Here is a 144,179-nt window from a genome sequence, read left to right on the forward strand (position 1 = left end):
AGTTAGCATTACTTGACAGAGTAGAGTACAAGTGGGGGTGAGATGCTGTAGTATAAATTCTAAACCAATAAAATTTGAGTAAAATAAACCAATCTAGCAATTAACTAAAAATAATTAGTACTACTTGACCCAAGGAGGGGGTGAGACATATTGTAGCATAATACATACATAATATGGGGGTGAGCAATGCATTAAAAGCAGCTAGCATGACATTAAACAGAAGAGTACAAGTGGGAGGTGAGACCAACTATATCATGCATTATGCCTCCGTAATATTGGGTCGAGCAGTACAATAAATGGAGTTAGTATTACTTGCCCCAGTAGAGTACAAGTGGGTTAAGACACGCTGTAGCATGTATATTCGGGTTAATGTACAAGTAAGGGTGAGATACTTGACAAAGAGTGGAGTGCCACTCGAAACGTTGTAATTTTATGCTGCTGTCCCATACACAATAAAGACGGTTTTACGAAAACTGGAGTGCTGTCTACTGGGAGAGAATTAATACGACAATGGAGCCTTGATGAACAGGCCATTTGACGTGCACCCGATGATACATTGGTCTATTCAGTAAGTGCGGTCTAATTGGAATTGTCCAAGTAAGGGTGAGACCCACTTCAGCATGCATTATACACCCATAACATGGGGTGCCCAGTACAATTAAAACAGTTAGTACAAATTGACCCAGTAGAGTACAAATGAGGATGAGACACACTGTAGCATGTATTATATACCAATAATATAGAGGAGCCCAGTACAATGAAAGCCATTTCTGAGTACTATACCCAGTAGAGTGGGGGTAACATAAGCTGTAGAATGTATTATACACGCATAATAAGGGGGTTCTCAGTACAATAAAAGAAGTTAGTGTTACTGACCAAGTAGAGTACAAGTGGGGGTGACGCACACTGTAACATGCATAATACACCAATAAGATTGGGGTGCTCAGTACAAACTCACTTGTTATTTTACTCAGTAGAGTATGAGGGGATGAGACACACTGTAGCATGTATTATGTGTCCATAATATAGGGGTGCTCAGTACAATACAGGCATTGGCATTATTTGACCCTGTAGAGTGTGAGTGGGGATGAGGCATGCTATAGTATGCATCATGGACCCATAATAATGGGGTTCTCAAAACAATAAAAATAATTACTACTACCTGACCCAAGGAGGGGATGAGACACTGTAGCAATGAGAAGAATAAGAAATATTAATACTAAATGACCCAAGGAGGGGGCAAGACATGCATTATGCACCCCTAATTTATCATGCATTATGCACCCATAATATTGGGGTGTGCAGTACAATAAATGGAGTTAGTATCACCTGACCCAGTGGAGTACAAGTGGGGGTGAAACGCACGGTAGCATGTATTAAACACCTGTAATATGGGGGGGGCGCTCAGTACAATAAAGGCACTTAGTATTACTTGAGCCAGTACAGTACAAGTAGGTGTGAGAGACACTGTAGCATGCATAATAAACATATAATACACAAAAACTATGAATATCTTGTAAATTATATCCTTATAAAAGGTGAGTTCTGATGTCATCAGTTATAAACGGTGAGTTCTGATGTCATTTCTGTCACATGACTCACTGAAATGTGTGTATTATAATAAATAAAGTACCCCCAGTTGTAAAATATGAGGATATTAGAAGTTACCTCGGAGTTCCATGACCTGTATAAAAACACTCGGCCTTCGGCCTCGTGTTTTTATATGGTCATGAAACTCCTCGGTAACTTATAATATCCTTATATTTTACAAAAGGGGGTACTTTATTCACTATATAATATAGGGGGGTGCTCAGTATAATAAAGACAGTTAGCATTACTTGAGCCCAGGGCCACCATTAGAAATCACGGGGCCCCGTACAACAAAATGTTCAGGGCATCCTGGGCCCCACCCACCCCAGATCCAGCCCATTCCACACTACAGTTAAAAGACCACACAGACATCAGTGCTAAAAAAGGTAGCCCCTCCCCACACACACAAGTTATAAAAAGCTATTGATGGTCAGGCCCCCTTATAAGTTAAAAAAAACTGTGGAGCCAGGGCCCCCCATAATTTTTTTAAAAAAAATAATTGGTGGTCAGAGCCCCCTACAAGTTAAAAAAAAAAAACATTGGTGCCAGGGTCTCCCATAAAAGTTTTTTTTAAAAAACATTGGTGATCAGGGGCCCCCCTGCAAGTAAAAAAAGATTGATGGCCGCCCCCCCATAAGTTATAAAAAGCCATTGGCCATTGGAACTTGCCCCCTGCAAGTATAAAAAAAAACTGACCAGATCCCCCCAAATTTTTTAAAAATTGGTGGTCAGGGCCCCCCTACAAGTTAAAAAAAAATTGGTGATCAGGGGCCCCCCTGCAATTTAAAAAAAAAGAATTGGTTATCAGGGCTCCCTATAAATTAAAAAAACACAAAAAACATTGGCGCCAGGGCCCCCCATAAAAGTTTTTAAAAAAACAAAAAACATTGGTGACCAGGGCCCCCCTATAAGTTAAAAAAAACATTGGCGCCAGGGCCCCCCATAAAAGTTTTGTTTTTTTTTTTAAAAAAAAAACATTGGTGATCAGAGGCCCCCCTGCAAGTAAAAAAAATTGATGGCCTGCGTGCCCCCCCAAGTTATAAAAAGCCTTTGGTGATCAGGGCCCCCCTGCAAGTATAAAGAAAAAAATTGGCCAGATCCCCCCAAATTTTTTAAAAAAATTGGTGATCAGGGGCCCCCCTGCAATTAAAAAAAATAATAATTGGTGATCAGGGCCCCCTATAAGTTAAAAAAAACAAAAAAACATTGGCGCCAGGGGCCCCCCCATAAAAGTTTTTTTTTAAAAAAACATTGGTGATCAGGGGCCCCCCTGCAATTTAAAAAAATAATAATTGGTGACCAGGGCCCCCCATAAAAGTTTTTTTTTTTTTTAAAAAACATTGGTGATCAGAGGCCCCCCTGCAAGTAAAAAAAAATGATGGCCTGCCTGCCCCCCCAAGTTATAAAAAGCCTTTGGTGATCAGGGGCCCCCCTGCAATTTAAAAAAAAGAATTGGTGATCAGGGCTCCCTATAAATTAAAAAAACACAAAAAAACATTGGCGCCAGTGCCCCCCATAAAAGTTTAAAAAAAAAAAAAAAAAACATTGGTGATCAGGGGCCCCCCTGCAATTTAAAAAACATAATAATTGGTGACCAGGGCCCCCCTATAAGTTAAAAAAACATTGGCGCCAGGGCCCCCCATAAAAGTTTTGTTTTTTTTAAAAAAAAAAACATTGGTGATCAGAGGCCCCCCTGCAAGTAAAAAAAATTGATGGCCTGCGTGCCCCCCCCAAGTTATAAAAAGCCTTTGGTGATCAGGGCCCCCCTGCAAGTACAAAGAAAAAATTGGCCAGATCCCCCCAAATTTTTAAAAAAATTGGTGATCAGGGGCCCCCCTGCAATTAAAAAAAATAATAATTGGTGATGAGGGCCCCCTATAAGTTAAAAAAAACAAAAAAACATTGGCGCCAGGGGCCCCCCCATAAAAGTTTTTTTTAAAAAAAACATTGGTGATCAGCGGCCCCCCTGCAATTTCAAAAAATAATAATTGGTGACCAGGGCCCCCCATAAAAGTTTTTTTTTTTTTAAAAAACAATGGTGATCAGAGGCCCCCCTGCAAGTAAAAAAAAATGATGGCCTGCCTGCCCCCCCAAGTTATAAAAAGCCTTTGGTGATCAGGGCCCCCCCTGCAAGTATAAAGAAAAAAATTGGCCAGATCCCCCCAAATTTTTTAAAAAATTGGTGGTCGGGGCCCCCTACAGGCTAAAAAAATAAATTTGGTGATCAGGGCCCCCCTATAAGTTAAAAAAAATATACCATTGGCGCCAGGGCCCCCCATAAAAGTTGTTTTTTTTTTGTTTAAAACATTTTTGATCAGGGGCCCCCCTGCAATTTAAAAAAAAAGAATTGGTGATCAGGGCTCCCTATAAATGAAAAAAACACAAAAAAACATTGGCGCCAGGGCCCCCCATAAAAGTTTAAAAAAAAAAAAAACATTGGTGATCAGGGGCCCCCTGCAATTTAAAAAACATAATAATTGGTGACCAGGGGCCCCCCTATAAGTTAAAAAAACATTGGCGCCAGGGCCCCCCATAAAAGTTTTTTTTTTTTTTTTTTTAAAAACATTGGTGATCAGAGGCCCCCCTGCAAGCAAAAAAAATTGATGGCCTGCGTGCCCCCCAAGTTATAAAAAGCCTTTGGTGATCAGGGCCCCCCCTGCAAGTATAAAGAAAAAAATTGGCCAGATCCCCCAATTTTTTTAAAAAATTGGTGATCAGGGGCCCCCCTGCAATTAAAAAATAATAATAATTGGTGATCAGGGCCCCCTTTAAGTTAAAAAAAATAAAAAAACATTGGTGCCAGGGGCCCCCCCATAAAAGTTTTTAAAAAAAAACAAAAAAACATTGGTGATCAGGGGCCCCCCTGCAATTTAAAAAAAAAATTGGTGACAGGGCCCCCCCATTAAAGTTTTGTTTGTTTTTTTTTAAAAAAACATTGTGATCAGAGGCCCCCCTGCAAGTAAAAAAATTGATGGCCTGCCACCCCCCCCCAAGTTATAAAAAGCCTTTGCTGATCAGGGCCCCCATGCAAGTATAAAGAAAAAAATTGGCCAGATCCCCCCAAATTTTTTAAAAAATTGGTGGTCGTGGCCCCCCTACAGGCTAAAAAAATTTTTTTGGTGATCAGGGCCCCCCTATAAGTTAAAAAAAAACATTGGCGCCAGGACCCCCCATAAAAGTTTTAAAAAACAAAAAAACATTGGTGATCAGGGGCCCCCTGAAAGTGAAAAAAAAATTGATGTCCTGCACCCCCCAAGTTATAAAAAGCCATTGGTGATCAGGGGCCCCCCTGCAAGTATAAAAAAAAATTGGCCAGATCCCCCCAATGTTTTTAAAAAACTTGCTTGCCAGGATTTTGTGTCTAAGGGCCCAGCCATGCTTTACTTACTTGATTAGCCGGTCCCCCCTGTGTTCAGCGTGCAGCACAGTGTGCACAAAGCGTTTCTCCTATTAAGATTTCCTGTACCCTTGTGGTCCTTTAAGAATAAGTCTCAGTAAAGCTGTACAGGGATTGGATAAGGGGATTCAATCCCAATGCAGATTTACCAGGATTTATTCTTAAAGGACCAATGAGGTTACAGGAAATTTTAATAGGAGAAACGCTTTGTGCACAGAGCTGCTGTGCAGCACGCGGAAGTCAGGGGGGCCTGGCTAATCAAGTAAGTGAAGCATGGCCGGGCCCCCCTAAGACACAAAATCCTGCGGGCCCGGGACAACTATCCCCCCTGTGACACCTGATGGCGGCCCTACTTGAGCCAGTACAGTACAAGTGGGGTGAGACACACTGTAGAATGTATTATACACCCATAATATGGGGGTGCTAAGTATAATAAAGGCAGTTAGTATAACTTGAGCGAGTACAGTACAAGTGGGGTGAGACACACTGTAGCATGGATAATACACATATAATATGAGGGTGCTCAGTATAATAAAGGCAGTTAGTATAACTTGAGCCAGTACAGTACAAGTGGGGTGAGACACACTGTATTATGCATTATACACATAGCAAATGAGTGGTGCTTAGTACAAAAAGATAAATAAGAAATAAAAGCAGTGAGTATTCTCTGTCCTGCTGGAGTATGTATTATACACCACTAGTTGCTGATACCAATGCACACAGGGGCACAAGTTACACTGACAGGAAGAATGCAGACATGATTTTATTTTTAAGGAATATAAATGAACCTGGGCCTACATTGCCCAGCATGCTCCTGTAACCCTTTCTTGGTAGGAATATCCAGGGCCACACTGTGGCGCTAACAGTATAGATCCCAAGCCTCCGCTAAGTGGGAGATTTAGGGGTTTGGATAAGTTAAGTGCTTCCAGCCAGGGCTAAAACCAGATGTTGGTGGCATATAACTCACTGGGAACTGCAATAGCAGTGATTTTGGTACCAATTGTAGCAGACAATAAACCACACAATAAGCAGATATGCAGTAATATGTAATGTAATATATGCAATGCAATAAGAACAGTGAAATAATAATAATACAATGAATATAAGACAATATAAGAAGTATCACCATTTGTATGAAAATGTCCACTGTCACTTTAAGAATGGTGAGTGTGCACACTAGGGGTCTGAGGGGATATAACCCTAACCCTACAGTAATATGATGAGAATTATGTGTTGCAACACCAGATTGATGCCCCCGGGATGTGTAAAGTGAAGGTCTCACCAACTCCCAGTGATAGTGAAAGAAGAAGGATCCTGTGAGGCAGAGCAGATACAGGGAAGCAGTCTGGCAGCTTTAATCCACACTGAGCTTGGAATGCTGGTGTAGGGAAAGGCTTCCTGAATTCCTGAGGATCCACTGTACGTGTCACAGAGGCTCATGGGAAATCCACAGTCCAGATCGGGTGTACACGCTGGCAACTCACTACAGGGCTGAAGTCCTATCTATCCTACAGGGATTACTCCCCTAGCAATAGCTCAGCTGCACTAGTTCCACTCACTATGATGGCTGACTGGAAAGGGTTAACTAACTCCCTGTGCTCTGACTATGGGATTCCCTATATGGGTAAATATTCTATAGGTGAAATCCCTGGCTTCCTACTCAGATAAATCAGCAGGAACACTTACAGCAGAGAGAAGAAATCTCAGGCTGCTGTGCAGAGACCATGCTTTCTTCTTCTCTTCTTCCTGCTTAACCTCAGCCTCACTTTCATTTTGGCTCCAAACTTCTTTCAGAGAGTTCACAAGGTCAGAAGCAAATCCTTCTTGCTGATTGGCTAGGCTGTGGCAGAAAACTGTCTCACTGCAGTGCAAGCAGCAGCCATGTTTTTGGTGGCTCCAGATTTAAAGTCACAGGGTTATGCAGTTAGGTAAAGGGCAAATAACACTTCCCTACACTCCATTAACCCAATGATATGGGTATGACAATATGGGTTTTATTTTCCATTATGCCCAACAGGGCAGAGCATAATGGGAAGTGATGGGCTAGCCATCCCAGAAATCTCTATTAATGGAAGGATCATGGGAACTGGTGGTACAAAGAAGTAATACAAATTGAACAATATTTCCCAGCATGCTCTGTAATTCAGTGGATAAGTGGCAGTTAGGGTTGCCACCCTGCCAAGGCCAGGGCCGGTATTACAAATTTACCGGCAAAAAAACTGACCAGATCCCCCAAATTTTTTAAAAATTGGTTTTCAGGGCCCCCCCTACAAGTTAAAAAAAAATTGGTGATCAGGGGCCCCCCTGCAATTTAAAAAAAAAGGAATTGGTGATCAGGGCCCCCTATAAATTAAAAAAAAAAAAAAAACATTGGCGCCAGGGCCCCCCTATAAAAGTTTTTTTTAAAAAAAAACATTGGTGATCAGGGGCCCCCCTGCAATTTAAAAAAATAATAATTGGTGACCAGGGCCCCCCTATAAGTTAAAAAAAACATTGGCGCCAGGGCTCCCCATAAAAGTTTTGTTTTTTTTTTAAAAAAAACATTGGTGATCAGAGGCCCCCCTGCAAGTAAAAAAACATTGATGGCCTGCCTGCCCCCCCCAAGTTATAAAAAGCCTTTGGTGATCAGGGACCCCCTGCAAGTATAAAGAAAAAAATTGGCCAGATCCCCCCAAATTTTTTTAAAAAATTGGTGATCAGGGGCCCCCCTGCAATTTAAAAAAATAATAATTGGTGATCAGGGCCCCCTATAAGTTAAAAAAACAAAAAAACATTGGCGCCAGGGGCCCCCCCATAAAAGTTTTTTTTAAAAAAAATAAAATATTGGTGATCAGGGGCCCCCCTGCAATTTAAAAAAATAATAATTGGTGACCAGGGCCCCCCCATAAAAGTTTTTCTTTCTTTTTTTTTTAAAAAAACATTGGTGATCAGAGGCCCCCCTGCATGTAAAAAAAAATGATGGCCTGCCTGCCCCCCCAAGTTATAAAAAGCCTTTGGTGATCAGGGCCCCCCCTGCAAGTATAAAGAAAAAAATTGGCCAGATCCCCCCAAATTTTTTAAAAAATTGGTGGTCGGGGCCCCCCTACAGGCTAAAAAAAAAATTTGGTGATCAGGGCCCCCCTATAAATTAAAAAAAAAAACACCATTGGCGCCAGGGCCCCCCATAAAAGTTTAAAAAAAAAACATTGGTGATCAGAGGCCCCCCTGCAAGTAAAAAAATTGATGGCCTGCCTGCCCCCCCCCCAAGTTATAAAAAGCCTTTGGTGATCACGGCCCCCCCTGCAAGTATAAAGAAAAAAATTGGCCAGATTTTTAAAAAAAAATTGGTGATCAGGGCCCCCCCTGCAATTTAAAAAAAATAATAATTGGTGACCAGGGCCCCCCATAAAAGTTTTTGTTTTTGTTTTAAAAAACATTGGTGATCAGAGGCCCCCCTGCAAGTAAAAAAAATTGATGGCCTGCCGGCCCCCCCCAAGTTATAAAAAGCCTTTGGTGATCAGGGCCCCCCTGCAAGTATAAAGAAAAAAATTGGCCAGATCCCCCCAAATTTCTTAAAAAATTGGTGGTCGGGGCCCCCCTACAGGCTAAAAAAAAAAATTTGGTGATCAGGGCCCCCCTATAAGTTAAAAAAAAAACATTGGCGCCAGGGCCCCCCATAAAAGTTTTTAAAAAAACAAAAAAAACATTGGTGATCAGGGCCCCCCTGAAAGTAAAAAAAAAATGATGTCTTGCCCCCCCCAAGTTATAAAAAGCCATTGGTGATCAGGGGCCCCCCTGCAAGTATAAAAAAAAATTGGCCAGATCCCCCCAATTTTTAAAAAAAATTGCTTGCCAGGATTTTGTGTCTAAGGGCCCAGCCATGCTTTACTTACTTGATTAGCCGGTCCCCCCTGTGTTCAGCGTGCTGCACAGTGTGCACAAAGCGTTTCTCCTATTAAGATTTCCTGTACCCTTGTGGTCCTTTAAGAATAGGTCCCAGTAAAGCTGTACAGGGATTGGATAAGGGGATTCAATCCCAATGCAGATTTACCAGGACTTATTCTTAAAGGACCAATGAGGTTACAGGAAATTTTAATAGGAGAAACGCTTTGTGCACAGAGCTGCTGTGCACCACGCGGAAGACAGGGGGGCCTGGCTAATCAAGTAAGTGAAGCATGGCCAGACCCCCCCCTAAGACACAAAATCCTGCGGGCCCAGGACAACTGTCCCCCCTGTGACCCCTGATGGCGGCCCTACTTGAGCCAGTACAGTACAAGTGGGGTGAGACACACTGTAGAATGTATTATACACCCATAATATGGGGGTGCTAAGTATAATAAAGGCAGTTAGTATTACTTGAGCGAGTACGGTACAAGTGGGGTGAGACACACTGTAGCATGGATAATACACATATAATATGAGGGTGCTCAGTATAATAAAGGCAGTTAGTATAACTTGAGCCAGTATAGTACAAGTGGGGTGAGACACACTGTAGCATGGATAATACACATATAATATGGGGGGTGCTAAGTATAATAAAGGCAGTTAGTATAACTTGAGCCAGTATAGTACAAGTGGGGTGAGACACACTGTAGCATGGATAATACACATATAATATGGGGGGTGCTAAGTATAATAAAGGCAGTTAGTATAACTTGAGCGAGTACAGTACAAGTGGGGTGAGACACACTGTAGCATGGATAATACACATATAATATGAGGGTGCTCAGTATAATAAAGGCAGTTAGTATTACTTGAGCCAGTACAGTACAAGTGGGGTGAGACACACTGTAGAATGTATTATACACCCATAATATGGGGGTGCTAAGTATAATAAAGGCAGTTAGTATTACTTGAGCGAGTACAGTACAAGTGGGGTGAGACACACTGTATTATGCATTATACACATAGCAAATGAGTGGTGCTTAGTACAAAAAGATAAATAAGAAATAAAAGCAGTGAGTATTCTCTGTCCTGCTGGAGTATGTATTATACACCACTAGTTGCTGATACCAATACACACAGGGGCACAAGTTACACTGACTGGAAGAATGCAGGCATGATTTTATTTTTAAGGAATATAAATGAACCTGGGCCTACATTTCCCAGCATGCTCCTGTAACCCTTTCTTGGTAGGAATATCCAGGGCCACACTGTGGCGCTAACAGTATAGATCCCAAGCCTCCGCTAAGTGGGAGATTTAGGGGTTTGGATAAGTTAAGTGCCTCCAGCCAGGGCTAAAACCAGATGTTGGTGGCATATAACTCACTGGGAACTGCAATAGCAGTGATTTTGGTACCAATTGTAGCAGACAATAAACCACACAATAAGCAGATATGCAGTAATATGTAATGTAATATATGCAATGCAATAAGAACAGTGAAATAACAATAATACAATGAATATAAGACAATATAAGAAGTATCACCATTTGTATGAAAATGTCCACTGTCACTTTAAGAATGGTGAGTGTGCACACTAGGGGTCTGAGGGGATATAACCCTAACCCTACAGCAATATGATGAGAATTATGTGTTGCAACACCAGATTGATGCCCCCGGGATGTGTAAAGTGAAGGTCTCACCAACTCCCAGTGATAGTGAAAGAAGAAGGATCCTGTGAGGCAGAGCAGATACAGGGAAGCAGTCTGGCAGCTTTAATCCACACTGAGCTTGGAATGCTGGTGTAGGGAAAGGCTTCCTGAATTCCTGAGGATCCACTGTACGTGTCACAGAGGCTCATGGGAAATCCACAGTCCAGATCGGGTGTACACGCTGGCAACTCACTACAGGGCTGAAGTCCTCTCTATCCTACAGGGATTACTCCCCTAGCAATAGCTCAGCTGCACTAGTTCCACTCACTATGATGGCTGACTGGAAAGGGTTAACTAACTCCCTGTGCTCTGACTATGGGATTCCCTATATGGGTAAATATTCTATAGGTGAAATCCCTAGCTTCCTACTCAGATAAATCAGCAGGAACACTTACAGCAGAGAGAAGAAATCTCAGGCTGCTGTGCAGAGACCATGCTTTCTTCTTCTCTTCTTCCTGGTTAACCTCAGCCTCACTTTCATTTAGGCTCCAAACTTCTTTCAGAGAGTTCACAAGGTCAGAAGCAAATCCTTCTTGCTGATTGGCCAGGCTGTGGCAGAAAACTGTCTCACTGCAGTGCAAGCAGCAGCCATGTTTTTGGTGGCTCCAGATTTAAAGTCACAGGGTTATGCAGTTAGGTAAAGGGCAAATAACACTTCCCTACACTCCATTAACCCAATGATATGGGTATGACAATATGGGTTTTATTTTCCATTATGCCCAACAGGGCAGAGCATAATGGGAAGTGATGGGCTAGCCATCCCAGAAATCTCTATTAATGGAAGGATCATGGGAACTGCTGGTACAAAGAAGTAATAAAAGTTGGCTATGTTTCCCAGCAAGCTCCATAAACCAAAAGATAATGGGAAAGGGTGGAACAAATTGAACAATATTTCCCAGCATGCTCTGTAATTCAGTGGATAAGTGGTAGTTAGGGTTGCCACCCTGCCAAGGCCGGGGCCGGTATTACAAATTTACTGGCAATGTAGCTGCCGGTAAATTTGTAATACCCTTAAAAAGACCCCTCGGCCTGCCCCCAATCCCCTGTAAACTTATGTCCTCCTCCTTGAAATCTTCTGTGCCGTGACCACGCCCCTTTTATGTCATGCCCGCCCCTTTTTACATCATCCCGCCCCTTTTTTGTTCCCTCCCCCCACCAGCCGTAAGAAAATTAGGAAAAGGTGGCAACCCTGGTGGTAGTACTACTACAAGTCGGGCTATGGTTCTGTTGGTTAGTAGTGCTGCTATAATGTGTGACTGGGAAGTAGCTGTACATGTTCAGAAGTAGCAATACTAACAGGCTGCCTCTTTCCATTGCAGGGTTAATCTGTGATGTCACCATTACATTCCAGCTGCAGAGAAAGTGAGAAAGCAGTTTAGACACATAAAAATTCTTCCCCTTCCAGCTCCATCTTCTGTTCCTCAGCAGGAGAGGAGGAGATTCAGGGCCCGCCTCCCCAGTTTCTATTTCCTGCCTAGCTTACATTGGCTGATGAATTCAAATAAAAAAGAGGGAATGGCACTGATTGGAGGAGGTGTGGTTAGTGAGCTAAAGCCCGCCCTGCCTCCCTTACAGCTTACTGGCCCTGTTAATGGTGTTTGGTTAATAGTTAATGGTTAATAGTTTAGTAAATCAGCACCTTGTGTTTGTTTTCTTAAAAAAAGTTGAAGAGAGATTTAGGGTTTCTGCAGATTTAACTTTGCTTCAGATAAGGTAATTCAGCAATGAAAGCCAAGTTGCTTTAGCTCCAGATTAATAATGATTAAGGAGCAATTGGTTGTGGTAATATTGTATACAAATAACTAGCAGGTGGTTGGTAGGAGTTGAGCTGAAAGGGTTAAGCACCCACTAGCAGTGACTTGAGTGTAGACAATGAATCAAACTCTGAAGTCACACAGAACACAACTAGTCCTGATAAATCTGCAACAAAACATCAGTAATGGTAATGGAGAATTCGAGAGAAACAAAATTTGCTGCTCAAAAATAAAAGTTCGAAGAGGAAAGAAACAATTGGCAGAACAGTATCAGTAACAGCAGCAACCCTTACTATCAGAGGGGGGTCAGCTGGTTGATAAAAACAAAATAAAAGTGCAGATTCTGAACTCATATTTTTCATCTGTCTACACAAATCAGGAACCAATAAGTGAAAGTTTCCTTCTTAATAGTCCCAATTCTAGTAATACAACTAATGATGCGTGGTTCACACATGATGAAATTCAAAAGAGACTAGAACATGTTAAGATAAACAAAGGTCCAGGGCCAGATGGTATTCATCCCAGGGTACTTAGCGAGTTTAGCTCTGTGATTGCCAAACCTCTTTACTTAATTTTTCAGGATTCATTGAGATCTGGCATAGTGCCGAGAGACTGGCGAATTGCAAATGGTGTGCCTCCATTCAAAAAAGGATCCCGTTCTCAGCCTCAAAACTATAGGCCAGTTAGTCTGACGTCAGTGGTAGGAAAGCTTTTCGAAGGCTTAATAAAGCATAAGATACTGGACTTCATAGCAAATCATAATACTATGAGTTTGTGCCAGCATGGTTTTATGCGTAATAGATCTTGCCAGACTAACTTAATTTCTTTTTATAAGAAGGTACGTAGAGACCTCGATTCTGGGATGGCAGTGGATGTGATTTACTTAGACTTTGCTAAAGCATTTGATACAGTGCCACACAGAAGGTTACTGGTTAAATTAAGGAATGTTGGCCTGGAACATAGTATTTGTACCTGGATAGAGAACTGGCTAAAAGATAGACCACTCTTTCATCCACTTAAAGAAATGCCCTGGTCCAGTAGATTCGTAACTGGCTGAGATCACTCCATGGTGTTTAGTTTATGGACCTGTGAAAAAACTTCACATGTAAATAAAATGATGACCAGTCTATTGAGCAGATATTATTTACTGTATATTGTAAATTAGCTATTAGTTGCTGGGGCAATTCATCTAGGTACAAGGTTTTCTGCAGGGTACACAGAGACAAAGATCAAGGTAAATGTTGCTGTTGAGCGAATTGCTCCTTGTCACAGTCTCCCAATAGGACAGTCACGTGACATGGAAGAAGCAGGAATATAAGCCATCATGGTATGGAATAGCAATATCGCAACCTTGCTCCACAAGTATAACTAAACAAATTGCATGTCTTACAACAACAAAAATTATCAACATACCCGGTTACATTCCTACAGACAAAGACTGGGTAATAATTAACAGAGTGGGCAAGATTAACAGATACTGGTGTTAACTGGTGCCACGGATGAATTTCTGGGAGGCAAGGAGGCAGCTATGGACTTAATTTTTATATCAGGGACTGCGGGCTTCAAGTAACATTACTGGGCTTGCTCTAAGAGCTTCTCATATAGTCTATTCTTTCTTGCCTGGCTTTCCATACCGAGTCGTTCATTTGACTCATCAGACTTGGTGGAATTACACCTTAGGTGGTGGCCAAAACAAAAGCTGAGCCAACCCGACTGAGCAATTGTATTTGAGAATATGTCCTGGAACTGGGCCTGCCCTTCTCCACAATCATCCATAATTCTCCATAATTCACATGGCTTCAGTTTGCTCCACTAGGCCTGAAATCCCAATTGTTGGCTCATGAGAATATTAGGAGGAACATATAGTAGAAATAGATTGTTGTGCTGGTTGTGGTACAGAGTGGCGGAATCAGAAAGCTGCACAACAGCCAGGCTCTTACAAAGTCCATCAGACACACAAATGCACAAGGTTAAAGAAGGCAGTGAAGAAGAGAAACTGAGAGAAAACCTCTGGACATGTTCTGTGCAGCTATTTGTTGAAAAATAACCCACTACTAATTATTTACATATATGATTTAAATTTTATTCATAGAAACAAGCAGATAGTGGCTGGTCCTGGTACAAAGCACTGTTACACGGGACAGTGTATGGAAAATACTGATAATGTTCCTATTTACACACAACATGCTGACATGTCACTATAGGGGCACTCTGGCTCTGCTAGAGGAAAAGTGCAAATACAGAGCAGATAATTGTGCTGAACATCCGACCCCCAAAGTGTCTGTACAAGGGTCCCCTCCGTAGCAGCGTTTTGCCACCCAAAGATCACATCCTTAAATAAATTGGCATCAGTTCCACAATGGATTTAAATAACATCTGGCAAATAATACAAACAGTATAAAGCAGAATAAAGTCATTCTAGAAAAGTCTTATCAAACAGTCCCTTTAAATAAGCAATAAAGCAGTCTCAGCATCACTCAAACTGGATAGGCCAACAGCACTAGATCTCAGGGGCCCTTCAGACCCACTGACAAATTCAGGTAGAATGCTATATCTTGCTCTCGGATCACCCCTCTGCGAGGCTTCTAAATCCAAGCACCAGAGCAACATCTCAGAGAATTAGCACTGGAGTCAGTGACTGTTCCCTTCATCAAATGATTCCACTCCGGAGTCACTAGCAGCCATGTTTACCCGTTCCTGCCGTTTCTTCATGATCTCATGCAGCTCTGAACCTCCACTTTGTTCCTAGAGGATATACATGGATGGCAGTTAGAAGCGATGCATCCAGTAACCGGAAAACCCTAAATGCACTGTACCCCTTGATTGCTGCTAAGTTCGACTGCCACTTAAAATCCCCCTATATTAGAAGAATAATGTGGGTACAATTGCAGGGTCTCCCCAAAGTATTACTTACTAAATAGGATGATTATTCCTGTTTATAATCAGGATACATGGAAAGTGAAAGATACATTTCATGCGACTATCACCATTCAGGAATAACGTTGAATCTATTGCACTGTATGGAGATACTGGTTCCAGGGAATCCTCAACCCAAGCATCATACAGAACAATGTGGAAACTGGTACTCACAGAACTGTGCAGAAAATTGTATATTAATCAGCTATTTATTAAATACATGCAGCTATTTAAGGAGCATGCCCTTTCATGATATGCTTAGAAATAACATAATATATTCTAAGGTAAAGCAGAGCCAGATTTTGCACAAGGCTTCATGGGCCCCATTAGTGCTGTAGGGCTCCACAAACACACACAGATACAAAAACAGGACATGTTTGGCCTGTCACTGGCTATAGAATTTTGTGACACTTGTACTTCTAGGTGTCTCTCAAATAGGAAGGTAAGCTGGCCTTAAGTAAACCTGTAGCCAATCTTGCTAGAGCATACTGTAGCCAATCAGAGCTGTGGGAAGTGCACAAGGCAGTGACTGGATTGCTCCCCCCTCTCCCCCAACACCAGAATTTTCAGCCCCAGATTTACCTCTATAGCAGCCTTCTGCACTGTAACTTGGTTATACACCCTGGGACCTTCTGGACACACAGTCTTCAGTTCATCTTTAGTGAGAGAGAAAATCTGGGCTCCTGTGAGCACCCCAAGGCTGTCAACAGTTCTACAATTGGCAAGAGCAAGTTGAGTTACCATGGAGATGTGGAAGGAGATAAAATAACTGAAAGGATAAAAAGAGCTGCATAAATACATACACTGAATTAAAGCCCTTGGCCTGTAACCAGAATTTCACATCCTCTGGCGTTGAATTGTAAGAAATATTGATGGCTGAAGTGGTTTGCCGTGGCACAGTAAATTTCTTCTGTGCCGCACTACGTCCAATGGTGAGTCTGTGAATTAGTTCATCCTGCACTTCCTCCATCTGAGATTTCCTGCCTAGACAGAAAGAAAGTAGCCAGTCTGTGACTCAAGCAGTGGGTGGAGCTAGAATACTGATGCCAGATTACAAATGGAGGGGCTGGTAGACTGTGATTCAAGCAGTGGGTGGAACTCGAACACAATATTTCTGTGGGTGGGTTTAATAAGACTCAGCACAGAGGTTTTAATACCAAGTGAAAATATTGCAGTATAAAATTACTACAGAACTCATATTCCCCAATTTGACATTAATATTGGGTTACTAGCACCGTTACTAGGCAGGTAGGTGTATATAGAACCGTTTCCTAACAGGTACTGATACTGGTATTCACTCTGGTTACTAGCACCCAGTACTAGACAGGTAAGTGTATATAGTACTGTTTGCTTGTTGGTATTTACTCTAGTTACTAGCACAAAGTACTAGACAGGTAGGTGTATATAGAATTGTTTGCTTACAGATATTAATGCTGGTAGTTTCTCTGGATATTAGCACCCGGTACTAGGCAGGTAAGTGTATACAGTACGGTTTGCTTACAGGAATGTGCTGGTATTCACTCTGGTTACTAGCTTCCAGTTCTAGGAAGGTAGGTATATATATATATATATATATATATATATATATATATATATATATATATATATATATATATATATATATATATATATATATATATATATATATATATATATATGCAGTCCCACAGTACCAGCACTCAGACAGATGTTGCCAGTGGTGCACGATCAATAAATCGTATATAGTCTTATGAAGGATCAGCACACACTGTTCTGTAGTGAAGTGATAGTGTTTATTTTCAAACAAAACACATTTTTATCTGACGTTTCGGTGCCACCTGGGGACCTTTTTCAAGGATATTGTAGTGTAACAAGCCATGGTTTAAATACCCACCGCCTGAGTGAATTCTGGCGCCAACATGACGTCATACAGTGAGTACAAAGTGAAAAAAAAGTATTTTTGTCCTTTTTAGTTCATTAGAGAACTTGGTGCAATAATTTGATTCACCACCGGGTGTCAGTGTCTGCACTTCCCATGCCCTATAGTATGAGAGAAATCTTAGCAACAATTGTGTCCATAAAAAGGTTACATAGCAACAAAAATGTTACTTTGACCTTTTTTTTGCTATGTAACATTTTTGTTGCTATGTAACCTTTTTATGGACACAATTGTTGCTAAGATTTCTCTTTTTTTTTCACTTTGTACTCACTGTATGACGTCATGTTGGCGCCAGAATTCACTCAGGGGGTGGGTATTTAAACCATGGCTTGATTCACTACAATATCCTTGAAAAAGGTCCCCAGGTGGGACCGAAACGTCGGATAAAAATGTGTTTTGTTTGAAAATAAACACTATTACTTCACTACAGAACAGTGTGTGCTGATCCTTCATAAGACTATATATATATATATATATATATATATATATATATATATATATATATATATATATATATATATATATATATATATATATATATATATATATATATATATGGGTAAGTGCAGGTAGGTTGATAAACTCATAAACTCAGATTTCTCATTAAGACTGTTGCTGGACAGTGATACATGATATTGTACAGTGAATAAGCCTTACGATCAGCTGGAAGCTGCTGGAAGCCATGTTGCTCTCGGACACTTCCTCCTCCTCCGCTATCACTGGACACGCTACTGTGTCGACTGATTGGTCCGGCAGTAAAGAGCTTGGCCACGGGCAGTGATGGCGGCTGAGAAATGACTAGTGGTGAAAAGGTTGGTGCTGGGTTTGGTGGTGGAGAAGGAGCAGCTGGAATTAAACCTGCTTGGTTTTGTATAAAGTCGGACTTCTGTTTCTAAACAAATACAGAACATTTAATTAGATGTTTAATTAGACATGACATACAAAAATCACAATATCACAATCTGTGCAGCGTCCTGGCGAGCTCCTCCTCCTCGCAGAGAGAGACACACCATCCAATCAACTCACATTCCAAGGAAAAATCCCTAAATGTAACAAATCTGTAGGTGTCCCAAAATGTACTGATGTAAGGAAGCAGAACAGTAAGTGTTTGCAATGTTCTCCTCTAAATGTACCACAAACACACACCAGTGATATATAAACACATGTATTGCATTTACACCTGATCCTTAAAGGGGAACTCCACAAAAACATAAGCTTTATGAAAAGTAAACATAATTTCAATCAATTATTATTAATCTAATTAAAAAATATGCAGACTTTTCATGATTTTTAATGGTTTGGAACAGTTCTCTAACCCTAGCCCCACTTCTCTCCTGCTGATCTGTCTGACTACTTTGTTGAGCTGGCTGACTACTGTTTCTTTGTATCAACACCCAGCTGTCCTCCAAACCCCACAATTCCCTGCACACATGATTTCAATAAGGAACAGCACATCCCAGTGCAATGCATTGTGGGTAATGTAGTTTCTGCATGCTGTGGAGCAGTTGCTACAATTTGTAACATCAGGGTTTTAGTCCCTCCTTCCCTGCCAGGATTTCAAATGATGCAGAAAGAGAAGAACTGTTAAACAGCTGGATTTCAGCATAGAAATGGCATTTATTCATACTTTTTGAAGACAGGTAACAGGAAGACAGAATGGGTATATTAGGGGTTTCTGTGTTATGTGGGCCTCTTTATCAAATTTTGGTTTGGAAGCCGGAGTTCCCCTTTAAGGGTACATGAAGCTGAGTGCAGGAGGGAAGATGAAGACATTACCTCAGACAGTTCTCCCAGTAATCGCTGTCGGCCAGGAAGAGAGAGAGAGTCACATATGATACAACCGGAGAGCTGCCACTCTGCACACAGGGACATGTAACCAGAGGACCATGCACCCCATTATACAGGTAGGGAACCCCAACAAGAGCTGCCACACTGCCCTCGCCAGTGCACACACACCCTGTGCCTCCATGAGAGCCAAAGTCCTGAAGCACTCCAAGAAATTGCCAAACCCTCTAGCATGTACTGAGCCTCATCCATCTGAGAAATCTAAAGCCCCAATAATCCCCAAAAAGGGAGGGACAAAAGATGCAGCCTCAGGCCCATAAAGACTCTGTGGGGATGTACAACAGAGGCAGGTCTGGGAAGGGACACACAACACTGCAGCACTAGATAATTATCTACTGAATGCACACATGGAATTCTGGGAAACACATGCACACACAGCAGTGTCATGTTCCCATACAGATATACATAGGTGGCTTTGAGGAAAGCACAAAGAATAAAATTGGGGGCAGAGTGAAGGTAGAAGGGGGTGATTAAAGGGAGCACTCAGGGAACAGGTACCTGGAAGATCTCAAACTCCTCCTTTGGCATCAAAAGCTACAGACACAATTCAGCACTTAGCAATATGATTGGGAGCAGGAGAGGTGGAACACACTAACATACAGGAGAGAAATATGATGGGGGCCCCCATTACACTGGAGGAAAGGCAAAAGGTAATGCACAGTATATTGGGGTGATATATGTAGTATCTGCAGATAAGGATCTGGTTAAAGGAAACGTGACTGCAAAGCACCTGCTCTGAAACTATATATATTTTTTTATTATGGTCAACAGTGCTAGGCCTGATCTAGGGGGGAGACATTTGCTTTGGGTGCACTCATAAAGGGGAAGTGGGGGATTGCAGTTGTTGAAACGGAGGGGGCGCAGGGAGGGAGTGGTTGATACCTGGATTGTGTGAGTGTACACAGCTTCCTTTGGCTTTGCAGTGGGATCCTGAGGCGTCATTGCCACCAAAATATTGTTTGGCACAAAGCCAACTGCCCCACTTGTGTTCCGAACTTTCCACCACTGCTTCTTATCATCGATCACCTGGGAGAAGTTGCACAAGAGTCACTCATTTGCAATTGCAATGTTTTTTGTTTGTTTTTTTTATACAGGATTTTGGGATATTACTCAAGTAAAAGGACCAATGACAACAGGAGGATGGAACAAATTCCCTTTGGGATTTCTGGCTCTGCCCATAAGGACTGATAATTAGCTGTTATGCTTATAATCACGTACCCATCACTCAATAAGAATCTGCATTGAAGAAATGCCCATTATCACCCTGACTGGATGATAAGAGACGAAGTCTGATGAAATGTGACCACCTGGAATTATAGAAATAATTCACATTGCCTAGTGCCCCCTATTCACAACTATAAGACCATCTGCCCTTCTTCATAGCTTTCCAACAGCTCTACTGGTGCTTCAGAAAAACAAATCTGTTGTGACTGAAGACAGATTTATTTTTCATTTTCAGTAAATAAAGAGATAGAACTAAAAATAACAAGAAACTGCAGTGCAACAAAGGACAGAAAGGTACTGCTATGAAAAACAATTGCATGTAACTTTAATGAATGTATGTGGAAAGGTACTTGCAACTAAATATTCTACATTTTGGGCAATGTTCCCTTTTGATAGCACTTGTAAGGAAAAAAAAACAAAGCACACAATAATCACACATTACCTCCATGACATCATCTTTGAGGACAGAGAGTTCATTAGGGTTGCGAGCTACAAAATCATACTTGCACATGGCATATTTCTGGGGCTCTCCTTGGCCCCGTTCCTCAAAATTCCTACAATGAAAGAAAAGGTTTAACTAAGCAAATAGTCTGTGAATGATCAGAGCTGCTCATTACATAGTGTGCATGTTTATGGCAACAACCAGAATAAAGACAAGCAAGCACTATCCAGAGCACTACACGTTTCTACCAATTTATCATTCCCAATCAGTCCTATCCCAGACTCCACAATATGGACAAACCAACAGAGCCAATCATCTCCCAGACTCACCAGCAAGAGTCACTCACTCTTCATTCCATTATCAGTCGTATCCCAGACTCCACAACATAGACAAACCAATAGAGCTGATCGTCTCCCAGACTCACCAGCAAGAGAGCAAGTCACTCATCATTCCCAATCATTCCCCTCCCACACTCCACAACATGGACAAAACAACAGGAGCCACCTATTAATTCCAACATCTAGTCTTGGCTCTTTCAACATTACAGAACATTTTGTAACCTTATGAAAATAACTCCTCAACACAAAAGTTAAAATTTTAGATGGGCGCATGAATACAAAGCAGAATATGTCTATGACAGTCCAGCCCAATAAATTGTTCAAGCCCCAGCGTCAGGAGTCCCATTATTTACTCAGCAAAATAATGCTTAGTTCCCTCTCTCTCTCTGACCTTTTATAAGTGTCCTCACTCCCCAATTGAAGTAGCCAAGCATCTCACTCCCCATAGAGCAGGGTCTCTTTCTGCCCTATACAGCAGTGTGTATCTCTTTGCCCCATATGACATAGAACCCTCTCTCCTTCTTCACAATTCAGTTGAGAGCCCTCTTGTTCCTGCTCCAATTGTCCCCACTCTCTCATTCTGCCCCATACAACGGAGTTTCCTCACTCTGCCCTCTACTCACAGAGGGGTCTTCTCTATCTTTGCTCCACATACAGTACCCATGTGCTCTCTGCCTGAAACTACAGGGTGTTCTTTCCCCAAGAGAAACCATATGGTGCCCCTCTCTCTGCCCCAGAGTCTGGCTGTCCCTCCCAGGCACAAGGGTAATGTCTTCCTGCAGCTGAATGGAGAGCCCTGCCTCTATCAATGACCAGGGAACATCTTGTATATATGAGAGTGTAACTTAATCATCTGTAAATAAGCCAAAGGGAAACCAGAATGTTATGAAATATCTTTATTGACAAAAAATAGGCATTTTATAATTTATGTGTATGTATATATATATTTATTTATCAAAGACAATAATTATGTACGTTTATATTAAATTATTTTAGGGTTAGATTTCTGTAAAATTCATGCAATTGTTTTTTAATAGGAAAACTTATTTCTTTAGAAAACTTTTGGCAAATTATAGTCAGTTCCCTCCTTCTCATAAAACAAATTCATTTGGTATTATGAAGTCCTTTATATATACTATGGATAATTATAGGGCACGGAGTAAATAAGCAGGAACAAGGGGCACTGTACTACGGATATAATAGGCCACACTAGATGACACCTTTTTATGCTACCCTCTCATGCCCAAAGTGTCAGGGCCATTGCAGTGTTTGTTGCCCATTGGAGATAAGCCCTGCCCACAGAGGCAAGCTTGGCTGTCAGAAGGTTATTTTTTTTAACTGTAATGAAATGCACAGTCTAGAGGTTATGTTACGTTACATTAGCAATCCAAAGCTGACTAATGTCAGTGATAATAGATCTGCTTTAATCACTTACATAATGCAATGCCAAATTGTCTAAGAAATCTTTAGATGCCCCACACAAGGATCTGACTGTTAGGCCTTTGTCTCAACATTGCATAAAGTCACAAGCCCTTGAGTGATTTGCCAGCCAGGTGGCAGCTGCATTTAATAAGCCACATTTAACTATCGTGCTATGGTGCCCACAGATTGGCATTTAATAAGACGTTTACTAAAAGACAAGAGTGTTATAAGAAGCAGGGAAGGGCTGGAATCTCACAATAGGGTTATAGGATTTGAATCTAATTGAAAGCTTTGAAATCTCTTTGGTGCCACTGGGCCCATATGGAGCAGCGGAATGATCAGTCATGCAGAATGAAAGTGCTGCATGCAGTGGGGCAGGAGACATAGAGAGGACTTGTTTCCATTTAGAAAAGATTTGGCACAAAAAAATAAATACATATTGGGACAGGTCCCTGAAATGCTGCTTTGTCTTCTTTAGATGAAAACGTGCATTTAATGCACAAATTCCACCGAAACCAAAGTTAGCGCTTAAAGCTATACACATTCCTGTGATGGAAACAGAAGTAAAGTGATCAGGAACATCTCCAAGCAGCAATTCTAGCAAATAGCTTCTAATGCTCAGTGGGATTCCCTCAATGTATACATGTAGAGTCAATGAAAGCCATGTAGAGCCATGAAGAACCATGTACAGTCATGAAGAACCATGTACAGTCATGAAGAACCATGTACAGTCATGTAGAACCATGTACAGTCATGTAGAACTATGTACAGTCATGTAGAACTATGTACAGTCATGTAAAGCCACAAAGCCATGCCAGTTCTTCCCAGAACCCTCTGCTCCCATACTGTGGAGAAGTGTCGCATAAGCAGGAGAATCCAGTAAAATTCGATGAAAGGAGATTTAATAATCAGCATAGAAAAAGATTCTTCACTACTACTCAAGACAATCAATATCCTTAGCACTTGGTAGCAAGTGATTCATGAAAGGTGGAGGAATGGAGATTGTCCAAACACTGGAGCCAATAGTGAATTATACACTTATATAGTACAAATAATGGAAATATGATTTCTCTTTCATCATAGGGGGACACAGGGACCATGGGTTAAGCTCCACCCTTCATGAGGTAGGACACGTACTACTAAATTTGTGGGCGTGCCTATCTGGCTTAACTCCACACTCTGACCTTATACAATCAACTTTTTAAGTGACCTGCTACCAGGAGGATGGACTCCAGCAGATGTCTCAGTCACTTCCCTCCCGACTCTCTTCACAGTGATGACTTTTTTAGCACTGGGCAGTCCTCCCTTCCCTCAGCGCATCTGCGCTTAGTTTCTAAGAAGAGAGAGCGGAATAAGGGGAGACTTTGCGCACGCTGGAGTGGAACGCATAGCACTTCTGCGTTCCGGCGGCCATCTTGAGCGCCTTTTCTTCTCCTAGCTGCGCACCGGACAGCTCACAGCACCGCTCCAGCGCACACGGAAATGGAGATAGGAGCCCTGACTAGAGATAAGAGCCTCCTGTGGCCGGCACCCCTCACTCTCTCCTTCTACACTCAAGCACATGGCAGAAGGTAGACCAGCGGGGTTATTTACTAGGGCAAGGGGAGGGCTGCCAGAACAGTGCAGGCTACCTATTTTGCCTGCACTTCATGCCAAATTAAGCTGCCCAGAGGGCAGGGGGAGCCACTTTGCAGGTCTTGTTCAGAGGGGCAGGGGTTACTACCCACTTCAGCTGTTACCACACGTCCAGCAGCAACACTAACTGAGGACTCTGCTATGGAAGGTACTTCCCAGGAACAAGGGCCCAGTACTGCTTCTGACATACCAGCTCCATTGTGGACCATTCAACTAACACAGTCACTAGCTTCTCTGCAGGGACTTCCCTCCATTGCTGACAATCTAGGAAGGGTGTTGGCCAAACTAGAACACAAAACAAGCGGCAAACGCAAACTCCCCACAGACACAGGCTCCCCACACCCTATCTGAGGAATCATCAGCTGAACAGGCCTCTTCTCACTCAGAGGGAGAGTTACCACCGTCTGACATTTCATCAGGTGAAGAGGAGGAAAATTTAGAGGAACGCAGAGATACTCAGCATGATGTGGAGGGTATTATTAAAGGACAAGGAAAGGCAAAAAAATAAAATCCAATTTCTAATTTCTTTAATGAAAAAGAAACCTATCTCCAATATACTTTAATTAAAAAATGTGTACTGTTTTTATAAGAAACCTGACTGTATGCAGTGAAATTCTCCCTTCATTTACTGCTGTGGATAGGAATTGTCAGATGGTCCCTAACTTCTGAGCAGGGAAACAATCATACTTATGAACAGCAGGGGGAGCCCCGCCTTACTTAACAGCCATGCAGAATTCAAGCAGCTATGTTTATGATGATACCTAAGCAGCCTAGACCCCACTGAGCATGTGCAGGGTCAGGCAAAGATGCTTAACAAAGTTACAAGATGACAGCCCCCTGTGGCCAACTTTGAAAGCATAAATCATTTGTTTGATTAGGCTTTGTGGTGCAGTATGTTCATGTTTAGTATACAAAATACAGCATTTCTAGCCTTATTCTATTTTAGACTTTCCTTGTCCTTTAAGGGTGTTCTGGAAGTGTTAAATATCTCTCAAACACCTAAATCACAGGAGGCTTATTCAAAAGAAAGCCTAAGTCCGAAACCTGTTTTCCATTTCACAAACATCTCTTTAGCATAATTCAGGAGGAGTGGAGTTCACCAGAACGAAAATTTGAAGCGACCAGGAAATTTTCCAAATCCTATCCTTTTCCGAAGGAATTGGTCGATAAATGGACAAATCCCCAAGACTGGCCAAGTCCACTACTTTGCCGGTTACAGATGCGGCGGCCTTCAAAGATCTGTCCAATAGAAGAATGGAGGGATTTCTAAGGTCAATTTACTCTTCATCTGGATCAGCCTTACGTCCATGATGGGCATCGGCCTGGGTGGCCAGAGCTATACAAGCTTGCTCCGAATCCCTTATCAAAGACATCCAAGAGGGAGTTCCTAGAACCGACCTCTTACCATCAGCACAAGCGATAGCGGAAGCATCGGCCTATCAATGCGACTCCGCATTAGACACATCACAGATTACAGCTCGTACTTCAGCTCTTTCCATTGCAGCACGCAGAACACTGTGGCTAAAAAAATTGGTCTGCAGACCTTAGTTCGAAGAAGTCCTTGACATCACTCCCCTTCAAGGGACAACGCCTATTCGGGGAGGAACTTAAAAAGATTATTTCCCAGGCTACCGGAGGAAAAAGCACATTTTTCCCACAAGCCAAGAGCAGAGCTACTACATGCGCCAGATGCGGAAAATTTTTCCGTGGAAGAAGCAACTCACCACATCGCTCACACTTTCGAGCCAAAACAAATGACAAGGATCAATCACACTGGAAGTCCAACCAACCAAACAACAAACCTAATACAGACAAGTCTTCGTCGGCCCACCCCCTCCGGAGTCGGGGGGAGCGTATTGGGGGCAGTTTGCTTCGATTCCGGGAGGTGTGGATCAACCATTGATTAGATGCGTGGGTAAAAGAGATCATATCCGAAGGATACCACCTGGACTTTTTAGCCAAGCCCCCCAAAAGATTCATCATGTCCAGAGTACCCTCAGACCCCAACAAGGCAAGTGCCTTCTTAGAATGCATCACCAGCATGGAACAAGCCGGGGTGATTATTCCAGTACCATACTCGGAGAGATTCTCCGGGTTTATTCTAACATTTTCATAGTGCCAAAGAAAAACGGATCATTCAGACCCGTTCTGGATCTCAAGCGACTAAACAAGTTTATCAGGTCCGTCCGAATATAAATGGAGACCTTGAGATCAGTGATTCGGGGGATGGAGCAAGAACAACTGATGAGGTCTATCGATATCAAGGATGCATACTTCCATGTACCAATCTGGCCCCCGCAACACCATTTCCTTTGGTTCGCATTCACGAACTGCCACTACCAGTTTGTGGCACTACCGTTTGGACTCTCATCAGCCCCCAGAGTGTTCACAAAACTAATGGCAGTATCAGCGGCAGCCTTACGTCTGCAAGGAATTTCAGTCACACCCTATCTGGACGATCTACTTCTGAAAGCCAGATCAGAGGAAAAGGCCAGGGAGGTTTGAGAACTGACAGTCAAGCTTCTACAGAGCTTCAGATGGACCATAAACTGGTTATAATCCAATCTGCAACCCAGTCACCAAATTACATTTTTGGGTCTCGAATTCAACACAATGGCTCAAATGGTGCACCTCCCCATAGACAAGCAAGCCAAGATCAGGTTGGTCTACTTCTCCGCGAAGTTCTGGGACTGATGGTTTCAGCCATAGAAGCCATTCCGTTTGCTCAAATTCACTTATGACCTCTGCAAGCGAACATTCTAACCTCGTGGAAAGGAAGAGCTCTGACTCGCAAACTCAATCTGTCCCAATCAACAAGAGTAGCACTCCAGTGGTGGCTACGACCGAACAATCTCGCCAACGGGAAATCCTGGGCAACACCGAATTGGACATCGATATCCACGGACTCCAGCCTGAAGGGCGCAACATGGGACAACCAAGGACAGTGGTCTCCAGGGGAGACCAAACTTCCTATAAACATTCTTGAGTTATGAGCGGTAAGACTGGCCCTAGTCGAACGGACAGAACTTCTGCAAACAAAACCAGTTTGAGTGCAGAGTGACAATGCCACCGCAGTGGCATACATAAACCGCCAGGGAGGTACTCGCAGCAAGGCTGCACTGACGGAAGCACAACAAATTCTCAGTTGGGTGGAAATCAACGGAGTGAAGTTGTCTGCCATCCACATTCCGGGAGTGTTAAATACAAAAGCAAATTATCTGAGGAGAAATCACCTGGATCCAGGAGAATGGGAACTTCATCGAGACGCGTTCTCAGAACTAGTAAATCAATGGGGACTGCCACAGATTGATCTAATGGCATCCAGAGACAACACAAAGGTTCCTCGATTCTTCGCTCGCTACCGAGAAATGTTGGCGGAAGGGGTGGATGCCATGACGCAGCACTGGCAATTCAGTCTAGCTTACATATTTCCACCACTCCCCATGTTACCACGAGTACACAAAAAGATCAGACAATCCAACATCACAGTAATAGTGGTGGCCCCATACTGTCCTCGGAGAACCTGGTTTTACGACTTTCAGGAAATGTCAATAGCACAACCGATACGTCTTCATTACAGACCGGATCTTCTGTTGCAAGGACCCATTGCACATTCTGTTCGCTTTGACAGGATGGATGTTGAAATGGCCATCTGGCGGAAACAAGGCTTAGCAGAAGAAGTTATCCCTACAATGCTAAAGGCTCGCAAACCTACATCCTTGAAGTCATACCACCGAGTCTGGCAATCCTACCGAAATTGGTGTGAAGAATCCAATCTAACCTTCCTTGAACTCAACATTCCAAGAGTTCCATCATTCCTGCAGCGGGGCCTTCGGTTGGGACTAAAGCTCAGTTCTCTAAAGGTACAAGTGTCAGCTCTGTTGGTCCTTTTTCAGTCCAGATTAGCCCTAGATGACACAGTTCGTACATTTCTACAGGGAGTGGCACATGTGGTACCTCCATACCACCCTCCAATACCAGGCTGGGATTTAAATGTTGTACTCGAAGCTCTACTGGATCCACCGTTTGAACCATTGGGTTCTGTTTCAGACACATGGCACACTTGGAAAAGTGTTTCTCGTGGCAATAGCATCGACTAGAAGGGTGTCTGAACCTTCTTTCCTGATATTCCACAAGGATAAGGCAGTCCTATGCACGGTCCCTTCCTTCCCAAGATGGTGTCATCTTTTCACATAAACCAAGAGATTGTAGTCCCTTCCCTCTGTCCGGATCCGAAGAATGACAAGTAACAACGGCTACACAACATAGATGTGGTTAGAGCATTACGATGGTACCTTGAAAGGTCCAACTCCTTTTGACGATCTCAATCACTGTTCGTGATACCAAGTGGTCCCGCTGGGGTCAGGCTGCATCAAAAGCCACCATCGCAAGATGGATCAGGGAGCCCATCCGTCAGGTTTATCTATCCAAAGGAAAGACCCCTACTGAAGGTGTTCGAGCTCATTCTACGAGAGCAGTGGGCGCTTCTTGGGCGTGGCTCAACTCTGCTTCAATGGACCAGATCTGCAGAGCAGCTACCTGGTCCTCCGTGCACACCTTTACAAACCCCTATAGAGTTGATACGTTTTCTTCATCTGAAGCATCAATTGGGCGCAAGGTGCTTCATTCAGTACTGAAGTAATGGTCAATTCTTCATTCAATCCCTCCCGACTGTTCTGGGGCTGCTTTGATAAGTCCCCACGGTCCCTGTGTCCCCCTATGATGACAGAGAAAACAACATTTTTTTTATACTAACTGTTAAAATTGTTTCTCTGTGATCAATAGGGGGACACTGGGTTCCCGCCCTGAAGTTAATATGGACCATTGGTCGTTACAGGATAATCCCCTAATTTAACTTCTACATGTTATGGTTACTACTTATATTTTTCTCCTGTTAGAGCACTCTTTGTGACAAAGTGATTGTATAAGGTCAGAGTGTGGGGTTAAGCCAGCTAGGCACGACCACAAATTTAGTAGTAAGTGTCCTACCTCCTGGAGGGTGGAGCTTAACCCATGGTCCCTGTGTCCCCCTGTTGATCACAGAGGAACAATTTTAACGGTGATGCATCCTGAGGAAAGTACCCTCCCTTCAAAGGTTGCTAAACAGAGGTATTTAAAGCACTGGTTTAGGAAGGCAATCTATAGACAAATTAAGGGTCCAATATTTTGGATTCGGCCGATTTGGACAAATACAGAACCAAATCCGAATTTGCATTTTTTACTTCCTTGTTTTGCAACAAAAAGTTACTTGATTTCCCTCCTGCCCCTAATTTGCATATGCAAATTAGGATTTGGTTCGGCCAGGCAGAAGGATTCGGCCGAATTAGAATCCTGCAGAAAAAGGCAGAATCCCGAACCGAATCCTGGATTAGGTGCATCCCTAGTGCCCATTTGCTGCCTTGCAAGAGGGACATTATTATACACTAGAATTTCAGGTGACCCAGCAGGTATAGGGGGGTCAGTGTGGCAATTTTTGGAAGAACTGTTCTCTCGGTGTGTTTGCATGTGTGTTTATGTGCATGTAATTGTGTATGTGTATGATGGGAATGATTACACATTATCTGCACCGTACTGGGCAACATGCTGATTCCATATCACTATATAATAACTTTGCAAGGATTTGGGGGCTAAAGAAGGAAAAGCTCCCACAAGGCTGAACTAGGACTTGCCAATCAGGGACTTCTCTGCCTCTGGCTCATCTTGCAGATGATAAGGAAAGGCTGAAACTGATGCCTCTGACTGTCACTCACTCGCAGCATAAATCAGGGTACCAGGGGCCCATGTGCACTGCCAGTCTAACAGCTCAGAAATGGTGTCGGTAAGGAGACCAACAGGTTACCTTCTGCCCTCAAGACTCCTTACTGGGGTCACCAGTGCCCTTGGGTTTCCACAATTAGAAAATAAGAGAAAAGCCTCCAAATAGGTTTCTGGTTTAGTGACCAATTCTCCACAGTTTTACCAATTTTATTCCCTTTAGTGTCAGCTTCTTCATGACTCTGCCTACTGTGCCCTTCCTACATCAGTATCTGACTCCCCCTGTGCCCCCAAGGCTGCCTGTTACTGTACTTACCCCTCTGACGATGGATAACGGGACACATTGGAATACTGAAAGTAACACAAAGTACAAATATTAGTCACACTCCTAAAAACAAGGCACAGACCCACACGGCACTCACAAAATAGACTTGTACTCAAACATGGCACAGACACACATACGGCACATACAGTGTACACACATGCGGCACACAAACACACATGTGGCACACACATGCAGGATGGTGTAATGCTCTCACCACAATTGGCACACTGTTGAAATCTTGTTTCTGCTGAAACTCTGTAACGTTTGCCACAGACTCAGCCAGAAGAGATAGTTCCTGTTCCTTTGGCACCCCAGCACAGTTCAGAAGAGGGGGCTCCCAGCCATTCCTGAAGCGCGGAATATATGGGGGAATAAACTGCTCTTTTTGCCATTCTGCTCTGTAGGAAAAATTACAATCATTGCACCAAATTCTGTCCAGCACATGAATTCCCATGAAAGATATACTTACCCAGGAATAGATATGTGTGTATGTCTTCTCCTTATCAGTATCCTAACTTAACATGGCAGTCTGGGAAAATATCTAAAATAAATTGGCACTTGAAATCTCTGTGCTTAGTACAGGGGAATACCTATCCTGCCATAGTTTTATGGTATCTCTCTGTACAGACTATGAGCAAACTTAGGGACTGTTCCTGCTGAATTGTGCTTAGTACAGGGAATACCTATCCTGCCATATTTTTATGGTATCTCTCTGTACAGACTATGAGCAAACTTAGGGACTGTTCCTGCTGAATTGTGCTTAGTACAGGGAATACCTATGCTGCCATAGTTTTATGGGATCTCTCTGTACAGACTATGAGCAAACTTAGGGACTGTTCCTGCTGAATTGTGCTTAGTACAGGGGATACCTATGCTGCCATAGTTTTATGGGATCTCTCTGTACAGACTATGAACAAACTTAGGGACTGTTCCTGCTGAATTGTGCTTAGTACAGGGGATACCTATGTACCATAGTTTTATGGGATCTCTCTGTACAGACAATGAGCAAACTTAGGGACTGTTCCTGCTGAATTGTGCTTGGTACAGGGAATACCTATGCTGCCATAGTTTTATGGGATCTCTCTGTACAGACTATGAGCAAACATAGGGACTGTTCCTACTGAATTGTGCTTAGTACAGGGGATACCTATGCTGCCATAGTTTTATGGGATCTCTCTGTACAGACTATGAGCAAACATAGGGACTGTTCCTACTGAATTGTGCTTAGTACAGGGAATACCTATGCTGCCATAGTTTTATGGGATCTCTCTGTACAGACTATGAGCAAACTTAGGGACTGTTCCTGCTGAATTGTGCTTAGTACAGGGAATACCTATGCTGCCAAAGTTTTATGGGATCTCTCTGTACAGACTATGAGCAAACTTAGGGGACTGTTCCTGCTGAATTGTGCTTAGTACAGGGAATACCTATGCTGCCATAGTTTTATGGGATCTCTCTGTACAGACTATGAGCAAACTTAAGCTGGCCATAGACGCAAATATCAGACCGCGTGTAGAGAGTCCAGACATTTTTCGTCCTACGGAGACCGGTCGTTTGGTCGATCGGCCAGGTAAAAGGATTTCTGTCAGCTGCCAATTATTTCTCTGCATGTATTGCTGATTAGACGATTTTCAGTGGGAGACTGTCACCTGCTTTGTCGGACATAACTTTTGTATGATTGCTGTCAGGGGCAGAACATCGGCTGATCTGTTCTTTTACTACTTTATGTGATCGGAATGGTCGGGAGATAGGGAAGTCCGATAGTTTGAGGATTCAAACAATTGGATCTCTGCATGTATGGCCAGCTTTAGGGTCTGTTCCTGCTGAATTGTGCTTAATACAGGGGAATAGCTACAGTATGCTGCTACAATTTTATGGTATCTCTCTGTACAGACTATGAGCAAACTTAGGGTCTGTTCCTGCTAAATTGTGCTTAGTAAATAACAAGGAGCAGGAAAATATCAAATTGCAAATAATAGGGAGTGTACAAAAGCCATTCCCAGTGATGGCATTACACATGAGGGAAAGGGTCATTTCAAGCAGAGGGTTACCTGGATTTGTTCCATGCATCACCTAACGACGTCCAGAGTTGTTTCTCCTCTTTATTAAGGATGAAGTTGAGGAAATCTAGTGCGTCCTTTATGATAAGGGGGCTTAATACTGTCTGTGCAAGATCAGGGCCCCCTGTGGCCTCTACCATCTAAATATTGCGCAGAAAGGAAAGGCAATGGCAGGCATTAATACATAAAGCAAGGGGAGGTAGATGTTTCTTACACACATGGAGAAGCCACACATATGTAAGTAGGAAATACAAATTAAAATATTTAACTATAAATGGCAGGGGAAAGCCCATGGTGAGGGGCAAAAGTGACATGAGCATGGTATTGATCAGAGGTGAATTGGTTTTTTAGTGCAAGGTAACTGCCAGCTGGTACACACTTTACACCATAAACCCTCATATATTTCATTATTTGCAGTCTCTTGGGAAAGATAAACTGGCACGCAGAATAAATGAGACACTGGCAAGAGAAGTGGCTGTGGTTGGGCACTTACCATGTGGAGTGGAGTGAAGAGAAAATGGACTAGTTCTGAGGCGCTAGGGTTCTGAATGTGGGACTTTAGTTTTGCCTGATAAACAAACAAATGATTTTAAAGTATTTTCTGTAAAGACTGGGGAAAAGGTGACCTGGTTAGTTACAATCAATCTAGTGGCAGCTGATGGATCCCGCTGCCCAGACCTAACGCACCAGAAGGTTGATCCCGTGCTTGAACTTCTGAAAGCAGTCAACAAACTCCTCTTGTGGTGGTGGTCTTGCCCGCAGGGTGAGGACCCCCTCTTTAAAAGAAAAAGGATGGAAAATGTGTAAAGAAATGGAACAAGTGAATGGAAAATACGAGATTTGTATCAAGAGACACCCTTACCCCCCGGCCCTTTCTTCTTTTTCCCTTTCTTCCGTTTGGAAAGCTCAGAAAATGCTTCCGCCGCCTTCTGGAGCTTCATGATGAAGAACTCCACATCATCTAAAATGTGATTTAGTATTTGCTGCAAGAGAATTTGAAAAAAAAAAATACCCATAACCAACTTGGTAAACACAAAAGCTGGTGTTCGTAGACAGAAGCTTAAAGGGAAAGTAATCCTACACACACACTAATCAATTGGAATGAATTCTACAGAAACTTACAGGTGTTCCCCGCTCTTTCCTCTATATATATATACATATACATACATACATACATACATACATACATACATAGGGGTAGTGGGGCTTTGCTTTATTATAATCAAAGACCCTTTCCAAGAGTGACATGGATCATGGGGTCACAATGTTCCCCCCCCCCCAGGTGAAGCAAAACATGAGCACAAGTTCCATGCGAATGTTGACGAAATAATGGATGAAAATGAAAGAAAATAAAGAGCAGAGCCAAGAACTCTGGAATCACAAGGTTCAAGACTTACAACATCTCTGTCGATTCGGGCTCCGAGCATCTCTGCTGTTGCTTCATGGTCCAAATTATGCCGGGACAGGTCATCTGTAGTAAAAGAAAATGTCAGAGAAGTAGGCTTGGCTTCCTGTGATACTTAACCTTAACATTCTGTTTCTATGATCTGTGCTTTTACCATAGCAACCAGGCAGGGTTCTAAACAACATGGTGGAGGATGAACAGAAAGAGAAGTCATCAGAAATCCACTCAACCATGTCAGTTAGTTCCAGGACACTGCCCACACCTGCAAGCCCTGCCTACTTCTTGGCCTTCAAAATGGATCATCATGGCTTTATTGGGTACCTTATGAACACCCCCAGCCCCCTGATGGCAGACCTGAGATAATTGATTAAATATAATAAACAAAATCTTTCATTGCAATGAATTTGCTAATTGTTCCCTTTGGAGAGAAGCCGAATAGAATCAAATTTAGGCCCAAGTTGAGAGGTACATAGCATATTAAGGAGACTGCGGGAATCCTGGCAAATAACTGCAATGGCTTGCCTTGCTGTGTTTAGAATACAGCTTGTTACCGGATGATAGTTAACCCCTTACATACAACAACATTGCCATGGCAACACTTACAGTCTCCATAGTCAGATGCCCATGAGGACCAGGCAGCCACCCGACTGCGCACATCCACTTGTGTAACAGATCCAGGAGGAGTGGGTGCTGGTGCCCCAGGGTGTGGGGGGATTTTTTCATCATTTCGTGCAACTGCCCTAAAGTGAAAGACAAGGTTAGCAATTTGCTAAAAGTGCTCATAGAAACCCAAAGCACTAAGACTGAAACTATTTCTCCCCCACCCATAAAATTCTCAACTACTGCCCCAGGGACCCCTCAGTTCTATATTGCATATGTAAAAATGGTCAAATGCCTCTTGTGTAACTGTATAAACAAATGTTCCACTCCACCCCCAATCATTCTGTGGGGTAATTGTGTAACCTGAGGGCATCCGGCCGCTTCTTCTGCTTTCCTCCTTTGCTGTCACTTATTGCGCTGTCAATGTCTCGTTGTACCATGGACGCCTATGAAAAAGTGCAGATGGCATAATGAATGACTGATCACTAGGACCCTCAGGATACAACCACATCCATCAAATCTCCCCAAAAAAGTGCTGTAGCAAATGATAATAATGATGGTGCTCTTTTAGATCAGTGACTTAAATTAGGAACAGAAACTGCAGCAAAGCAGCACAATTTCTTTATAGTGCTCCTACTTACATTTGCCTCCTCTGCTCGGGAGAATTTAATTTGGAACCATTGTGAAAACAAACAGAAAACTTTACATTGAGATTGTAACAATTTGCCCCTTGTGAGCAGTTTGGAGAAGTCATTACCAATCTAAGTGGAGAGAGAGTTTGTTATAATTATGTCCTTACTGTGAAATTAAGGTAATAATCTCTCATTAATTCCACACCCCATACCACCAAGGGCCTTGTGCCTTTATATGGTCACAGAACAACCCCTTCAGTGAAATCTAATATCCTTATCATTTACTGTAGGGGTACATTATGCCTTATAATACATGCATTATACAGAGTTTTTCCCCATTCTTGCCTGATATAGGATTTTAGCTGCACAACAGTTCCAAATATCCTTTGTCTTTTTCCTTTCTTATTGTGCCAAATGCTTTCAATGGGTGACATGTCTGTGGTGTAGGCAGGGGGCCAGTTTAGAACCTAGACGGGCAAACATTGTTGCTGAAATAAGCTTGTCTTTCCCTGAAAGAGACTGGGTGATCTAGATGGCACCATTTGTTGCTCCAAAAACTGTATATTTGGTGCAGCATTAATGATGTTCCAGCAACCCATCCCATGTGCACCCCCATACCATCACAGATGTGCAAGCTCCCCATGCCATGTGTATTATTCACCCTAATACCCCATACATTTCTGTTGCCAGGTTTGAACTGTGAGTGAATAAAGTTGGATGGTCCTTCTCTTTAGCCCAAAGGATTTGGCATTTGTTACAAAGGTTCCAATTTTGATTGGTCAGACCATAAAGCTGGCCATAGACGCAGAGATCCGATCGTACCAATCGAGGATTCGTACGATATTCGGACCGTGTGTGGAGAGTCCCGACATTCTTCGTCTGGCGGAGATCGGTCGTTTTTTCGATCGGACCGGTTAGAAAATTTCTGTTGGCTGCGGGTAATATCTCTGCATGTATTGCCGATCGTACGATTTTCAGAGGGAGACTGTCACTGGCTTTAACTATCGTACGATTGCGGTCAGGGGCAGAACATCGGCTGATCTGTTCTTACAACTTTATATTTGATCTGAATGGTAAGACTTTGATCTGTATGGTTAGTGGCAGGTCGGGAGATGGGGAAGTCCGATCGTACATTGATTCGTACGATCGGATCTCTGCGTCTATGGCCAGCTTAAGACAGTTTCCCACTTTGCTTCAGTCCATGTTAAATGAGCTTGGCCCCAGAGAAGACGTCTGTGTTTGTGTAAATGTTTATACATGGGTTCTTCTGTGCATGGTTGAGTAACTTGCATTTGTTGGTGAGGTGCCCAGTTGTGTTCCCAGATAATGGATTTGGGGAGTATTCCAGAGGCCATGCATGGATTTCCACTACAGAATCAGATCTTTTATAAATGCAGCACCTCCTGCGGCTCCAAAGGTACTGGCATCCAATACTGTCTTCTTGTCCAGATTCTTGAAATCTTTTAATGGCATTTTGTACTGTAGAAGATGCATTCCCCAAATTCTTTGCAATCTTACAATATTAGCCCACACAATATTAGCATCACAGAGTGGGGTACCGCTCCCCAGAGACCCTTTGGTTCCGCTCTTTCTATAGCAAACATGTTCCTGTTGACATTAGGTGATTTGCTTCACTGGGTGTTTTTTTTTGAGAATTACACAACATTTCAAGCTAATTTTATTGCTGGCATCAAATTCAAACAGGTTTCTGGATAAATGATCCCATACCTGTAGTTGTACATTTATGGCAAAGTGACACTGCTTTGCAAGAAGACATGCATGGAGATCCCTTCATGGTACCCAAGGCTTCTTGAAGACTTCTTTAAGCATCTAGTCAATGTATGGGACTTTACATTAAAGGAACAGTAACACCAAAAAGTAAAAGCATTTTAAATGAATAACATTCAGCCATTCCAACAGGAAAAATGGAGAAAAGGCACAGGTTACATAGCACATACGGTAACAGATAAGCCCTGTCCAATACAATGATGTTATCTGCTATGTAACCTGTGTTTTTTCTCTTTTTTTCCAGCTCGAATGGTTGCCCCCATGGCTACACAGCAGCTTGTTTATATAAACTATAGTAGTACTTATCTGTTATAGGTAAGGCAAGTTGCTGGTTTCAGCATGTCATTCCAAAATATATATTACTGTAGATTCCAAGGAGCCTGTGTCACACTCCCCAAAGTAATCAGAATAATGTATATAGTAGGAATAAACAGCATCAAGGCAGTATTTTCAAACTGCAAGTGTTTCATTTATTAGCAGTGTCAACGCTACATGTTTCAGGTACAACCCTTTTTCAAAACACTTGAAAACGGTTGTACCCGAAACATGTAGCGTTGACACTGCTAATAAATGAAACATTTGCAGTTTGAAAATACTGCCTTGATGCTGTTTTTCCTACTATATACATTATTCTGATTACTTATCTGTTATCTACTGTGTATCCTGTGCTTGAATGGCTGCCCCCATGACTACACAGCAGCTTGTTTATATAAACTATAGAAGTCTTTCTGAAGCAAACACACCAGTTTTACCAATACAAATTTAAACACTTTCAGTTTTTGGTATTACTGTTCTTTTAAATTAACAGCATTTTATTTACAAAAAGCCAGCCACATTTGGTATTCTTAATATATATTCTTCAAAATATATATTAATCAGTTCAGATCAGAAAGTTCTCAATTACAGAACCAAATGGTTGGAGAATGAGATCACAGACTTAAATACACAGAAGGAATCAAACAAAATATAATCAGCAATCTACCTTTTTAACTACAAAAGAATGATCTGATTTCACTTCAGCCAATGCCTCTCTTTCACCTTTCGTCAAATAAAAATAGAAAGTTTCAGTTTACCCCTTTTACTCCAAAGCCACTAAATCACAGGCAGACTTCGAGCTCACTTTTCCCAGATCTCTGTTTTGTATTAGGGTTACCATGGATAGAGGTTCAACCCAAGAACCATACCATTATCAGGTAGATTTCTAATGCACTAAATTTCCTGGGACAAAATGATAAGCTTTATGATAACAAAGCACTTGACTAGTCCAAACTCTGTTAGTCAAAACATATGCCTCACATACCTCGTCCTCTTACAATTAGATGGAGTTGAAGAAGAAACTGGAAAAATACATCAGACACCACTTTTCCACAACTGATGATGCTTTATGCCTACTCCTACTCCTGGTAGGTTTGTGCTGTCAGTTACCCTCAGATATTTGTTGTCCCAGGGATGTTCGATATTTGCATGTCCATTTTTCATGTGTTTTTGAACAACAGCTACCAAGACTGGAGTTAGGGTTACACTCAAAAAGGTTTTAAGTTCCTCAGCTCCATAATCACTTAAAAAATAGGATGAGGAGCCAGTTGTACCAACTCTACATTACAGAAACAATATAGCTCGGTCGTGAACCATGTTAACCTCAAACCAGTCTGACACAAAACAAAGATTCTTCATACTCACACCCGTCTCTAAATTTCTTGGCCTTTGAAGCTAAAATTGCCACCTCAATTTTCAGAAGCTTGCATTTAATCTCAGAATATAGTCCATTAAAATGTTTCTGGTTACGAAACATGGAAATATTCTCTCTTCTATCCCAGGTTCCTTTTCAGCACATTTAGCAAAGCCCCTTTACCTTCAAGTCACAAATTCATTAACCTCACAGAACAGTCACGTCAAAAAATGAAAGAGTCTCAAAGTTATTAAAATATAACAAACTGTTTCGCTGAACTGGTAAAAGTTTTGGTGTTATATTCCATTTAGTGATCAAGTCAGCATTCCCTGAAACAAAGTCTAGAAATGTTCTAATACTAAATCCAAGCAGCAGAATAGATGTTTCTACATATTTTTCAAGGCAGTCTAAACAAATAAAGATCCATAAAATTATTTACACAAACACTTATCAGGCCCTTTGTCTTCATGATATTAACCATTAAACACATTTTGTAAAGTTTTCTCAAAAACAATATCATATCAAGGGGAACAATATGGCAACAAAATAGATGTTGTTTGAGCTTGATATGTTTAGTGCAAAATACAAGGCACTGTGGCAAGCTGTATAAAAATGAAGGAAGAGAAATGAAATGTGGAAAAGCAAAAATGGAGTATTGAACCCTAAAATAACATAAGCATCAAGTGATTGGACAAGCTTGAGTGTGTACAGACAGGCAGTTAGGAAGCGTGCAAACACACACACGTGCAAAAAGAAAATCTATGGTGTGCCACACAAAAGTTAGACTGAACAACATGCCCAACTGCAGGTCTTGCCTTACCTTGATCTCATCACACTGGAAGAGGTGGAGATCAGCTTTGCCTTGCGCCGGCTCTTTGCACACAAGAGCAAGGATGGAATCATAGCGACAGGCGTTCATTACTGCTTGGCAATGCTGGATGGTACTTAATGGGAAATTCTCTAGTTCACTCTGCACAGAAATGAAATGATACTCACTAGGCCTGTCCCCTGTATCAATTTTTTTGTGAATGGCTGGGAAAGGGTGCCAGTATGAGGCTCAGAGACAGGATACAAGCGAAAGAAGCCACGCCTCTTGAGAAAGGAAATTATTTAAATGAAAGCGGATGGGTAAAATCCATAGAAATCACAGAATACTTTTGTCCTCTCCCAGCTAACAGGCAAGATCCAGCAGAACACAGAAGAGTAATGTTGCCAGCAGTGTATGAATAGAAAGTAGTCACAGTAATGGGCCAGAACTCATCAACATTCCTAGTGGAAAATTAGGGACCTAAGGAATACTAAGAACCCAACAGTCCCATGGCAAATTGGAAGCCTAAGGAGAACTAACAACCTATCATTCCCAGATGTAATTTCCCATTGAAATGATTCACAGAGGAAAATAAGGGGCTTTATGAGACATAAAAGCTCAGAATTAAAATAGGATTCTAAGGAACACTAACAGCCTAATGTTCCTGTTGACCAACTAGTGGCCTAAGGAGGGCTAATATGTTAGTAGTCCCACTGGATTATATGGATCTAAGTAGTTCTAACAGCCGAACATCACCAGTGGGAGTTTTTGGGACCTTAAAAGCCCCAATAGGCAAATATTCCCAATGGGTGATAAACTTCCTATGAGCAATGTTGTGCTGTTAGGCACAATCTGCCAAATTATCCACTATAGAGATAACACAATAGACTCTTTGCCTGCACAAGAACTACACTCATTTCTCTTGTTAAAAGGTCAAATACATCCAATGTACTCAGTACATGAAAAGGTAGGGCTAACGTTATTGGGAAATGTTTATATGCCTTTGGAACATAACTCATGATTACCTTTGTTTCTACATCATACAAACTAACACCTTTGTCATCAACTTGAAGAAGCATGTCCTGGGTCCACACTTTTCCTTTGGCATCAAGTAACTTTAGTTTTCGGATCCCATCGTCAACTGTTAGAACACCGTCTTTCCTGTCCATCACAAACGTGGTCAAATGCTGCAGTTGAGAGGGTATATTGGATCAATGTGAAGGTATATTGAATCAATGTCAGGGTATGTTTCAGCAGCTCTCAGCCCTCCAGGCAGAAGGCTAGCCATAGAGACACAAGGAATTCAATGGAACATTCTCAGGCCTCAATGTAGTTCAACAGAATCCCTCTAAATATTATTGTGTAATCCAGTCATAATGCTGTTAATACAAATCGACATAGCACTCTCCTTCCATCATTCTGCTATGACAGCTAACCCCTTATCTACCCCACAAATATCAAGGATCAATCACAAACCAGCAGGTGAATTTGGGATAATTACACATCATGAAACAATCAGTTTTTTAACCTCAAAAGGAATTTAAAAAGTCAAATATGGGCTTCTCAACAGCCTTTAATTTTGTGTTACATCTGCTCATGTTAAGAAGGGGATACCCAATATACACACTTTCTACTTCCCCAGGTACCTATGGTATGAGCCCCTCCATCCCCACTGTCCAAAGCTACAAGTCTTATCAATGAACCTTCATAACAGCCTAAACAGAAGGAAGGAGAAACATATTACTTACAAACAAGGTCACAATGATCATGGATTTATAGGAAAAAATATTACATTTTATCATTTAACAGTGCCAGCAATTAAATGCCACACTGTACAAAATGTTGAGACAAATCGGATCACTGTGGAGCTTACAATCTAGGCTTGATCCTGGGGTGCAGGGAGATGAGACTTGTCCAAGGCTACATGGATAAGACAAGTGAGCCATCACTAGTAGGAGAACCCCTGTTTTCCCATTTCTAGGGAATTAAGCACAGAGGTGTTCCATCTCCCAATGAATTGATATCTCTGGAGAAACAGGCTGTTGGGGGTCATGAAGCCAACACACATATCTGTGAAATACCGACGTATTTTATATAGAAACTGCAAATAGCAGTGCCCATGTACGTATTAACCCTCCTTCCACCAAAGCCCATAGTATAATTTTTCATTACAGCAATGCATACAACTTTCCTCTTTGGGTCTGTGGGCCAAACATATATGTTCGTTTCCAGGGTTAGTTTTACGCCAATGACCTTCCTAATCCAATATATTCTTACCCTTATCTAGGCATTATTTTCCCAAGTTGTCATACTCACATATTACTCAAGCAAAAAAGGTACTTTAACAAGATCTCACCAACTTTGTATAGAGAGAAAGGCAAGCAGTGTTAGCCCTATCCAGGCTCAATAAATGAAAAATTATTGGGGGATTAATTTCTCAAAAGAATGTAATGAGAAACATCTTTGAGATTTGTTGCAAATGTTGATGGTGATTGTTCATTACATACAGGGTTCCTTATGGCTAACTGAAATAACAAACATAGAAGAATCTTGATCCTGTAAAACCCTGCACCTCAAAATTTCATTGAAATCCCATATTTAAAAAAAAAAAAAAAAAAAGTACAGTATAATAAACTGGGCTCCTGCCCCACGGTTACTACTTCATACAGAAAGTAACACTGACAGTTGCCAGTTGTATCCCATTAATTAGGCCCCAGAAAGCACAATCACTGTATTATCTGACAAAGCAAGGATAATATACAAGTCTGTAGCACGTTCTGAATTTGGATTAGTTCTCCTGATGACCCAGATATGTTAATATATATTAAGTCAATTGATTTTATATATATATTAACAGTGATAACAGAGTTTAAGAACTCATTAATTACCACAAAGAACCCCTGGTCACGGACAGGCAAGTATTACAGATTTAGGTTGAAAAGATTTCCATGCCTTTAGCACTGGGGCTGTTGTATTAAGAATGTATAGGCTAGCCTGCTGACCTGAGTGATCATTTCTATAAGGCTGAAAGAATGTGGTTTGAGGAGGGCAACAGTTATGTGCTGTATGACTTTGCACTCGTGTCACAAATATAGGATATCCCAGAAAAAATTGATAATTCTAAACCTATTACTGCATTATTTCCAATGCATCCACTTTAGTGGGTTGGGAAGAGAAACATCAGGTTCTTGTTAGGCACAATGCAACGACTTACCTCAACGTGATACTGGGTGGTCTCTGATAGGCTGCTGACGGTATCACGAGCATAATTCTTTCTCTGTTCTGTAATAAAACCCAAATGAACAATCACAAAAAAATAATGTCCTCCCCATGCATGAATGGTCTCTTTTAGAAACCTACTCCAAGATACCGACTGTAAGAGAAACAAACACATAGTTCAGTCAGTGTGCTTAGCTGTCCTAAATGTAAGATTAGCTTCCAAGCCTGATCAAACAGGAATAAATGATAACAACCTAGGAATAAATTGTGCCAGGTCTAATGAAAGCCTCTGGTTTATGTGTTCCAACAGGAAGATTGAACCTCTCAGCTGGCACATGTATCCCTAGAAAAAGACTCACCGGCTGCATACTCTCTAGCACTGCTCTGTGTGTCCTTGTGCTTCTCAGCTGCCATTTATCTTGCAACAAAACTGGTCCCTGAGGAAAGGTTTAATCTCTCATCTGGCTGCCAACATACCTAGTGTGGCCAAACTTAAGCTCTGTGTGCCACTGGAGTAAGGGTAAATTTGGGTTGTAGTAGCCAGTATCACTACAGCCATGCACTGAAGCCTATGCATTATACAAGAATGCCACAGTGTAGTTGTGCCATAAAGGCTCCAGTAAGTTCCCTTTACATTCAGCTACAGTTACTAACCGAGGACATTTGCCATTCCCGCCTCTGCACCGGTCTGTGGCATTGCTATGCTGGAAGGTAGGCAGTTGCCAATTACAGAATAATAACACATTCCCTATAAAGGACACTTCATTTCTTTGTATCGCTGGTCCTTTAAAAATGATGTCAGTGAATGTTGTGCCTGTGGGTAAAGTTGAATGAATCAGATCAGATGTCGCTCATGTGAAAGGCTGATTCCAGGGTGACTTCCTTCTAACCTGTACTTGGCATGAAACCCAGTGCTCTTAAAGGAGAACCATCATGGCAGCTCATATTTAAAATAAGGTGTTTCCTGGCTCAATGAGAAGGGACATTCCTGGATTAGGGCAAGATATAATCAAGATATTATACAGATGAAGCCCTATAGTGAGAGGAAAGTTCCGGTCTATCACAACACTACATGCAAATATTCCAATACCAAGGCACACTTACAACTCAAAGGTCTACCTTTTTTTTTTAGTTTGGCTGAAGAACGGAAGAAATAGATTCCTTCTCCTCCTATTGACAGATGTAAAACAAGTGAGACATGGACACAGAAGGCAAAAAAAAAACCCCTGACTTATGGTCTCACTCTCCCCAGAATAACAGTACTTTCTGCATTACTAACAGGTATCAGGTGATCTGCTAAAGACACAGAACAGAAATGGATGTCATTTAAACTGAGATTAAATAATTGTCGTTCTGCATTAAGGCTCTTAAATAAGGAACCCCTATTGTGGAGTACTGCAAAAGTAAGGAAGTTAACAGGAATGAAGAGCAAAGTATTTCATACATACAAGTCAGTGGGGAGAGAAGTTCTTTGAAAGAACACAAATACTATAAAAGGTGTTGTACAGCAGCAATCAGGAAGGCAACAATAGAAAATAAGGAACTGCTCCACAGGTTAATCCAAAAAAGGTTTAAGTATATTAATAATAAAAAGATACAGGTTAAGAGTGAGGTTCTTTTCTTCAAGAAACGGTGCTTAACTGGGTCTTTTCTTCAGTGTAGACACAAGTGGGATCAGAGTTTTAAGACCCAGTAGGGGAACAAATGGCTCAGCTCAATCCAGTCAGTGGCTGACAAGATATGGTACATACACAGTTACTCAAATCAATGTCAGCAAGGCCTCTATATCTGATTTTCTCAGACTCACATTTATCAGGTATGTTGCTATGGATTGGAGGAAAGCTGATATAATTACAGTGTTTCAATTGGAATTTTGATCTCAGCCTAGCAATTATAGGCCTGTAAGTCTGACATCTGTGGTGGGAAAGTAATTTGAAATTTTGTTAAGAGAATGGCACAAGAAGTAGGAATCAGCATGGATTTATGAAGGATAGGTAAGGGTACACAAATGTAATTGTTTTTAATGGTGAAGTAGGAAGTTGGACAGTAGGGGAGCAGTAGGCAGGACCTATTTGGATTTTGGAAGTGCTGGCAAAATCCACATAAATGTCTGCTTCTAAATGAAGGTCTGTTGGGTAATTGCTGTTGTAATGGATAGAAAACTGGCTAAAGGGTAGGGTAAGGAGGGTGGGTGTCAATAGTACATTTGGAGTACGGTTCTTAACAGGGTGCCACAGAGTTCTGTATTGGGTCCACTTTTATTCAGTTTGGTCATTAATGACTTGGACACTGTAAATAATCAGAGTTTACAGACAACACAAAACTATGCTAATAATGTTTCCCTCCATCCTTGGAGCAGGATCTGGACAAATTAGAACTCTGGGCAGCTATGTGTGAGATAAGGTGCATAAGAGTGGGATATGATTACAATATAATAGTATATAGTGGGGAAGAGTAATGAAACAGAGAAAGTACAGAGAGGAGCAACTAAGCTGATAAAAGGAATTACATAGTAACATAGTAACATAGTAAGTAAGGTTGAAAAAAGACACATGTCCATCGAGTTCAACCTTTTTTTTTTTTTTTTTATTATTAACTACCTATCTGCCAGTTGATCCAGAGGAAGGCAAAAAACCCATCTGAAGCCTCTCCAATTTGCCTTAGAGGGGGAAAAATTCCTTCCTGACTCCAAAATGGCAATCGGACTAGTCCCTGGATCAACTTGGACTATGAGCTATTTCCCATAACCCTGTATTCCCTTACTTGCTAAAAAGCCATCCAACCCCTTCTTAAAGCTATCTAATGTATCAGCCTGTACAACTGATTCAGGGAGAGAATTCCACATCTTCACAGCTCTCACTGTAAAAAACCCCTTCCGAATATTTAGGCGGAACCTCTTTTCTTCTAATCGGAATGGGTGACCTCGTGTCAGCTGGAAGGACCTACTGGTAAATAAAGCATTAGAGAGATTATTATATGATCCCCTTATATATTTATACATAGTCATCATATCACCCCTTAAGCGCCTCTTCTCCAGCGTGAACATCTCCAATTTGGCCAGTCTTTCCTCATAGCTAAGATTTTCAATACCTTTTACCAGCTTAGTTGCCCTTCTCTGTACCCTTTCTAATACAATAATGTCCTGTTTGAGTGCTGGAGACCAAAACTGTACGGCATATTCTAGATGGGGCCTTACAAGTGCTCTATACAGTGGAAGAATGACCCCCTCCTCCCTTGACTCTATGCCCCTTTTAATACAACTCAAGACCTTATTTGCCCTTGATGCTGCTGACTGGCATTGCTTGCTACAGCCAAGTTTATCATCTACAAGGACTCCAAGGTCCTTTTCCATAATGGATTTGCCTAGTGCAGTCCCATTAAGGGTATAAGTGGCTTGGATATTTTTACATCCCAGGTGCATGACTTTACATTTATCAACATTGAATCTCATTTGCCACTTAGCTGCCCAGATTGCCAGTTTGTCAAGATCATGTTGCAAGGATGCCACATCCTGGATGGAATTAATTGGGCTGGATAATTTTGTGTCATCTGCAAACACTGATACATTACTTACAACACCCTCCCCTAAGTCATTAACCCTTTAAATGCCACAGAACGTAGAATCTACGTTCTGTAGCAAAGTAACTTGAAATGCCACAGAACGTAGATTCTACGTTCTGCAGCATTTGCAGATTTGGGAACGGAGGAGCGGTTTGTAAAGCCGCTCGCTCCGTTCCTGCTTGTTCCCCAGCCCCTAGGCAACGAGCCTAGGCGGGGAACAAGTGGCCCCTGGGTCGCGATCGCCCAGGGGCCCCAAGGCAGCAGCAGGCACGTGCAGCATATGTGCCCTGCTGCTGCCTGCACTTTCAGAACGGAGGAGCGGCTTTACGAGCCGCTCGCTCCGTTCTTAGTGTCCCTGCCAGCTTACCCTTCCCCTAGGCAACGAGCCTACGTAGGGAAAATGGGCCCCTGGGTCGCGATCGCCCAGGGGCCCCAATGCAGCAGCAGGCACGCAAAATAAACGTGCTCTGCTGCTGTTTGCCTGCTGCCTGCTTTTTTTGAACGGAGGAGCGGCTAAAAAAGCCGCTCGCTCCGTTCATACTCGTCCCCAGCCCCTAGGCAACGAGCAGAAGCGGGGAACGAGTGGCCCCTGAGGCGCGATCGCCCAGGGGCCCCAAGGCAGCAGCAGGCACAATGAAATCTAGGTGCCCTGCTGCTGCCTGTGCTTCCTAGCCCTACAGCACCGCCCACTCACCAGATCCAGCAATGAAGACGATTCCAGCTCATCATGCAGCCCTCCTGGACAACCTACAGCCTGCCACCCCAGGTTAGTGCCCCCCCCACACACACATACACACAAACACACACCCACACACACCTATTGTACTAATACACTTACATTCCCACTTATATTCACACTTACACACACATACATTCAATTTTGGGGGATCAGGGGGGGTCACATATATTTACAGCCCTTACACATGCTTGCACACACTTGCACATGCAAACAACACGCATACAACACACAATTTGCCTGTTGTACACACACATACGCTATTTTGTGTGTTTTTATTTTCTTTTATCGCATCGTCTGTATTTTTGCCTGTAAAAACTGTTTTATTGCCATTGCGAATAGCGTATTTGCTAATTGCACCGCGCAATACCTTTTGTATGTTATTTCGGTGATTATATTGCAATTTCAGTGATATTTGTACATTTTTAGCCATTTTATTGCATGTTTAGCCATTTTATTTCATTTTCAGCTTTGCGTAGGTGTTGTTCGCTTATTTCTATCTGTAAAACCTATTTAGCTATGCTAAAATAATCAAACTTTGATTCTGACCGTTAATTACATTAGGCTAAAAAAAAAAGCCATTGATTTTTGTGGTTTTGTTGGATTTTACTGATTTTATACCATTTGGCTCAGTTCTATGTTACTTCGTTTTGCCCATGGAAATTTTGTCTGCTATAGATTCATTTGGGGGTCTCTGTGCGCCACATAGTTTGGTATATCTATACATATTGGGCATCAAAGTATTCAGTAGACCCCTGGCGTTCATATTTAGGATGTTTTATGCTGATACGTTACGAAATGTGGGGCATATAATGGGGTAAAATTCAAGCTTTCTGACGATTTTCAGAAATTTGATAAAAACCGTTATGTTCAGCATTGCTTTGCAGTTTGGCAGTATGCAGTAGAAACACATATTTACCCATATTGGATTTGTCAGAATGTGTACTTTCTAAAAATATACGGTTTTCTGGGGTCTCTGTACTGTTAGGGGGGTCTAATGTCGCATAATACACACACCAGGTGCTTATATTGCAGCAGCCAGCGCGTCAGCTGTGAAAATGTATATACAGTATTGTCATTTGGGGGTCTCTGTGCGCCACATAGTTTGGTATATCTATGCATATTGGGCATCAAAGTGTTCAGTAGACCCCTGGCGTTCATATTTAGGATGTTTTATGCTGATAAGTTACGAAATGTGGGGCATATAATGGGGTAAAATTCAAGCTTTGTGACGATTTTCAGAAATTTGATAAAAACCGTTATGTTCAGCATTGCTTTGCAGTTTGGCAGTTTGCAGTAGAAACACTTATTTACCCATATTGGATTCGTCAGAATGTGTACTTTCTGAAAATATATGGTTTTCTGGGGTCTCTGTACTGTTAGGGGGGTCTAATGTTGCATAATACACACACCAGGTGCTTATATTGCAGCAGCCAGCGCGTCAGCCGTGAAAATGTATATACACTATTGTCATTTGGGGGTCTCTGTGCGCCACATAGTTTGGTATATCTATGCATATTGGGCATCAAAGTGTTCAGTAGACCCCTGGCGTTCATATTTAGGATGTTTTATGCTGATACGTTACGAAACGTGGAGCATATAATGGGGTAAAATTCAAGCTTTGTGATGATTTTCAGAAATTTGATAAAAACCGTTATGTTCAGCATTGCTTTGCAGTTTGGCAGTTTGTAGTAGAAACACTTATTTACCCATATTGGATTCGTCAGAATGTGTACTTTCTGAAAATATATGGTTTTCTGGGGTCTCTGTACTGTTAGGGGGGTCTAATGTCGCATAATACACACACCAGGTGCTTATATTGCAGCAGCCAGCGCGTCAGCCGTGAAAATGTATATACAGTATTGTCATTTGGGGGTCTCTGTGCGCCACATAGTTTGGTATATCTATGCATATTGGGCATCAAAGTGTTCAGTAGACCCCTGGCGTTCATATTTAGGATGTTTTATGCTGATAAGTTACGAAATGTGGGGCATATAATGGGGTAAAATTCAAGCTTTGTGACGATTTTCAGAAATTTGATAAAAAACGTTATGTTCAGCATTGCTTTGCAGTTTGGCAGTTTGTAGTAGAAACACTTATTTACCCATATTGGATTCGTCAGAATGTGTACTTTCTGAAAATATATGGTTTTCTGGGGTCTCTGTACTGTTAGGGGGGTCTAATGTCGCATAATACACACACCAGGTGCTTATATTGCAGCAGCCAGCGCGTCAGCCGTGAAAATGTATATACAGTATTGTCATTTGGGGGTCTCTGTGCACCACATAGTTTGGTATATCTATGCATATTGGGCATCAAAGTGTTCAGTAGACCCCTGGCGTTCATATTTAGGATGTTTTATGCTGATAAGTTACGAAATGTGGGGCATATAATGGGGTAAAATTCAAGCTTTGTGACGATTTTCAGAAATTTGATAAAAAACGTTATGTTCAGCATTGCTTTGCAGTTTGGCAGTTTGTAGTAGAAACACTTATTTACCCATATTGGATTCGTCAGAATGTGTACTTTCTGAAAATATATGGTTTTCTGGGGTCTCTGTACTGTTAGGTGGTCTAATGTCGCATAATACACACACCAGGTGGTTATGTTGCAGCAGCCAGCGCGTCAGCCGTGAAAATGTCTATACATATTGTCATTTGGGGGTCTCTGTGCGCCACATAGTTTGGTATATCTATGCACATTGGGCATCAAACTATTTAGTAGACCCCTATGTTTATATTTAGGATGCTTTATGCTGGTAATGATACATGGACAATACGTTGCTGGAAAGTTGAAGCTTTGAGGCAATTTTCAGATATTTCACCAAAACCGCCAAATTTGGCAAAGCCTTGCGACTCAGTAGTTTGGAGCAGAAAGGCATGGGTACCCATTTTAGATTCTGTAGAATGTGTACTTTCCAAAAATGTATGGGTTTGGGGGGTAAACATATATTTCTGTGTTTTTACCCCACAAAAATGCAGACAATGTGCTGATTTTTCATTAGCTGACGTTACCCACAGGACAATTTGTATGTGCTAACTTCATTTTGGGGCCTCTAAATGCCATATACTTTGGTAAACCTATGCACAGTGGGCACCAAACTGTTTGGAGGACCCCTGGCAATCACAATTTGGGTGCTTTTTTGTGATACGTAATGATACATGGGTGATATGATGCTGGATAGTTGAAGCATTGAGGCAATTTTCAGATATTTCACCAAAACCGACAACTTTGGGAAAGCCTTGCGACTCAGTAGTTTGGAGCAATAAGGCATGGGTACCCATTTTAGATTCTGTAGAATGTGTACTTTCCAAAAATGTATGGGTTTGGGGGGTAAACATATATTTCTGTGTTTTTACCCCACAAAAAATGCAGTTAATGTGTTGATCTTTCATTAGCTGAAGTTACCCACAGGACTATTTGTATGCACTAACTTCATTTTGAGGCCTCTAAATGCCAGATACTTTGGTAAACCTATGAACAATGGCCACCAAACTGTTCGGAGGAACCCTGGCAATCATATTTAGGGTGCTTTTTCTTGGTGCATAACGATACATGGGTGATATGGTGCTGAGAAGTTGAAGCTTTGAGGCAATTTTCAGATATTTCACCAAAACCGACAATTGTGGGAAAGCCTTGCGACTCAGTAGTTTGGAGCAGAAAGGCATGGGTACCCATTTTAGATTCGGTAGAATGTGTACTTTCCAAAACTATATGGGTTTTGGGGGGCAAACATATATTTCTGTGTTTTTACCCCGCAAAAATGCAGTCAATGTGTTGATTTTTCATTAGCTGAAGTTACCCACAGAACTGTTTGTATGCGCTAACTTCATTTTGGGGCCTCTAAATGCCAGATACTTTGGTAAACTTATGAACAATGGCCACCAAAATGTTCAGAGGAACCCTGGCAATCATATTTAGGGTGCTTTTTCTTAGTACGTAATGATACATGGGTGATATGGTGCTGGGAAGTTGAAGCTTTGAGGCAATTTTCAGATATTTCACCAAAACCGACAACTTTGGGAAAGCCTTGCGACTCAGTAGTTTGGAGCAGAAAGGCATGGGGACCCATTTTAGATTCGGTAGAATGTGTACTTTCCAAAAATATATGGGTTTTGGGGGTAAACATATATTTCTGTGTTTTTACCCCACAAAAATGCAGTCAATGTGTTGATTTTTCATTAGCTGAAGTTACCCACGGGACTGTTTGTATGCGCTAACTTCATTTTGGGGCCTCTAAATGCCAGATACTTTGGTAAACCTATGAACAATGGCCACCAAACTGTTTGGAGGAACCCTGGCAATCATATTTAGGGTGCTTTTTCTTGGTGCGTAACGATACATGGGTGATATGGTGCTGAGAAGTTGAAGCTTTGAGGCAATTTTCAGATATTTCACCAAAACCGACAATTGTGGGAAAGCCTTGCGACTCAGTAGTTTGGAGCAGAAGGGCATGGGTACCCATTTTAGATTCGGTAGAATGTGTACTTTCCAAAAATATATGGGCTTTGGGGGTAAACATATATTTCTGTGTTTTTACCCCACAAAAATGCAGTCAATGTGTTGATTTTTCATTAGCTGAAGTTACCCACGGGACTGTTTGTATGCGCTAACTTCATTTTGGGGCCTCTAAATGCCAGATACTTTGGTAAACCTATGAACAATGGCCACCAAACTGTTTGGAGGAACCCTGGCAATCATATTTAGGGTGCTTTTTCTTGGTGCGTAACGATACATGGGTGATATGGTGCTGAGAAGTTGAAGCTTTGAGGCAATTTTCAGATATTTCACCAAAACCGACAATTGTGGGAAAGCCTTGCGACTCAGTAGTTTGGAGCAGAAAGGCATGGGTACCCATTTTAGATTCGGTAGAATGTGTACTTTCCAAAAATATATGGGTTTTGGGGGTAAACATATATTTCTGTGTTTTTACCCCACAAAAATGCAGTCAATGTGTTGATTTTTCATTAGCTGAAGTTACCCACGGGACTGTTTGTATGCGCTAACTTCATTTTGGGGCCTCTAAATGCCAGATACTTTGGTAAACCTATGAACAATGGCCACCAAACTGTTTGGAGGAACCCTGGCAATCATATTTAGGGTGCTTTTTCTTGGTGTGTAACGATACATGGGTGATATGGTGCTGAGAAGTTGAAGGTTTGAGGCAATTTTCACATATTTCACCAAAACTGACAATTGTGGGAAAGCCTTGCGACTCAGTAGTTTGGAGCAGAAAGGCATGGGTACCCATTTTAGATTCAGTAGAATGTGTACTTTCCAAAAATATATGGGTTTTGGGGGTAAACATATATTTCTGTGTTTTTACCCCACAAAAATGCAGTCAATGTGTTTGATTTTTCATTAGCTGAAGTTACCCACGGGACTGTTTGTATGCGCTAACTTCATTTTGGGGCCTCTAAATGCCAGATACTTTGGTAAACCTATGAACAATGGCCACCAAAATGTTCAGAGGAACCCTGGCAATCATATTTAGGGTGCTTTTCTTAGTACATAATGATACATGGGTGATATGGTGCTGGGAAGTTGAAGGTTTGAGGCAATTTTCACATATTTCACCAAAACCGACAATTTTGGGAAAGCCTTGCGACTCAGTAGTTTGGAGCAGAAAGGCATGGGTACCCATTTTAGATTCTGTAGAATGTGTACTTTCCAAAAATATATGGGTTTGGGGGGTAAACATATATTTCTGTGTTTTTACCCCACAAAAAATGCAGTCAATGTGTTGATTTCTCAGTAGCTGAAGTAAAGTCCTGATCAATTTGGATGTGCTAACTTCATATTGGTGTCTCTAAATGCCAGATACTTTGGTAAACCTATGCATAATGGGTATCAAACTGTTCAGTGGACCCCTGGCAATCATATTTCAGGTGCTTTTTCTTGGTACCTAATATAGTTTGGGATATGCGGAGCAGCAAAATAAAACCTTTGCAATGATTTTTCAGAATTTTGAATTTTTTTTTGAAAAACCGCTATGTTCAGACAAGCTTTTATGTTTGGTAGTTGGGATTAGAGAGACATAGTTACCCATTTTGTAATCGGCAGAATGTGTACTTTTCAAAAATGTATGGTTTTCTGGGGTAAACCTACGGTTTCAGGAGTTTTTGCCTTGGAATCTAAAGCATGCCGTTTTCTGCCTTAGTGCTTTCAAAATTCGGCAATATACTGCCGGGAGTTTTTGAGGTACAGAAGTCCTAAATCTCCCTAAAACTATACATATCTGGTATTGGCACGTTCGAGAGACATAAGGCTTTCCAAATCAGTTGGATTTTCATCCGTAAAATGAAATATTTTTCTGGTATAAATTGATATACGATGAAAAATGGTAATTTTTCATTTTTTTTGGTATTTAGCACTATAAATTTTTTGCACAGGTGGAAATACATGAAAACTCAGGCAGATTTAGAAAGCTCAGTTTCTACCGAAAAAAACAATGTATAGTTTTCCTAGGTAAACTATAGGTTTCCCCTCAGAAAATGCCCCTAAAGTGAGAGAGCACAAAATGTTTCAAAAACGGCTGGCATTTCGCGTAACCAAAATGTGAAATTCTGCTGGCACTTAAAGGGTTAATGAACAAGTTAAATAAAAGTGGACCCAATACTGAGCCCTGGGGGACCCCACTAAGAACCTTACTCCAAGTAGAGAATGTCCCATTAACAACCACCCTCTGTACCCGATCCTGTAGCCAGTTTCCTATCCACGTGCAAACGACTTCATTAAGCCCAACAGACCTTAGTTTAGAAAGCAGTCGTTTGTGGGGCACAGTATCAAACGCTTTGGCAAAATCCAAATAGATCACATCTACTGCCCCCCCACTATCCAGAATCTTACTTACCACATCATAAAATGCAATCAAATTCGTCTGACATGACCTATCCTTCATAAAGCCATGCTGATTGCTGCTCATAATGACATTCACTAGGACAACATTATGAATGTGATCCCTTAACAAGCCTTCAAATAATTTGCCCACTACAGATGTCAAGCTTACTGGCCTATAATTGCCAGGCTGAGATCGTAATCCCTTTTTAAATATTGGAATAACATCAGCTTTTCTCCAATCCATAGGCACCATACCAGATGACAGTGAATCTGAGAAAATCAGAAATAAGGGCTGGTCTAAAACTGAACTAAGCTCTCTTAGAACCCGGGGGTGTATGCCATCAGGCCCTGGAGCCTTGTTTACATTAATTTGTATTAAAGCTTTTTGAATCATATCCTGAGTCAGCCACTGACTAGATTGAGCTGAACCATTCGTGCAGTTATTAAGTGAGCCTGTGAACCCAGACTCCTCTATTGTATACACTGAAGAAAAGAACTGATTTAACACATTTGCCTTATCTGTATCTGTTACAACCATACTGGTACCATTATTTAATGGAGCAACACTCTCAACCTGCATCTTTTTACTATTAATATATTTAAAAAACTTTTTAGGGTTAGTTTTCACCTCCACCGCAATTAACTCTTCATTTATTTTCTTAGCCTTCCGGATTGCTGATTTACAACATTTATTACAGTGTTTATATTCATCAAATGCAGCTTCTGTCCCTACAGATTTGTAGTTTTTAAATGCCTTTCTCTTCTTTCCCATTAACTTCTTTACTTCTGTATTAAGCCACACAGGATGATTCTTAGAGCTTCTACGTTTAGACCTTAAGGGAATAAATTGAGAACAGTAATGATTTAATATCATTTTAAAGGACAACCATTTCTGTTCTGTGTTTTTAGCTGAAAACCTAATGCTCCAATCAATGCTCTGTAGGGCAGCCCTCAAGGCACAAAAATTAGCTTTTGCAAAATTCATGGTTTTTGTTGCCCCAGTATATTTTTGTTTTTTGCACCAGACATTAAATGATATAACATTATGGTCACTATTACCCAGGGGTTCAATGACTTGCACATTTGCTATAAGTTCTGGGTCATTTGAGATCACTAAATCAAGAATAGCATTTTTTCTGGTTGGCTCCTCAACAACCTGTGTTAGAAAACTGTCGTGCAATAAGTTTATAAACTTGTTCCCATTAACTGATCTAGCAGTACCGTTGCTCCAGTCAATATCTGGGTAATTAAAATCCCCCATTATCATTACTTTACCTAAACTAGCAGCCTTTTCTATTTGCATTAGCAGCTTTGTCTCTTCCTCCTCACTTACATTAGGGGGTCTATAGCATACGCCTACAATTAATTTGCTGGATTCTTTACAATTGGTGAAGAACTCCACCCATACGACTTCTGCCCCCTCATTTTCTAACATAACCTCCTCCTTTATATGAGCTTTTAAATCCTGCCTAACATACAGACATACCCCTCCTCCTTTTCTATTGCCTCTGTCCCTCCGAAACAAAGTATAGCCACTGATATTTACTGCCCAGTCATGCGACTCATTCAGCCATGTTTCAGCCACACCAATCACATCATATTTTCCTTCCATCACCAGCAGCTCCAGCTCTCCCATTTTACCAGTCAGACTTCTTGCATTTGTAAACATACATTTAATACTGGCACCATATTGAACATATGACATGTGGTCCTCCCTATCCTTAACAGTATCCCCAGCCAAATCTCCTCCCCCATTTTCCCTTTCTTTGCCCACTATCTCATCTAACCTGCCTACCACTGAATCTTTTACTGAACCCTCCCCCCCCACACCTAGTTTAAAATCTCCTCCAACCCTTTAGCCATCTTCTCTCCCAAAACAGCTGCCCCATCATCATTGAGGTGCAGCCCATCCCTAGCAAAGAGCCTGTAGCCGACTGAAAAATCAGCCCAGTTCTCCAAAAACCCAAAACCCTCCTCCCTGCACCAATCTTTCAGCCACGCATTAATCTCCCTAAGTTCCCGCTGTCTCCTTAGCGTTGCTCGTGGCTCAGGTAATATCTCTGAGAAAATTACCTTGGAAGTCCTCGCCCTCAGCTTTGAACCTAGTTTTTTAAAATCATTTTTGAGGACTTCACCACCTCCTCTAACTTTGTCATTGGTACCTATGTGTACCAAGACCGCTGGGTAGCTATTTGCTACCAGCAGTAAATAAAAACCCTTATTAACTTTTTTTTTTTTTTTTTTTTATGTTCCCCTTAGACCTCTAAAGCTAAAACACAAAAAGAAAGCTGATAAAAGGAATTGTAGGGATCAGTTATGGGGAAAGGCCAAGTTGGGATTGGTTACACTGGAGAAGAGACAGTTAAGGGGGATATGATCACTATATATAAATATATAAGGGGATATGATCACTATATATAAATATTTAAGGGACAGTAATGAAATAGAGAAAGGACAGAGAGGAGCAACTAAGCTGATAAAAGGAATCGTAGGGATCAGTTATGGGGAAAGGCAAATTGGGATTACACAGCAAAGGGGGATATAATCTATATATATATATATATATATATATATATATATATATATATATATATATATATATATATATATATATATATATATATATATATATATATATATATATATATATATATATATATATAGAACAATAATGAAAGTACAGAGAAGAGCAACCAAGCTGATATGTGAATGGAAGGAATCAGTTATGGGAATAAGCTGGCCAAATCAGATTTTAGGAAAGGAGATTCCATTTTAAAGAGTGAAAGGGTTGTTACAGTGACAACTGGGAAGTTGTGGGATTCCCACCATGAAGAGGCTGTAATGGCAGATACATAGGTACAAGGGAGGGTTTAATGCCTTTCTAATAAGTGAGAAAATACAGGGTCACCAAACTTAGCTGTTTGGACACCATCAATCCAGGGTCTTGCCCAATTGTCATTTCTGGGTCAGAAAGGCCAGATGTGTTTTTTCACCTTCCTCTGGAAGACGTTACAGTTAGGCTGGGTTTATTAGAGCAAAATGTTGAACTTGATGGAAATTGTTGAGTTTCTATGTTCAAATGACATAGTTGCAGTAATTTGTACAGTACTCACAGGCATGAGCATATAAATCTCTCAACCTGAGACTATTATTACCAGAGACTACAGAGCTGTAGGTGTTTCTTCCCAAGATACAACTGTTAAACATGGACTTGTAACTCACCAAGGGGCTACAATTACAAGGCCTTTAGGCTAGGAATCAAAGATGAACCTTGCCCTAGGGCTTCTAGTACCACCAGAAGAAACAGATGGTGAAAGGGCCACTTACCATAAATACTCTTTGCACTGATCTTGCTGGCGGATTGTCTGTCGGAATATGGAGAGTCATATCCACTGTTTAAGAAAGGAAGTTGAAAAGCATAAATTATGTGCAGCCGGTTTACTCACAGTTCTAAGGGGCAAAAAATAGCAAGTTCAGGTTAATCTCTGCTCACCATTAGGATTGATCAGGAGAAACCATACTGGCCGAGGACTTTAGGTTCAGCCCATAAGAGCAGACAGACTCTTTATTATTATGCAAAAAGGAGTTAGTGGCACCTCTTTGTAAGGGCTGACCCTGGAAATGTGCTCCAATTAGATTGATTTAGAGCAGTTGCTGCTAGTCTGAAAGAGAAAGTGCCAGCTATTTCACACTAACCAGTCTTAATGCAACAGACCCAACGTGATTGGGCTCCATCTGTGGGGATTCATAAGAAAGACTATGGGCACTTTACATCAAGAGTAAAGAGACTTTGTGCCAAGTTCTTCTTTCAAGGACCTACAGACATAGGGGTGGAATTGTTAAAGGGCTAGTGAAAGGTGTTATTATGTTAATATAAAACCTGCGGTCAATATTCTATGTGCCTCCTATAATATGGCACAGTGGCACATACCTGTTAACCTGGAATGTGTCAATATCCAATCTAAGGTTTTATTGCTGGTAACTGCAGCTCCAGTTGTTTTGAACAAAACAACATATAAGGCCATAAAGAAGTCCCAGTCTGACCTGTATAAGTTACTGGGGATTACAGTGCTAGGTATCCCCTGTGGCTATTTGTTGGTTACACTCAATTCCTTTAATCCAAAATATGTTTTACTGACACAGATTTTCACCTGGGCTTCCCACTGGGAACCACTTTCTGTACTAGGTTTCATTATTTTCTGGGTTCACCCAAATATCTCTGTACTAAGAGCTATTCATTTCTGGGTTCCCCAAAGCTCTCTGTGCTGGGTTCTATTCATTCCTGGGTTCCCCAAGCCTCTTTGTACAGGAATTAATTCATGCTTGTGCTCAACAGTCCACTCTCTACTGGAGTGTTCCCATTCCTGGGTTCCCAAAACCTCTCTGTACTGGGTTTTTTTCATTCATGGGTTCACCAAGCCTCTCAATACTGGGATATATTAATTCCTGAGATCCCCAAGCCTCTCCATACTGAGTTTTATTCACTCATGGGTTCCCCAAGCCTCTCAGTACTGGGTTATATTTATTCCAGGGTTTCCCAAACCTCTCCATACTAAGATCTAGTCATTATCTATAGCAATGGGTTGCCAGGGAGGAAATGGTTTAATTCTCTATAAGCCAAGCACAACTACAAACAAAGGAATGATGGAATGGGTAATGATGGAATGGGTACAAATAGAATCAGCTTACTTGGGATGTTGGGAGCCAGCTTCATAGCCCCCACGATAACTGCTTGAGATCTGCCCATTCATTTTTGTTCTGTAAAAGAGAGGCTGAATGTGAGTCACTGCAATAAAATTTGTGGAACAATCATTGCTAAGAACAAATGCCTCAATAGACTGGTTTCTGCACAACCTCAAGATTGTCCCTTGCCAGGCCCTTCTATTCTCCCATAACGGCTCAGTAGAAAACATGTGGTCACATGTAGCTTGGCCCTTTGATGGTTGTGGGGGACCATACATACAACTGGGGCAGGAGGATAGCACTGCTGTCAGCCTGCACTAGGGCTGGGGTTTCCCCAAAACCAGTGGAGCAAAAATAATTACATTTCACACAGAACTAGTATTTACCCACAGAATAAACTAATTTCATGTAGAGAAGCCTCGTCCCCCAGGATAGAGCTTTCAAGCTTCCAATAAGCCTCTATTAACATGAACAGTGTATATTAGGGTGACACCCCAAATTCAGTTCTGTGAAATACAGAAGGATGAACAATAAATACAAGTGCTTATGGAAAATTCCTAGAGAGTAATTATAGTGTATCCCATTAAGCAGAGGGTTGGGGGTTCATGGAAAATTGGAGAAATGCAAAGAAAGAAGAAGCTGAAAGCACTTTACAGTTACTATGTTAAATCTTACCACTCAAAGTTTCTGAGGATCCAAATTTAATGGAAAGCCTTGTTCCTAGGGTCACAAATGGTGTGTTGGTCTCCCATATCCTTACTCCATGCAGCTGGGGAGGCTACCCATTTTCAGCAGGAAAGGTTTCTGACAATAACAGGAGATGTATAAGGGCACAAACTGGAATGTTATCAATAGCACAGGAAAGACATAAATTTGATAATGCAAATGGTTGGAAAACTGCAAGAAATCAAATCCACAGAATGGAACGTGTATGCGAGAGCCAGGCAAGCAATGACTATGGCATATGGGGTGGGGGGGGGTGGGGGGTGGTACAGCATGGGGAGCATACAACCCTGGTCTGGGCCTGATACCCTCATGCACCAGGAGTCACTGGTTAACACTGAATAGTGCTCTAACACTGCCACACATATAAGTCAGTACAGTAAGAGAGAGTAATTAGTGCCTATTATTGCATCTACATGGGGTAAGTAAAAGAATCTTTGGCACAAGTCACATTGTTGCACAAAGTCACACAGACAATGGCAGGTGACAATTACTCTTATCATGAGAAATCAGTGTCCTCCCCACCCACAAGTGCATAAAAATTCCACTCTGACTTTGCCTATAAACGTGGCCAGAGAAGAATTTATAATAAAGGCAGTGGTACGTGAGACATAGAATGGAATCTCTGGCAGAGAGCAAAGTCCTCTCCTCAGCCATTTTAAGGCGTTTACCCGATCTCCTCTACCAGAGCAAGGTAAATATTTGTCCAACACTTGTGCTTTGGAATTCAGCGCAAAGTAAAACAGGTCTGACCCTGGCCACAGAGACACGTTGATCCAAGTGACATGGTGCCACGTGAGAAAAGAAACGTACCAATACCAAAGCCAAAGCGCAGAGATGCCATCATATAGAAGTTCTATTTCCTACATTAAGGCTGCATAATGCAGTTTGAATACAGCAGCCTGCAAAACAACCTCAGGTTTCCTGAGGAAGGGGGTATCAACCCCCAAAACAGTCTACAGTAAAACACACAATGAAATCAGAAATTATTTTACATTTAGCGAGTGCAGGGAATATTGAAATAAAAGTGTATTTAGAAAGTAGGGGCGACCTGCTATATCCTGAGGCACCAACACCCCGACATACAGGAGGGAGAACCAGTAGTAAACTCAGGCTGACATTGTGGAGTACCCGGATGAAACTAAGGCAGACAGGGGGGAGTACCCGGATGAAACTAAGGCAGACAGGGGGGAGTACTCGGATGAAACTAAGGCAGACAGGGGGGAGTACTCGGATGAAATAAGGCAGACAGGGGGGGAGAACCCGGATGAAACTAAGGCCAACAGGTAGGAGTACCTGGAGGAAACGCAGGCAGATGGGGGAGTACCCGGATGAAACTAAGGCAGACAGGGAGACATGGAGGAAACCCAGGCTGACAGAGGGGAAAACCAGTAGGAAAGCCAGGCTGATGAGAGGAAAATAAGGCAAACAGGAGCAATGTTCCCTCTAGGCTGTGTGCATACAAAAATTCTGAGGCCAGTATACAAGACAAATTGTGATGCACATAAATTGTGGTGCACACAAAGAAATGTGTGTGAAACACTACATTTTGCATATCTTCTGATCTGCGCACACAGTTTTTATAAATGCACACACAAGTTTAAAATGTGTGTACAAAAGATTTTTTTTTTTTGCATAGAAAGCCAAGAAGAAATTAGACAGGGGGTAGACCCAGAGGAAAACCAGGTAGAGCATAAAAACTTAGCAGAATAGCAGAATGGAAACTATGTGGAGTTGGAAAAACAACTCTGCATTGTGACATTTGGTCTTTATGGAGCAACATATTACAACCTATTGCCATAACAGAAGGAAAATAAAAGTCTACAAAGAAATCCCAACCCTAACCATCTCAGTTACAATTGCCCTTATCTTTATAACAGCTATTGAAGAGTTACAGTTGAATTTTTTCTATAGTCTTTGTTATGCAATATTGGTTTGTACTCAGTTCTAGGTATTGTGAGGGGGGAGCAATTTCATTATGGGTGGGGCTGCCATATAAAGTATCTTAGTGGTATCATTATATTGTGCGGCTGATACATCAGCAGGATCTGGCCACCCTTATTAAGAAGGAATGGAGTGTGCAAAATACAGTGAAATACTGCAAAAGAATCTGAATGATTTGCTAAAGAATTCGAATCTTGGGACAATGATCCAAAACACCAGACAAAGTAACACTGAAGACTCAAGAATAAAAAGGTGAATGTCCTGCAATGAAAATGTCACAATCCTGACCTTGACAGTACATGTTTCCCCACATAGAATTGCTATGGGAGGAAAATAAGAAAAGTGTGGCCAGAAACCCAAGAACAATGAAAACTTTTGTCAAAGCTGAATTGGAAATTCTTTAAAACCATCACAGAAGCTAAATAAAATACAGGAAACAATATTCTTAATGTTTATTATTTGTATTGAGTTTAAGGACATGGCGTGTACTTTTTAGTGAACTTTTAGTGTGCTATAGAAAGACCAATTCTAAGCAAGTTTTCATTTAGTCTTAATTTTTTTTAATTTTTAAAAGAATATATTTTCAATTATAAAAAGAAAGCATAATTGGTTACAAAAAAGTTACTCAGGGACTGTATATACTTGACAATCCACAGTCTGCAGAATTGTTTAGTTACATTACACAATATTTTGAATTCCTGAGTTATTTAGATGAGTAACGGTAAACAACAAATATTTGTTATATATACAGTTATTTCCATTATCTTTGAGTTGAGTACTGTCATTTTTCTGCACTTACAATAATGAGAACTGTTTCAAGAGTAAATTTAGATTCTCCGCTTAGTTGGTCTTCATTTTTTATAGTTTTTTTAATGATTTGTTCTCTTTCCAGCTTTCAAATGACCCCATCTAAAAAACAAATGCTCTGTAAAGCTACAGATCCTTATTGATCCTTTCTATTGCTTATATAGATAGATATAGATAGATATAGATATAGATATAGATATAGATATAGAGATTATATATATATATATATATATATATATATATATATATATATATATAGATAGATAGAGAGAGAGCAAAGAAATCCGCACTCATAGGTCTTTTGTGATGAAAAAAATGGGTTTATTCAACGTTTCGGCTCTTAGACTCGAGCCGTCATCAGGAAGGCATTTCCATTGTTTTCTGAGTGTACCTATTCAGTAGTATATATATATATATATATATATATATATATATATATATATAATATATATATATAATGTATTTAATATAACATAATATGTTAATATAACATATATAATGTTAAAATAAAGGATTGAATGGAAAAAGTTTGGTGTGCGTGTCCATCTTGAGAATTATATGTAAACAATTGACCGAGCACCCACAAGCAGATTTACTGGTAAGAGTGCGGGTACCTTCACAAACATTATATATATATATATATATATCTCACTTTCTCATCCCCCCCAACCCCCCACCCAGGGAACATGACGTTAATCCCCTCAGCTCACCCTGCTCTGGCATGTAATAAATACATCATAGCAATATTGGTTAAAAAAAATGACAGTCCTTCCTGTCCCTGAAACTGATACATTTTTTGTGCAGTGAATTCAGATTTAAGCAACAAACAAAGACAGACTATGTGAAAGTGTACCCTGTGATACATTGTAACTGGGAAAGGTCTCAGACTCAAGGATACAGCTTCTCTGCTCTCAAACTGCTGGGGTCCTGGCTCCACAGAGGGAACACATTACATCTTTATGGGGACCATCAAATTTGTGGGTACTGAAAATGTGTGCGTGTGTGTGGGTCTGCTGAATGTAAGAAATTGTATTTTAGAAATGTGTCTGTATACAGTAATGCATACATGTCCCATTCAGACAGACCAATTGAAAGCCATTAAGACTGCACTCCTGCCTGTGGACATGCAAGAGCCATCAGCCTATATCACTCCTTATCTGGCCATTTCGCCCCCATATTAATTACCCAATCACCCCTTACAGCTGCCAATTTAGAACCCCTGTAGGGCCCTGATACACAATGGGAAACCTCCTCTCTTGAGAGTGATAAAGAGCCCAAAAATAACCGCCCCATCATATTTGTTGGAATTGGCACATATAAAACACATAACACATATCAATCCCTAGTAATTGGCAAAAATGCTGAAAGAGGCACCATTACAACTTTCTATCTTTGGGGAAAACTAAAGGTTTTCACAGCACATGCAGATCACCCTAAAACTCTCGGGAATTAATGGTGCTATGTAATAAGCAGTATGACATATCCTATGTGTCTAGTAACCCATCGCAACCAATCAGCAGGCAGCATTTATTGTTTAGTAATTTGATACCACATCTTGGATTGCTGCCTACAGTTTATTAGATGCTAGCAAACTTTAGACTTTTTATATTACCCAGTAAATATTTTAACGATTCAGTACCTGGACTCATATATAAATATTCAACATCCTGTCAGACATAATTTGAGTTGTTGTGGCCAGAATACAATATTCGGGGGGTTCTGAAGATTTTGGTCGGCAAACATCTATACATTTTCCTCAACCATAAAGTCCCCTTTAAACAAGCTTTTCATGATGAGCTGCAAAAACTTCTCAATAAAATATCTGGGATCAGATAACTGCTCTAACTCCTTTTACTCTCCACTAGGGACCACTTTGTCTATGAAGACCCCATGGCAAGCTGGTTTCCAGCCCATTACAGGCATCACTCCCATGCTCCAGCTTTTCCTGTAGGACTGCCTCTTAGGGCACCCGGATGAGGGTTTTCCCCTATAAATAGATGCAGAGTACCCAGCGCCCCAACTCTTTTGCTCGGCAAGCTGGAACAGCCAGACTGGGCTCTAGAAAACACAAATGTACCAATGTCCCCAAGATCCAGTAACATAAAGGCAAATCTGCTGATAAAATGTGTGGAAACGTTTCCTCATGTCAAGAGGAAAATCCGGAGATCCCATTAAATGTGATTGTTTGAGATCACTGACATACAAGATCAAAGACCATCTCTCTCTCCAATTTTTGTGCGTTTCTGAGGCCAAAAGAAAATTTAATCTGGTTAAACCCAGAAAAAAAGTGACAAAACGCTGGCCCCCCAAGGGAAACCTTTACCCAGAGAGTGTAGAATGCCCTATAGGCACAATCCAGCCACATGCACGAGAGAACAGATGCTGCCAATGGTTTCCACTGTGTTCTCATGCGGAGAAGCCTGGTATAATCCATCTAGCAATCAACTAGTACTAATGAAGGTAGCCAGCCAGCTCTCATTCACCCTGGATATGTTGTGTAGGGCTTGGGGGACTGTATTTTTAGACTGTACCTATAATACAGAGAATGTCCTGAGTGCATATGAAAGGGTTAATACTAACCCTAAACTTAATACACCAACATGCTGCCAGCCCTTTATTGCAACCTGCTCTAGACAATACAATGGCACCAGGGTTGACACAACTCAGATGGGACCCACAACACCTCAGCTCCCAAGTTGGTTTTCTAAACCCTGTGCTACTGTTGGCACGACTCTGATATACAATAACTGGATGCCCTATTCTGCCCAAGCAATGCCAATGAAAGAGAGATGAGGGATAGATCTGCAGAAATAGGGAAGAGCCAATGCAAAGCAGCAAAATGCACCATGAAGAAACAAAGGGCCACACTACGCAGATCCATTCCCGCGGGTAGCTTGATCAAGTAGTTTATAGATAACTCAAACTAAACTGTAATTAGCCCAATTACCTTTTTGTTAGATCTCAGATAAAAGTGCATTTCATTTGTACTCTCTCACAGAGAACTGGGGGTTTGGCACCCACATATTAACCCTATGGTGCGCCACTGCTTCCCACACTGAATGACACATCTCCTTATATAATGTAAGAATAAAACGTGTTCCTATCCTTATCTCAGGCAAACAAAACATTCATCTAACAAAGGGAAAGGCTCACTGTGGCCCCTAAGGGAGACATCGCACTTCTGCAGGACTGGGACACAATAATATGACAGGACTCTGCAAGGTTTTCTTATCAACCTAAAACAGACCACCAGTACAACAATACCAGTAACATGTCTCATTTCATCCTCTATGTAATGCATCTGAGCTAATTCCAAAGCATTGAGAACCTGTCAGCATATATTTAACCCCACACTGTGCAATCATGGAAATAACCAATCTGCTCTTCTGCAACTGCCATTTATAATTCCACAGGCTAAATATTGGAAATGGGACCCTGTTGGGTGGTTACAGTTTAGGGGTCTCATAAACAGCAGAACAGGTGAATGGGTGCCACATTTGTATTAGTGTTGCTAAATGGGTAAAGGTGTCTGCTGAAAACACCTGGAAAGGGTGCAAAAGGCACAGAGTTGTTATAAAGGGGCCTTTTACCATAGAGAAGTGCTGGGTAGCACTAGCACACAATGGAATGATCTTGTTATTTGGGTAGCCAAGTGTTTCATAATCCTGAACCCTTAGCCATTATTCAAATTGCAACTCCCAGCATCCCCAGAATCAGGCATTAAATGTATTCCAGAACTTTTTCCCTAATCTGCAGAAACGCCATATCTACCAATTGTTATGTTGACTTTTAAACACTTTTTATTGTACAAGCCCATTAATCAGAAAAATAGCTGGGGGCCAGGCTAAGCAAGATGTGAACAGGACAGCCATCCAAGTTGGGCAGGTTACACTGCAGAATAAATACACTGAAACAAGGATGGGTCTCTGTAGCACTGTAGGAACAGGTAGTTGACACATGAACTTGCCTCCTAGTGACAGAGGTTAATACAAATAAAAGGACAAAGCTGCTATTATTATTATAGAAGGCTGATGGCTGAGTATGGGCAGCAGATGTTATACACACAATAAAGGCAGACCCAGCTACACATACACCCCCCCCCCCCAGAGCACAATGATGTCAGTTCAGCTGACAGGGGGCCCAGGGATGCAGAGTAAGGAGATTTCAGAAGCTTCTGACCCAGGAGTGAACTGAACTGAACTAACAGCAATGGTGCCAGTGCCCAATTCTTTACACAGCAGCAATCTCTTTTTGTTATATCTGTGCCACACAGGTCAAACTGTAATTCCTCTTTTTAACAGAGCCAGGGTAACAGTGAGTGGCTAAGTGCTGGCACACTATTGTACCAACAGACAGTGTAGTGCCCCTGGGGTATCTACCACCCATTAAGCACTGCCCCTGGTGCCCCAGAAGACTTTATGGCAGAGGAAAGAACGTCAGTGATTGAAGGATAAACATGATCTCAATATGGGTAGTGAAGCACTAGAGTCTACTGGGATCTAGGAGCAGGACCACCAATGGGCTAATATACAGGCATTGTTACTCTTACATACATTACATTAGTGTAGAACTCAGAATGAACCCCCCCGCAACCCAATTCCAAAGATTAGATCCACCAGTCTGTAATACGGGGAATCCTAGTCCAGTCCATTGTTTGGGGTTCCTCAGCACAGCTGGGGATCAGCAACACCCCCATACAATTGCCACTGACCTGGTATTGAGAAAAGACACCAGAACGAGAAGCTTCAGCCTTAAGCTCAGGACACAAACAGCCACCTGTTGAGTTGGAAGCAGGTACAATGGGACACAGGTAAATGCTCCCACCCAGCAAGTACAACCACAGGTCATGGGAACACCCCCGGGGCAAGGCAGCCAATCAGCTTGCTTGTGTGCCAGGTGTTAGGTTGCATTCAAATGGCTGCAGATAAAAGGCTGCATTTAATGACTGTATTATGGTAGAATAGTAACTAGGATATTTATGGCGCAATGTCTATCAACACAAACTCTGCCTATAAAGCAGCTTGGGATAAAAATACAGAGCAGACAGATATGTGAGCTGGGAGGTGAATACACCTTGTTCCTTCCCCAGCTAGAGCCAAGCAATAAACCCTATCTGTATGCAGAGTGGCTAGAAATACTGGGATACAGAACTCCCTTATCAATCAGCCCCACACCCCAAACTGTTCAGCTTTAACCCCAGCACTGTTTGTACCACAGCCCCCAAACCAACATTCTTCTGGTTTAGCTCCAAAAACCACCTCCACCCCTTTAGTCTCAGCCTTCGAACCAACCTGCACTGCTTAAGCCCCCAACTGCCTCACCCCTCAAGTGCAAACACTCTTGAACTAACAAGACAGCACCCCTGGACACACAGCACATTAACCACCAAACCCACTTGCGGGGCTTCAACTCCACAGCCCCCCAACACCTCTTCAACCCCATTTCCCCCCTGCACCTCTTCAGCCCCCCAAACCCCCCCAACTCTTCAACCCCACAGCCCCAGTCTGAGCTGAAGGCAAACCTTACATAAACAAGCAAACTTCGATACACACACACACATATATATATATATATATATATATATATATATATATATATATATATATATATATATATACACACACACACAATATAAATACACACAGATATACAAATAAATACACACAGAGACACACAGACGGGGGGTTCCAGGTTTTGGGGGTGACACAAGACATTGGGGTACAAAGCAGATGGTCATTTCCCATACAGCACAAAGAGCCTGAATGTGTTGCTGCACAGACACCCCCTGTGACCGTTGGAGAAGCACTAGGTGTACCCCACTTCAGACAAGAAGCCCCTGAGTTGATGGTGTTGGCAGCACTAACACCCCAATATCCAATAGCCCCCCCATTGCTGTACTGATGGCTCCTCCCCCTGTGCCCCAGTCTATGAGCCGCACTAATACCCCTGTCCTCACTCACAACTGCCCCCTCACCCAATATTTCCCCTCCCAACCTCCATCCCCCCCGCTTGTCTTTTGCCCCAGTCTCCCCCCAGCTACGGACTTCTCACCCCACAATTCCACTTTAACCCCAAAACCACCAGTTGCCCCCACACCTGCACTCACCACTTGGCCTCAGCTGAATCCCCAGCTCATCGCTCCGCGCTGTCCAATCCCTGTCTCCATCCCCTGACAAGCAGCTCTATAAGCCTATTAGAAATAAGGAATGAGCGTCACGGTACGCTTCATCCCTTAGCAACCTGTCCGGGGCGGTACCTGGAGATGCGAGGGCAATTGGCGGGGGCGGGGCCGAGTGACAGGAGGGATAAACCGCAGGGAGTAGCGCCCCTCCCCTCTCATAAACATTAGGATTTCATGCTGGAACCGAGAAAGAGATTGAACTTTTGCTCTGACTGACACCCGAGTAGCAGCTACACAAAGAGACGGGCCCCTAAATATAATATCCTGTGTATTAGGGCTGGGAATCTTGGGATAGAGGGGCTGGAGCTTGTGTCCCTCTGGTTGACAAATGATCCTCACTTTGACCCCCTACTCTTCCCCAGATACCCTCTGCCACTACCAACTCACCCAACCACGGTCGCATTGCTCTTTCTGCACTAAAACAAAAGGGGCAAGTCTCTCAGTTGTGCCTCATAGTCAACATGCCACTGCCCTTTGCCTCTGTAGTATCCCAAATCTCATCTGCCCCAGCCTCTCTCTCAATATTCCCAAAATTCAAATACTTGCTGCCCCAGCCTCTCATTTCTACTCCCTCCTGCCCCAGCCCCATGGCAGCCTCCCTCCTCTGCCCCAGTGTACATGCACATGCTATTCACTAGCTGTTCATCATTCATTGGCCATGCACTTATATTGAATAAAATGTGCTTAAAGGACAACTAAAATGAAGTAAGAACACATTAATATAAGTTGTGAGCCTGGAGTTGCACGGTATTATTCCTGCTTCACAGCACATGCCCCTGCTCCCCTTTTGGGCACCTCACATGTGCAGTAAAGACTGGGAGTGAAAACTATGATTGCACTGTGCATGGACACTATGGGGAGACACAGGATCTTTGGGACATGGGATACATGAGTGCACAAGAGTGTCAGCCCAGGGTCTAAGGTCAGTGTCCCTACCTGAAAACTAAAGGAAAAACATAGCACTAATGCAGACTGCAAGTCCCAGGATTGAATGCAGACAGGATCCAGTAGATAAGTGATGGGGTCTCTTGTGCTGCCCCACATCTGGTACATAAGTGACATGGGGGAGTCCCTTGGATCATGGCCAATCTCACTTCCAAGGGAACTAAGCCCAACTTACCCACATTTTACATTTCCCCAGAATTGATGCTTTTTTTGCAGCCCCATGTGTGACAAGAAGGTTTATGGAATTCCTACTAAATGGAGGGCCCCAAGTTTGGTTAGCACACAGGCAGGGTCTCTCACAGTCAGGTACTGCTTCTTATGCATTTCTACTCCATGAAACTCACAGGCCACAAGGTCTCACTGTAAAGATATACACAATGTATCAGAACGAATGGAGCGAGGTGACTTGTCTGCAGAACTCTGCTGCTCCTTCGTAAATCTCACAACGCGTCAAATGACATCATTAAAGGCATCTTGCTCGGGTACCAACACGGGGAATAAGAATTAGGGGTCGGACTATTAACTGGCGGCTCTAGAGAATTTCCCACAATGCAACAGGACGAGGTCAGCAGGACCAGACTGGGAGTCAGTGGGAAGTGTAAGATGCCACAGACACTATTTATTGGCTGGCCGGGTGTGTTTTGCCTCTCAGTCCAGACCTGCTGTTACAGACACTCGGCACCATTAATGCCATTAATGCGGACACATTATTAGCTGATCATTTTCTGTTACTATCAGCCTAATGCCCGCGCCTCAACCAGCTCAATATTGACATGAAGCCCTCGCTAGTGGCAACATGGGCGGGGTTAAGTGATTTCCAGCTGAAAGAAGAACTTCCGGGTGACGCTATAATGTGTCACTTCCTATTTCCGGAAGCCATTTGTTCCCCGGCACAGAAAGAAGCGAGAACCATGGCCATGCGACAGACTCCCCTGACCTGCTCCGGCCACACTCGCCCTGTGGTGGATCTCGCCTTCAGTCCCATCACCCCCTACGGCTACTTCCTCATCAGCGCCTGCAAGGGTAATATTGGCTCACACCATCCTGATTATCTGCAATAATAAGAATAAGAATAATAATAATGCCCCCACAGTCACACAGCCTTTAGTCACTTCCCATCAGCCCCTGCGAGGTGTTATTCTCTGCACTTGTAATAATGCTAATAATTCTAATAGTCTGCACTTAACCCCTTTATGTTGAGTGCCGATACAGTGAGGCTTGTGGGAATATTATGTGCACACACACGTCCCATTAGATACACAAATAACATTACATGCATTACTGGGTGACAGTTGCATTGGGCCCTACTTGCCAGTACAAGTTGTGTGAGCTCAGAGCTCAGGCCACACCTCCCCATCCCTGTGCTGTTTCCAGGTCACGTGATGATGTGGTTGTTTTGGGCTGATGGATCTGTAAGTCCCACCCAATGCATTAGCTCTGGTCACTGCACTATGGGAATTCTCCCAGTTGGCACCCAGTGTGAGCTTTGTTCTGGGGGAACTATATGTGCAAGTCATTTCTGTTGTATTGCAGATGGAAAGCCAATGCTTCGACAAGGGGACACAGGAGACTGGATTGGTACATTTTTGGGCCACAAAGGCGCCGTGTGGGGAGCAACACTAAACAAGGATGCTACAAAAGCCGCAACAGCAGCTGCAGATTTTACTGCGTAAGTAATACAATTCTAGTATGGAAAATTCAGCAGGAACAGTCCTCTAACTTAGTCTGTACAGAGAGATCCCATAAAACTATGGCACATAGGTATTCCCTGTACTAAGCACAATTCAGCAGGAACAGTCCCCTAAGTTTGCTCATAGTCTGTACAGAGAGATCCCATAAAACTATGGTACATAGGTATTCCCTGTACTAAGCACAATTCAGCAGGAACAGTCCCCTAAGTTTGCTCATAGTCTGTACAGAGAGATCCCATAAAACTATTGCACATAGTTATTCCCTGTACTAAGCACAATTCAGCAGGAACAGTCCCTAAGTTTGCTCATTGTCTGTACAGAGAGATCCCTTAAAACTATGGCAGCATAGGTATCCCATGTACGAAGCACAATTCAGCAGTAACAGTCCCTAAGTTTGCTCATAGTCTGTACAGAGAGATACCATAAAACTATGGCACATAGGTATTCCCTGTACTAAGCACAATTCAGCAGGAACAGTCCCCTAAGTTTGCTCATAGTCTGTACAGAGAGATCCCATAAAACTATGACCGCATAGGTATCCCATGTACGAAGCACAATTCAGCAGTAACAGCCCCCTAAGTTTGCTCATAGTCTGTACAGAGAGATCCCATAAAACTATGGCAGCATAGGTATTCCCCTGTACTAAGCACAATTCAGCAGTAACAGCACCCTAAGTTTGCTCATAGTCTGTACAGAGAGATACCATAAAACTATGACAGCATAGGTATTCCCTGTACTAAGCACAATTCAGCAGGAACAGTCCCCTAAGTTTGCTCATAGTCTGTACAGAGAGATCCCATAAAACTGTGACAGCATAGGTATTCCCTGTACTAAGCACAATTCAGCAGGTACTGTCCCCTAAGTTTGCTCATTGTCTGTACAGAGAGATCCCTTAAAACTATGACAGCATAGGTATCCCCTGTACTAAGCACAATTCAGCAGTAACAGCACCCTAAGTTTGCTCATAGTCTGTACAGAGAGATACCATAAAACTATAACAGCATAGGTATTCCCTGTTCTAAGCACAATTCAGCAGGAACAGTCCCCTAAGTTTGCTCATAGTCTGTACAGAGAGATCCCATAAAACTATGACAGCATAGGTATTCCCTGTACTAAGCACAATTCAGCAGGAACTGTCCCCTAAGTTTGCTCATTGTCTGTACAGAGAGATCCCTTAAAACTATGACAGCATAGGTATTCCCTGTACTAAGCACAATTCAGCAGGAAAAGTCCCTAAGTTTGCTCATAGTCTGTACAGAGAGATCCCATAAAACTATGGCAGAATAGGTATTCCCTGTACTAAGCACAATTCAGCAGGAACAGTCCCTAAGTTTGATCATAGTCTGTACAGAGAGATCCCATAAAACTATGGCACATAGGTATTCCCTGTACTAAGCACAATTCAGCAGGAACAGTCCCCTAAGTTTGCTCATAGTCTGTACAGAGAGATCCCATAAAACTATGGCAGAATAGGTATTCCCTGTACTAAGCACAATTCAGCAGGAATTGCTGCCACCCTGCAGTAGGATTGAGGGCCTGGCTCCGATTGTTGCTATTAAATCCCTGGTTACGGTTGTTTCTGTTTCAGGAAAGTTTGGGATGCTGTAACTGGGGACGAGCTCATGTCTCTCACTCACAAGCACATAGTGAAAAGTGTGGATTTCACAGAGGTAACAAATACAGTGCATATTTATATGGGATATGTGAGTTAGATGTGCCAGCAAGAATTCCTGTTCATTCATGGTTTTAAAGAAAATATCTTTTCTTTGTGCCAACTAAAAAAAAAAAAAATATCCTGTTTGTAAGCCTGGTTACGTTTGCCTTCACTTTCCTCTGATCTTGAATTCACATTCAAAGAAGCCAGTTAAAGGGGCAGTATAGTCCCTTATTCTTAATGCAATAAGAAGGGCTTATGCTGAACATGCGTTTTTTCTTACTTTAAAAATATAGACCATTTTTGCTTTTTCTTCTGGTCCAACTGGTCAAAATCTGAAAGTCACAATCTAAGTTTATGTGAACTCTATCAAAACAAATAAGGCTGTTAGTTCATCATATAGAAATATAGAAATGTGTGTGCTTCAACCCCCTCTGCCTCCCCTGCTCTCATTGGCTGATTTTAGGAAGAGGTAGCAGTTAGCACTGCAGTACTAGCACATGGCTTGGGTATAAGGTATAATGTTAGGCTGAAGGAGCACACTCACAAACCATTTCTATCTCACAAAATGTAAGAGAAGCTAAATGTTGCCTAGGTGCAGTAACACATACAGCCAATAAGCAGGGAGCACTTACTGGTCACCTATTTAGAACATTTCGGTTGCTATGGGTTACTGCACCTAGGCAAACTTAGGGCCTATGTATTAAAGAGTGGTTGAGCACCCAGTAGACTTGGGTGCATATTTCTTTCTGTGACATTTCTACGTAAAGAAGATGCTCTACACAGCAGAGGGGGCTAGCCTTTTGCTTCAATAAACTGATTTGCTGTGATGTTTTTGTTACAGGACAACAATAATCTTTTGACTGGGGGACAAGATAAAGTGTTGCGCATTTATGACTTGAACAAACCAGAGGCAGGTAAGTTTGTTGTCATGGTGTCCCCCCCCCCCCATACCCTTTAGGTTATTTCTCATTCTGTTGTACCCAGAGGGGAGCAGGGAAACCAGCCACAATAGTACTTTGTGATGTTTCATTTCTTAGTATTTCCCACAGTGCATATAAAATTATTCTAGTTTATTTATAAAGCCTCAACACCTTGTGTAGAGCTTATTGGGAGGAGATAAATGGTCAGAAAGGGAACCGTTACTGATGATGAGACATAAGGCCACAGGGTCCTGAGAGCTTGCAATCATGCCTTCCGAACTTTATTATCCCAAGGCCTAATCTTTTGTATAACTTCTTGTGCAGAGCCCTGGGAGATCAGCGGTCACACTTCTGCCATCAAGAAGGCTCTGTGGTACAATAATGACAATCAGATCCTTTCTGCAGCCGATGATAAAACTGTACGGTAAGAAGCGGCTTCTCATTGGCTGCCATTGGTCAGTGCCGGCTCATTGTGCCTATTAATTGGACACCGATTTCTGAGCGGAATGATCATTACAGAGTGTTACTCTCTATGCCTCAGTGTGACTTCCCAGTAGGATTTCCATGTTTCTGTTGCACTCTATTCAGCCAAAAACATCCTCTTATTGAGTTATATGGTGCGTCCGTGTACAGGTCACATGGGCAAATTACAAAGCAGCTCAGTATTTTGAGGAAGGTAAACCTTTAATTCTTTAAGGAATTCGCAGTTTGAGATTAAGGCAAGTTTTTGAGTAGCACCTTCTGGATACTAAATCTTGCAGTTATTCCTGTGCTTTTTCCATAACACCAACCCTCTCCTCTTTCATTGGAACTGAGGTGCAGCATGGATGTGGTGCTTTGCTGATAACTGTTCTACTCACAATTCTGTTACTGCTCTCCTGTTTGTAGTCTCTGGGACCGGGTAAGCATGACAGAGGTGAAGACTTTGCAATTTGGGGCGTCTGTGAGCAGCATGGAGTATATTCCAGAAGGGGAGGCCCTGCTAATCACCTATGGGAGAACTATAGCACTTTATGACTCCTCAAGGTAGGCTCTGTCAGTATTTAACTCTCATGCAAACATTTTACTGAAATTCTCTCTTGCTAATCACCTCAGGGCATTTATTTCTAGTTCCAGTACAGTATGTGTCCCATTTATATAGTCCTGCTCATATCTAGTATCCATTCATAGGGTTTACCCAATACAGTACCCATTATCCCATTGTACATAGATTCCTGCCAATATCTATTTACAGCCTATCCTGACACAGTATCGGATTAGGTTCCCCCTCATACATATATTTGCAATATCTCATTATTGTGTTATCTAATAAACCTCTTGTGTATGTGTTTGCAAATGTATTTTGCCCTTTACTTTCAGTCTCGAATTGATTAAGTCATTTGAGGCTCCAGCTCCCATCAACTCTGCATCTCTGCACCCAGATAAGGAATGCATTGTGGCAGCAGGGGACGATTTTAAACTCTATAAATATGACTTCACAACGGGAGAAGAACTTGGTGGGTTTCAATATGTTTCCTCTTCTGTTAAATGGGCCTGTGCTGTGTTTGTGGGGAACTTTCTCTTTGGTAGGAAGATTAAAGGGGAAAAGGGTATAGCTTATTGTGTGCCCAGAACATTCCCTCTCTGTATATTTGTCCATATGGGTATAGGGATGGGCTGGGCAGTGGGTTAAGAAGGGGATGCACTTAGCAGTGGACCTGGTTGGTGGGTTACACTGGCTTATGCACTAATACTGATGTATTTCTCATTAATATGTGTGTCTTCTGCAGAATCCTACAAAGGGCACTTTGGCCCAGTTCACTGTGTGCGTTTCAGCCCTGATGGTGAGTTGTATGCCAGTGGCTCTGAGGATGGCACATTAAGGCTTTGGCAGACGGCTGTTGGGAAGACGTATGGCCTGTGGAAGTGTGTTCTTCCAGGTACAGGAGCTGCTGCATGTATTTGGCTTTTCAAAGTGTTACTGTTAAATGCTTTCTAGAATGTGGGTGGCACCTATGCTGACTGCAGAAGAGAATGCTAATGGGGGGAGAATAAACCTTGGACTCAGTCTCACATTTTTGAACCTTCTGAATCTGAAATCTGCCACCTGCCCCTCTGGTCACATGGTTAAAGTGCATTTGTGTTTGTTTTGGCAGAGGAGCTGGTGTCGGAGAATTCGGATGTGCTGTACAACGCCAGCCCTGAGATCAAGGCTTGAATCCTTGGATGTTGTGCTGAATTGTGAAGAGCAGGCGTTTAGATGAAGCAAATGTCATGAAAAGGACGACTCCAGAGAATGCCTCTACATGGGGCAAAAAAGGGCAGTTTCTTTTGAGATTCTGAGCTGGAGCAGACTGGGTGTAATCTGTGATGGAACATTATCTGAGGCTGAAGGAGAACAGAATTTCTGTTGAGGTTTTTGTACAATCCTCTTACTGCATCGTGTGTGTGTGAAGAACCTCCATTCTCTGTCTCAGCCCTTCCCACCGGTGTCTCTCCCCTCCCTCACTTACCCACGGGAAACCCTTCTCTCTCTCTCTTGTACCAATCATTTGGGGAGGGAGGAGCTTTCCTGCTTTTTTTTTTTTTTTTTTTTTTTTTAATTTTTCTGTTTAAAGAACCCAGGAGTTTGTATGTTTCTGTTGGTCTTGTAGGTCTGTGTCTGATGTTACAAGTCGCTTCTCTGCAGTGCACACTGTATTTTCAGTTATATGAATAAAGTCTGTGTACATTCACTGTTTCACTTTAGATGCATTCCTTGTGTAGTATCCCTTTAAATTCCCACAGCCCATGTGGCCTAATGGGCAGCTGAGGGGAATCACCTTCAATGTAGTGGCTCTGTGTTTTTTTTCTGTTCTGCCCTTAGGATAGAGGAGCTCATACAGACCTGAGTCATTAATAGGTTTTTGAGTTGACCCCTTTAAAGGAATTGTTCAGTGTAAAAATAAAAACAGGGTAAATAGACTGCAAAATAAGAAATGTATCTAATATAGTTAGTTAGCCAAAAATGTAATGTATAAAGGCTGGAGTGATTTGAAGTATAACATGTCAGTCAGATACTTCCTGCTTTTCAGCTCTCTTGGTTTACAATGACTGGTTACCCTGGCTACCAGGCAGTAACCAATCAGAGACCTGAGGGGGGGCCACATGGGTCATGTCTGTTGCTTTTGAATCTGAGCTGAATGCTGAGGATCAATTGCAAACTCACTGAACAGAAATGTCCCATGTGGCCCCCCTTCAAGTCGCTGACTAAAGGTGGCCATACACGGATAGATCCGCTCGTTTGGCGATGTCGCCAAACGAGCGGATCTCCCTCCGATATGCCCACCTTGAGGTGGGCAATATCGGGCTGATCCGATCGTGGGCCCTAGGGCCCAACGATCGGATCCTAGCGTTCGCCAAACGGGCGGTCGGATCGCGGGACCGCATCAACGAACAGATGCGGCCGCGATCCGACGGGATTTTTAATCCCATCCGATCGAGATCTGGCCGACTTTCGGCCAGATCTCGATCGGGGAAGCCCGTCGGGGGCCCCCATACACGGGCCAATAAGCTGCCGACACGGTCTGTCGGCAGCTTTTATCGGCCCGTGTATGGCCACCTTTACTCAGAGTTAGAGAGCTGAAAAGCAGGAAGTTGGATTCTGGCTGTTTTATTAGATATCTGTTCACTCCAGCCTTTATATATTACATTTTTGGCTAACTATATTAGAAACATTTTTTATTTTGCACAGCCTATCTATTTGCACAGTTTTTATTTTCACACTGAACTGTTCCTTTAAAGATCTGATCCCACCTTGGATAGCAGGAGAGAGCAGTGGAAGTAAAATGGCTTATAGGGGTTGTTGACTTATATTTTATGTAGAGAGGGATATTCCGAGACAATTTGCAGTTGGTTTTGATTTTTTTATGTGTGGTTGAGTTTGCTTTTTATTCAGCAGCCCTCCAGTTTGCAGTTTCAGCTATCTGGTTGCTAGGGTCCATGTGCCATTAGCAACCATGCACCGATTGGAATAAGAGACTAGAATATGAACAGGCAGGAGGTGCCTGAATAGAAAGGTGAGGAATAAAAAGTAACAATAACAAATAAATGTGTAGCCTTACAGCGCATTTGTTTTTAGAAGGGGTCAGTGACCCCCATTTGAAATCTGGAAAGAGTCAGAAGAAGAAGAATGCAAATAAAAAAACTATAAAAATAAATAATGAAGGCCAGTTGAAAAGTTGCTTAAAATCAGCCATTCTATAAAGGTGAAGCACCCCTTAAAGGTAAAATGTAGTTCCCAGGTGAGAGCAGGTGGCAGCTTAGAAGCAGGACTGGCCCATAGGGTTACCAGGAAAACTTGGGGTGAGCCCAGGTGTCGGTGTGCCCTCCTATTGCCAGTGACCTATTTCATGCGCATCCCCTATTTGTGTGAATGGGCCCTGGCAACTGTCTGCCACTGACTCTCGCACAACTGTGGTGCATAGACTACATGTCCCAGCATCCTCCTCTGCGCATAGACTACATGTCCCAGCATCCTCCTCTGCGCATAGACTACATGTCCCAGCATCCTCCTCTGCGCATAGACTACATGTCCCAGCATCCTCCTCTGCGCATAGACTACATGTCCCAGCATCCTCCTCTGCGCATAGACTACATGTCCCAGCATCCTCCTCTGCGCATAGACTACATGTCCCAGCATCCTCCTCTGCGCATAGACTACATGTTTTTTAGCTGGGGGGGGGGGGGGGGAGCGTGGCACCAGTGTTTTTTGTAAGTAGTCTGTAGTCCAGTCAGCCCCAGGATTTCTGATGACGCCCCTATCCCCTCAGCCTCAAGGCCTCAACTCATCTGAACATTCCTGTGCGGCTGAGATTCACTAGTCACGTGACACGAGCCCGGCACAAACCAATTAGGGGGGAAATGGCACAAATAAGATGTCACATGGGGAATGTTACAATGTGCCAATATAAAACTGAGGGTTCTCGGGAAAATAATAGTGAGAATAAAATAGAAGAAACCCGTTTGGGCCCCTCACTGGCTCCTCCTCCTAAGGTGACACCCAAAGCAGAGATCACGCGTCTCCCCCGTCCCCTGTTCGGCTGGTCCCTTCCTTCCTGCTCTCACGTGATTGGCTGAGCGGTAGGCGGAAGAGAGGGGGAGTGACACGACTTGGAGCTGCTGAAGGAAAGTCACTGAGATCGGATCATGTCAGGCAGGAACCCAGGAATCGAGCTGGGTAAGAGATTCACTTTCCCCCGCCGGCAACATGTACGGAACGCAGTTTAGGACATCCTCCGGGGAAATCAGCTCCTCTGTCCCCGTCTGCTTCTCTGATACTGGGGCTGAGTGTTAGTGTACACTCTAACCCCCCCTCTCCCACCGGACATATTGGACTTGCCCTTTGTCCCCTGTCAGACTGCTCTGAACATTGGGGGGAGTTTGAGGCAGGAATGTGCTTGAGAGACACTGTGACTTGGTGGTCTTATATATATATATATATATATATATGTGTGTGTCTGTCTATTATATGTCTGTCTGTCTGTTCTATATATGTGTGTCTATTATATGTGTATTATTTATATATATATGTGTGTTATTTATATTTATATATATATATAGTGTATAAAGTAACCCTTATTGTTAAATATAAGGATATTAGAAGTCACAGAGGAGTTTCATGACCATATATAAGTATGAGACTGAAGGCCGAGTGTTTTTATACAGGTCATGGAACTCCGAGGTAACTTATAATATCTTCATATTTTCCAACAGGAGGTACTTTATTTACTATAAAACACAAGTTTTAGTTGGTCATGTGACAAATATGACATCACTAAGCTCAGTTTATAACTAATGACATCAGAATATAATATAGTGAATAAAGTACCCCCTCTTGTAAAATATAAGGATATTAGAAGTCACCGAGGAGTTTCATGACCATATAAAAGTACGAGGCTGAAGGCCGAGTGTTTTTATACAGGTCATGGAACTCCGAGGTAACTTCTAATATCTTCATATTTTCCAACTGGGGTACTTTATTTACTATAATACACACGTTTTAGTTGGTCATGTGACAAATATGACATCACTAGTCACTGTTTTTTAAGGATATAATTTACAAGATATTCATGGATTTTGTGTATTATATATATATATGTGAATATTATTTAATAATAATAAATGTCTCCTGGGAACCCTGGGGTGCGGTCTCTCCTCTAATACCTGTCCCCCAATACCTGCCCAACAGTGGCCTTTGGTGCTTGAGTGAAATTTGGGAGATTTCTGTTCATGTTGTGGCTTTGGAGGAGACTCTCCGTCTCTGGTGATCTTATTGTAGGTTCCAATAAACCTACTGGAACATTCCACAGTGTTGGCCGTTTAACTGATAAGATGCAAAGGCAGAAAAGTAACTGGGCGTTTGGTGCCCACAGACCTAGTGGTGTGATAGAGGCCCATAGGCAGCAGTAAAGCCTATCTGCCAATATGATCAGTTCCAGGCTCATTTCATTGGGCTGGGGGCTTTGTACCGTTTGGCTTATTACCTCTCCAATAAAAAAAGCTCTTTTTTGTTCCAGATCTAGCATGGATCTCCAAAGCGCAGGTGAACCAGCCGGCGGTGCTGCGACGAGCAGAACAAATCCAGACACGGCGGACGGTTAAAAAAGATTGGCAGGTAAGTGACCTGAGCTGTTTGCATTCTGTACCCCTAGTGATAACCCTTAGTGATTGCTGAATGCCCTTAGTAACAACCTAACTGCCCACTACTCTTAGTGACCACCCAGTGCCCCAATTTGCTGGTGGATCATTTCTACAGGACGTCTTGTATTGGCGCCAGACTAACTCTACATGCAATTCATTATATAACTGTGATGTAGTAAAAACAATGGGTGGTATAGAAATCCGTGAATCCCCCACCACTAAACCTGAATATATGTTTCCAGGCTGCCTGGCTGCTGAGAGCTGTAACCTGTATCGATCTTACAACTCTCTCAGGGGACGACACCCCATCAAATATTCACCGGCTCTGCTACAAAGCCAAGCACCCAATCAGAGACGATCTGCTGCAGAAGTTGAAAGTGGAAGATTTAGGTACTAAATACTAATAGAATTCACTGCTCCTTCTCTAAGCACCTCACTCCTCCCATATGTATAAATACAAATATACAGAGAAGGAATGTTCTGGGCACACAATAAGCTATACCCTCATACTGTACTGTCTAAGGGAATCAATATGGCACCTCCTCCCATATGTATAAATACAAATATACAGAGAAGGAATGTTCTGGGCACACAATAAGCTATACCCTCATACTGTACTGTCTAAGGGAATCAATATGGCACCTCCTCCTCCCATATGTATAAATACAAATATACAGAGAAGGAATGTTCTGGGCACACAATAAGCTATACCCTCATACTGTACTGTCTAAGGGAATCAATATGGCACCTCCTCCTCCCATATGTATAAATACAAATATACAGAGAAGGAATGTTCTGGGCACACAATAAGCTATACCCTCATACTGTACTGTCTAAGGGAATCAATATGGCACCTCCTCCTCCCATATGTATAAATACAAATATACAGAGAAGGAATGTTCTGGGCACACAATAAGCTATACCCTCATACTGTACTGTCTAAGGGAATCAATATGGCACCTCCCTCCTCCCATATGTATAAATACAAATATACAGAGAAGGAATGTTCTGGGCACACAATAAGCTATACCCTCATACTGTACTGTCTAAGGGAATCAATATGGCACCTCCTCCTCCCATATGTATAAATACAAATATACAGAGAAGGAATGTTCTGGGCACACAATAAGCTATACCCTCATACTGTACTGTCTAAGGGAATCAATATGGCACCTCCTCCTCCCATATGTATAAATACAAATATACAGAGAAGGAATGTTCTGGGCACACAATAAGCTATACCCTCATACTGTACTGTCTAAGGGAATCAATATGGCACCTCCTCCTCCCATATGTATAAATACAAATATACAGAGAAGGAATGTTCTGGGCACACAATAAGCTATACCCTCATACTGTACTGACTAAGGGAATCAATATGGCACCTCCTCCTCCCATATGTATAAATACAAATATACAGAGAAGGAATGTTCTGGGCACACAATAAGCTATACCCTCATACTGTACTGTCTAAGGGAATCAATATGGCACCTCCTCCTCCCATATGTATAAATACAAATATACAGAGAAGGAATGTTCTGGGCACACAATAAGCTATACCCTCATACTGTACTGTCTAAGGGAATCAATATGGCACCTCCCTCCTCCCATATGTATAAATACAAATATACAGAGAAGGAATGTTCTGGGCACACAATAAGCTATACCCTCATACTGTACTGTCTAAGGGAATCAATATGGCACCTCCTCCTCCCATATGTATAAATACAAATATACAGAGACGTTCTGATTCTAGAAAGGTTCTGGTGAGAGCACATGATATATTTACTGAGTTCCCTGCAGGAATCACCAATGGAGCTGTTTGTGTGTATTCTGCTCGGGTACAAGATGCCGTCCAAACCCTGAAAGAGATTGGCTGCAGTATCCCAGTGGCATCAGGTAAGTGAATATGTCTGGCATTGGTACTTACCCTATACCCTTGTATTACAAGTGGGCATCACTTTTCCTTTTTTTATTTGACAGTGGCCACAGGCTTCCCCGCTGGTCAGACCCCACTGAAGACTCGTCTGGAGGAGGTCCGCATGGCAGTTGAAGATGGAGCTTCAGAGATTGATATTGTAATTAACAGAACTTTGGCTCTAACTGGCCAATGGGAAGGTAAGTGCATCAGTGACAGATACCACACACCAGGCTGTGTAACTTTCCCTTTTATTGGGATTATGATTGTGGGCCCCCATGAGTATTTCTTGGAGAAATGTTTACATTTATAGGTTGTGTGCCCCCATGTGAGTATAAGTAGGGCAGGTAGTAACATGGAGGTGAGGCAGACATGCATTGCCCACTGATGAGCGTGTTCTTATATTGCACCAGAGCAGGGGCCAATCCAATCATTACTGTATGAAGTGCTACAGGGTTGACATTATTCACATAATTATCATGATGGTCATTGGTCCTGGATTGTTATTGTGGTGCCTTACATAAAGCAAATCAAACCTGCAGGGGCAGGCAGCGGACAATAGGGGTAATCAGGGTTGTAGAGGGGGTGCGTGTCCACTTACATACCAGATCTTTCCATTCCCAAAGGGACTTTTCCCAGAAGGTTAGAATAGGACCAGAGGAAAGAGTTCCTGTACTGTGTAGTGTTGGGGGTGTCACAGGGAGACTGGTGGCTCTCATGCTGTTCCCAGATCATTCCCAAATTGCTCTCCTGGTTGGTCCCCCTGCTCACACCACTTTCTTCTTGGCTTTAGCTTTGTATAAGGAGATCTGTCTGTTCCGCCAAGCCTGTGGTGATGCTCACATGAAAACCATCCTTGGAATAGGAGAACTTGGCTCCCTCACCAATGTCTACCGAGCCAGTCTGGCCGCCATGATGGCAGGTACCTTCCTTGTTTTTTAACTGCCGCTCTAAATATTCATGCCCCACTTCCCCTCATTTGTCATCCTCTTTCTCTTATCCAGGCCATGCCCCTTTTCTCTCACAACCAACCCACTCTTTTCATAGGGCTCCCCCTCTGTCCTTCTTACTATATCCTATTTCTCTTATCCTGGCTTTCTCTTTCTGCCACCCATACCCCACTAACTGCCAGTTGGCCCCTCTAACAGAAGAGAGATTGGAATCCTATGTTTCTCTTCATTGTGTACTGATTAAATATAATTAATGCCCATTATGGGCATGCTGCTGGGGTTGGGCTGTTACGAGGTGCCAGGCCTATAATATGAATGTTACGGTGTGCCAGACCTATGATATGAATGTTATGGTGTGCCAGGCATATAATATGAATGTTATGGTGTGCCAAGACTATGATATGAATGTTATGGGGTGCCAGGCATATAATATGAATGTTACTGGGTGGCAGTCATATAATATGAATGGGGTGCCAGACATATAATGTGAATGAGTAAATGAATGTTATTTCCCAGGCAGAGGCTTTGCTGCTCTGTTCTGTTATTACCACTAGGTGGTGCTCTTGTACCTGGGCTGTGAAATAGATCTGTTTTATTTATATATATATATATATATATATATATATATATATATATATATATATATATATATATATATATACATACACACATACTCATTTAGGACAATGATGTACGGTAGCTCTTTTCATATAATGTGCTGGCAGGGGCTACGTTCTTCATGAAACTGCGAGCAGATTAACAATTTATTCATCTTGGTTTCTTCACCGAGACCCACTCCGTTTCTCTGCACTTTAAAGGAACAGTCTGCATTTTACATTCAGGGAAATTAAATCAATTTGTGAGAATGAGCCCCTTTTCTTTAATATATTCTGTGGGATCTGACATTATATGTATATAAGTGTACTTACCATGATAACTCCCAGACCACATACTGTATATATCTCCATACCTAAATTCTACTAGAAGATCAATTTAAGCATTAATAAAGCCAATAGCTTGGTTTTGCCTCCAATAAGGATTAGTTATATCTCAGCTGAGATCAAGTACAAGCTACTGTTTTATTATTACAAAGGAAATACATCTGAATTATATTATTAAAATAGAGTCTATGGGAAATGGCCTCCTTGAAATTTGCAACTTTCTGGATAAGGGGTTTGCTGATAACAGATTTTATACCTTCTAATTTATTATTGTATTTGTTATGCGATTACCCCCAGCCCTGTGTAAATGTGTTGTGATATTTATCAAGATGTGTGTGTTGTGGTGTTCCACCAGTCCTCTATATGAGTGGATATACAGCAATACCCCCCAGTATATATGGATGTCTATATCACAATATTTATTTAGGTGTTTATATAGTAAATAATATGCCTCCTATTGTAAAAAATAAAGATATTATAAGTCAGTGAGGAGTTCCATGACCATATAAAGGTAGAAGGCTGAGTGCTGTATATTTTGATACAGAAAAATATCCAAATTTTTCAACAGGGGGACATTATTTATTATACTGCACAAGTTTAAGTGAGTCACATGACAGGAATTACATCACTATGGACCAATTATAACTCGTGACCATGTATTGTATACTGATATTTCCATAGCCATGTTTATATGGGTTATATGATATCCTCCACCCCTCTATATGTCTGTCTATCTGTCTGTGTATCTACCCGAGAATATGGGTCTACCCTACAATAGACACTGTGTTTTGAGGCCCATGAGTAAGTGGCTACTTGGGCATGAGAATATCCCTGGAGTAACAGGCCAAATGTTCATTGCCTGGGGGCATGGTAATATTAGGGAAGGTGCCCCAGTGGGTAGGGTAATTAGGGGCTGGGGCAGAATGGAAGGCACTTAGAGGATTATTCGGTGCATTAAGGGATTAGGATGGGAGAGGGTAATGCCAGTGTTGAGCTAATAAGCATTGCAGCTACTAATACCTTTAAGGCATTGCCTGAGAATGAACAAACTGCAGTTAAAATGGGAGTTTTTTTAATCTGCTCTCCATAGCACAAAGTCTAAGAAAGATTTTTCCGAATTGAATAATAATTTGATCCGTTAATCTTTTGAAGGCAGTAATTTTCCGTTGGTCTCTTCTCTGTCTCGGCAGCTCACAAATGAATAGAGCTTCATTATAGCATTCTGCATTTAATAACCATTATCCATTATCTTGTAATTAAGACTCCCTGTAACGAATCATGAGGACAATGCAAAAATACATAGTACATTTCTTTAATGAACTGGAAAATGTTCATCTTGTTCTAGTTAGTAATGACTTGCTGAATAGTCATTAAATCCGCCGGAGAATGGGCCGAGATGGATTCCAAAGCCTGTCGTCACTTTGTGCTTAATCTCTCAGAATTAACATTTCATCTTCTATTTTTATCAACAGCTGATTAAAGGCAAATGGGTAGGGGCTCATATAGAGGGGCAACTCTTGTTCCATGGGAACATACAATAGTCATGGCCAGTCCCCCTGTCAAAGGGCATCCAATATCTATGAGACCTACACTGTGATATCAGAATCACTCATTCTGTTACCCCAAAAGTTCCTTCCTTCCTTTTTCTTTCTTATGTATTGTAACATGTAATTCTGTGTAAATCAAGAGATACATACGCTAATTAATGTCATGTAATTAATGACACACGACAATATTAATGCAGAGACCATACAGCTGTCGTTTAGAGCACGGTGGGCAGAACTTGTGACTGGCGGGGGGGGGGCAAATTCAGGTTTTGTTTTTCAATAACCTTTCACCCTTAATAAATAGGTGAGTGTGTGGTTCCAGTTTGGCACAGGCCCACTCAATGTTATGGGGTAAATATTCAATTTCTTGCATATTGCAGTTCTTGGGGTGCAGATGGTACAGGGAGGTTAAATGTTTTACTTGCCTGCACTATATTTTGGGGCTCTATAAACAATGTACAGGGATGTTAGTAAGCACAGAGGGATTCTGGAAGACTATAAAACAAAGAGCTGCCCATCTAATAACTCCACAAAGCATAGGCTGTTTGTTATATGTGAAAGCTCCAGGGCCTGTTTTCCAGCTCTTTAGAACTGTCAGAACTTGCCAAATTCATTTCCAACTTTGGATTCGCTAGGGTTTTAAAGATTCAGAGAAGTAACTGATCCGCTGACAGGAGCCACTGGACCCTCTGTACTCTGCTTATTTCTCCTAAACTTTCTCTTCCAGGCTCCGATTTTATCAAGACCTCCACTGGAAAGGAGTCGGTTAATGCCACATACCCCGTGGCTATAGTCATGGTGCGGGCGATCCGAGAATTTTACTGGAAAACTGGCATCAAGGTACAGTAGCCAATGGCATTGGGGTATTTGCCTTGGCAGGCAGTGAACCCACACCTTAGATATATTTGGGGTACCCCCACTCACCCCAGTTCCACTTTACTCTAGAACAGGGCACGGGTTAAGACTTGTAGAGGGTTCCCAATTTTCAGCAGGAGCTCATTACCACTATTGGTCCCGATGAGCTCAACAGTGATAAGGGATAAGGGCTGGTTTGTACCCCAAATACTCTTCATGGTTAACCATCAGATCACTGTGAGACTGTTCTCCCTTTTTTAGTTCAAGTCCCATTTAAAGGAAAACTATACCCCCAAACAATGTAGGTGTCTATAAAAAGATATTGCATAAAACTGTTCATATGTAAAACCCTACTTCATGTAAATAAACAATTTTCATAATAATATACTTTTCTAGTAGTATGTGCCATTGGGTAATCATAAATAGAAAATTGCCATTTTAAAAGATAAGGGCCGCCCCCTGAGATCGTAAGATTCACTGTGCACACAGAAATACCAACAAACTATACATGATAGGTCACATGAGCCAATTAACAGACAGAGTGCTGTCTTTTGCTTCAACACTTCTTCCTGTTACAGTTAGAGCTGTAGTATTTCTGGTCAGGTGATCTCTGAGGCAGCACACAGACCAACACGAAATGGTGGTTCAAGGCAAGAGATGTAAAAGGGCAAGTTTTACTTTAATATATAGACCAGTTTGGTAAGATTCTTTAATATGCCACTTAATATGATGAAAACTATCTGTTGCTTAAGTATACATTTTGGGGGTATAGTTTTCCTTTAAGGTCCAGTATTTGTTAGGACCTCCTTAGCTTATAACAAACTATATAAACTATGGTTTCTACAGTCTCTAGGACAACAAATAACTGGGCAAGAAGGCATCCTTCCCCTATCTCACCATAATGGCCTCCAGGCTGCCCCCCAAACATAGATCTAGGCTCTTCTTGGGGACAGCCCCAAAGTTTGGGATCCTCTGCTGCAAACCCAGTCCCTTTAAGACACAGGTCTCACCACCCTCGAAAAGAGGGGATCTTGGGTGCATTTCTGTCAATTAAAGGGGCCCTATAGCTTAATGAGATGCAGTTTATTTGGTTTGGGTAGCTGGGGGTTGCTTAGATAACTGGAATACTGGATAAACGTCCCCTCTTTCATGAGATGAGATTTGGGTCCCAAGCTGTTTTTTGGTTTTTGCCTCTAGGTGGGCTTTAAACCTGCTGGTGGAATTCGAAGTGCCAAGGAGGCTCTGGTCTGGCTCTCCCTGATTAAGGAGGAACTGGGGGATGAATGGCTGAATGCGGAATTATTTCGGATTGGAGCAAGCTCCTTGCTGGGCGACATTGAGAGACAGGTTGGTGCAACAATGACTCCAATGTTCCATGTTTCTAAGCGTCTTGTCTACATTCAGCTCTTTGCATATTTGTACCATTCACAGTGACATCTCACATGGGGAATCTACTGTGCATTTGTCACATAAAACTTTTTCTTATATTCACAACTGAATCAGACAGACAGAGTGGGATTGGTATTATATAATAATAGAGATATTCTTGCCTTGTGGAGATTATTGTAATTGCCAGGAACCCCCCATGTAAAGCGGGTCTGTTATACTGAGGTATGAGCAGCAAGAGACCCTCATTCACTGCACGTTTCTCTTTTTTACAGATTTACCACCATGTGACCGGGAGGTATGCAGCCCACCATGATTTGCCAATGGCCTGAACCACCAATGGACATGTGAGCGTAAAAAGCTTTCTAATTGGCCACGGGATCGCAGAATAATCAAAGGGAAAATACAAATCTATGTACTGTATAAAACAAATGACACAAGAATATGTTGTGTGTACTTCATTCTCTCCATGAGCCCATTCAGAGTGCGGGAGAGAAACCGCAGGCTTGGGGTGCCTTTGGCTGTAGGAGCAAGTTGAGTTCACAAACACTGTTGGGATCTTCATCTAGATGGTATCACATTTATTGAATCAAATTAATGCTGCCAAATTAGTGCAACATGGTGCTATGAAACCTGCTTACTATCCCAACTTCCAACATTTAGTTATCAGATCCAAACCCTAGGTCTTTTTGCCTCCAAAAAAACTCCAACTGTACTGTGTTCCCATCATTGTCTTTATCTCCAGTCCTACCACAATATGTCTCTGTGTTCTACCTCAGAATTCCCTGTCCTACTCAGTAGGGTGGGCCCACTTGCATAGGTATTTCCATGGGAATGAGATAAGTCATAGACATTTAGTTTTTCCTTCATTGTTAGAGATAGATCTAGAGGTTGAATCCAAACACAAAATCACTGAATCAAATTTGGGGAAATAACGGAAACCATAAAGCAGGGGTGCCCATACTTTACTAATACAGGGTCTACTTTTAGTGATGTTGTCCCATTATGATCTACATCCATAATATCACTGTTAGCCTTCTGTTCCATAGAAAATATTACTTAAATATAATATTGATTTATAAGAGAATTTATATTGCTGTAGTTAAAAAACAATTATTTCTTATGTAACAGAATAAATATCTGAATGAAATGAATAAAACAGAAGGGTAATTTAGTCGAGCTGTTTGTTGACAGTATCTTGAGATCTACTGATCACAAACTAAAGGTCTACCTGTAGATCCCGATTTACCTTTTGGACACCCCTGCCATAGAGAAATGTAGCAAGTGCAATGTTCTCCTGATTGGGAAACACAAGCACCCTCCTCTGTTCCTTAGTGCTCAGACATAATTCTAGACTGAGTGGGGTTGAACCCCCATAGAAGGATACTCTTGGAACCCCCTGTTTTGCCATCTGAGCCCTGGAAGTGGGTGGAACTGCTGGTCGCCATATCTTGTGTCGTTGTCATGTACCACCCTGATTGGCCTAATTTACCTCAATAATTGTTCTCTTACAGCAGCAAATAAAGTGCACTTTAATACCATGTACTGTTCTCTATTTAGAAGCCACAGAAGTGGACTTGGCTGGAGGTTGTGTTGGATCAAACAAACTTTGTTTTCTGAAGTGATTTGAGGGAACGGCGTTTCGGCTGCCAAGTTGTTTCCAATGAGCCGAGAGCTCCCTGGTGCTAAAATTGCATAATAGGAGGATAATGAGCATTAAAAACCGTGGGAGACCTGGGTTGGACCCAGTGGAAGAGGGCAGTTGTTTTCATTCATCTGGTTCTGTAAGTGTTGCCTCTATGGAACAACAGGGAGGGGAGAATTCAAACAAGTGACTTGTAGCTTCTGTGTCAGTGAATGTAGTTCCCTTCGACAGCACACACGTAAGCATGGGGGTCCTAAACTCCCCACTTTACTGTCCCCCAAATCTTGCACTGATCTTCAACCCCAGAAAATAAAATCAGAATAATCAAAAACAACATGAATCACTTACTGACAGAAACCTACTGCATCCAATTTTAGTATTGGATTATTTTTTTTGGGGGAGGTGGGTGAGAAACCATTTAAATACAGTAATACAATCATCCATGGAAAATTCGGGTTAATGAGTAACGTAGGAATTTTCTTTCCATATTTAGTGCCGGCTGATCTTGTTTGGACCATTCTGCACATGATCTGGGGACCCTCGTTTATAGTTCAGTAGCCATTCTTTAAAGGGCTTATTAAACTAAAACAGAAATACAGTGGGGGCAGTTTGGAAAATCTGTGGGACAAATTGACTGCGGTTTTGTTCATTCACTGTCATTATCTTTGTTCCAGCGAGGCTGCCATACTGCTAAATAAGCGTGGGTTTTGGTTTGCATAAGTAAGCGCCCACACTTCCCTGCACAATTGTCCCTGTAATTGGCACCTGTGCTTCTCTTTGTGGCTTCTCATGTCAGAACTGGGAAAGGAAAAGCTTCTGATCCAAAATGATGCAGCGCCGGCATCCAATAGTGCGGAATGAGATGCTGCGGGCATCCAGCTCTGCCCACCGATAGGGTTGCCAGCTCGTTTTCTCTGCAGGTTGTGCTGCTAATTGAATACAGATGGAAGTGATTTCCCGTAAATGAGATTCATTCTGGATAACATTGTATTAAACGAGAATCAGGTGCCGGAATCACAGCAACGTCTCTTAAAATATTTCTCTAGAGGAGCCACACTGCCCAAATAATGGCATGGCAATAAAACTCTTATTGCCCCCTGTGCTGTGGCCAGGGTGATAAGAGCTTAGTCTCTGGGTGTAATTCTGGGGAGAAATGGGTTAAATAAAGCCCCGATTTGCCCAGTTCTGGGAGGATGAAACAACATTTGAATGAACTTTTTACTTTCTAATTCTCCCAGTAAAAACCTACCCCAGGGGCCATGCTCCTCTAATACTTCATCTCTCAGGCTGCCACCCACAATATTGTTGGATGTTTGTGCACTTGCAGAGAAGAGACAAAGGGGAAGTTGACTCTAAACTTGAGCTACTGTATTGTGTTATTCTTAGCAAGTTTGCAATTGGTCATTGTATGTGCTTTGTTAATTGAAATTATTTAACTATTTGTTAAACCACTCTCATATTGGGAAATCCAGCAGTTATCTGGCTGCTAGGGTACAATCAGATGTTTGAACAGGGGTGCAGCTAACACAAGGTAAGGTCTCAATATTGTCTCAGGCTTCTATTAACTTTAAGAGCCCAAATCCTGAAAACTCATTGATGCAGCCCCAGTACTTGGAGATTTGGGAGAGAAGTTCTACTGATACTTAAATGGAGTTGATTTGGAGAGACAATCTACTGATTCATAACTGGAGGAGCTGGGAAGAAAAGTTTTACTGATCCATAACTGGAGTTGAAGAGGGGAGATGTTCTACTGATCTATAACTAGAGGTGCAGGGGAAAGAAGTTTTCTTGATCCATTACTGGAGTTAATGTGGGAGAGACCTTATACTAAGCCAACTGGAGTTGAAAGGGAGATAATTTCAATGATCCGTAACTGGAGTTGAGAGAAAGAAGTTCTCCTGGTCCATAACTGCAGTTGATGAGGGAGAGACATGCTTCTGATCCATAGCTAGAGTTGATAGGGAGAGAAGTTCTACTGATCCACAACTGGACTTGATGTTGGAGAGATGTTCTACTGATAGGGAGAGACGTTCTACGGATTCATAACTGGAGTTGGTGAGGGAGAGAATTTCTACAATCCATAACTGGAGTTGATCAGGAAGAGAAGTTCTACTGATCCATAACTAGAGTTGATGAGGAGAGAAGTTCTACAGATCCATAACTGGAGTTGGTGAGGGAGAGACGTTCTACTGATCCATAACTGGAGTTGATGAGGGAGAGAAGTTCTACTGGTCCATAACTTGGGTTAGTGAGGGAGAGACGTTCTACTGATCCATAACTGGAGTTGATGAGGCAGATAGGTTCAACTGATCTTCTATGAATTCTAGAATTCTATGATCCATGATTGAAGTTAATGAGGGGGAGTTCTACTGATATATAACTGGAGTTGCTGGGGAGAGAAGTTTTTGGGATCCATAACTGGAGGGCTTCAGTTATGGAGTTGATAAAACACCATGTTTTGCAGATGGGATTCTGTACATTTTCTTCCCAATAGGGAAAAAGCTCATACCCGTGGGCCCCTGTTTGTTGCTTCCACACTGAGATATTTGCCATTAGTGTCTGAAAATGTCACTTGTAATGTGACTTATTGCAATAAAGGAGTACATTTGTCACAACAGAGAGTTAAACAAGGAGAGACGTCCTGTTGTACTGAACGAATCGCTCACCGTCTTAATGATCTAATAATCATTCTGTTCTCTCACTGCGCTCACCATTAAAGTACATTTCAGCTCTAATTGCCTCTTTAAATAGACAAATCTCTGATGGTTTGCCTCTATGGTGGCTTCTGGCTCCCAGTGTTGTTCTGGTTACACATGCCAAGCCTCAATGTTGCTCCTGTCCTGAGACTTGCCCAAAGGAACTGCTTCTTGTCTTATTATTGATAATTATCACAGCAGTGAATCCTTTTACATTAATGATCAGAACCAAGAAGTCTCGGGCTCATTTATCAACACTGGGCAAATTTGCCCATGGGCAGTGTCCTATAGCAACCAATCAGTGATTAGCTTTTTGAAACCAGCTGCAAGTAGAACAATGAATGCAGACATCTGATTGGTTTCCATGGGTTACTGCCCATGGGCAAATTTGCCCAGTGTTGATAAATGACCCAGTCTCCCCAGTCTTTATTAATACACTAAATTTATTTTGTTAGAAACACCCTGCAAGCAGGCAGTTAGACAGTGGGGGTGTGTGGAGAAGTTTTTTGTGAGGCTTTAATCTGTCTGTAATGTTTGTTCAAATCTATTACTTTTCTCAGTGCAAGTGTACACATGGACAGACCTATCATGGTGCAATTCTTATGTATATTCATATAGATCAGGGGTGTCCAACCAGCTTGAAACGCTCAGTTCCAGAGGAAACGCCATAATAATATAATAATGTCATAAGTAATAATAAGTAATAATAATAAGTCTATTTAATATCCAGGTGTCCCATATTCCAGTGTATAGCTCCATTTGGTTATCCAACTGCTATTGTAGTTCTTTTCTGTTTATTTTCTTTACTTTTACAAATCAAAAGTGTTTGTGTATTTTATGTGTGGCCCCAGACAATTTTTCTTTTTCCAATGAGGCCCAGAGAAGTTAAAAGGTTGGACACCCCTGATATAGATCTATATAGTTATATATACGCTGCACTTCTCTTTCTTTATTCTGAATGTGTCAGCAGCTGGGAAACATGCATTTAATTAGCCAATTTGCATTACACACCTGACATTACACACCTGACAGGTATTTTGTGTAAGGTAAATGCTCAACCATTTGTATGTAGTGGAAATGCAAATATGTATATGTGTTTAGCTGCACTGCTGTGTAGGCTTTAACAATACGGCAAAGTAGTGTATATTTTTGTACAGTCCAGTCCCCCCAGCACATATGCACCCAAATGCCAGCAGCCTTGTAGGTGCTTTCTAGGGGCATTAATTGTGTTAGTGTTACAGCAGGAGGGTGCTGAGAGATGTTCATACGAGGTTTGGGATCTGTTACGACTGTGACCTTTTTGTATTGACTGCGCGATTGTAAAAAAGCTGCTTACTCCTCGGCCGGCAGGGAAAGAGCAATTGTCATACAGAAGCTTCGCCCTTGAAACTTCCAGACGCATCTATTTTATTTCTATTAGAGCTCACGGGAGTCCTTCCTGCCGCAGGCTGTAATTCACTCCAACAAAGACTTTTGATTTATAAACTTTCAGAATTCCGGACAATGCATAAAACATTATTGGTGGTGGCGGAGGAATAATTACTCACAGGCGGCGGCTCCATTAGGCGCAATATCTGCTCTGCTGTGTAAGGTACTTACCTCTCATTGAGAAAGTCACAGCAGTGCAGGGTTTACCCATAGTGAGCTCCATTTACCCATAATACCCCAGGCACCAGCTACACTCCCTTATGGCTCTGGCAAGTCTGGGCCTCTGTTTCCCCTCTATTGCTGGAGTAGGGGTGCAAGAAAATGGCTACTTGTGGTGCTGAAAAACATTAGGGGAGATCAGGGCATTTTTATCACCCCTAGGAACTTCATAATCATTCCTACCCCCCCCCCCCCAATCAGCTCTACCAGGAGGGCCTTCCCCAGTCAATTATACAGGAAGGGATTTACCAATTTACATAAATTCCCAGATGAGAATTCGGGTTGAGGTTACTGTTGCTATGCTGAGTCTTCTGGAGATGTTCTCCATAGGCCTCTGTGTATATAGGAAAGAGACCCCCGTAAATGCTCTGATCATCCAACACCTTCATAAGAAGCTGTGAGGGCACGTAAAGATCCCCCCCCCCACATTTGGAAGTGCTGGGGTTGGGACTTGTCTCCCCTCTCAGTGACATTGTGGGGGGCTCAGAATATTTGGAGGTGAGTAAAACTCAATCACACAAGCTCACAGTGTGGAATGTTCTTTGAGTCACCTGTGTGTGTGTATATATATCTATATCTATATCTATATATATATATATATATATATGTGTGTGTGTATGCAGCATGGGAGGGGGCTGCAAAGCTCTTTGTTTCATTATAGATGTGCAGGGGAGACGGGGGGCAGAGGGCAGTTCGGCTAATTGCCAGACGGAGAGAGTTGGACTCAGTTGGTCTGGGCTCAGGGAGAATGCTGGGGGTTCGGCTGATAAATATTTGATATGTGATAGTAGTGGAAGTAATGAAAGGAGCGAGCGGATCTTTTGGGAGCCATTTATTTGTGTTTCACTGCAGATACAGACGCCCCTCCTGCCCAGAAATAGCCAGTGGGCAGCGGTGCCTGAGCCTTTATCTGTGTGTGAGCAGAAAGGGCAGCAAACAAGCAGGGCAGCTCCCACACCTGCACTCACATTTGGCTGAAGGGAAGGTGGGGAGAAGCCTTTATTGTGCTCCAGCCTGTGATTAATATTGGATCACTCAGGTACACAGACATGGGGCCCTCAGGGGCCACTAGCTAGAAAACAGTTACAGAGGAGAGGAGAGTGAAACAATTGCTGCAAGTGTTTGTCCTTAATCAGCTTCTTGTAGGGGCAGAGCATTGTCTGATGTGAATTCTCACTAAATGTATAGGAGAAATCAGTAAAAATAGGTAAACTGGAAAAAGGAAATCAGCCCCAAAAGACTCGGTTTTTTCTTTTTCATTCATAATAATAGGATATTCTCATCTATCATCTATGGTCAATCTACAGTATTTATCTATCCATCCATCTATCTATGTTAGTGAGAGGGGAGTAATTGCTGATTAAAGAGGGGACCTGACATTTTAGGGGGATGTTCATATTTTGGTTCCTCTGTGTGAGTTGCACTATTGTCCCCCTAATACAGCTGCTAAGGGTCTTGTCCCTTTCCAGCCCCCGTTTGCTCCCCATGTTGTGCCCCCATTCCCTCGCTACAGGAGGTGAGAGGCAGAGGCAGGGAGTGTGACTGTGGGATAAATCCTTGTGTTGCTGGAAGATTCCAGAGGATAGGGGAGACTGATAACTTGATTGCACTTGGCAGCTTTGTAATTAACCTGAGGGCCCCTTGGTGCCACTAATGCAGCTGAATGGGTTTAATTGCTATTTATTAAATACGGTCTGTGCAGCAGCGGCAGCGCTTGGGGGTGACAGATACATGTGGGAGCACTTTGCACAATCTGACCTCAAGGTCGGACAGAGATTTAATAGAATATTTGCTGCAGTGATGCTGCTGTCAGTGGTAACGAGTATAGGGGCTCACCCAGTGAATGCAGGGGGCAGAAATAAGGGCACATGTAGGGTTAGGGACACATTGAGGGAGGTCCCATAGCTGGAGGGGGGGGAGGAAGAACAACACCTGCAATAACACCGGTTCTGCCCAAGTAACAAAGTGAATTCTGGGAATTGGGAGAAGCTGATAAATCGTTGTATTCCATTCATACATTGACCCCTCCTTGTCCATCTCTGGCTTTTGTTCCTGTGAATAATGGAATTAAGTGTTGAACCCCCCCCCCCCCGCCCCAAGGCTCTGCTTCTAGTGATAAAGTGGGGCATTTCCCCTTGAAAGATGTGTCTCTATGTGTGTGAAGAACAGGGCCTGTCTCTTTCCCTCTCTGTCTCTCCTGGCCTGTCTCTGAATCTCTGTCTCTAACGTGACCTGTCTGAGCTCCAGTCTCACATTTTATTATCATGTATTCTATTATCACAAAACAAGACAAAATAACTTGTTTTCCAGGAATTACGGGTCACAGGACTATTGACTCGGGGAAGTGCAAATGCAGAACACTGGGGGTCAGGAAAGATCCGGCATATTTCAGAGGCTCAGGAGACAAACTCAGAAAAACGGAACAGGTTTCCCAATGGTGGCTCCAGTGCACGCACCAAATCTGCAGGTTGTGGGTAAGTGTGTGACTATAGGAAAGACCTGTCCAATGGAAACCTGTGCTATTAAAGCAATAGAGCAATGTATTAGCTATAGAGCCTATAAGAGCCCTGTATGTGGGAGATGCCCCCTACCCCAGCCTTATGCCAAACCTTTGCACCTTCCAGCCCAGTTCCTACAAGGTTTGGGCAGCTTCCACTCAGGCCCTATAAACGGCACAGATTTAAATCCTTCACTATTTTACCTGACCTGGGGCCAATAGTGACTACACCATGTTCCTCTTGTATCATCACTGGTTTTGCCCCCATGGCTGTTCAAAATATACATATAAGAGATTAAAGAACCTCCCCAGCATTTGCAAAAGAGCAAAGGATATCCAGTTCCTGGAGAAAAATTGCCTTCAGCTCAGTGCCCAGAGCGACACAACATGGATATTAAACATCAGTCTCGGAGTTCTGGATGGCATGAAAGTCTCAGACACTTGAGAACATCACCATTATTCCCTTTGGTTAATTCAGAAGTTTAATGTACATGGAGCCAAGGGCCCTCAAGTCTGGCAGTGCCCGCATCACCTCCATACAAGTGCCCATGAGAATTTCACAACTGTCTCCATAGTTGAGAAAGCGTAGGTCCAGTCTAGGACACTCTCATAGAACTTGAGAGATCTTTCATGTTGGATCAGATTCTCTTCCAGACGGTCTCCCCTGAATCCCACCTTCATCTCCTGATCTAAATCATTGTACCTAGTGAGAGTACAGGCAGCAGCATTACATGTATCTATTCAACACAATTATTATCATCTCAACAAGGGTTGGAACGGGCAGAACGGAAGAAGTGCCTAATGTATATGGGGACAAAGACAAGGGGAAAGTGTTGGATTGGTTACTGTCTGCTCTGCTGTCATTTCACTACAAGGTTAATGCCAGGGTCAAATTGGGTTGATGGGGCACCAGGAGAAATCCTGGTGGGCCCTATCCCCAGTAGGCTCTAGTGCAAATACCAGGCAGGGGTGTATTTCCTTCATATGTGTGTGCACTTGTGGGGGGTTGCACAAGGGAGGAAGGAATATTTTTTCTCTGTTCACTGTTTCTGTTATATAACCCTTGGGTCGACATGATACCAGTACTAAGGATACATGGGAAGGTGCATATAATGTGTATAAATGCTCTCTCTCTTTATTGTTTGATAAATAACTGACATACGGCCATTCCTGGGAATGTTACATGAGAGAATGGGGCTGGTGCATTGCCCAGGAGTCACCATATCACACCCCCACACATTGCTGTAAGTGTGGGTGTTGGGCCGCCCAAGGCACACACCCTAACCTTCTCCTCACACATGTGTGCACTGTCTTACATTAAACCCCCCACACACACACACACACACACCAAAACATACACAGCATACAGCCAGGCAATAGAGGGATATGGCCAGTCCTCAACCAGCCCCCCAGCCTTTCGCTCAAGACACGTGCCTCTTCTGCCGCCCCTCCAGCCCTGCGCATACAGTCATGTAACTTTATCTCTTCCTTGGGTACATACCCCCACCCAATATGCTTCATTCATCTTTAGTCACCAAAAGTCTAAAGCTGGCCATAGACACACACATCCTATCGTTCGAATTGAGGAGTGCCAACTGCTTTTCAATCCCGCCGGAGCCAATGCACATCGTAATCGGCCGAACAATCAGATTACCCTCGATATAGCCATGCTTGTTAATGGCATATCGGGGAAAGATCCGCTTGTTTGGCGATGTCGCCAAACGAGCGGATCTTGGCGTCTATAGCCACCTTAAGAGCTGAATTGCCCTGTGCATAACATAGACCCCTTTCTGCAAAGAAAGACAGACGCTGGGTACCCAACTCAAGGACCCACCACACAGCCAGCCAGCAACATTGAACAGACTGAGAAAGTTCATGGCGATGCCCCTAACCTGTCTAGGCACCAGTCTGACAGGAATGTGTGGGAATTCGGACAAGAATTATCATGAACCGTGGGGCTTATTTTTGGCTGAAATGATTATATGGGGTTCAGTAATAGGTCTTTAAGGTACAACCCCTCTTGTGTAATGGTATCTACTAAACCCTTTTTGATCCACTAGCTGAGCTCCATTGAGATCTTCCATGAAAACTTAATATGGTTGCAGAGAGATCACATTGCCCCCAATTTATCTTGATGAACATCTTGTGTACCCTTGTGCAATCACACTAGGGACCCAGCAACGTTATACAGAACTTTATCACAGGTTCACACTTACTGCAAGGAAGAACCAGAGCTTCAGCAACTCCAAGTAAAACATATTGTGTTGCTAGCTGGTAACAGGCAGGGGCGATCCTGGCAGTTGCTGCTGCCCCCCTCCCCCGGAAATTCGAAGCACCCCTGGTAACAGGGCATGGAGGAAGCCAGCAGAACTTTTCCTGAAACTGTCTGTTCCACCAGTGGGAAATACTTCAGATGGAGTTCATAGATTCCAACCACCAGAAGGGAAAGAGATGCACAGAGATGGCCACAAACTGAAAAGAAGAATATCATGTTTGTAGAAAGCCACCATGATTCAAGACTTCAGCATAAATAAACAAAAGCAGAGAAGAACCAAGTTTAAAGGCCTTAACTACCCAAGTGCTTATGCAGAGCGGCTAAACTGGTGACAGTGATTCATTCTATGCCTGGTTGGAGTCATGTCCAAGATGGAGCTTAGACAGTCCACAATGGAGAAAGAGAGGGGCTAAACTTATGGAGGTTATGTTGCAGTAGCAGCTCTAACACTATGGAGCTTCCACTTGGAGGGGACTCCGTTATAGAGATGCCAATCTGCACTCCTACTTGTAACTGTAAGCTCAGCCTGAAGGCCATTTAGCAAGATACGTGGGGTGAAAATGTATTTGCTGCCCAGGATGTTTTTGGAACTGTGATAGATCTATGCTTTATACAGCTGGTCAGAGACAGCCCATAGCCAAGTTTGGAGAAGAACAGTAAGTTGAGGCCCTGAAAGCAAGGATTATAATTGTCATGGCATCAATTGGAGGAATCCATAAAAATTCTAAATTCAAATTAGAAGTATCCTGATGACATCTGTAAGGGAAACATTAACAGAAGTAATATACCAATGCTACAAATCCCTCCATAGATTCATCCCACCAAAAATCATGGCTGCCTCACTGCTGTAAATATTTCCTTGTATAATAACTGATAAAAACCTAGCAACTGTAATTGAAAAAAAACACAAGCCCACCAATTCAACTTTCAAAGAACGCCTTTCAACAGAGCATGTGGAAAACAATCCTGAAGCCAGAAAAGAACAAAAAAGATTATGGGGGCCAAACTCTCAAAGGACATTGAATGGCAAACTGGAGGCCACTGGAAGTTTATACTTTAATAAAGTGCTTATCTCTATTCTGCTGCGAGGAAACCATCTTGATCTTTTGTACAGAGATATTTCAGGTAATTTTTAAAAAAAGGTGCAATTTTTGCCCTAGGTCTAACAAACCCAGCTAATAATCTGAGACTGAGAGCATTTATTAAGTTACAGCAGAGCAAGATGGAGACAGTAGGGCAAGATGGAGACAGTAGAGCACAATGGCGAAAGTAGGGTAAGATGGAGACAGAAGGGCAAGATGGAGACAGTAGGGCAAGATGGAGACAGTAGAGCACAATGGCGAAAGTAGGGTAAGATGGAGACAGAAGGGCAAGATGGAGACAGTAGGGCAAGATGGAGACAGTAGAGCACAATGGCGAAAGTAGGGTAAGATGGAGACAGAAGGGCAAGATGGAGACAGTAGGGCAAGATGGAGACAGTAGAGCACAATGGCGAAAGTAGGGGTAAGATGGAGACAGTAGGGCAAGATTGAGACAGTAGAGCACAATGGCGAAAGTAGGGTAAGATGGAGACAGTAGGGCACTATAGCAACACCAGTAAATGATGTCAATAGTATGGCAAGATGGCAATTGAAGTAGAATTAGTTCAGCACAGCACCACATGGTTAAAAAAATGCCTTTATTCAAATTCTCATGGCAGACCTGTTTAGCAAAGTTTCAGGCCTATATGCGGCCTTTTATCAAGCGCTTGCTAAAAGGCCGCATATAGGCCTGAAACGTTGCTAAACGGGTCTGCCATGAGAATATGAATAAAGGCATTTTTTTAACCATGTGGTGCTGTGCTGAACTAATTCTACTAATTGGAGTGAAGGATGGACCACTGATGGTACGTGCACCTTTTCGCTTGTGAAACTGGGGCATTTGAGCTGACTCGAAATTCCTGCAAGATGGCAATTGTAGGGCAAGATCAGTGTGAAGGGCCATAATGAAGAAACCCTACGTTATTTAATAATAATAGTTTCCTGGACCCCAACACGTCTAGAGATAAAGTAGAGGACATCAGGACATAAAGCAATAGAGCGAAGTATAAAAAGGCTGGGTTGTATGCCAGGTTATATGCCCACTGCCTCAAAGAGTCCCTGTGGATTCCATACATAAATAGACCATGTTTTGATCTCCACGGCTATACTCCATTATGCCTAAACATGACCCCAGTCCACATCAATCCCCACCCATTCCTCAGTAGTCTCTCCTGTAGATCTGAATAGGACTTATGCCTGATCCCTCCATTCCATGGCATATCTGGCTGGTACCCATAATATAACCGTTAATATTTTGGGCCCTGCGCTGGCATAGGGTAATCCCCTTCATTGTCTCCACTGACCCAAACCATGCTCCAGACATTCACCTGAATGAAGCATATTCTGTAAAAGCAGCTGAAAACTGAAGAGCGGGAATAGTCTCACAAGGTGCTTTGTGTTCTCCACGTGGGATTCTCTGTACCATCCTCCATTGTTTTCTTTTGCACAATCCACGTAGAAAATATGTAAAAAAAAAATGTAAATCTGATTTTATTAGTTATTTTTCCTGCCGCAGTTTAATCCACTCACAGAAAGTTTCTCAGTTCATAAAGAGCCCAAAAACTGCCCTTGGTGCTTTTGTTGTTTTTAACTCATTAAAGAAAGAAACTTGAGATGAATGTAAATTAATTAGCAATTAGTAGAACTTCTAAAAAGAAATTCCTAACTTTCAGGACCTAATTAAACAACTTCACGTAAGACCTTTCAGGGCATATTACTGATTGCCACAAGACTCAGATAGAAACACAAATTCTATTTTGTGATGTTTCTAATAAAGAACCATAATTCTCTATTTTCTGTTTTGTCTAACCCCCATCCCCCTCACCTTCCTCTTTACCTTCCCTCATCATCCTCGGCAATTCCAGTCACTGACCTAAGAAAAATATCTTGTAGCCTCTATCCTTCTCCTTGATTAGAGCCTCATCCCTAGCCTGCAGCCTTGAGCCTTTATATGGTCACCCCACCGTGACTTCTAATATCCTTATCATTTACAGTAGGGGGTACATTATCCCTTATAATACATGAGTGATACTCAGAGTTCCCTGTATAACTCAGCCTGCAGCCTTGTGCCTTTATATGGTCACAGAACAACCCCTCAGTGACTTCTAATATCCTTATCATTTACAGTAGGGGGTACATTATCCCTTATAATACATGAGTGATACTCAGAGTTCCCTGTATAACTCAGCCTGCAGCCTTGTGCCTTTATATGGTCACAGAACAACCCCTCAGTGACTTCTAATATCCTTATCATTTACAGTAGGGGGTACATTATCCCTTATAATACATGTGATACTCAGAGTTCCCTGTATAACTCAGCCTGCAGCCATGTGTCTTTATATGGTCACAGAACAATCCCTCAGTGACTTCTAATATCCTTATCATTTACAGTAGGGGGTACATTATCCCTTATAATACATGTGATACTCAGAGTTCCCTGTATAACTCAGCCTGCAGCCATGTGTCTTTATATGGTCACAGAACAATCCCCCAGTGACTTCTAATATCCTTATCATTTACAGTAGGGGGTACATTATCCCTTATAATACATGAGTGATACTCAGAGTTCCCTGTATAACTCAGCCTGCAGCCTTGTGCCTTTATATGGTCACAGAACAACCCCTCAGTGACTTCTAATATCCTTATCATTTACAGTAGGGGGTACATTATCCCTTATAATACATGAGTGATACTCAGAGTTCCCTGTATAACTCAGCCTGCAGCCTTGTGCCTTTATATGGTCACAGAACAACCCCTCAGTGACTTCTAATATCCTTATCATTTACAGTAGGGGGTACATTATCCCTTATAATACATGAGTGATCCTCAGAGTTCCCTGTATAACTCAGCCTGCAGCCTTGTGCCTTTATATGGTCACAGAACAACCCCTCAGTGACTTCTAATATCCTTATCATTTACAGTAGGGGGTACATTATCCCTTATAATACATGAGTGATACTCAGAGTTCCCTGTATAACTCAGCCTGCAGCCTTGTGCCTTTATATGGTCACAGAACAACCCCTCAGTGACTTCTAATATCCTTATCATTTACATTAGGGGGTACATTATCCCTTATAATACATGAGTGATACTCAGAGTTCCCTGTATAACTCAGCCTGCAGCCTTGTGCCTTTATATGGTCACAGAACAACCCCTCAGTGACTTCTAATATCCTTATCATTTACAGTAGGGGGTACATTATCCCTTATAATACATGAGTGATACACAGAGTTCCCTGTATAACTCAGCCTGCAGCCTTGTGCCTTTATATGGTCACAGAACAACCCCTCAGTGACTTCTAATATCCTTATCATTTACAGTAGGGGGAACATTATCCCTTATAATACATGAGTGATACACAGAGTTCCCTGTATAACTCAGCCTGTAGCCTTGTGCCTTTATATGGTCACAGAACAACCCCTCAGTGACTTCTAATATCCTTATCATTTACAGTAGGGGGTACATTATCCCTTATAATACATGAGTGATACTCAGAGTTCCCTGTATAACTCAGCCTGCAGCCTTGTGCCTTTATATGGTCACAGAACAACCCCTCAGTGACTTCTAATATCCTTATCATTTACATTAGGGGGTACATTATCCCTTATAATACATGAGTGATACTCAGAGTTCCCTGTATAACTCAGCCTGCAGCCTTGTGCCTTTATATGGTCACAGAACAACCCCTCAGTGACTTCTAATATCCTTATCATTTACAGTAGGGGGTACATTATCCCTTATAATACATGAGTGATACACAGAGTTCCCTGTATAACTCAGCCTGCAGCCTTGTGCCTTTATATGGTCACAGAACAACCCCTCAGTGACTTCTAATATCCTTATCATTTACAGTAGGGGGAACATTATCCCTTATAATACATGAGTGATACACAGAGTTCCCTGTATAACTCAGCCTGTAGCCTTGTGCCTTTATATGGTCACAGAACAACCCCTCAGTGACTTCTAATATCCTTATCATTTACAGTAGGGGGTACATTATCCCTTATAATACATGAGTGATACTCAGAGTTCCCTGTATAACTCAGCCTGCAGCCTTGTGCCTTTATATGGTCACAGAACAACCCCTCAGTGACTTCTAATATCCTTATCATTTACATTAGGGGGTACATTATCCCTTATAATACATGAGTGATACTCAGAGTTCCCTGTATAACTCAGCCTGCAGCCTTGTGCCTTTATATGGTCACAGAACAACCCCTCAGTGATTTCTAATATCCTTATCATTTACAGTAGGGGGTACATTATCCCTTATAATACATGAGTGATACACAGAGTTCCCTGTATAACTCAGCCTGCAGCCTTGTGCCTTTATATGGTCACAGAACAACCCCTCAGTGACTTCTAATATCCTTATCATTTACAGTAGGGGGTACATTATCCCTTATAATACATGAGTGATACACAGAGTTCCCTGTATAACTCAGCCTGCAGCCTTGTGCCTTTATATGGTCACAGAACAACCCCTCAGTGACTTCTAATATCCTTATCATTTACAGTAGGGGGTACATTATCCCTTATAATACATGAGTGATACTCAGAGTTCCCTGTATAACTCAGCCTGCAGCCTTGTGCCTTTATATGGTCACAGAATCCATGGAATTTTCTGCATGGGAAAGTACACTTTGTGTAAGTGTTTGGGGGTTTGCCCTGGAAGGAGACTGAGTTGAGGTGGGCATGACAGAGGGTAAGAGGGTGCCTGTGGGGGTGAGCTGGGAATCATTGGGGGCTGCATTATTTCTTTACATAAGGACAGACTAAGGGCACTGGGTAGACAGACAGAGAGACTAGACAGACAGACACAGGACAGTCTTGGGCAGATTTGCATTGAGCAGAGAAATAATGTGCCCTTTGTGCGCAGAGTGTTGGCAGCTGTTGCGCCTGCGCAGAGAAGGGTAAATGTGGACAAGTGGCTGCGCTGCCGGATTCCTAAATTGGCCCCTGTGAGATCATTTAAAGTTACAGTCGATGTGAGAAGGTGTCAGGTCGGACTAACAAGCGATAATCCGCATCAGCAGCAGTTGCAGGAGGAAACCTTGCGGAAAGCTCCAGCGCCAACATGAAAGGTCAGAGAGTGGTCAGAGTCGGGGCAATTAGCGCTGCCCATTTCCTCCTGCTCCTCTGCGCGTCGCTAATTAGTCCCGCGGGTCTGGCACTTTCACCTGCACCTGTAGCGCTTGTGATAAAGACCCCCTCCAGCCGGATTGATGTGAAGCCTCTCGGGACACACGAGCCGACGCAAAGCCCTGTCTGCTGGATGTGATTGCAAGCTCTTCTGCCAAGTGTCAGCCTTCATGAGCAACTGCTGTTTGTTGAGTCACAGGGGTGTCAGATCGTCACTGCTCTGCCAAATGATTATTTATTAGTATTATTATTAGGAGGATGAATGTGAATAGAAATAGAACATTTGTCTGTTCCAAGCGCAACAATCGCTGCGTCTGTCCGACTTCTCTCTCAACTTTGTCTATTGCTGAATAATTAACTCATCTCACCATGGAAACAACATGGGAATTATTTAGTTGCTCCATTTTTATTCTGGGGTCTCATTTCCCACTGAAACTCTTTGGGCCCTTGTGCTGAGAAGTCCCAATTCAGGGATATGAGAAGGGTTAGGGTTAGAAGAAGGACTGTGTAGTAATCAGGGCAGAAATCAGGGCAGAAATCAGGGCAGACCCAATCCATAAATCAGGGCAGAAATCAGTGCAGCCTGCTTCTCTTTGTGGTTTCTGGGCAGTATCCATGGAAATAGAACATGGCAACAACCCAACATTTCTGCATTTGCCCACCTGGTATAAGGGAAAAGATTTGCTCTTTAGAGTTTGGATGATGTGGGCAATGGGGTCTCTGCAGTGCAAATGCCATTTATCATCCTACTCCAGTTCCACCTTCAACTACAGCCAGTTCTATGGATTTCTACATCCCAGTCATTGCTGCCTCAGTCCCATTTTGGAGGGGTCAGGGGACAGAAATGAGCTCAGTACGGGTAAAGCTGGCCATAGACGCAAAGATCCGATCATACGAATCATGGTACGATCGGACTTTCCCATCTCCCGACCCACCACTAACCATTCAGATCAAAGTTTTACCAGTCAGATTAGTTAAAGAACAGATCAGCAATGTTCTGCCCCTGACAGCAATCGTACGATATCTATGTCCAACCAAAGCTGGTGACAGTCTCCCACTGAAAATCATACGATCGGTAATACACGCAGAGATATTATCGGCAGCCGACAGAATTTTTTAACCTGTCCCATCGACCAAACGACCGATCTCCGCCGGACGAAAAATGTCGGGACTCTCCACACACGTTCCGAAAATCGTACGAATCCTACGATCAGATCTTTGCGTCTATGGCCAGCTTTACACTGGGGGCTGACTCTGTTCAACCAAAGGAAAATCCCCCTCATCTTCTCTCCCACCTTTCTCTGCACAATCTCTGCACAATCTCTGCACAATCTCTGCACAATCTCTGCACATTCCTTCAATTCCATGACTGTGCCCTGATGTAAATGAAGATTCCTGAAATGATACAAAGTATCAGGAGAAGAAATTGCTACACAATTAATCCCTGATACTGCACAATCAACATTTTGTTTGGCCCTGTAATTGAAATCAGCTGCCCAACATTTCAGAAAGGGGGTCTCATTGGAGGGGGCTATTGCCCTTATTACCAATCAATGGAATCTCTTCATTAGTCTCATTAATGAGCTGAGGCTCAGCTGCAGAGGTTTCAGATATTCACATGGGGAATGTTACAAGGGTCTCCATTCTTTGCTGGGGGACATCAGGCAGATCCCAGGGAGCAAATTCCATAAGCGGCCAAAATGCAGCATCGCAACACTTTACACTGCCAGGCGTAAATTCGCCAGGACAACACTAATTCCCTAAAATGGGAAGTTGTGTCCAGTGCGCTGAATGCTGGCGAAGTTACGTTACCATTGTCTAATTTGCATATGGTGGGAAATGAAATGAATGGACGTTGCAGCAAATACATTACATTACACAAGTCCTTAATAAAATAAAATACAGTTGTTATATTGCCCTACACATGAGCCCAGTGTATAGTTTATGTGCTATATGGTAGGAAATGTAGGGGGAACCTGGTTATCCAAAAAAAATTTACGGTCTTTTGCAGGCTATTTTTTTGGTCCTTTTTTTTCCAACAAAAATCTGAGGAAGTTCTATGTACTTCATTGCACTTCCCTGGTCTGAGCTGGCGAAGGCAAATCTGGCGAATGAGTAAACGTTCAGTAAAATCCGCATCTTAGTGACTTTGCCATTTGCCAAAGCGAAACCTCGTCTGGCGTTCGAGTGCGAATCAGTGCTAGCGTCTATCTCCTTCATTAGCGAAGTGACACCTGTGTCCGTTAGGGAATCAGCGTAGTTATGAAATGTCGTCACGCTGGTGAATTTTCTCTAGCATTAATCACTTCACCCTCTACTCAGAGGCAATCTCACTGGGTAGTGCCCCTTAGTGTGACAGACAGGAGGATTGTGGGAAATGATTGGGGGAGAGGTGAGAGCACAGTAAGTAATGGTGTTAGTAGAGGAGGCTAGTAGTAGGACTAGATTAGTGCTATTTGTATGAAAGCCTTTGGTGTTAGGAGAGGAGGCTAGTAGTAGGACTAACTTAGTGTTAGTTGTATGAAAGCCCTTAGTGTTAGGAGAAGAGGCTAGTAGTAGTAGGACTAACTTAGTGTTAGTTGTATGAAAGCCCTTAGTGTTAGGAGAAGAGGGTAGTAGTAGTAGGACTAACTTAGTGTTAGTTGTATGAAAGCCCTTAGTGTTAGGAGAAGAGGGTAGTAGTAGTAGGACTAGCTTAGTGTTAGTTGTATGAAAACACCAATAGTTTGGGAAATGACAATTTTTCCCTTTGTTTGACTAAAGGTTTTAGCAAAGCCAGAAAGCCCCTGTGGTCCACGCCGGCTATGTTTAGGTAAGTGTGGGGGGCAGCATCATGAACACAGATTTAACACAAGAATCGTCCCTGGTCCTTCTTCATCCAGAGATTCAAAGTGCTACTCCCAGTTTATGTAACCCCATGTGGCCCCCATGTGTGTGTCAGGGCCCCTGTTTCACAACCAACTCCTGTGGCTTTGTCTGAAACTCCCTGCACCTGTGCAACTCCCGGCTCTTGTGCCAATATCTCACTAAGCTCAGTATCTCAGTAAGCAGTAGTTACAGTTCAGCACTGTGTATACTAGTAACACTATATAAATTAAGTTATACCTACTAGTTATACTAGTTACTGACAACATGATTTAACTTGCCCATTGGAAAGCAAAGGAGATACAGATATTTGCTAACTTTGCACTCTGAGCCATTTAATACCCAGTTCCAGTTTGTATTGGGTCAGTGTTGGAGGTAAAGGGAGTTTTGGGAAGATTCTCAGGTGCGGCCACTAGAGGGCATCACTTCTGATTTCTTTCATTTCTGTCAACCTCCCTGGGAAAATACACTGGGTCCATTTGCTAAAATAGTTGCTACGTTGGCCTTGTGTCATTTCCTATAGTAACAATTAGCAATAAGCAATTAGTCTTGGTCAGGCAGCTGCATGTTCAAATGAAAGCAAAGATCTGATTGGTTGCTATGATTAAAGGTGGCCATACACATAGAGATCAGCTCGTTTTGCTGTTTCATCAAATGAGAGGATCTCTCCCCGATATGCCCACCTTGACATTGTCGATATTGGGCTGATCTGATTGTGGGCCCTAGGGCCCAATGATCGGATCATAATGTATGCCATACGGGCGGTGGGATCGCGGGACCACATCAATGAACGGATGCGGCCGCAATCCGATGGAATTTTTAGCCCTGCCCGTCTTTTGGCCAGATATTGAGCGGGGAAGCCCGTCGGAGGGCCCCACACACCTGGGTCTCTCTGCAGCTTTTATTGCCCCGTTTACGGTTAATTTAAACTGCACTGGGGCAATTTAGCACCTGTCATCAACATCATCTTTGAGGGGGACTACTCTCTGTGTAAGAACATACTAAATAATATAAAAATAAAACCCCAATATCCAGTAATGCAAGGGATTCCAGATGTATCTCATTATACGTAGTTTCAGAGGTCTGTACTTTAACCCAAGTGTTGTTGCACTTTAATCTGTATGTCTGTGCCTTAGTCCAAGTGCTTGCACTCTAATCTGAGTTATAGAGTGCCTGTATTTTTACCCAAATGCTTTCATTCTAATCTAAAAGTGTGCCTTTACCCAAGTGCTTGCACTCTAATCTGAGTTATAGAGTGTCTGTACCTTAACCCCAATGAAGTTTTTCTTTCTTTATAGTTGCACAGCCTGCATATTGGCAGAACTAACAAATATGGGCCCACGAGGGTTCTGTTCATGTGATTCACAGGAAATAAATTGGTCCCACTATTTCCCTTCCTTCCCCATAATCCTCTTTCCCATCTCCACGTAGCGCAGTAACGAGGGGAAATATTACAGCTCCGGCGCCGCTCGGCCTGACATTTATTCGAAAAGACATTAAAGAGTCGGCCCGAGCATTTCCTCAATGTGACAGAGCGCGATGGAAACAAAACGGCCAATTTATCAAGCAGCCAAAAGCCGAGCAGGTTAAGGAAAAGGCCACGAATCTTGTCGCTTTTGTTCCTTTCAATGTGATGGCGATTTATCAGCTGTGATGGAACTGCGGGGGGCCGGGAGCTCGCTGTTTGCTCAGGGTCATGCTGGGTTAACAATAAACCAGTGATGCAATGATGACATCATGCCTGTGCTGACATATTAATGATGTCATCATCAGACAGTTGCACAGTTGGACAGTGACTGAAATATCTGACAGATAAGCTCTGTAGAATACAATTGGTTTAGTTCTTACAGTGGAAGATAAACATGTAAAATAGGACATTTGTGGCAAAAAATTGTTTATTTTTAGGGTTACAAATAGATCAACAGATACAAACTGTATATAACATAAATATTTTCACTTGCCCACAGGTGCCATCTGAATGAGATTGAGAACATTGTGCCATTCGTTGGCATTGGCCTGATCTACGCCCTCACCAACCTGGATTTGGCTATCGCTTTGCTGCATTTCCGGATCTTTACCGGATCCAGAATCCCACACACCATTGCTGGCTTACTGCCCCTCCCTCAGTCCAGCCGTGGCCTGTCGTGGGTCGTAGGGTATTTAGTGACTATTTCCATGGCAGTTGGGATATTACGGGGGGTTGTTTACCTTTAAGAGTTGAGTCTTCATGTGAAATATAAATAAACCATGAAAAAGGATTCCCAGCTCTGTATTCCTGTTGGCACTGAAGCTAAGGGTGCTGGCATGGGGTGATGGTAGCTTACAGGGGAAGGAGCATGGAGTCTGTGACTCAAGCAGTGGGCGGGCAGTTATAAAACTATGGCAGCAGCAAACTGTATAATGTAATGCTCCAGCAGCATGTGTGAGTTTTATTCTTTCAATCTCTTTCCCAGATGGCACAGCTGCTCTGGGTATTGGCTGAAAGCTTTGGCCTGTTAGTGCTGCAAGGCTGCTTTCGCTCCTATTACTAAGTAGCTTTTCAGGGTGTCTGCATTTGGGGTGCTGATGAGGGGCCCACTCTGGCCCTTGACCCACTGACCCAATGACCTGACTGGTTACTAAATAGTCCAGTTGGGAGCAAGAGCTTGTGTGTTTCATGGATTCTCTTCCCTGGATTTTTACTGCTGATTTATATCATTAGTGAAAGAGAAGTGGGATCCTATTAAGCACTTAATAAGCACCTGATACAAATGATAATGATGGTGCTTCATTCTGTAAGTGCCACTGATTTGGGATTGTGATGTCTAATAGACACCCTTCTCTCTTCAAGGGCTTTGAACAACTCTCAGCCCCGTCTCGCCCCCCTATGTGCTCTCATTTAGCTGAGTGCCCGTGTGCATAATTGTTCCCAAGTTCTGCTCTCCTAATGGGAATCCTACGTTCAGACTGCAGTTCTGCAGGGAAATTTAGCATTGGGATCATTAGGAATTAACTGCAATGTTCTTTTTTGTGTCTTTCATGTGATAAACAGTAAGATTTTTACTTGATTCCCCTGAAATTGCATCTGCCTCTATGGGACAATCTGGAACTGAATTAAGAGATCGGCTTTTTTCATCAAATTAAATCTGGCCCATAATTGGTAAAATCTGAAATGTTATTATTCAAAATAAAAGAGCAAGAGCCTGGGGGAGGGCAGTGTATCAGGTGGAGGACCTTGTGGCGTTTATGTGCAAATGTGCTTGTACATTACTATAAAGAACTCAAATCCCATGTGTTTTCCGACATATGAATATTCAGGCAAGGCTTTTGTCATTTTTCCCTTTTGGGACTGGAAAGTATTTGCATGCTTTGACCCTGTGCTGCCCGGATTGGTTGGGAAGGCGGCTGAGAGGTGACACCAAGATGAATGTAAATGAGCGAGTGCAGGTGCCAGAGGCAGGTGTTGGGTCTGGGCGAGGATGTGATCACAGCCCAGGCAGGGGCACCACAATTGCACACTTGAATATGTTGCTTGCCTGCAAGGACCGTCTAGCTGTCGCATTTCCTGCAGTCTCTCAAGGAGTTGAGCTGTTGCCAAGTTATACCCATCAGCCTTAGCACTCATTTGCAATTCAGTCCCTAATGATCTACAGACAGGAGCGGTGTCGTTGTGCAAGTAATTTAGGGAAAACAAGAAGAAGCCACTTGCACTTGAGTCAGGCCCATCTTCAATCAGGCGCCTCACAGTGGGAAGCTCTTCTGTGCCGGGAAGATGTTTTCACAAGTCAGTCTGTCAATGTGATGAGAATTCATCTCACCTGTTGTGATCCATCTAGTGGCCAATCTCATTTTTATTGCACAATTTGGCAATATGAAGAATCCCAGAACAATGTTGTTTATAATCCTTGGCTCAAATCAAGCGCTTGCATTGAGAAGCCTGAAACAAGAGGGGGTTTGTCCAATCACAATATTCAGCCTCCTTATCAACAGGCCCAATAACACAAGTCCCAGGCCCATATTCTCTTCTTCACACGTTCCCTCAGCTCTGTCCAGAAGGGATCAGGCACAAATCACATCTCTCTTCATTAAGAAACAGTTTGAGTCAACAAGTTGCACCTTATGGTACATTGGGCTGAATGTCTGGCCAGCTCCTTGCAATGTGCCTCTAACACTGACCATTTTAGTGGCATTTGTGCCGAAATTAAACTTTAATCTTTGGACATCAATTATTGATTCTCGGGCACCTTTCCTGTAAGCTGAGAGACTTCAGACATAATGTTTACACCAAATTTGAATGTATCAGTGTCTTGGAATGACATAACATGAGGCTGCTATGCAGTTGGTCAGACAGAGTGAGGTTGTTTAGGGTCAAGTTAAGGACTCTCTGAATTAGAAGGGTTTTCCACAGGAGACTCCATAATTGTTTCATGTATCATTGAACACTTACAGTAGAATGCTTAGAAAGAGGAACAATTCAAATTTAGCTACTTTACCTCTGTTGGAGAAGACAAGGCAATTTTAGGCTAGAAGGCCCCTTGGAAGCTGTGCCACATTTGCCACAAAAGGGTTAAAAATTCACTTTCTACAAAGCCACCCAGCCTTTCCTTGAAGTTATCTAATGTATCTGCTAGTACAAGAGCTTCAGGGAGAGAATTATGTGATGGTTCTCACAATAACTCAAGGGATGTCTTCATGTCATTTGGAAGATTTACTGGTGGTTCAATACCAAGGTCCCTATGGGGTTGTGGGGTAAAACCTGCCACAGCTTTACCATAACAGAGACTTCCAACTACCCTTTCTACACTGAATCCAAATTTAGAAGTTACCTCCAAGATGAACATTTGTTCTGATACAGCCAACATGTAGGGACAATTTAATCCTAAAACTAGACCTGGGCCTCAGTATGTAAAACTTTATACCTCCCTCTGTTATAAATATCACAACATGACTGTGATTGATCCACAAGACTGATCCAAAGGTACTTTATATTGTCCAAATGCTGCTGCTAGAGGATGTTTTGGTGGCCTACCTAGAAGATACAGAATGTTCCAACACCAGGCTCTGCACACACTTCCCTATTATATAGAACTACCTAGATATAATTGCATGTTCTGCCTTTATTTAACTTATATATATAAATGCTCTGCAAGTCTTCAACAAGGCACATTTTATTTAAGGAGAGAATTTGCAAGGCTGAAGATTTGGCCATGAGCGCCTCGGCGTTATATGACAGAACAAATCTTTCTAATGGGATTGTACAGGCGCTTTCTCAGATCAACCTTTCACTCTAAAACAAAGGTTAAAGAGCCCAAAACAAGAGGGTCTTGGTGGATTTTCACTTTCACATAATTTTTTTCTGCTGCTCGTCGGGAGAATAAAGAAATAATGACAGAAAGGGATTCTGCTTTACTGTTCTCCAGAGCTTTGTCCATTTCATGGTTCAGTAAAAATGACAAGGAAGGAGAATTGATGATATCCCCTTAATGAAAGCTCAAAAAAGGGAAAAACAAGCCACAAAAAGATCAGTGTGTTCAAACTGGGCAAGTTTAGGCTTTTATTTAAGTCTTATCTACTGAATTTCTTCTATTTCCCCAGACAAGTGGCCCCCAAAAGCGTTTCTGTCCAGTCATTATTTCTAACTATCCTGGACACCTTCCTGAAATCTTCTACTTCTACTTCCAGTCTGTTGTCCAGTTTGGGCACTAGAACTTCCCTTTCAGATCTGTCTGTCATGGGTTCATGCATGGAGCAGATTCTGGGAGTAAATAAACCTTCGATCCGAAAACCTCAGAGGAAGAAGAAGATGGTTCCATGGAAATGGGTGAGCTGCCATGTTTGATCCATTTCTTATTTTGAGGAAGTTCTGGCAAATGCAGTGTGCCCCATGCTTGACAATAACCTATTACACCCCATTAACATATTCCAATAGCTAATCAATCGTGGTTTCAGGGGCTGCTTTAACTCAGCTTTCATTAGGAGCACACTATTTATTTGGGGCAGAACTGTCTGTCATAGTCTGACTGTGCCCTTTCTGCCTGGGACTCCACAAGGAAATTTTCTCTATGATTTGCATTTAAAAAATGAACAGAAGAAGCAGGACCCGCTAGCCAGAAAGAAGTAATTATGCCATTTGTATTGCAAAACAGGGTCAGCTGCAGAACAGACGAGAGATTGATGCTGCAGAATTGCGCGTTAATTCAGGAGCAATGACAGCCTCCCGTAATTCACTGAGCCTCTAACAAGTCACAAATCCCAAAGCACCTTTACATGAGACTTGCTGCCCTTCTCTAATAACATCAACCACAAGAGCTAACAATTATTTTTTTTGCCTTTTCTCCTGGGACATGAAGTTATGAAGTGATGGCATTCTGTCAAATGGCAAACTGTCCAGTCTGTCAGCCAATTGCAGGGTTGTATGATGTCATAGCTCCGCCCACCACATCAATGGCATCAGTTTTGTGCTAACTGGAGCACCGGGCCGGGGTATCAGGTAAATGAAAACATTCATTGGGGGGGGGATGCCTATGTTTTGACACCTCTCAGTCATTGTGACTTTCTTTCTCCTTTAAATGATGATCTGTAAACTTTGATTTCCCATTAGGGGATATTGCTGCACATGTGGTTAAAGTGACTAATTAGCAAAGAAAGGGGAAAAAATTGTAAAAGTGCAGGCAATATATACTAATCATCCCCTTGGTGCCCCCCTCCCAGGCAGGTCCAGGTCCCCAGCACCTGACGGATGTGGCTCAGTCACTCGCAGACAATCTCCTGCTTAATTAAAGCCCTTTAAATACAGTCAATTCTGCTTAATTGCTTTTATTTTCCAGCTCTGTAATAAATTTGCAGCTAATATGACTATGTGCTTGTCCCAGCAATATCCCAGCTGCCAATTCAATTCCACTCAGGCTGCTGTCAGCGCTACTGTGTATGGCAGCCCCATTGCCGGCACAACTCCGGAATATCTGGGAGCAGAGAGAGCGGCCGGGTATTTAATTACCCATCACAGATCAGGGAAATAATATTCACCCTCATTAAAGCTTTCAATTTGGGAAGTTGCCTGGGGGCAGCCGATTGGTTATGCTGATGGCTAACGATTGAACGTGTGATTACCATAAGCAATTTCTATTCTATTGATCTTCCTCCTGAAACTTGGAAATGAGGCGACTCTGGACTCCCAGCTAAATGTGAGCTCAGGCTCAGGCCGGATTAGTGGGGCAATCGATTATACAGATCCCGTCACAGCAACAATGCAACCACACCATTAACATACAGCCCTGAAGGACCATTCATCTAGGGGAAGAAGGGGTTAATTGTTTCTGTGAGTGTGTATATTCATGTAAGAATATGAAGTAAGAGTGAGAGTGTGTCTAAGTGTATGGGAGTAAGTGTGAGTAATCTCTCTGCTGATCTGCTGCCAGGAGTCACTGACCCCTAATGTGTCTCTAGAAGGGAGCAGGGTTAGGGTTTTATAAAGATGTTATTGAAACTGTATGGCAAGTATACAGTTAATGAGTAATAAGACCGACATGCCACTTGATGTTACAGGACATTAGCATTAGGGGGCAGAGTTAGAAATAGGGCATGGTTTCTTGGGCACAGTTAGGGTTTTGGGCTTGGGTTAGGGTTAAGCCAGTGTATTAGGGTTAGGGATATGGCTAGGGTTATGGGGTTATGGGTAGGGTTATGGGGGCAGGTTTGGGACTAGGGTTAGGCCAACTCTGGACTCCAAAATGGGAGAATATCGGGGAGCAATTCTCATCTCTCCAAAGGCAGAATGAGGCAGAAGGTGGAGCCTAATTGGTTCCATTATTATTTGCATTCTAAGGGGATATACTGTAATTCTATTCAATAGAAAGTTGCAGGTGAGTGCAGTTCTGATGGATTAGGGGCCTGAGTGAAACCCAGATAGAGATTTAAACTGAGTTCAGTGAGGGTGACGCTTTTTTCTCCATGTTGTTGGTTCTGGACATGAAACTTCTAGAAGGTTGTGTGTAGCGGCAGCTGCGCCGTCAGATAAGCAAATTCCTGTGGAACGAATCCCTTTGTGCTGGGGAGTCGGAGACATCGATGTGTGAAGTGTAAATGTTCCTCTGCCAACATCGCTCCAAGGGTTTCATTTCTGCAGCTCGGGGGGGGGGGGGGGGTTGGCAACATACTGGTAGGGCCTGTATGTATTTGGGATTTCACAGGAATAACTTAATTTTAAGGCTCAAGGAGGCCCCTGAGGATGATGGGGGGCTGCACCTACCCACTGATACAAGGTCCAGGGACAGGGCCCAATGGTTTGGTGGATATTTGTGCAAGTGCCAAACCAATTTATATACACACACAATGCAGCATTCCCTTCCCAGAATTCTAGTGTAATATTACCCACAAAATAGTGTGAACTCCACAAATGCTTTGGTACCACACAGTGTTGGTGAGTCAGTTGTGTGTAGGTGCAACAAGGGAACCCAGGAAGCATTACGTCCTCAACGTACCCCTTGCATCTGTGTGCCCTATTTGCACCTTACACATCATTTCCAACATTTCATTTGATCTTTGAGAATAATGTATAAACCTGCACAATTCTGAGTAGGAACCAAACTTCTGCTGTTAGCCAGCCATGTACTGCCCCTCCTGACTCCCCAAGGAGCAATGCCATTAGCCCCATGGTGCATCGACTACTTAGTGACAAATTATAAAGAAATTGCCCCTTTGTGTCGTTCTGTTGCAACTGAGTCATTAAATAGTTTCACGGAAAGGACAGAAAGAAGCCATAGATACAAAGACTCAAATATCTATGGGCATTTATCACATTCCTTCAGCCATTGGTGAAGTGCCAAGGTGGGGTTAGAACAGTTCTTTTATTGATTTGTAGGAAGCATGTGACTTTACAGATTGAAGGGGTACTGGTAGCAAAATTCTCACTGACCAATCCCCTGTACTTGTTACTGATTACACCCACCTACTTTAAACACCTAGGAAATGAATTTTGAGTCTTTAATGGCCATTTCTCAGTATTCATTTGTACATAAATATCAATGTTCCCCAATGATTTGTGTTGACGGAGAGGTTCATGCTCCTGAGTCTCCTCTCTCCTGGAATAAAGGTGCTCTTGTCAGGGTATTGTGGTGCCAAATATTCCATTCTCAGGGTATTACTGTATTATTGTTTCCCTGTTGCTCTCCTAGTCCCTTTATTGTGAATAGTTAAGTCTTTTAGCCCATGGTTCTTTTGCAGAATTTTGGCTTCTCAGCCATGAACTCCCACAATGAGCTATTTTCTCCTTCAAACAAAACAAGTCAAGTGGCACCTTTCTGGGCAAGGGACGAGGGTTAGAGCTGCTTGGCTGCAAACTCCTTTCATTTAAAGACAAAATATTTTCAATAAAGTGTGGTTGAAACCAATGTATAATAACATGGGGCATTTCAGTGCTCAGATTGTGAAATAAATTGAGTGATTTGGGGATGTGAAACTGTTGCACTGGGGAGGGCATCAGACAGAGACCAATTTGGAAGCAGAGCGTTTGTGTTCAACATCTTATTCTTAAACCCATTCATTATCAATATGAAGATCCAACTCCTTTTGCTCTTATATAAACCATTACCTCACTGGACCCCAAACTAGGGTGCTTGGAGCAGTGGCTTGGGGGAAGCACCGTTTCGAAAGCTAGTAAGGGTGATTTTTGGATGAATATGTTTTGCTGTCTTAGATATTCTTGGAATTATTGATGAAAAACTGATATTACCTTGTCGCTACTAATTTTATGAGCTAAGGGGTCCCTTGCCAAAGGTCGGACCTTCAAGTTGTGCCTGCAGTGTAATGATCTACTCTTCCTGCCCTATAATAAATGGACCCCGATGTTAAGGTTAGGGTTTAAGTATTTCAAAAAGGTCAGAAATCTTAAAGGAGAAAATTGCACAAATACATGTGGAAAATTCTCTTTGGGGTGCACAAGGTTCTGCCGAACAAAAACTTAGAGGAAAGGGAAGTCTTCTGAAGAAATAGAGCTTATTTTGAACTAAAACAATTAATTTCTGAAATCCACTTAATTTCTGCTTGTTGTAAGTGCGAGTATAAACATGTGCCATCTGGCGCCCAATTGCCTCACGTGTGGCAGGTGGAGAAGAGATTTATTTGAAAGTTCTTTCTCTCGAATTGTTCTCCTCCCATGTGTCCTCGCTAGAATCTGAACCCAAATAACCATTTATTCCCATAATGAAGGAGCTAAGAAATGATTTGCATACTACAAGAAGTGCATTGTCTGTGCAACATTTCTCTATGTAATGTTCAATCAAATAGTGAGTATTAGTGTAGTGAGTATAGAGAGTACAGAGAGTATTTTGACTACAGAGAGTATGATGAGTACAGAGACTATAGTGCAGGAAGGGTGCAATATATAGTATAACAAAGTGAAAGGTAGAAATACATTTAGTATAATAAAAGTCAGAATGGAGACTTGAATGGAAAAACTGCAACTGAAAAGGATTTGTAGGGATCTATGGATGTAGGGGTGATTTGTGGGGGTTTAGTTAGGGTTGGGGCTGATCCCAGCTACAGGTGCGTGTCACTCTATATTCTTACAGAAGGGGAGGGGCTGATGTACCAGCAATGGGAGGGGCAACTTCCTACTGAACCCCTTGGGTTGAACCTAAAATGTTGGGGGGCAGGTACCATTAGTCATATAGGGCACATTAGGTGCTTTCCAGTATAAAGGTGGGAAATGTATCACTTGCGTGTTGTAGGGAGGTGGAGGACTTAACGTAAACATTGTTACATTAGCTGATGATTTACAGAACAAAACATTTTTGCGTTGGAATAAGCACAAGATTGGATTTGGAGGGAGTGAAGGCCACTATGAGCTACAGTCCCATGCTTTATAGGGTTAATACACCCCAAATCCCTCCCTGTGCCCCCCTATTGGTGGAACAGACAAAGGGCTTTGTGTCCCCCCGGCTTTGAACGTCGATAACAACCAACACAAGAAACTCAATCGAAATTTACCCAGAAAACAAAGATTCTGTTATTTTAGGGAGAAAGCAAGGAAACAATTGGAGATGCTGTAGTTCTGGGCAGAAGCCTGGAAATCTGCATGAGATTTGACACTTTTCTTAAATTTCTGAGATTTGACACTTTTCTGAAATTTAACAACAGGATGTCTGCAGTCGCATTTGCCAGTGTCTTTGTCTTTCATTTTGGGCTTTATTTAACAGGTTTCTGCTTGATTCAATTCCAGCCCAAAATGCTCCCCCCCCCGAGGATCAGTGAAATGATAATAAAGAACAATGGGGCTCTGATGCCAGTACTTTGGGCCTGTGTCTGTAGGTGCCAAGCAAGGGAAGATGATTAGATTGGGCTGAAAGAGACACCGGTCCAGTTTTATTCTTCCCAGGGATTTTAACACCATTAGTGAGAGGCAACTTGCTCCAAAAAGCCATTCAATCTTCCAGAGCCCTGATATCCCTGTGTCCCTCAACACCTGCCCCAAAGAGCAACTTGTTTCTGGCACTAGTACTAAATAGTATCCAGCAGGACAACTGGGCCAAGGAATCTCTCACTAAAGATAAATCACTGGAGCTTTTTCAGACTGTAGTGGGCAGGGAACTGCAACAAGAACATTTATTGTCACTGTGGGTTTAGACTTCTGAAGAAGTGAAACCTAAACTTGGCCAAATCTAGGCCAAACAGGGGCTTCAAGTTTCATTTCAGTTCTTTTTGTTCAGTTGAATTAGTGACAGTGGAGTGAACAGCATCACAAATCCAGTTCCATTTGCAGCAATGGGCCCTTGAGAGCCAAATTGGACCATCATACTGTGTGTAGGTAAGTGTGCCTGCGGCAAGATGTAAGTGCAGACTTGCACCCAAGGAATCACATGCACTATCATTCTGGCATCATATTATCAATTGACCTGTTGCAGATGCAATTAGTCTGGAATCGTAGGGAAAACACATAAAAAACATGGAATTGTTGTAATGTAAATGTAATGTAAAGTAAATGAATCCTTATAACTACTCTGTGCTAAACTGGGGAGATCAATATGGGATCAATAGGGGGGTCCATGTTAAGCAACATTAAATGTAAACAAAACGGAATCCATTCCATTAAGGAATATGGGCAATAGGATCTCCCACCCGTGTCCTTATGTCATTGCACTACGTCTCGGTGCCAAAAAAAGAAAACATCTACTTTTACCCCTGATATGTGGTGTTAGACTTGTGGTCAGTGAGCAATAATTATGGGGCGGGGGGTAGTGTAAAAAAAGCGGAATTGCATATTAAAGGAAATCAATGATGCTAATGACATGGAGGCAAGAAGAGGGAATGAAGAATTCAGGGAAGAGATCTCAGACAATCGAATGAATCACGCAAAGATTAATGTCGGAGGGGGGGGCTCCTAGTGATCTATCTCTCTCCCAGTAGGAAGTAATAAGACACAATGTGGTCACCTACCCACCCGCAGCATGAATCTTAATACTTGATATTTGATTGTTTGTGGAAACAGACAGATGTTCTGGTATCCATTCAGATCTTGTGGCCTTAGATCATTCTAGAATCAGTTGGCACCAGCACCACCGGACATAAACACAACAACCCACTGAAAGTAAGGACAGGGTACTAACTGTACAGATATAGAACATTTATTCCTGGGTGGGAAGGAAACAATTACAGCATTCTTTCATAATAACATTCCAAAATTACTGAAGGAGGAAAAATGAATATGCAGATTTGGGATTTTCAGATAGTTCTATAAATAGATTATAGGAATTATAGTTCAACCACAACTAGACAGGGCACATTGACATCCCTGAAACTGTCAATCTGCCTCCATCCTGCCCTACTCTCTCCCCTCCATCTTGTCTTACTGTCACCATCTTGCCCTACTGTCTCCATCTTGCCCTAATGTCTCCATCTTCAATAAACAAGGGTATGGATGGAGCACATCAAACGCAGTCTCTGCCGCAAAACATTCTTTATTGCATCACAACATGTTTCGGACCCCAAGGATCCTTTAGGGCTTCCTGGTGTGGCCTGACTGGAGAGTGAGCACGACTGCACAGGTGAAGGTATTTGAACAAACCCGCTGAATGTCTCCATCTTGTCCTAATGTCTTCATCTTCTCCTACTCTCTCCATCTTGCCCCTTCTCTCTCCATTTTTCCCATACTATCTCCATCTTGTCCTACTGACTCCATCTTGCCTTACTGACTCCATCTTGCCCTACTGACTCCATCTTGCCCTACTGTCTTCATCTTGTCCTAATGTCTCCATCTTGTCCTAATGTCTCCATCTTGTCCTACTGTCTCCATCTTCTCCTAATGTTTCCATCTTGTCGAATGTATTTATCTTGTACTAATTTCTTTATCTTCTCCTACTATCTCCATCTTTCCCTACTTTCTTCATCATGCCCTACGCCCGTATTCTTGCCACTTCTCTCTCCATCTTGTCCTACTCTCTCCATCTTGTCCTACTGTTTGTCATGTCCTACTGTCTCCATCTTGTCAGATTGTTTCCATCTTTTCCTATTGTCTTCAACTTGTCCTACTGACTCCGTCTTGCTCTACTATCTCCATCTAGCTCCATCCAACTAGCAGTCCAAAACTGGGCTTAATCCAAGGGCCAACAATTGGATTACAAGAATGGGAATAAGAATTGGTCTAAAGGACCAGAGTCAGCAATTTGAATCTGCTCGTGTATGGCCACCTTAACTCAGTCACTATTGACTGTCTACCAAACATTCCTTTGCATTCCTGGTCCTGGAGCAGCAAGTGGTGATCCTCATTAGCACTAGGTGGAGACATTGGCACTAAGCATCTCATGATTCTTTAGGTTAAGAGATTACGATGTATCTTTTCTTTGCACTTTAAGATGTGTTGAAAATGCTTTGGACCTTCATGGCCCCTGTGTTAGAGCACAGCTCTGGCTGCTGACTATGGGCCTGATTCTGCTCCATTTGTGCTTCTAATAAAGAGAAATAAAGAGCAGAGAGTAAGTAAGTCTTCATGAGTTAATGGCACCTCTGGGGGATTAGAGAAGCATCTGGCAGTCACTCGCCAAATCCCAAAAGAGGGGATTTTGTGTTAACGCTCTCGCACCTCATGCTGAGGTTTTGTCTTCTTAAAATCACCATAAGGTGGGGAGTGGGTGCCTGCTGTTATGCACCGACTGCACCGAAATCTTGCAACAATTTCATTCTTTCCCTAAAAACCCACTAGAAGCCTCCCCTTGTCTTTCTGCCTAATTACTATAATTAAGATTCCTTTAATAGGAGTTGTTCGGCCTCAGTCTGAGCCAAGAGCTGCAGGGGTTAAACAGCTTCTTCTCTTGGCCCATCGGTTCCGCTCAGACCGTGTAACCGCTCTCCAAATAGAGACCCGACAGATATTGAGACATTTGAATAATGTCATGATAACATTTGCGCCTGTAGAATTGGCGGAATTATATTCCCCGCATTTTAAGAGGACCCTAAAATTATTTAGACACTGCTGAGTTTATCAAGTGTTCTCTCCATTAATATTAAAGGCAGACGACAGAAATTATCATACAAAGTGGCGCTGGAGGCGGTGGGTTCGGTGTGTGAGAATTTTAAGGCCTTTTCTGACCATAGGTGACAGGTGCTGGGAGTGCTTTTTGCCCCCAAAGCGATGAAGGATTTTATTTAACTTAATCCTCTTTATATTCCCTGAAACCAACATGAAACACTCTGGCCTATGGACTGTTTGCTGTTTTATTTGCTATTATTTCTGCCTGAGATGAAGGGGGCCACTATTCTCTAGGGATTATACAGAGAGTAACGATTTCTGTCATAAATCATAGCACCTCCCTGTACAGCAGTGGTGAAAGTAGGAGGCCATAGTCCCAGTTGCAAAAACTAGGGGACCACAGTTCCTCTTGCATCGGCCCCATCTACCCCCACACACACAAAAAGTAAAAATCTCATTGGTTGCTATGGGCTACAGCTGTAGAGTCTTTTATTACATGATGGCATTAATGGAAGTTCATGGACATGAATGAGACAGTTTTAGAGCAATGGAAACCTCATGTAAGACAAAAACTGTTATAAAGCCATACATGGGTATTGCAGCTCTTCACTCGCACCTCTATACATTGCAGCTGTTACTGTGACTGTTTGGGGCTGGACTGCAAAGAACCGTTAGTGATGGGGAGATTTTAGCCAGACTCCATGCTCTAGACTTTGCAGCCAGATAGAAGTTCGTACAAGGTGAATAGACCCATTTGAGATCCCCTTTGAACTGATCTGTCCTTCAGGTTCCCCCCAGGAAGGCTCAGTCACAAATAAAAATCTCTTCTATTTCTATAGCCCGGCTGCAGCGGCCGACCGACTTCTGAACATTTCCCCCCAATTATTTTGGAAAGTATCGATCGGACTTTGTCAATCCCAACGTGAGTGCTGCTCGGTGCCGAGAGGTCTCGCAGGAGATTGTAATGAGGCCCAGCCTGAAGGTGAAGCCGAAGTACACAGCCTGCGCCGCTCCTCTTCATCAGCCCTCGGATTGGAGCAGAGGTCATTGGGAGGGAGATTAATTTGTGGCGATGGGATCGATGCGAGATGTTTTTCCTCCCGACATTGAGTTTTGCTGTAATTTGCTGTTTATCTTTGGCTTATTGAGTTGGGAGAATGGTTAAATCATACCTTTCAGCTGTTTCATTTCAAATGTGAATTTTACTTCCCCCTCTTGTACTTTGGCATAAGTCTTCCCCTAAATGATGGCTATGATGAGCTTGTTCTGACACCGGCCTGCCTCTTCCCGACTGCGCTAAGTACTCCTGGGTAATGTTATGTTACTCGCCTACATCTTCTCTTTGCTTGTGGCCATACATCAGCTCATCTCGGGGGAAATCATTACTTGCCATCATTACTAGCTCAGCACCTTCATCCTCGCTCCCCACTTCCCTGCCAGACACACACAGACCTGCACTCACTTATTTAACCCTCTCATTGCTCCCAGGCTGCCAATTAGCCTTAGAAAGGGCCACAAAAACTGTAACAGCTCAATTGATGGGGAACCCATCCCTGGGTTCTGAGGCAGAGTAATAGTACTGCCTGAGAGAGGTTTGGGGGTTTCCTTAGGGCGACCAATATTTTCCTTGTTATTCTTAGCCTCCATACACTCTTAAACACATGCATACATAAAGATAAATTAAGCTGCTGTGATGACTGATTCTGTTAATGCTTATTATTTGTAATGATACCCCTGATCCCTAACTGTCTAAATCAGGGGTCCCCAACCTTTAGAACCCTTGAGCAACATTCAGAAATAAAAGGAGTTGGGGAACAACACAAGCATGAAAAATGTTCCTGGGGTGCTAAATAAGGGCTGTGATTGGCCATTTAGTAGCCCCTATGTGGATTGTCAACCTACATTGAGACTTTGTGTGGCAGCACAACTGGTTTTTACAGTATACAACCAAAACTTGCCCCCAAGCCTGGAATTCAAAAACATCCAAGGGGTTGGGGAGCAACATGTTACTCACGAGCTACTGGTTGGGGATCACTGGTCTAAATGCTGCCTCTGGTCTCATGCCCCTAAAGGGAATAAGGCTGTTATCATAATAGAAGCAGATGTATTTATATTGCAATTATTTGGATCATACCTAGGCTTTTGCCCTGTACAATGTAGTCCTCACTCGCAGGATCTCCAGCACAACAGAGTAACATTATGGAAAGACATTTTGAGTCTCAGCTCGAGTTCCCATTGGCCGCTGGCAGCTGGGATCTCAAACAACAGGGATGATTGCAAGAAGAAAGTAAAGTAAGGGAATTATATTTAATCTGCGCAAACAAGTATCAATCATTTTGTTGCAACATTAAAATAGAGTCAAATGAACTTGAAAGGGAAATGATTCATCAGACTTGTTCTAAATATTCTTTGATTGCAGCATTCCCCCCAGTTCCACCAGATGTAATCACACTTTATAAATGTTCATTATATGCCGAGAGACTATTCTTCCCCTGCTATTGGCACATTGGCATCACAAAGTGTCTCGTGGAGAAGGACTCGTAAAACTCACATTCAGAGCTGAACAAAAAGCCTGACTGAAGTCTCCATCACAAGGATTTCTGCCGATAGGAAAAGAGCTGACCTTTCTGTCTTACTGAGGGATAAACGTCTACTCCTCAAGTGCCCAAACTTCCCAAGTCTGCTCTTGTATCAGCTGGAATTCTCCATATCCATGTGTTTACATGCATAAGAGAAGAAATCGGAATCAAACAGAAACTTTATGATTGGATGCTCCGGATGGAAATTATAGAGAGATGTTCCTTTATTCAAAACAATTTGAATATAAATCTAAAGGGCAAGTAGCCTAGTAATAGCCTTAGGCCTGTATTTGTGTCCTGGGCCTAGTGTGGCAGGATTTCAGGGGGCAGCATGCTGCCCAACCATAGCAAAAACACTAATAGATACACTAGTAGATACAATCATTTTTTAAATTATCTGTGCACCAATCCCCATTGCTCCAGTCCCGATGATGAAAATTTCAGTGAATAAAAGGGACGGGGCGAAGAACGACAGTGGGCCTAGGGGTGCCTGAGAAGCCGGCCCTGAGAAGCCTACTGACGCCTCTCAGCATTGAGTCCTATTAAAGCATAGGGGGTCAAACCATGTCAGATGGTGAGAATGGAATCAAACTCTTCATAATATAGTGAGGCTTTTTAGAAGAAATGCCCCCAAAATAGCCCCAGTGGACTGGCTCTCAAACTATTTCCAATAAAAGTATTTAAATGCCTGAAATTGATTGACTCTAGTTTTCCTTTGCCATAGACCCCGACCTCTGCTGGTCAAAGATTTTCAAAGTAATATGCAGAGTTCTACAGTCAAGCTACAATGGTAAATAAATGATCACCAGAGTCCTAAATCAATGCCCAATGTGGGATAACAATTGGGAATTTAGGGAAGGGCCAGTGCTTTTCAGACTTATGAACATAGTGCAGAATTTTAATTCCGCCACCCAGCAATGTGAATATATCACTGAAGCATTTTAAAAAAAAGTGTTTTTTTTTTAAATTTACCGAGCAAAGCAGGATTTCCTAATAAAAAACCTTTTTAATTTCCACAATGTGTGATTGGAAACACCTGTTCTGTGTTGCAGACAGATGTTCCTTCTCCACCAAAGGGATGAGTTGTAATTACACTATAAGCTTATAGGCATTTAACCAAGAGAGCGGCATCGTCCTACATTGAGTTACAGTTAATTCAGAGGCGCTCTCCTGTTTATTTCTCTTTTATGAATCATTTCCACAGACATACAGGCTCCTGTACAAATATTCTCTTTGTTTAAATTGCTCTTTCTGGACCTCTCAGAACATTGATTACTGCCCAGGTGTAGACTCTTCCCAGTTCCATGGATTCTCTCCTCTCCCATATATAATATACGCAACACTTGCCCCATTCACTATCTTACATTGTATTTCCCATCTGCCAATGCGCTCCAGGAGCAGCAAACACAAGAGCAACTAACAAACCATAACTATGGTAGGGGACGTAAATGATTCCCAAAATACACCCGAGTCATATCTGAGCAGCATGAATGGGTTGCAATGAAAGGATTCCTCTGGTTCTGAGATAGGGAAGGGTAAAAAGACTTGACCCTATTCTGATTTTCTTTACCGTCACTGCCTGATTTATCATGTTTGCATAGAAAGGAATCCACAAACTAATGCTAGTAGAGCTCCGAGTTCCACTTCTGAGTATAGATTCAAGGGAGAGTTCCTTACACAGAAATTCCAGGCAGAAGGAACAATAAGAAGGAAAGGCTTAAGACAGGAGGTGCTAGCTCCCAGACGAAAAGAGTGGACAATCATCAACATATAGAGGCACATGGAAATATTTTGGGCTTTTAGCAGGATTTTGAAAGTCTTTCTTTGGTTAAAAAGAGAGTCACACCTTTAACAGGGAAGGAGAAGCTTCTTGCTAAAGGTAAAGTGGAAGAATTCTAGCAGCAGACTTTAGGAATCACAAGTGGTGGGTGTCCAGGAGACAGGTCTATACCTGTTGCAGTAGTCTAGGTGGGAAAGGATAAGGGCACATGTGATTTTTTTTCATAGCTGCTTGAAATAGAAGGCGATGGAGCTTGCTTGTAACAAAGGAAAAATAGACTAGAGAAGGAACAGGAAAACTCAAAGTTCTCCCGCAGGCAGGGTGCTGATGAGCACAATAAGAATATCATGAGTAGTAAGAAAGGACTATGGTCAGACTTGGGTGGAAAGATTATTACTTCAGTTCTAGTTAGAGAGGATCCATCCAAGAGTCTGTAAGTGACATGGGTGTGATAAAAAGTGGTCATTGTAGTGAAGAGGCATCTAAATATACAGTATGTACATAAAATGATGGCAGACAATGGAGATACATGGTGTGTTTGTGCCATTTGTTATTGACCCACAGTGTTTGACCCAATCACCATTACAAATACAGGATGGTCTTTATCCAGAATAAAATCTGCACAAAGCTGTGACTGAACTTCTGTTTCTACAGTTTTATCTGATTGTCTTGCAATCAAAGTGATTAGTGGATGACTCATTCATTAATTGATGCTCCTTTACTACATGCTATTGAGTTAATGAGTAATATGTCTCACTGATTGCAAGATATATTCCACTCCCCAAGCCTGGAGATATTTTCATATGTGTCCCCCCCATCACAACTAACAAAAAGATTCAAAAATGATTCAAGCCTTTCATGAAACGTATCTGCACATCAGCCCTCAGCTTTGCAATGTGACCTTTTCACAGACCTTCCATGATTCAAACTTTTCATGAAACTAATTCAGATCATCCCTCAACATAGCTCTGTGACCTTCCCTGATTACAGACCTTAAATGATCTGTACAATGGGGACTGTAATCTTCTCAATCCATGACACAAAAAAAATACCCCTATTTCCTCTTCTTTATACTTAGATATTTATCGGGGTTAGATCAGGAGGTATATGTCACATTGACTTTAATACCTATTCTTTACTTTTAAGTTTACTATATTATCATATAGTACTCACTTTATAGAAACCAGAGCAAATTAACAGTGTAGGAACCTCATTGGGGGGCTAGTGTCTGATGGGGTTGTTGAAGCTACTGGATGAGACCCACTCCTCCTGTCTCTTGACCACTCATTGACAATACCTTTAAGATCCTGTGGTACAGACTACGAATGTGGTAAAATAGAATAATTGGAATTGGACAACCTGGAGGTGATTGCTATTTATCAAGTATTGGTCAACCCCACTGTGAGTGTGTTGCCAACTTTGACCTTAATACAGAATTGTTGTATTCAGTCCAAAATGATGGTCTTCATATCACATCACTGCCAAACAACCCCACAAATCATCAACTCCCTGTGAACCAAGAACATTTGTCAATATTTCCATGTAGCATGGAGTGAAAACCCTGTTCATATGCAGGCATTTTGTCTGAAGATGTTTGTGTTTGGGAGTCTTATCTCCCCCTGCCACATGCAGTCAGGATAATGTTCTCAGAGTTTCACAAAGTCCCTTATTCTGTAAAATGCAATTTCTTTCTAGTTTATCTGTGCTTTTATGGAGATTTTAGTGCTTTTTACCTTCTGTATGGCACTGATAGCAATATGATTGGGGTCCACCCCTTAATAGAAACCTTCATAGATTGCATAATGGAGGGAGTGCCTGGGATTAAGCTGTGTTTAACCAACCTTCTGCTCCAGGGATCAAAAGAGGGTTTCGAGACTTTGTAACATTGTCGTCATATCCCACTACTTGATTTCATTGCGTCCAACTTTATGCAAAACAAACCATATAATGAATGCAGTGTCCCCCACATTATCTTTCATGAGCTCCACTGGCTCACTCCTGAGGGTTTAAACAGTAATAGGTGCATGCTGGATATGATGGGGGGGGGGGGGGCTAGACTTCAGAACTGGAAAGATCTGTTTTGAGGGAGTACGAATATTATGGAAACAAAAAAAACTAATCTGATGATTTAAGGTTATATAACCCTCCACCCCAAAACATATCTGTCCCACCTGGGCTGCTGGTGGCCTTGTTTGCCTTGCTCCAGACCTGTCTTTTACTTGCTTAAGCTGTCCATAGACTAAAGATCCGATCATTCAAATCATCATACGATTGGAGTTTCCCATCTCCTGACCTGCCACTAACCATTCCGATCAAATAAAGTACAAAAGAACAGATCAGCTGATGTTCTGCCCCCTACAGCAATCGTACGAAAGTTATGTCCGACTAAAGCCAGTCTCCCTCTGAAAATCGTACGATCGGTAATACACGCAGAGATATTATCGGCAGCCGACAGAAATCTTTTAACCTGTCCCATCGACCAAATGACTAATCTCCGCCAGACGAAAAATATCGGGGCTCTCCACACACGGGCCGAAAATCGTACGTATCCTCGATTCGTATGATCAGATCTTTGCGTCTATGGCCAGCTTTAGTGTTCCCGATTCATGTTTTGCTTGTTGGATCCAAACGTATTTTAGAACCATCTGAAGGGCAGCTATTCACTTATTTCTACTCTTTCCATCTTGCCCTACTGCAACCATCTTTCTGCAGTGTCTCCATCTTGTCCTACTGTCTCCATTTTCATCAAAATTTATTTATATAGCGCTGACAAGATACGCAGTGCTTCTTGCGCTACTGCCTCTAACCTGTTCTACTGTATACATTTTTCTTGCTCTGTCTCAATTCTGCCCTACTGCCTCCATTCTGCCTTGCTGTCTCCATCTTGCCCTGCTGTCTCCATCTTGCCCTACTGTCTCCATCTTGCTCTACTGTCTCCATCTTGCCCTGCTGTCTCCATCTTGCCCTACTGTCTCCATCTTTCCATATTGTCTTCATGTTGTCCTACTGTCTCCATCTTGCCCTACTGTCTCCATCTTGTCCTACTGTTTCCATCTTGCCCTACTGTCTCCATCTTTACGTATTGTCTTCATCTTGTCCTACTGCCTCCATCTTGCCCTACTGTCTCCATCTTTCCATATTGTCTTCATGTTGTCCTACTGTCTCCATCTTGCCCTACTGTCTCCATCTTGTCCTACTGTCTCCATCTTTCCATATTGTCTTCATGTTGTCCTACTGTCTCCATCTTGCACTACTGTCTCCATCTTGTCCTACTGTTTCCATCTTGCCCTACTGTCTCCATCTTTACGTATTGTCTTCATCTTGTGCTACTGCCTCCATCTTGCATTACCTGTCTTGATCCTGCCCTACTGTCTCCATCTTCTCTCCCTGCTATCAACTACTCTTCCAACTTACTCATCCTGCTTAGTGGGACTACACAATGGGGGACATTAATAGAGACTGGGAGAGTTGCAGGCTAGGAAGTGCAAGGGCACTAAGGGGAGTACCAATCTATTAGGAATAATGCACTGCCATAAGAGAATCACAGTGCTTTGTTGTAGCCTTTACTTAATTGTAAGGTCCCTGCTGTGTCAGCGTTGCGCCCTGGTCGGTGTGGTCGCAGGTGCAGTAATCAGGCAACTGATGTGCGCCTGCGCGCCGCATCGAATGCGGGCGACGGACGCCGGCGCGGAGGCGCGGGCGACGGTCGCGGGCGCCGGGGCGTGCGCGACGCAACGGACGCGCGCGTCGTAGCGGACGCGCGCGACGTAACGGACGCGCGCGACGGACGCACGTAATGGACGCGGTCTGATGACGTCAGTTGGCGCCAAACTAGCGCTATTTAAACCTGCTCCAGTCTCTGCTCTGTGCCTGGTTATTAGGTTTATAACTGAAACCCTAGCGTTGATACTCTCCTGACGATATTGTGTTTGACCCTGCCTGTACCTGGACTCCGATTCTTGCTTGTTGCCTTGACCTTCTGCTTGTTTACCGTTGACGATTCTCGCTGCCTGCCTTGACCCGGATATCCTGACTACGCCTTGCCTGATCCTTCTGTACCTCGTTTAGTCTCACTGGCTACTCTCCACACCCCTGCTCCCCGTTTCCAACCTCGGGTGAGTTAGTGGGTGTGTGAGGCGCTTGTGGTTCATTGTCTTCTGTTCCTACTCCTTCTACGTCTGGCTCATACTGGTAAGCCTGACACTTAATGATGTACAAGTTTGAGAAAACGGATTGATTTAATACATTTTGGCACCTTCAGAACCAGGTAATGAACCAAAGTCAAAATTCAGTCCAATACTTTTTTTTTTTTTTAAAGGGGAAGCGAGAGAAGTAATTAAGAACCAGCCAGGGGCAATCAGACTTTCCAGGGACTTCCCATTAGGTGAAATACATTCTTTATTTATTTTATATAAAACAGACCAATTTCAGATATTATTTTCTGCATAAAAACATAAGCATTGTAGAAAGGCTGGTCGGCTGCTGACAGGGAAGTTATTATAGAAATGGGGAGGGTTCACAATAAATATCACAACTTGGGGGGCATTGGACTCCTGGGTGCTCAGATCTCCTTATTCCCGTTGATTTTGGGTCTCTCGGCAGTTGATTCCCCCCTGTGTCTGTTCTATGAGGGTCTGCCAGCATGGTGTGTGGCTGAAATACGGCAGCAAAACATCACTACGGTCATTAAACAAATCAGTATTTGTTTCCTGCAAAACCACATGGATAACATTGTGATGACCAAGCCTTGTGACCTTGAGGGTCACCATCTCAGATACATTCAATGGAATCCATACAGACCCCTCCCTCCAGTTTGGAATTAAGTGGGGTGCAAATGGGGTGCTAGGGTGCCTCTATAGCCGCTGCTTGAATTACGACCATGGAGAGATCCAGACCCTATTAGTCCATGAATCCGAGACTTGAGCCCAATGCAAAGCTTCTCCCATACACAAAACATGTGCACGCTCATTCCTATTGGCTCTTTCATTGTTTCCATTCTTTTCCTACAAACACAGCTTCTTTCTGAAATTAGCTGAAAAATACAGAAAACATAAATATACAATGTATCGACAGTGATTGTACCGAATGCAACGTGACGCCAGGACACAAATGGTAACACAATAAAACTGTATTACATTTGTGCTTCAAAATTTACAATACGTTATGTACAAAGTCCAAAATCTGCATTTCATGCCAAAAAAAAACCCAAACAGGTGAAACAAAGGATGGAGTCGTCTTTATCTTTTTGGAACATTCAGTGCTGGGGCCACAGTCACATACACAGATGCATCAGTCTGTTGCACCCCAGGGGGCCCTCATAATAATACCGACACTATTCTGTGGGCTCCGGTGCCAGTTCTTATTTACATGTACAGCAGAAAAGATAAAAAGGGCGCAGTGCTGATCATTTCATGGTGTCGGGGTCCAGGGGGCTCAGCGCACCTGGGCAGAATAACCCTCTTTCATTAAACCTTCTTCGTAGTCCGTCTGGCACAAAATCATGTTGTTCTTCAGGAAAAATTTGTCTCCCACACAAAACCTGCAACAGAAAGTGCCTGTGAATGGTCTGCGTTGCTTTTCACTGTTGATATCGAAGCCCCCCAGGAGCAGACAGAACATTTCCTATGGATCTATATTTCTGGGTACAGATGGACATCTCAGCAAATACAGGGAGTTGCTATATTCTCTCTGGGTAGGATTAGCCAATGACTGATACAAGGCCATTAGGGTTATAATGATAATAAAGGTATTGAGACGGGAATGGTTGGAGGAGCTTGCACTCTAGTGTGTGATGGACTGAAAGTGAAATGAGAATGCCCTTAATGACAGGAGAATGCCGTTGCCTCACTCTCTGTGAGTCGCAGTAATCTATTGCATTTATTGCACCGCTCAGGGGGCAGCAGGGTATTACAGAGGTGCCATTGTCAAACCCCCAGCCACTATAAAGGAACAATTGGCACAGAGGGATGAGACCTACCCCAATAATGATGGATTTCACAGCACAGCAGGGTCAGATCCCTTTTGTTTCACCAGCGATTAGACAGATTGAAATGTATTTCTGCTCAAGTCTCCAATTAAGCACAAAGGCCCCTCTGTAATGAGCCCCCGACAATGGGCTGAATGAATGGGACTGGTTATTATGGGCTGTGCCAGCGACAGGCATTGTGTGCCGGTGGGGAAGAGATTCAGGAGGGTTACTAAGTGCTGACACCGTGGGTGCAATTAGGGGCAGACATAAATAGCCAAGTTTAACTGCCTGAATATTCAAATTGGGGGGCATTTAATAGTAACCATTTAACCTCGGCCTGGGGAAGTCGTTCAGTCTCTTTGAAAATGTTTCTGACAAAGACACAGAGAAAATGGCGCAGTAAAAGGAATTTGTTTTGAGACGAGTGGGATGTTTAGGGAGCAGATCGACCGGAACAAATTCTTATTGGGGGGGTGGTGGTAGGAACCCCGATATACAAAGCAACCTGAAAATAGATTTCCTTCATATGTTGCAAAGCAAAGATTCTACACTATATGGGCAAAAGTAAAGGGCCATACATTTTAATTACTGTAGAAACCCTATTGGAATTTAGAACCCCCAACTGTCTGATGAATTAATTATCTGCCCCCCCCCACTTACCTCTGGTTACAGAGCTGACAGGCAAAGCAGTCCAAGTGGTAGACATTCTCCTTGGCTCTCATCACCATTTCGAAGGCAGGAATGAGTTTGCTGCAGGCGGCGCAGTTTCCCGTGACACCAAACAATCTGTAATAGGAAACTGGATTTTAGGTGGGTTTTCCTCTTACTCTGGGGGGAAGTAAGTATACACAATATACACAATATACACAATATACACAATAATGGCTTTATACAAAGATAGGGCCCAGCAAAGTTGTCCCTCATTCAGAGCTAATAGGCCAGGAAGCTTTACAATGTTGCTTTAAAGGGAACTCCATGCAAACATTGATGTTTGCCTATGCTAAGGATCTCCCCAATATTCATTCCTCATTCCTTTCTCTTCTCTGCACTGCTGCCTCTGACTCCTGATACAACTTCCCAATATCCATTCATTCCTCATTCTCACTGGGTTTATAGTTCTGTGTAACTGTCATTGTGTCTGTCCCTTTCTCTTCTCTGCACTGCTGCTTCTGACTCCTGATACAACTTCCCAATATCCATTCATTCCTCATTCTCACTGGGTTTATAGTTCTGTGTAACTGTCATTGTGTCTGTCCCTTTCTCTTCTCTGCACTGCTGCTTCTGACTCCTGATACAACTTCCCAATATCCATTCATTCCTCATTCTCACTGGGTTTATAGTTCTGTGTAACTGTCATTGTGTCTGTCCCTTTCTCTGCACTGCTGCCTCTGACTCCTGATACAACTTCCCAATATTTACATGGGGCCACAGACAAAGCAAAGAGTATGTATTGGGGCCCCAGACAAGCAGAGACACAAAGGTATGTGGCCCCAGAGAAATAGAAAATGTCAGTTTGGGGCCCTTGATCTGCAGAGAGAAACAGCAGGCAGTGCAATGGCATCTCCTGCAGGAGAGAAACACATTCAGGTACTTAGACATTCAGCTCATTGTTACCCCCCGGTTGGAACTGCTGCTCGGGCTCCAGGCATTTATCAGATCCCTGATTAGAATTTGTTTCCACACAAATCATTGATCATCAGGCCATTACTAGGCAAATGACAGTTAATTACCCACTACATTAACCACTGGGACCTAAAAGCTGCTGCTCCTGCCATCAGTCAACTTGATAAATGTGCCCAGTTGAGTAATGCATGGGCAGCGCTGAGCTGGGGGCCCAACAAGCCTCCATGTGCCGCTATTTGCACAATGACAAACACTCAGGGTTAATAACACACAAATTATTTGTTGTACCTTGGAATTGGCCCAGTCTGTAGCCACCTCCTTCCCAGCACACAAACAGAACCAGAACCATAGATTCACTCTGTCTGGATTCCTAATCATTACAGAACCCTCCCAGCAGCAGTATCTTAATTATTCTCTGCGCTAACGGGGGAATTGGGCTTCACACAAGATTTTCTCTTGCCTCCCTCCATCAGTTCCCATCTGCACCTGGACTCTGACGCCCTAATGATGAATTATTGCCCCTTCCCCTCTGGGAGGGAACCTTACAAGGGAACGTGTTAGTGAACTGTCAGCTCCCAGACTGAGTGCGCGGATGCGGAAATCTCATCTCATTAAGTGGAAAACAATGCGTTTGTTACCCTCACCCCGACTGCTTGCTGCAAGGATCAAGAGATCAGCGAGTAGCCAAACGCCTTCACTAAGCCCCACGTACTTGGAGATCAGAACATCCATCTTCTCATTGATTGAAGGAGTAGACAGTGTCACCTTCCTACAGAGGGAATATTCCAACCCTTTCAGGCTACTCCTCTTCTTGTGCAACTGAGGGGAAATTACAGCTAGAAAGGCACTCTGAGAATGGGCTTAACAAGGTTCTACATTCCAAACCTTCTTTGAGGCGCTTACACTATATAGGAGCAGGTTACTTACAGGAAAAAGAAACGTCCTACAGAATAAGAGGTTTGTGCTGGGTCAATAAACTGTAAGAGGTAAGACATTAAAGGGCAGTGGCCACACTCTCAGGCATTTATCAGTACTTGGTCTGCAACTGAGTAGATCATTCTTCTACAGACAGCAAGTCAAAACCTGAATTCATGATCTTCACATTTGCAGAGAAGAGATCCTTCCAACCTGTACTAGCGGGGACCAGTGAGAGAGGCAGAGTTGTGTTATTTCTTTCTTGGTAGGGATGATCAGGTACTGAGCTCCTTCGTGGGGATGATCAGTAGGAGACCAAGTTCTGACTTTCTTGGGAATGATCAGTAGGAGGCCAAGTACTGACCTCCTTGGTGGGCATGATCAGTAGGAGACCATCTGACTTTCTTGGTGGGGATGATCAGTAGGAGGCCAAGTACTGACCTCCTTGGTGGGCATGATCAGTAGGAGACCAAGTAATGACTTTCTTGGTGGGGATGATCATTAGGAGACCAAGTTCTGACTTTCTTGGTGAGCATGATCAGTAGGAGACCAAGTAGTGACCTCTTTGGTGGGGATGATCAATTGGAGACCAAGAACTGACTTTCTTTGTGGGGATGATTAGTAGTAGGCCAAGTAATAAACTTCTTGGTGGGATTAACAGTAGGGATGTAGCGAACTGTTCTGCTGCGAACTAGTTCGCGCGAACTTCGACCGTTCGCGTCCGCCGAATGTTCGCGAACGTTTGGGAACGTTCGCATTTTGAGTTCGCGTTCGATCGTTTGACCGTTCGACCATTCGAATTCCTTCGACCGCTAAAAATCTAACGATTTCCATGCGTTCGAACGATTGTAAGCATTCGATCGTATGAAAAGCATTCGATCGAATGAAAAGCATTCGATCGAATGAAAAGCATTCGATCTAATGAAAAGCATTCGATCCAATGGCTTCGATCGTTCGATTCGAATGAAAATCCTTCGATCGAATGATTAAAATCCTTCGATCGTTCGAATTGAACGATTTTAGCGGGTGTTCGAAGTTCGCGAACTGTCCGCGAACGTTCGAATTTTTTGCCGGTGTTCGCGAACGGCGTTCGCGAACACCAAATCGGCAGTTCGCTACATCCCTGATTAACAGTGGGAGACCTGAGCCAAGGGCATTATACATGAAGCTGAAGTGGCTCTCATTCTGGTAATTCTGTATCCCAGTGAATAAAGCATATTTATTAATACAGGGAAGTGCCTTCTCAGCCAGTGGACCATATTCAGTAGTGTTGAAGACATTTGGTGTATTATGTGATATTTTTGCAAAGTGTTTTCTTCACTTCTGTATTATTATATTTATTATGGCTCTTCCTTCTCAGCTTAATTATTTTGGTCCCAAGGCACATTGCCAGACTGGGATGCCAGAAGCCCACCAGAGAAAAGTCACAGGTCCATTGCACACAGGCTTTTTTTCTCCTCTGCAACTGGATCTAATGTAGCACTTCTATCCCTAAGGTACAGCCGTGATGAAGCTACTTCACAAATGAAACAGGCTTTGGTTTGGGGAACACCTTTTGGTTGCTGAAATAAAACCATATTGAGAAACTTTACAGAGCAGATTTACAGAGCCAAACCATGGCAGAAGGTCAATAATGCAGTTCTAATAGAATCTTCCCTATTTAGACATCAGTTTCCCCAAAGCCAGTGACCCTCATAAGCTATAAAATAATATTAGTCATGCATTTGATTCCAAACATCCAAAGGTTATTGCCTGGATCATATCAAACAAGGAATAGAATGAAGTAACAGGGAGAAATTGACTGAAGGAGAGAAAGACAGACACACAGATAGCTCAACAGATACCCATGGCTCTGGTGAGACTCTGCATCTAGGGCCAGATTGGAGCTTAGCTCCAGTGGATGCAATTAAGCCTAGTCCATACTGAATGTCATAGGGCCGATGGTAAGTACAAGGCTTCTTTGTGGTGTGCGCCTGCAAATGCCCCATGGTGTGTCTGAATGACATGCAAGTTAAGGGAAGGGTAGGGACCTATGTGCCTACCACCCAATGCAGGCAGCACTGTATTCATAGGGCAAAGGCATGTCTCTGTGCTACATTGGAGGGTGTAGGAAGAAAACAGAGGATTGTGCACATTTTTCCTGGCAGTCCAAGGGGCTACTACAACTGACAATCTAATAGTTTTACACTGAATCTAATGGAGCTAACCCTAGCATGCACAAAGCAGTGAATTCTGGGCCCAATCAGGGCAAAGTGTGGGGTGAATGTTTCATTTCTATACAGTTCCAGGGGCAGAGTGAGGGGAGGGTGCAGATGGCACTAGTACAACTAGGTGGTCTCTCAGCTATGTGAATATGTATTAACTAACACCCAAACAACCCCTTCCAGGCCAATATAAAGTATCAGTGTATGACAACATACATCACCCCTTTTGACATTTGGCAGTCTGGGCCTGCAGCCATGGCAAGGTGACACACCCCAGTAGTCCAACTAAATAAAGTGCCACAACAGCTGGAGGGTTCCAGGTTTGACCCCCCCCCCCCAATTCTCAAAAAATAACAAGTCCACATGAGAACTGTTTTGCCTGCCCTAACGCCTACCAGGGGCCACAGTTAGTTGCCAAATTTCTCATTACCCAAATCCAATGCCACCACTACAATTGGTTAGGGCAGTTTCATCAAGGCTTGCCGGACGGGTTTCATGTCAGTAGTTAGTATTTTCCAGCCTAGAGCAGTCACAAAGATATGAGAAACAACTCCTAGTAGTTAATCAGCAGTTATTATTTTCAAACTTAATACAGTCACACAAATACAATGTAAAATCTCTTCCACATCCATTCTTGGTGCCGCACACCTGGCACAAAGCTCCTATAAACCCACCATCAACCAATAACTTGTTATTCCTTATCAATAAGCTCTGGTCACCAGATCATCAACATTATCAATAGGCCCAGAATTAAACTGCCTTTGAAATGTAACAATCAGTATCAGAAATATCCCCTATCCAACCCTCTACCCTCCAACCCGATCCAACCCTCTACCCTCCAACCCCTCTACTCTCCAACCCCTATCCTACCCTCTACCTTTCAAGATCTATACAACCCTCTAGCCTCCAAGATTTATAAAACCCTATACCCTCCAATCCCTATACAACGCTCTACCCTCCAACTTGTATCCTACCCTCTAACTTCCAAGATCTATACAACCCTCTACCCTCCAGGAATTATACAACTGTCTACCCTCAACAAACACTTCATGGAACCTACCCTCTCGACTACCACAAATGGTACCAGAAAGACATAGCAGAGCTGTATTACTTAATCACACATCTCTTTAATGGTTACATTTTGTAAATGAGATTCATATTTGAATATTTTGACATTGTAGTAGATGTTACCCCCAGCCTCCCTACCACCACTTACATTACCTCTAGCTTTACTTCCAACATATAGAGTACCTCTAGCTTCTCTACCACCACAAGGGTAGGCATTGTAGTGGTAAAAGGTCTGTAGATCCCATACCCTAACCCTAATATCTATCATGTCATGGTAAAGATTCAGACTGCAGAAACCAATCACCTTCCCTTAATAAACCAACTGCTGAGAATTTTTTTCTTGTCCTTTTGAAACTGACAAATTGAAATGAAATATCACAAACTATAAAACTATTAGAGACAAATATTGGGGGGATTTGGGGGTGGGTGATACAGCTGATGTGTCACTTAATTTCACTCCTGATACCGATGTCTACAAATAGAATAAAGAAATAACACTGATGCAGATACACAGAACTTGGCCCATCAGACATTCACATAGATATTACTCCTGTGCGGGGTTGTACTAACTTCTGCTATAGATACTTCAGCTTAAAATAACCCCCGACTTTTCTGTATGTCTGTAGTAATCATATAATGAAGATTAGGTCGGACCCTCAGAGCCCTTCAGGAATCCAGATATTTATTGCAGGAGTCACACACAGTAACGTTATTGGAAAGGAATTTCCCCAGGATTGAGGAACCCAATTCCAATAAATCAAAGCACCATGGTCCCTTTTGGATCAAAACAATCAGTAAGTTCTAGTTCATTGTGTGGCACCCACAGACTCCGGGCCCCAGGGATGTGACAGAACTATCGTGGCCTTGAGATTTCCCATTAAATTCTGTGTAAAACAAATGCAGGCGCTAATCAGAGTCGGACGGCACCACTTTGATATGGATTAGACCCGCTGCAAATATAAATGTCAAGAATGTTATTAATCTGATAAATCATTCATTTGCTGCTCTGCCGTCCCTGCACAAATGCGCCTCTGAAATATGGCCGTTCCGCATTACTGACCTGACAGCGACGATGATTCCATTTATTTGCCAATTGCCCAAATATCACTGCGTATTTTGTAATGCAAATAGGGCCACTGGGGCCATAATAGAGAGATAAAATGCTCCATTTCAGCAGTGGGATATAAAGAGCCATTCCGCGCTGTTTTATGGGACCCATTATAATGTGCTGCATTTCACCAGAAGCAAAATAAGGGCAACCTGTGGTACCATTCACTCTTAAACTTGGGTCACTAGTTGTTCAGAACCTCCCCCCCCCCCTGGCCTGGTGGAGAATCAGCAAAACCAAGGAATTATCAGCAAACAGCAACAAATGAACAAGACACACAGCTGCCCGAACCAGTCCATAGTATAACTGGGAATTACTCCCAGAAACCCTTTGACACCAACCCTTGCACCCTAATATCAGCATTAAACTTGCCTTCCTTTTCTGTTAACCCCAAGGAACACCTTTTATTCTGTGGAACATCAGGTACAAATCCTTAATAAAATTCTAAATGTCCCCAAATGTCTTTAGGAACCAAGAGCTACAATGAGACCAATGTAGCCAATGTTCCCCTTAATATACAGTGGGGTTTATAGGGTTAATACGTCCCACTGGTTTGAGATTTTACATTCACATAACAAAGAAGATCCAGAAATGGCATGAACCAAACCCGACCCAAATAAAGAAAAACCAGGATACCCACGACTTTGCACAAACTGCGCCCAGCTCTGATTTATCGCACCTTTTCATAAATATAATAATTTAACCCCTTCATGCCCCACTGTTTGTACTGCAAATCTGGGCCTTTGAGTGGGTCAGTGAAAGACCTTCAGGCACCATCTGAGTATAATGTCCCAATGACAGCATCACTAATCGAACAAAACAATTTCCTATTTGCTATTTTAATGGAGAAATTGAATTTAAAACAAAACCTTCTGTCGGGGGGGGGGGAGGCAGACAAAGCCGGGAAACCCACCAACTATCATTAATAGGAAAATGAAGGTTTGCGTGTAACTGAACGTATCCGTGGAGCCGTGTTACCGACCAGAAACATTCGACTAGTTCCTAAATAACACAGTTCCGCTTTTAACTCAATGCAAACTGATCCATTCCCCCACAGTGATGAGCAATAAAGGGGAAATTATGTGCTAATAATGTGGGAATTAACTGCTTTGGTGCCGGTGACTTCACAAGAAAAACATTTCACTGACACAGAATGAACGGCTCTGAATAAACAAGGGACATCAATGTCATTTTGGGGTGATTGTGCTCATCGAAACCCCCCCCCCAATCCTTTGTAGGGGACTACATTCCACAGCTAGAATTAAACACCCAGTAATATTTTTCCCCTCATGAGAAGTGCAAATATAACTTGCTGTAAGTACCATCCCACAGATCAGAATGGGGCACAGTTTCTGGTGCAAGGGATATAAAGACATGCCAATACTTTGCCAAGGAAAACAAATGAATATTCTGCCAGTAATTTCATTGTTTGTACAACCTGACAGTCCAAATAGTATCAGTCACGCAAACAGAACCAGTTCCATGTGGGAGAAGGTGCTGGGGAATCTGCAGGACACAGAGCTGGACACAACGCAAGGTCTCCAAAAACTCCAATGGGACACGTCTCAAGCACCTCTAGACAGCAATTAACCCATTATGCCTTTATTTATTCAGTCGCCTTCTCTGAACCCCATATTAACTGACACTTGTTATTTAGGGGAACTATGGAGCAGCATTTCAGTGCACCAGATTTAGCGGTACCAGTAAGTACCAGTAGAGGTGCAACACTGCATTACACCCCAGTCTAACTGCTCTGCAGAAAACTGAAAGTTCTGAGTAATTACCAACAGCTCCTGGATGCTGAGCCATATAATCACTGCCTCGTGGTGTAACACTCACACTCTAACACTTAACCAAGGGGAAAGTCTGCAGGCAGCAAGGGGTTAATATTTAGGTGCAGCAATTTGTATCTGCAGCCGGGGGGACTCGCTTGATGGTTACAGAACCGAGTTGGTTCCACCTCTATAGAAAATGCAAGCTCATGGGTCCAGTTGCAGTCATGGAGATTTGGGGTACGTTACCTTAGGTAATCCCTGCGGCAGAGGATGAGGTTGGCTTTGGTGTAGAGCGTGGAGCCCACTTCCCCGAGGCGACAGTCGCAGCAGGCGCATTTCAGGCAGTCCTCATGCCAGTATTTATCCAAGGCCTTGAGCAGGTAGCGGTCCTTAATCTTGCGATTGCAGCCAGCACAACCTTTCGGCTTGGTGTCTGGCTGAACAGAAAGCATTTGTATTCCTGCCCGAGAGACAACACAAAACCATCAGAAAACAACCAAAAATCACATTTCAGTCAAAATGATAAGAGTCAAATGTAACGGTGTCTGGATGGAGGGGAGGGACAACACTCAGCACAGTCCCTGGCACCCCCAAACTCACATTAAGAGGGGCTCAGATGATTAAGGGGAAGTTCCAGGGGATTGAGGCACTTTGTTGGCTGACGAGTGAAAGTTAAAAGGATAAATATTTGGAATCAATTCATGTGGTTGTTATTTGGGGGCAAATAAAAAAGACTTTGCATCGTGCAGATTTAACTTCACCGTTTAAAGATAATTAAGAGAAAGAGCCCTAAATAGCGGGGGCTGCGGGGAGTGCGGGAAGAAGGCCAATTGCATGGAAACTCTGCTGAGCTTTTAATTGGCTGGATGTGATTGTGAGCTGCCTCACGCCTGATTGCCCCCATTACAGCCTTGTTCTGTGCCATTCATCCGAGCAGCCCCCCCCTCTACTTAACACAACAAAGTAAGAGCAAGTGCACAACAACAGCAGCAGAAGCAGCACCCGGGGGCCCAGGGCCCCAATATTCAGATGCAGCTCCCCGCACCCATAGTCCCACTTACACTTACCTGAGTCTGGAGGAGGTTTTGGGGGGCACAAGAAGAGCTTTGAGCTCAGAATTTAATGGAAACTGCAGCTCATCTTCCCCCCCAAACAAAAGCTGCGTCTTCCCCACTCACTCGTTCTCTATCCCAGGCCTGAAGGTGCTTTGTGCTCCCACCCAGGCTCAGGCTGCAGCCCCCCTATAGCACAACAATCCCCCTCCAGGTCCCCAGGTCTCGTGGGCTGCCCAAACCTTCCCCCTCCCCCTTTTTTTGAGCAATGGAGCTGGGAAGCAATTTGATTGCCCTTCTCCAATGCAGCTGCGAGGCTCCAGATACTGACATTTCTCCACTCTTATCAGTTTAATTACAGTTACCATGGCAGCAAAGTACCGGCGCCTGGCAAAGGCCAACCACACATTTGCTACACTGACTCCTATTTTGACGCAGCTCAAATACAATCTGTGTGTCTGTGTGTCTGTGTGTGTGTATTTGTGTGTCCTTGGGTGTATTTATGGGTCTGTGTATTTGTGTCTCTGTGTATTTATGTCTCTGTGTATTTGTGGGTCTGTGTATTTGTGGGTCTGTGTATTTGTGGGTCTGGATGTGTCTGTGCTTGTGTATATGTGTAGGTGTGTGTATATATGTGTAGGTGTCTGTGTATATGTGTGTGTAATACACTCCCAGGCTGAGTGTCAGACACACAGACAAACAGACACTGCTCTGGACACACAACAAGAACACAAACAGTTGGAAGTCACTAGCCACACATAGAAGCCCAGAAGCCCAGTAAGACAGACAGCAACACTCACACACAGTTAGACAATAACACAGAGACACAATGACACAATGACACACAATGTGACACAGAGAGAAGCCCATGACGGGAGCAGCCCCCGGGCACCTACCGAAACTTTGCTCCCTTCTGTGCATGGGTCTGTGTAGGTGAGCGGGGGAGGGATCGAGTGGTACCGGCGGGAGTCCGGGGGTCGGGAGTGTCGGATTTGGGGGTCGGAGTCCAGTAAGGGGGTCCCAGTGTTCCCCAGAGATAGAGAAACAGTCGGAGGAGGAGGCGGCGGTGCGACAGACTCGCGTTTCTGGCGGCGAATGACAAAGCGGCGACTTTCTCTCAACTGATTCTTTCTCCGCCCGCGACTCCCTGATCAGCACCCGGGGGAGGGGACAGCTCCGACCTGCACTGCCCGCACCGCCGCCTCCTCCTCCTCCCCCTCCCCCCCAAAATTGGCCTCAAGTCTCTGCACTAACCACCGGGCCCCCCAATACTGGCTCCAACCCCCAAAGTGTCAATATCAACCCCGGACCCCGCTTCCAGCACCGGCCACAACTTTCAATATTAACCCTGTGCTCTCCTCCCAGCATTGCTCTCAAGTCTCAGCACTAGCCCAATGCTCCCAGCACTGGCCACAGGGTCTCAGCATTAACCACAAGGTCTCATCATTGGCCACAGGGTCTCAGCATTAACCCAAAGTACCCAGCATTGACCACGATGTGTTTAAGGGGTGACATCTTTTGGATTAGTACAGTGGGGGTGAGGAATGTTGGGGAGTCATTTAATGCACCTTTGCCCCCCCCCCATTATGATGGGCTGTGTCAGATCCATGTGCCCAAATCTGTTCATTTAGATAAACACCAACTCACCTTTCAGCTTGGGGGTGCATGTGTAACATCTACCTATTCACCCCCATAACAGCCTGCCATTCTCCAACAAAGGGTCCCCAATATTACACAGCAGAACCCACAGCCCAGCAAACCAGAGAACATGTTCTGCCCCCCCAACCTCAGCTCCCCCCATTATTTTCCTGAATACTCCCCTCACAGTGCAGTGAACAGTAAATGTATGACACCCCTACACTCAGCATGGAACAGTCACCCCAAAATGTGTGTAACAAAACACTTGATATGTAACACTCCAGCAAACACTTCACCCCTTCTCCAATATACATGCCTAATAGTCCCATGTGGCTCACTCCATCACCCCAAATACTTCATATGTGACACCCCCAAACACTGTAGAGCAGGGCCAAACCCCAAGCAAGGGACTCAGCAGAAGAATTAGGGAGGGGGTGTCTCTGTGTAGGGAAAAAGGAGAAATCAAATGAAAACAAATGGTATAGCTAATGAGGACAATTAAATTAATTATGTTCAAGGAGATGAGATTCTTTGCTCACCCCCCCCCCCCAAACTGTATGATCTGTTACCCCTCGCTGCTAATACTGCTCTGTAATTCCCAGCAAGTGATTAGTGCATCTATGCTAATCTTTGTTTAAATCATTCAGCTAATTAAATGATGGGATTATTCCTGTGCCTATGGTGACATCATTGTCAGTAATTAGCGTGTTATTTGGACTATGGCAATAATTGCGCCCGGGTTTGTCTGCAATAACAGTAACCCTTTGGGAGCTGGAGACACTGGTGCTAATGCCCCTTTCTATCCCCGGCCTGATGAATCTGCCCCCACCCCCAGATACCCAATAATCTGCCACTGCCCCCACAACTATCTGCTCTACCAAATATCCAGCGTCCAAATTCTGGCAAATCACGTGCAATAGGAGAA

General features: G+C 42.8%; 4 protein-coding genes across 12 annotated transcripts in view; 2 read left to right on the forward strand and 2 right to left on the reverse strand.

Annotated features, from left to right (window-relative positions):
• Positions 1-14,374: 14,374 nt before the first annotated feature.
• eps8.S (epidermal growth factor receptor pathway substrate 8 S homeolog) lies at positions 14,375-67,814 on the reverse strand. 6 transcript variants are annotated; one of them, XM_018254712.2, is made up of 22 exons: positions 67,714-67,814; positions 58,809-58,937; positions 58,140-58,208; positions 56,778-56,842; positions 42,309-42,376; positions 40,120-40,281; positions 39,107-39,256; positions 34,561-34,643; positions 34,201-34,337; positions 33,590-33,663; positions 33,055-33,175; positions 32,880-32,968; positions 32,686-32,760; positions 32,184-32,332; positions 30,347-30,530; positions 30,124-30,158; positions 20,659-20,770; positions 19,875-20,018; positions 17,805-18,039; positions 16,033-16,213; positions 15,812-15,941; positions 14,375-15,058 (listed from the first exon to the last, which is right to left on the reverse strand). In XM_018254712.2, the coding sequence occupies exons 3-22, from the start codon at positions 58,199-58,201 to the stop codon at positions 14,945-14,947; spliced, it is 2,370 nt and encodes a 789-aa protein (XP_018110201.1). In that variant the 5' UTR covers positions 58,202-58,208; positions 58,809-58,937; positions 67,714-67,814; the 3' UTR covers positions 14,375-14,944. The 6 variants fall into 6 exon arrangements, with proteins under 6 accessions (XP_018110201.1, XP_018110203.1, XP_018110202.1 ...); XM_018254714.2 differs by lacking the exon at positions 67,714-67,814 and adding an exon at positions 67,659-67,680; XM_018254713.2 differs by lacking the exon at positions 67,714-67,814 and adding an exon at positions 66,319-66,476.
• Positions 67,815-72,012: 4,198 nt separating this feature from the next.
• On the forward strand, positions 72,013-75,728 carry strap.S (serine/threonine kinase receptor associated protein S homeolog; the record flags this gene model as incomplete). Its single annotated transcript, NM_001097057.1, is given in 7 exon segments — positions 72,013-72,094; positions 72,923-72,995; positions 73,326-73,425; positions 73,890-74,027; positions 74,361-74,497; positions 74,771-74,920; positions 75,137-75,728. Coding segments are annotated over 7 exon segments (742 nt in total), but the record flags the coding sequence as incomplete, so codon positions are not given.
• A 2,411-nt stretch (positions 75,729-78,139) lies between these two features.
• Positions 78,140-88,799, forward strand: dera.S (deoxyribose-phosphate aldolase (putative) S homeolog). The gene is given in 9 exon segments (NM_001095390.1): positions 78,140-78,198; positions 79,538-79,635; positions 79,904-80,051; positions 81,465-81,560; positions 81,645-81,779; positions 82,373-82,501; positions 85,745-85,857; positions 87,070-87,219; positions 87,534-88,799. Coding segments are annotated over 9 exon segments (957 nt in total). The 5' UTR covers positions 78,140-78,167; the 3' UTR covers positions 87,591-88,799.
• Positions 88,800-130,283: 41,484 nt separating this feature from the next.
• The window catches only part of lmo3.S (LIM domain only 3 homeolog S), a 15,391-nt gene continuing 1,495 nt past the window's right edge, over positions 130,284-144,179 (reverse strand). Inside the window, exons 1-4 of one of the 4 annotated variants that reach the window (XM_018254194.2) lie at positions 141,632-141,804; positions 140,811-141,024; positions 132,532-132,657; positions 130,284-131,442 (exon numbers count right to left, since the gene is read on the reverse strand). In XM_018254194.2, the coding sequence (XP_018109683.1) occupies positions 131,337-131,442; positions 132,532-132,657; positions 140,811-141,016 (438 nt within the window). In that variant the 5' untranslated portion in view covers positions 141,017-141,024; positions 141,632-141,804 and the 3' untranslated portion in view covers positions 130,284-131,336. Of the gene's footprint in view, positions 131,443-132,531; positions 132,658-140,810; positions 141,025-141,164; positions 141,454-141,631; positions 141,805-142,512; positions 142,538-144,179 lie in introns of those variants that run through there. The other 3 variants (XM_041587575.1, NM_001090647.1, XM_041587574.1) reach the window with 3 other exon arrangements.

The sequence above is a fragment of the Xenopus laevis genome, chromosome 3S (genome assembly GCF_017654675.1).
Source record: "Xenopus laevis strain J_2021 chromosome 3S, Xenopus_laevis_v10.1, whole genome shotgun sequence".
In the NCBI taxonomy this organism is placed as follows: Eukaryota; Metazoa; Chordata; class Amphibia; order Anura; family Pipidae; genus Xenopus; species Xenopus laevis.

Bases quoted from the DNA above. Each gene is read 5' to 3' on its own strand.
- eps8.S (XM_018254712.2), bottom strand. From the start codon at position 58,201: ATGAATGGGCAGATCTCAAGCAGTTATCGTGGGGGCTATGAAGCTGGC. The intron at 39,257-40,119 runs GTAATCATGAGT...ATTTCTGTGCAG, and splicing joins TGTATGATGTAGAAACAAAG to AGTGAACTAGAGAATTTCCC. The intron at 32,761-32,879 runs GTGCGTTAGGTC...TTTGTTTATCAG, and splicing joins AGCACGGGATCAACCTTCTG to GCAAAACTAAAGTCCCACAT.